This window comes from Suncus etruscus, chromosome 11 (genome assembly GCF_024139225.1).
Source record: "Suncus etruscus isolate mSunEtr1 chromosome 11, mSunEtr1.pri.cur, whole genome shotgun sequence".
Taxonomy (NCBI): Eukaryota; Metazoa; Chordata; class Mammalia; order Eulipotyphla; family Soricidae; genus Suncus; species Suncus etruscus.
In genome coordinates, this window is record NC_064858.1 from 19,991,096 (window position 1) to 20,135,274 (window position 144,179).

The 144,179-nt window shown below is 40.2% G+C and overlaps 1 protein-coding gene, 1 non-coding gene and 2 pseudogenes across 2 annotated transcripts; 3 read left to right on the top strand and 1 right to left on the bottom strand.

Moving 5' to 3' along the window:
- Positions 1-27,619: 27,619 nt before the first annotated feature.
- Positions 27,620-84,928, top strand: LOC126022005 (fatty acyl-CoA reductase 2-like; annotated as a pseudogene).
- Positions 71,086-71,215, top strand: LOC126023099 (small nucleolar RNA SNORA22). Its single transcript, XR_007500311.1, has one exon. It is a non-coding gene; the product is annotated as a small nucleolar RNA SNORA22 (small nucleolar RNA).
- LOC126023386 (uncharacterized) lies at positions 81,876-81,983 on the top strand (annotated as a pseudogene).
- Positions 84,929-97,054: 12,126 nt separating the features above from the next.
- Positions 97,055-129,016, bottom strand: LOC126022006 (fatty acyl-CoA reductase 2-like). Its single transcript, XM_049782884.1, has 11 exons — positions 128,828-129,016; positions 124,837-125,012; positions 122,030-122,209; positions 119,211-119,388; positions 118,007-118,051; positions 111,657-111,775; positions 110,587-110,654; positions 100,182-100,359; positions 99,275-99,404; positions 97,872-97,999; positions 97,055-97,217 (listed from the first exon to the last, which is right to left on the bottom strand). The coding sequence occupies exons 1-11, from the start codon at positions 129,014-129,016 to the stop codon at positions 97,055-97,057; spliced, it is 1,554 nt and encodes a 517-aa protein (XP_049638841.1).
- Between the last annotated feature and the right edge of the window lie 15,163 nt (positions 129,017-144,179).

Here is a 144,179-nt window from a genome sequence, read left to right on the forward strand (position 1 = left end):
AAATTAGGTTATCCAAAATATATATCCATAGATCACTGTTAGAGAAGCATTCTTGATGATTATAAACATAATATAATTGCAGTTAAGACACTTAAACATTCTAATAATGTGCACTATAGTAGGGGTCTGTATACTGCAGCTGTTTTTCTGTTGGTAGAAACATTAGAACATTATTACAGACATCTCCAAGGAGAATTTTGTTAAACATCTGCTAATTTAAACAGATATACTTATAGCAGATTTTTGTTAAAACATAAAGAAGAATAAAGCACACTGGAGATTATACAGATAAGTTAGCAATTTCTGAAACTGCTTGCTCATTAACTTTAAGCCAATGTTTTCTGTCTTTTTTAAAATATAGGCTGTGCAGTGACCCTTTTCCATTTCACCACAATGGTTCAAAACCAAAAATAATTTGAATTTTTCTTTTTTGTTGTTAGAGTTCATAGTGTGCAGTGTTAGATCAAAGTTTTCTTTTTTTTTCTTGATTTTTTTAATATAATTTTTATTTTGATCATAGTGGCTTACATATTGTTGACAATAATATTTTAGGTACATATTTACATAAAATCAGGGGGGATTCCCATCCCCAAATTGTCCTCCCTACACCCCCGTTTCTGTCTTACCTCCCATTTCCTCTTCCCTCAACCCCAGGGCGGCTAGAATATGTGGTCCCCTCTGTCTCTAACCAACTACTTAGTAGTCTTGCATCAGTTTGGTCTTGATGCCTCCCTTATTTCCCCCTCTAAGTAGGGGCAGGGGTAGCTAGTTCAAGTTGCGTGGTTTTGCCTGAAAAAGAGAAAATAAATAAACTGGGGTAAGAGTTTAATACCCCGAAAATGGGCAGAATCCTTCTAGAGGTTCTCATCATCGATTTGGGAAATGAAGGAGAAAAAGAAGTTGAAACACTCCACCAGTACCAAAAGAAGTGTCAAATATCCAGTGAGGACTCCAGCTATAACGATAAGCACCACAAAAAAAGATAAAAAACAAAACGAAACAAACAAAAAACAAACACAAACAAACAAAAAAACACGCCGTGGTCTTGAAATAAGAAACATGGCGTAGCACATAACGAAAGAAAAGAAAGGAAGAGAAAGAAAAGAAAAAAAAAAAGAATAATTGGGGACAACAATTTCAATAATCACATCCAAACTGAGAAATCGACCAAAATAGCTAGGTAAATAAAAATAATAATAACAATATTAAATGAAGGTAAGATATATATATATATATATATATATATATATATATATATATATATATAAATAACCAAGGTTTTGTGTTTTTTGTATTTTTTTTCCCTCCTGCCCTGGCACAGTAAATATTGGGGTCATTCGAAAAGGAATTCACTTGCCCTATAAGATATGGGGTTTCTCCGTCCTTGGAGTATACTGTCATGGGATCAGCTCTAGTCTTTGCTCAGGATCATTACTCTCCAGGTTGTGTTTTTTTTTTTTTTTTTTTTTTTTTGGTATGTGGAAGGCTTCTGCTCTGTCCAGTGTGATACCGTCAGAGCTCTGTGTTTAGCAGTCTCAGTATCTGTACATATCCTGAGGTGGGACTTATGGTGAAGTCAGTCTTTGTGACTCTAGAGGTTCTGTTACCTCAGTGTCATTTTAATCCATCTTCTGTGGTTGGTGATCTTGGTCTTTGCGCTGAACCTAGGAAGGCATCTAGGATAGCGTCTTTCTTTGTTCTTCCAGAAGCCCCTTTCCGTTACAATTGTCTCTGCCGGACCTTTGGAACTGGGGATCATGTTTGTTGTGCAGGTCTTAGTTCAAACCCTAGACTAGGGCTTTTATGTTGGTCCCAAGATGTATACAGTCTGGTCGTGGTTCTAGCAGCCAGTCATTTGTAAATCACGATCTTGGCTTTTGTACCTACCAAAGGGTGCCACGTCTTCTGGTTTTGTCTTGTCGTTAGCTGGTAAGGTAGGCTAAACTGTTCTAAGGTCAAGTTGTTCACATTTTCCTCATTGTCGGGATATCATGTTAGAGCTGGCCCTTGTTGTTGACCCTGCAGTATTAAGGCTGTCCCAGATGGAGTTTGTTTTTTGCAGCTGTTGTGAAAAGCTGTGCCATTTTTATGTCTGGGATCCAGGGTTCAAGGCTGGATGGATGATATCTAATCACCTGAGGTCTAAGTTGATTCCACATGACATATTTTCAAGGTAGGAGATATCCCTGTATTGTAAACAAATATGAGTTCCTATCTCTAGTAGATAAGAGCTCTTTTTTTTTTTTAAATATGTAAGATTTCCCCTTTATTTAGTGTGCCTTTGCAGGGGGAAGTGGTGCTCCATTATATGTCGGAGTATTTGGGGTGGACAGAGTGGGTAACAGAAATAGGTCACATACCCAAAGACGATTAAAAAAAAAAAAAGGAAATAAAAGTGTATGTGCCCACAAATGTATATGTAAGGCAAACATTTAAATAAATAAGTTAATTAAAAAAATAAAAAAAATAAAATGAGTTAGCGAAGTTTTTAAAGGACCAACGTGGTGCAAAAGACTACTTTGCATTTGGGGGAGGACAGGTAAAGAGTTGGTGTATTACAGGTCTTATGCCTATGTTGGAAGTACAGTATTGTCTTTTGGATTTTTCTTGTGGTGTGTGGGTTCCCAGGTATCTTCCAATCACATCCCCTGACCCCCTTCAGATTGGTAAAAATTTGCAGCTGGGAGGTCTTGGAAGAGTTCTTGCATTGGGGATACTATTGGACCTAAGTCCGGTTTCAAGAAACAGTCCACGTTAGGGGGAGTTGGTAGGGAGGGTCTCGCAGCATGTGTCCACAGGGGAGTTGGCTGTCTTTTCTTGCAGGAGACGATGTGTGGGTTCGGTTGGGTGTCCCCTCGCCTGGGTGCTGGGTACTGGTTCATTGGGTAGGAGGTCGATCTTGATGCCTAAAAGATTAAGGACTGAGGGTGGAGAGTTTTAATATGGTGGGAGATCTGGATGGGATTGAGGGGTGAAGGGATAGTTGGATTTCCGGGGGGGAGAAAGGGGAAGGTATATGGGAGGGGTATGAAGGAAGAGAAAAGAGAAAATACCATAGAAAGAAAGGGAGAAGAGAAAGGGAAAAAAGTAAAGAGAAGAGTAGAAGAGAAAAAGAAAAGAGAAAAAAAATAGAGAGAAGAAAGGAGAGAATAGCAAGGGAATGCTGGTTTGGTTGAATGTGTTCGATGAATAGAGCCTGTAGTTTAGGTCTGTACGTTGCAGGTACTGCTTTGGTGGTCTGACTGGTCACGTGCTTCGATTCCTAAAAGAAGGTTTAACCTAGAGATAAAGTGTATGTTAAAGAGTTTTCTCGTGGCCATCTCATAGTGCAAGCAAGGTATGGTATCTCGTGTGGTATCCCGAGTTGCCATCTTAGTTTGTCCGCCCTTTGTATCTAAGGGCGCCTGTGGAAAGAAAAGCTGAGAGGTTATTTTTAAAATATAGTAAGGTAAAGGGATTAAAACGTAGTGTTATGGTATGTTGCCATTGCATTACGTGATTTCCCGCGGTGTTCTATACTTGTGTTCCTGTTTACGATCTCTAAGGGATTATTGTGGGCCTTTGTTGTAGGAGTCTGGTTACATACCTGTTCTCTCCATGTTGCTGTTTCTGTTGTTGCTATTTTCTTTGTGGTATAATGTGCAGTCAAGAGTTTGCATTGTTCCTTTTTCATGTATTTTGGACACTGCTCCCACGTATATGTTGACTATTACAGTGATCGGAGTTTCTACCCTGTTAAACCCTGTTATATGATTGTTAGGTATTAGTTTTGTATAAAATATATGTTCTAGGTGTTTCAGAATAGTGCTACCATTCTGTGTTTATCTTTTGTCTTCTGGCTTACTTCATTTAACATAACATGATCTAGGTCCATCCACGTTGCTGCAAAGTCTGTGATTGTATCATTTCTAACTGCCATGTAATATTCCATTGTGTATATGTACCACATCTTAATGATCCATTCATCCGTTGTTGGACACCTAGGTTGGTTCCAAGATTTGGCTATTATACTGAGTGCTGCGATAAATAGTGGGGTGCATACGTATTTTGGAATGAATGTCCTTCCATCTTGTGGGTATATGCCTAGGAGAGCAATTGCTGGATCAAATGGCAGCTCAATTCTGAGTTCTTTGAGCACTCTCCAGACTTTCCTCCATAGGTGTTGAACTAGGGGACATTCCCACCAGCAGTGGATGAGAGTTCCTTTCATACCGCATCCCCGCCAACAAAGGTTGTTTCCATTATTTTTGATGTGGGCCATCCTCACAGGTGTAAGGTGGTATCTCATCGTTGTCTTGATTTGGATCTCCCTGATGATGAGTGAAGGTGAGCATGTTTTCATGTGTTTGTTGGCCATCCTTCTGTCTTCCTCAGAGAAGTGCCTATTCATTTCATCTCCCCATTTTTTATAGCTTTGTTTGGTTTTGGGGGGCTCAGCTTTCTGAGTGCTTTGTATGTTCTAGATATCAGCCCTTTATCTGATATGTCGAGTGAAAAGATTTTTTCCCATTCTGTTAGCTGTCTTCTTGCATTAAGCAGGGTTTCTTTTGCCATGCAGAAGCTTTTTAGTTTGATGTAGTCCCATTTGTTTATATTTGATGCTAACGTTCTTGCCATTGGTGCTCCATTCTCAAAGACCTTTTTGATATATAGGTCTTTGAGTGTTCTGCCTATTTTATTCTCTATAAACTTTATGGATTCGGGTCTGATTTCAAGGTCTTTGATCCACTTTGAGTTGATTTTTGTATAAGGAGTAAGGTATGGGTTGATTTTCACTTTCGTACATGTGGTTTTCCAGTTGTACCAACACCATTTGTTGAATAGGCTTTCTTTGTTCCATTTCAGATTCTTGCCTCTTTTATCAAATATTAGTTGGCTATATACCTGGGGGTTTATGTCTGGGAATTCTGTTCTGACCCACTGGTCTGAGGTCCTGTCTCTGTTCCAGTACCATGCTGTTTTGATTACTATGGCTTTATAGTATAGTTTCAAGTTAGGTAAGGAGATGCCTCCCAGCTTCTTATTTTTCAGTATTTGTTTGGCTATCCTGGGTCTTTTGTGGTTCCAGATGAATTTTGTGAATGATTGTTCTAATTCTTTAAAGAATTGTGTCTGGATTTGGATAGGGATTGCATTAAATCTATATAGGAGTTTGGGTAGGATAGTCATTTTGATTATGTTAATTCTACCTATCCATGAGCATGGGATGTTCTTCCATTTCTTTAGATCATCTTCAATTTCTTTCTGAAGTGTTTTGAAGTTTCCCTGGTATAGGTCTTTCACTTCTCTTGTAAGGTTGATTTGCTGTGAGCCAAACCTGTCCGCTAGACGCCAGCGCCTGCAAACAGATCCTTCGTGGATTTTCGGGAAAAAACCCGCGGGGAGAGAGTGGGTACACGGATGGCGAACGACGGAAAATATGTTGTAGAAATGAATGAAACCACGCAGATTGCATGGGGACTCTCGTTTACAGAAACGGAGACAAATTTATTTTTTGAGCTAGCTGTTTTTAAAGGTTAGAGACTTGGAAGGCAGATGCAAATTTTAGGCATCAAAGAGGCTGGGAAAAGAATGAAGGACTCTAGCTTAGATTAGCATATAAAAGAGTTGAAACTGAAGGTGAAAAGAGCAGCTAGTTTTGGGTTCCCTTGTTTTGGGTAAAACAGGAGGAAAAGGTAATTTACAGGTGGACTGTTTCAGAGTTTCGGGGAAACACTGAATATTACAGAGGAAAACTGAAAATTGCTTCGTATTGAGTAAACAGAGAAAAACTGAAAATTACTCTGTTTTGGGTAAACAGAGCAAAAAGTGAAAATTACTTCACTCATGAGCTAAGTTGAAAAACCAGTTCTTGGCACCAAGGTAGTTTTGACAGTGGGAGACTTTTGGCTGGATTGATTGCTGTTCTAGTAGAAAGAATTTACTAAGGCCTGATTTTTAATAAAGGTTTAAAATAAAGAGAGAAATAGTTACAGCCCTTATGAAATTATGTCCAAATAATCCACGCAAAGGGTCAAGTGATTTTGACTACTCTAAGCGGGCCTTTTTGGCAGATAATTTCTTTCTCAGGAGGGCACTCTACCTTGTGGTGTGTGCCTCTTCTGAGTGGGGTGTGACATTTCACCTTTTTTTTTTTTTTTTTTTTTTTTTTTGCAGGCACCTAGTGGCAATATTAGGCTTCTATTGGCTGTGAGCTTAGGATAGCCTTTTGCACACTAGGGACCAAATAGGAGTTTGAATTACTGTTTGCATGCGAGGCAAAACACCTTACGTATGCTATTTTTTGTAATAAGTACAATTAGAAAGAATAGAGACAGTACCAAAAGAGCCAAAAGTTATAATCATTATTTGCAAGGTGGGATAAGGAGCTATGATACACTTAGCTATATAAGGTATAAAGTATATACTATTATATGAAAATTAAAATATAGACAGGTTATAGTAATAATAAAAAATTGAGAATGTGCACTGGCACTGAGTAATAAAAAACAAATAAGTAAGATACTATAAGTGAGAGAATTGTAAGGAGAAGATTGGGTAATACTACATTATTATGAAAAGTTAGAAATAAAGAAGCATAGAAAAGTTGGAAATTAGAGGACAATTTAAGCAATAGTAATAACATGGCGTATATGAAACAATTTTTGCTGGGAAATATTTGGAAGGGGAATTGCTGGTTTGCAAATTATAAACACATATACAAAAAAAATTTTTTTTTGTTACAAATTACAATGATAATAAAAATTTTGTTGCTGCTTTTAAGAAGGTAGGCTAAACAGGAAACATATATTTAGAAGAATAAAAGATGATATTTTGTTGAAGAGTTTATAAGTTCAGTTTTTAAATTTTAGAGTTCGTAAGTTCAGCTGTGGGTGTGACGTTATCTGTTTTCAGGCAGCCTTCAGGGTTAGCTGCGGGTGTGACGTCATCTATTTCCAAGCAGTTTTCAGGGATTATTAGTGATGGCATTTTTGCAGAAGTCACAGGACTGGGGGTTGAAAATGCAGCTGGAGTTGTTAGGTGAAATCAGCAGGGGTGCTGAGTTTGTGAACTTGTTAGCTTTTGTGGAGGGACTAATTCCTCAGGCAAACAGCGTTTTAGCGTCAGTAGTTTCTGTGAATTTTATATTGAAGAACTGGAAAACTTAAGTGAAAAAATTAGTAGGGGCATGGTAATTGTTTTACTTTGACTGGGTTCCAGAGAAACTTTTTAGACCTGTGGAAAAATTAAATAGCTTTTAATTATACTTTGGAGGAGCTGTATGCTTCCCTTTTGGACTTATGTTGTAGAAGTTTTATAAAACAAAGGTTGTTAGAAGAATGTGAGGGTAGAGAATTTGCATTATTTGTTTTAGGATTGAAAAGGAGCTGTATTATTTGCCTATAAGAAAGGAAGAAAGATTTTTAGTTACTTTGATTGCAAGGGAATGCAATTGACTGGTATAATTTTGCAGTTTCAATTCCTGGAAAGGATTAAATTGATTAGTGGGATTTGAGCAGATTAGATTTAAAAACTCTAAGATTGTCTTAGAGGTGCACGTGTTCTTGTTTCCTGTGGGAGGATAAAAATTAATTTGCAATGAAATACAAAAATTAAGTAAAAGCACTTACAATTATTAATTAGTACAGATTGGTTATAAAACAAGGTAAGGTTATAATATTTAAATGCATTTTATAAGCAAGTAGATAAGGTAGTGGTGGTAGGTATATTTAGAGGCTAGAAATATAAGGAAAAATAAGAGAAGCAAAACTTTTAATATAGTAGCAATAAGATTATAAAGTAATGATTTTTATACTTAAAAAAGAAGAGAAAATGTTTGTTAAGAAAACCGCAATAATTGACCTGATTATACTGTATACATATTGAAATAAAAGAAAACAAATTTATAGAAAAAATTATAGAAACAATAGAGAGAAAATATTTTTGAGTTATGTAAATGAAAAGTTATGCAGCAAACAAGACGTAAAAATTTGATGTAACTTATTTGTTATTGGCATTTGTGTGAAGGCACATTTCCTGTTTTTAGGAAGAAAACTTTAATGATTTTTTGGGAGAAAACACAGCTGAATATTACTGTTAATTTGTATACTATAAATTTTTGGGTAAGAGTTACCGTGATAAGGTAGAGTAATTAGTACATGAATAAACTTTTGTTACTAATGACCAGTTTTTTGTAGTTAAGTAACTTATACTTAAATATTTTTTAAATGCATAAAAAACAAATACAGAAAGTAGTTACCAAATACAAGTTAACTAAAAATTTTAACTTTAGATAGCTGAAAATTAAAATTATATTTTTAGACATATATATTTTTAAGATTGGAGAAAATTTTTTCTTTTGGGGCAGCCACTGAAGGCTGTTTGCAAATGTGGTTTGCAGAGAAGGCATTTTTGTTTATACATATGCAAATTAAGGTAGCCATTGAGTATAAACAAAAGATAAATTTAAAGATTTAAGAGGCTGAAAGCACAGAGCAACAAGTAAATTTTTAAAATTGCAATAAGTTATGTAGCTTTGATTTTATGATTACTGTATCATGAGGTTAAAAAACATGCTCTATTCCTAGAATTATACCATATAAAGCATTAGATTAGAGTTTTGAAAATAATTTGGCACAATAGACTGACAAATGAAATGGCCTGATTAATTAATTGTTAAAGTTTTAGACTTTTTGGGAATTAGTTTCCTTTTACCAATTAAAAGTATTAGAATTTGTTGAAAACTTGAGGGCATTACTTGTAGATGAAATACACCTTAACTAATTAAAACCAGTGCTGACAGGTGGTATATGCCAGCTATTTGTTAACATTAGAAAACTCTTAAGGCTTAAAGATGGAAATAATGAAAATTACCCTTAATTAAAATATAAGTAAATAAAATGCTAGATGTTATTAAAGACGATTAAAAATTAGTTTTTTGATGTATTATTTTAGATAATAATAAAGAATTAACACAATTTGATACCAGTTTTAATATAATTATGACCAATGATAATATTACACAGTAATAAATTTATGTGACCAAGAAAAAAACAAATTTTTTTTTAAATTAAGTTGTAAAAATATTATGCAACACAAAATTAATACTATGGTTAAATTTTAATTAACTGCAATATCATTAGACAATTTTGATTTATAAAAAAAAAACTTTTAGAAAGAGAAATTTGAAAACCTTGAGAAATTTTGTTCTCATTCTGGTGACCACAATGAGCTCTCTGCGGGGGAGGATCCCTTTCCCCTCAGGGCCTAGAAGCCGCTTGAATTCAAAGAGCAAACACACCTTTTTTTTTCTTTGCTTTACTCTGAGGCGAGGTTTGACCTAGGAAAAAGCTGTTTGTTTTTCAAAATTGCACATTTGTAATATGCTCACACATTGTTTTCAGACACACAATTTTCAGTGCACACTTAGACAAACTTTTAGATTCACACAGCACATAAATTGACAAACTTATAGGTGCAGGTAAAAGATGAGATAAAAAAAATTGTGGGAAATATTTGGACGTCTCCAAATTATTCCCGCCAGATTTTTGCTGGCTATTAATAAAAAATTGTTTTAGGAAAAGATAAGATAAGGCCTTTTTAGAAGAAAATAGAAGAGTCGACTCTTAGTTAAAAAGGGAGGTTTTTGAAGAGAAATAGAAAAATTTAAGTTCATTTGTTTACCTTTATAAATTTTTAATTGGCGAATTTCTACTTTTGTTGCATTAGATATGACCTGCAACTTTTACGGATACACACTATTTATAAAAAGAAAAACTTTTGAGCAGAGACTTATGAAAAGAATTTATACATTAGATATGCAAAAATGTTATTAATTATGATTTTTAGACAGTTTTTAGCACATCTCTTCCCCATATAGTATACGATGAATGAGGTAAAATATAGGGCTGGAAATTTCCTTTGCTTACACCATTATTCCAAGGTAGGACTACAGCACTTTTTAGAACACTTTTAGGCAATCCTAGACCCCTTAAAGGGAATGGAACGTGTTCCACTGCCCAGGAGTGGGGCCAATCTTTTCCAGCGATGCAGGAAAAGTCTGCTCCGGTATCCACGTGGCCTAAAATATCTTTGTCCTGAATTTTTATAGATGTTACAAGTGGTTTTGAGGTGTTCTCATATTTCTCAAACATTACAGGAGAACAAGACTCAGTAGCATGAAAAGATGCAGCATACAGATTGTTTTGTTCTAAAAACTTTTTAACTTTTAGCACAGGAGAAACAGTAGCCAAAGCTAATTCTGATTCATTTATAACTTGGTGTCTTTTGGGGGATTCTTTTGTCTCTAAGTTTAGAGATGCCATAGAAGGAAACAGCTCTTCAGTTGTTAAAGGTTCTGAGCCTTTCTTTGCTCTATTAAGCCACTGATTGCTAGTTCTCATAGAATTTATATTGGTTTTCTGCCTGGACTGCTGATTAAAATGATTATATTTTATTTTTGCCCTGGTAGTTTGGGCTGATTCTTTTTTATCATCAATTACCTCCATAACCTCTGTCCAAATTGTATAGACAAGATTTAGGTGGGCATCAGGACCATACGTATCATATACGTCCTGGATGTCCTGCTGTACTAGTAGCCAATCTTCCAAACATAGAGTACCCCTTTCAATAAACCAGAGGCTATAAGTTTCTAAGAATAGAATAAATTGCTGTATCTGCTGTGGAGATATGCCTGAACTCTTAGCTCTTAGAATATACTTTATAGTATCAGAAAGAATTTGTTGCTTAGAATAATTTTGACCCATGTTCCCGTTTACCTTCTCGTCTTAAAGCCTGGTACTTTTCCAGGGGTTTCTAGGCAACCTTGACGAGGGCCAGTTCCGTGTCCTAAAATTGAAAAAGAGAAGGAAAGAAAGGATAGAAGAAAAGAAAAGAAAAATAGCTTACCCTCTCCGAATAGCCCCACGTTGGGCGCCAATTGCTGTGAGCCAAACCTGTCCGCTAGACGCCAGCGCCTGCAAACAGATCCTTCGTGGATTTTCGGGAAAAAACCCGCGGGGAGAGAGTGGGTACACGGATGGCGAACGACGGAAAATATGTTGTAGAAATGAATGAAACCACGCAGATTGCATGGGGACTCTCGTTTACAGAAACGGAGACAAATTTATTTTTTGAGCTAGCTGTTTTTAAAGGTTAGAGACTTGGAAGGCAGATGCAAATTTTAGGCATCAAAGAGGCTGGGAAAAGAATGAAGGACTCTAGCTTAGATTAGCATATAAAAGAGTTGAAACTGAAGGTGAAAAGAGCAGCTAGTTTTGGGTTCCCTTGTTTTGGGTAAAACAGGAGGAAAAGGTAATTTACAGGTGGACTGTTTCAGAGTTTCGGGGAAACACTGAATATTACAGAGGAAAACTGAAAATTGCTTCGTATTGAGTAAACAGAGAAAAACTGAAAATTACTCTGTTTTGGGTAAACAGAGCAAAAAGTGAAAATTACTTCACTCATGAGCTAAGTTGAAAAACCAGTTCTTGGCACCAAGGTAGTTTTGACAGTGGGAGACTTTTGGCTGGATTGATTGCTGTTCTAGTAGAAAGAATTTACTAAGGCCTGATTTTTAATAAAGGTTTAAAATAAAGAGAGAAATAGTTACAGCCCTTATGAAATTATGTCCAAATAATCCACGCAAAGGGTCAAGTGATTTTGACTACTCTAAGCGGGCCTTTTTGGCAGATAATTTCTTTCTCAGGAGGGCACTCTACCTTGTGGTGTGTGCCTCTTCTGAGTGGGGTGTGACATTGATTCCTAGATACTTGATATTTTTTGATACTATCTTAAATGGAATTGTATTTTTAATCTCTCTCTCCTCAACTTCATTGTTTGTATATAGAAACGCTACTGTCTTTTGTGTATTGACTTTGTAACCAGCCACTTTGCTGTATTGGTTAATTGTTTCTAGGAGTTTTACTGTGGACTCTTTAGGGTTTTCGATGTATATCATCATATCGTCGGCAAAAAGAGATAGCTTGTGTTCCTCTTTCCCAATTTGAATTCCTTTGATTTCCTTCTCTTGTCGGATTGCTATTGCTAGGACTTCTAAGGTTATATTGAATAAGAGTGGAGAGAGTGGACAGCCTTGCCTAGTTCCTGATCTTAGTGGGAATGCTTCTAGTTTCTCACCATTGAGTATAATGTTGGCTGTAGGCTTTTCATAGATAGCTGTAACTATCTTGAGGAAGGTTCCTTCTAACCCTATTTTGCTGAGTGTCTTTAACATGAAAGGATGTTGGATTTTGTCAAATGCCTTCTCTGCATCGATTGATATGATCATGTGGTTTTTGTCTTTCATGTTGTTGATGTGGTGTATAATGTTGATTGCTTTGCATATGTTGAACCAACCTTGCATTCCTGGGATGAATCCCACTTGATCGTGATGTATGATCTTTTTGATGAAGTGCTGGATTCGGTTTGCTAATATTTTATTGAGTATCTTTGCATCTATGTTCATTAGTGAGATTGGTCTGTAGTTTTCTTTTTTGGTAGTGTCCTTGCCTTCTTTGGGAATGAGTGTGATATTAGCCTCATAAAAGGAGTTGGGGAGGATTCCTGTTTTTTCTATGGTTTGGAAGAGCCTATGGAAAAGTGGTAGTAACTCTTCTTGAAATGTTTGATAGAATTCACCTGTAAATCCATCTGGGCCTGGGCTTTTGTTCTTAGGGAGTTTTTTAATTACATCTTCAATTTCCTCTGAGGTGATTGGTCTGTTTAGGATTTCTAGATCTTCCTTTTCCAGTCTTGGAAGAGGGTGTTTTTCCAAGAATCTATCGATTTCTACTGGGTTCTCTAGCCTAGTTGAGTATAGTTGTTCATAATATGATCTCATGATATGTTGTATTTCTTGGGGTTCTGTTGTAATCTCTCCCCTTTCATTTGTGATCCTACTGATTTGGGTGTTTTCTCTCTTTTTTTTGGTGAGTTTTGCCAATGGTTTGTCTATCTTGTTTATTTTTTCGAAAAACCAACTCCTGGTCTCATTGATTTTTTGTATTGTTTTCTTGGTTTCTATGTTGTTTATTTCTGCTCTGGTTTTTATTATTTCTTGCCTTCTGGATGTGGTTGGACTTCTCTGTTGCTGATGTTCCAATTCTTTGAGGTGATCTTTTAAACTGTTGGTTTTGTTATTTTCCTGATTCTTGACATAGGCCTGTATTGCTATGAGTTTCCCCCTAATTACTGCTTTTGCTGTGTCCCATAAATTTTGACATGTTGTCTCTTCATTGTCATTTGTCTCAAGGAATCTTTTTATTTCTTCCTTGAGTTGTTCTTTGATCCAGCTGTTGTTGAGCAGCATGTTGTTTAATCTCCAGGTATTAGTTTTTCTCCATTGCTTCTTCTTGATCTCAATTTTGAGCTCTGTGGCATAGTGATCTGAGAGGGTACTTCTAATGATCCTTACCTTTGTGGTCTTATATAGGTTGGCTTTGTATCCTAATACATGGTCTATTCTGGAGAAGGTTCCATGTGGGCTTGAGAAGAATGTGTATTCTGCTTTCTGGGGGTGGAGGGCTCTATATAAGTCTATTAGCCCTAAATCTTCTAATTTTTCATTCAGAGCTCTTATTTCTTTGCTATTTTTCTGTTTGGTGGATCTGTCCAGTGGTGATAGTGGAGTATTGAGGTCCCCTGCTATTATCACATTTCCCTTCATGTGTTTCTCCAGGTTTGCCAGTAGTTGCCTCACATATTTTGCTGACTCTACATTAGGTGCATAGATATTGACCAGGGTTAGTGTTTCTTGATCTAATGTTCCCCTGATCAGTAAGTAGTGACCCTCTTTGTCTCTGATCACTTTCTTGAGGTTGAATGCAATTTGGTCTGATATAAGAATTGCTGTCCCTGCTCTTTTTTGTTTTCCATTGGCCTGAATAATTACTTTCCATCCTTTTATTCTAAGCCTGTGCTTATCCTGCATCTGTAGGTGTGTTTCTTGCAGACAGCAGAAGTCCGGTTTATTTTTCCTAATCCAGTTCTCCACTATGTGTCTTTTAATTGGAGAGTTTAGTCCGTTAACATTTAGGGAGATTATTGAGAGAGAGGATTGTTGTGTAGTTGTGTTGTGTAGGGTGGTTTTTGTTACAATCGGGGGTTTGGATTGTGTAATTCGTCTTTGAGTAAGTCGTTTAGGATCGGTTTTGTTTGCACAAATAGTTCAAATTCGTTCTTGTTTGAGAATGTTTTTAGTCTATCCTCCCATATGAATGTAAGTTTTGCTGGGTATTGGACCCTAGGTTGAAAATTTCTTTCATTCAGTCGTTTAAATATGTCATTCCACTGTCTTCTTGCTTGAATTATTTCAAATGGGAGATCTGGTTTGATTCTTATGTCCCTACCTTGGTACTTGAGGTTTCTTTTCTTCCTTATTGCTTTAAGGAGTTCTTCTTTCTCTTTGTTTTTTGCCAATTGGATTACCATGTGTCTTGGTGTTTGTTTATTGGGGTCTATCTTATTGGGAACTCTTTTTATTTCCTGTATTGGCATTGCAGTATCCTTCCAGAGGGTGGGGAAGTTTTCCGCTATTATCTCCCTGACTACTTGTTCTTCCCCTTTCCCTACTTCCTCCCCTTCTGGTATACCCACAATTCTTAGGTTGTTTCTTTTATCCTTGTTCATTAAATACTGGACCTTTCCTTCCAGTGCTTTGCCTTTTATTTCTTTGTTGGTTTCTTGATCATTTTTTGTTTGCAGTTTTCCTTCGAGTTCTTCAATGTGTTTCTCCAATTCTGTGTTTCTGCTTGTGAGGCTTGTTACTTTGTCTGTTAATTCCTTCACTTCTTTTTGTATGGAATCTCTCATGTTCTTTAACATTTCTTCTTTAATTTGGCTGATTTGTTCATCCATAGATTTCTTATACTCGATAGCTAGGGTTTCTCTCATTCCTTTTATTAATTCTTGCATTTCCTTTCTCATGGCTGCTTTTAGGTCTTCATCGCGTGTATCTGTGCATTTTGGTGGACTTGGAAGCTTGCAAGAGTTTGTCACCATATCTCCAGATATTAGTGATCTCCTTGATTTACGCATATTTCTTTGTATTTAATGGTGTGTTTTAGAGTGCTGTGCTTCTAATTTTCACATGTTTTGATCCCCTGTGGTGTGGGAGTTGGTTCCCTCCCTGAGGGTGGTTCTAGAGGGACTTTTGGGTGAACTCGCTGAGGTTTTGATCCTCCTGTACTCTTTATGTGGCCTGGTTAGTTGTTTTCCCCTTTTGTTGGCAGCTAGTACTGGCCCTTTCCTGACCACAGTGGTGGGGGGCACTGTTTCTCCTCTCCTTTTTCTCCTCTCCTCTACTACTTGGAAGTCAGTCTTCCTCTTTATTCCTGTCAGCAGGTGTAGTTCCGCTCCTGGCCACACTGGTTGCGGGCGCTGTTGAGCCTGACTCTCTGTTCCCTCCCTTATCTGGGGGTCAATGAAGCTCTGCTCCTCCGAGTTACCACGGAAGAAATTCCCCCAGTCACGCCCTCCCAGTAGCTGCTCTCAGCCCTAGGGGGGGTCTCAGGTCCACTCTGGGGCTCAGGGCTAGGTTGCTCTAGGTTACCTAAAGGTCCAGGGGGCAGGCCCAAGCTCACCTAGTCTATTCGTCCCACCTGTCCCAGCTGGGCAGGTGACTCCGGCCCACTAGGTACTAGGGAATGTCCTCCCCTGTCCACGCTCGGGTCAGGTGGGATGAACTCTGGGGCCTGGAAGTTGAGGCAACGGGTGGTGTGGTCTCTGTGCCAACAAGCTGGCCTCTGCAGTCTATGGGGGGGGTCGCGGGCAAGGTGGCTGGCGGCTGCGGGGTCGTCCACGTGTGAGTGCCCTAGGAGAGTGCACTCACCATGGACGCCGGGGGTCCCTACTCCCCGTTGGCGCGGCTGGCCTCTGCAGTCTATGGGGGGGGGGTCGCGCGCAGGGTGGCTGGCGGCTGCGGGTCATCCACGTGTGAGCGCCCTAGGAGAGTGCACTCACCATGGACGCCGGGGGTCCCTACTCCCCGTTGGCGCGGCTGGCCTCTGCAGTCTGGGGGGGTGGGGTCACGCGCATGGTGGCTGGCGGCTGCGGGTCGTCCACGTGTGAGTGCCCTAGGAGAGTGCACTCACCATGGACGCCGGGGGTCCCTACTCCCCGGTTGGCGCGGCTGGCCTCTGCAGTCTATGGGGGGGGGGGGTCGCGCGCAGGGTGGCTGGCGGCTGCGGGTCATCCACGTGTCTAGATCAAAGTTTTCTAAAGGAAAGCACACATAGATCTGTAGTTTTTTATCTTCTTGTCATCATAGAAGAAGTGTTTCAAATGTATTAAGAGCACAAGGTGTAGTCTCCAAACTTCTGTCTTTTTTTTTTAAGGCCATTGAGTTTTACTAAAGAAAAAGAATATCTGCCCAAGGTAGGAGTTTATACATCTCCAAAAATGGAGTAGCCCAAAATGTTTTTGGGCAACTGATTATATGCCAGTTTTTGCAAGCTTCTTCTACTTGAATTCGAGGTTATTGCTAGGAAATTATCACGGAGAATAATTTAGCACTAATGGTTTCTTCAGTTTCTTACTCTTTTTTTAATACTTTATTAAAACACCTTGATTACAAACATGGTTGTAGTTGGGTTTCAGTCATGTAAAGAACACCCCCCATCACCAGTGCAACATTCCCAATACCAGTGTCCTGAATCTCCCTCCTCCCCATGCAACCCCTGCCTGTACTCTAGACAGGCTTTCTATTTCCCTCATACATTCTTGTTGTTAGGATAGTTCACAATGTAGTTATTTCTCTAATTAAACTCATCACTCTTTGTGGTGAGCTTCATGAGGTGAGCTGCAACTTCCAGCCCTCCTCTCTTTTGTCTCTGAAAATTATTATTGCAAGAATGTCTTTCATTTTTCTTAAAACCCATAGATGAATGAGACCATTCTGCATCTTTCTCTCTCTCTCTCTGACTTATTTCACTCAGCATAATAGATTTAAGTAATCCTGCTCTGTGTTACAGTGGCTGCAATTGCCCCTATTGTCTTTTAGTTCTTTAAAAATACTTTAAGGCAAACCAGTAACATGTATTTATCGGTAGAGGTCAAGGCAAGTATAAATGAATAAAGATCTCTGATGTTTTAAATTCTTGATGTCAGATGAGACATTAAATTTTAGATTTAAGTTGGCCTTGGAAAAGTGTAGCAATAACAGACTCATTAAACTGCTTGTGTACCTGTCATGGTTGTTTTTACAGATTTTTAGTAAACCAGATGATTTCTATTTTTCTCTATGTCTAATCTGTATAGCAGCTTTGTTTCACATTACATTACTTGATTTTTATCAAGTCCTGATGATGCCTCTCTAGTAAAAATAGACGTAGTTAGGGGCTGGAGCAATAACATAGTGGTAAGGTGTTTGACTTACACCCGAACAACACAGGACAGATTGTGGTTCAAATCCTGGCATCAAATATGGTCCCCTGTGCCTGCCGGGGGAGATTTCTGAGTCCAGAGCCAGGAGTAAACACTGAGCACCACCAATGTGACCCAAAAACAAAAACAAAAACAAAAAATAAAAGTGGCTCATGTGGATTCTATTGACTCTCCTACAAACTGAATATTTGTCTTTCAATGACCATCTTAAAATCTTTTGGGTTGATATATCTGTGCTGTCCTTTCCATAAAGATTTTATAACCTGACCAAACTCTTCTGACACCTGGATTTTTGTACCAACAGATTTGATCTGTTAATGTTCTTTTTTATAATAGTTCTCGTAAAAATAATCAGTAAAACTGGGAATAGTGTACAGGCATTTAGCACTGAATTCAGGTAACAAATATTTCCTAAGTTATGAAGTTTGGTGAGAGCAGGGACAGTTCCCTCATTTACAGCATAAGGCTTCTAAAACTGCTCATTTCCGCTACCAATATTCTCTGCCTTATAGTCAACTTACTATTTTGGTTACTTATTGAGTTCAGAGTTTGTTTCCTGCCCACACTTTTTGAATAATCTTTGTTGTTTCTGAGGGAAGGTTTTTACCCACATAGGTTAATCAATTGTATTTTGCACCTGAACATCTTATTTAAAGTGTTTTTTTTTTGCAGCTTTATAAGGGTCTCCTTGGGTAAAATTAATAAGTTTAGTGCAAATAATGTTAAGGACAAAATGTCCATGGGTGACATGCCTTTTTTTCTTTATATATATTTCTTGTTTTTTTTTCAGGCCACGCCTGTTTGATGCTTATGGGTTACTCCTGGCTTAGCGCTCAGAAATTGCCCCTGGCTTGAGGGGACCATATGGGACACTGGGGGATCGAACCACGGTCCTTCCTTGGCTAGCGCTTGCAAAGCAGACACCTTACCTCTAGCACCACCTTGCCGACCCCTTTTTCTATATTTTTATAGTTGAATTTTTAGAGTTCTGTGAACTCTTTCAACTATGGCTTGTCCTTGTGGATTATATGGGATGCCAGTCATATGTTTTTTCCTCATTCCTTACAAAAAGATTGAAAAGTTTTACTGTGTAGGCTGTCCTTATAGATTGATGAACTTCCATAACAGAAAAGCACTGAAGCATGAAGGTGCTAACAAGGAAATTGTTCTGAGCCTCACCTTGATGATAAGTGTGGTGATCAATTTCAAATAAGGCATAAACATTTAAGGTTGATTATTGCATAAGTAAACACATTCTAGAAGCCCAGACTGCTGAGCAAAAGTACCCATTAAGGAATAAGGGCCGGGCGGTGGCGCTAAAGGTAAGGTGCCTGCCTTACTGCGCTAGCCTAGGACGGACCACGGTTCGATCCCCCGGCATCCCATATGGTCCCCCAAGCCAGGAGCGACTTCTGAGCGCATAGCCAGGAGTAACCCCTGAGCGTCACAGGGTGTGGCCCAAAAACCAAAAAAAAAAAAAAAAAAAAAAAAAAAAAGAGTTGCAAAATTAAAAGCTACACCTTTTGGTGCTACACTTTGGAGCTGGTCCATGAAAAAATCTAATTTCTGTTGAATCTTTTGTGTTAAACACCTGGGTTATTTAAATCCAACTTCTTTCTAAAGTATTAAATAAGTTTGTGAATTCTCTATTTGGAATCCCAAGGTGAATCCAATTTATATCATCTAAGAGTTTTTAATCTTTATTTAAACACTGTGATTACAAATATGATTGTAGTTGTATGATTTCAGTCATGTAAAGAATACCCCCCTTCACCACTGCAACACTCGCACCACCAATGTCCCAAATATCCCTCCTCCTCACCACAACCACACCTGTAATCAGGACAGGCTTTTTACATCCCTTATTTATTCACATTGTTAGGATAGTTCTCAATGTATTTATTTCTCTAACAGCACTCATCACTCTTTGTAGTGAGCTTTATGTAGTGAGCTGCATATTCCAGCCCTTATCTCTTTTGTCTCCTAAAATTATTGCAAGATTGTCTTTTATTTTTCTTAAAACCCATAGATGAGTGAGACCATGTTCCTTTCTTCCTTATCATTATTGGTGTATAAAAAGGCCATTGATTTTTGTGTGTTAATTTTATAGCCTGCCACATTGCTATATCATGCTGAGAGTTTTTATCAGGAATGGGTGTTGGATCTTATCAAATGCTTTTTTATTTTATTTATGCTTTTTTATTTTTCTTATTGTTGATGATGTGTATTTTGTTGATAGATTTATGGATGTTAAACCATCCTTGCATTCCTGGGATGAAACCTACTTGATCATAGTGAATGATCTTCTTGATCCGAGGTATTGGATCCTGTTTGCCAGTATTTTGTTGAGGATATTTGCATCTGTGTTCATAATGGATATTGGTTTGTAATTTTATTTTTTGGCAGCATCTCTATCTGGTTTTGTTATTACCATAATGTTGGCTTCATAAAAGCTATTTGGAAGTGTTCCTGTTTTTTCAATTTCATGAAAGAGCCTGGCCAGGATTGGTAGTAGTTTCTCTTGAAAGGTTTTAAAGAATTCCTTTCTGAATCCATCCAGACCAGGGCTTTTGTTTTTGGGCAAACTTTTGATTACGGTTTTAAATTCCTCAATAGTGACAGCAGTGTTTAGATATGCTACATCCTCTTTATTCAAACGTAGAAGGTTATATGACTTCAAGAGTTTATCCATTTCTTCCAGGTTCTCATATTTAGTGGCATAGAGTTTCTCAAAGTAATCACTGAATACTTTTTGAATCTCTGCAGTATCTGTAGTCATCTCCCCCTTTTCATTTCTAGTATAGGCTATCAAGTTTCTCTCTCTCATTCTTTGTGATTTTTGTCAATGGTCTATCAATATGTTTATTTTTTTAAAGAATCAACTTCTGCTTTCATTGATCTTTTGGATTTGGGGGGTTTACTTCATTAATTTCTGCTCTTAGCTTTGTTTTTGTCTACTATCTCCCTGTTTTTGGTTCCTTTAGTTTATCATTTTCTAATTCTATAAGCTGCGTCATTAAGCTATTTATGTGTATGCTCCTTCTTCCTTCCTGATGTGTGCTTGAAAATCTATAAATTTTCCTCTCAGTTCCGCTTTTGCTGTGTCCCATAGGTTCTGATAGTTTGTGTTTTGATTGTCATTTGTTTCCAGGAAAGATTTGATTACCTCTTTGATTTTATCTCGGACCCACTGGTTTTTCAGTATCAGGCTAATTTCCAGTTGTTAAAGTATTTTTCTGTGTCCCTGGGTAGTTCACATCTAATTTCAGAGCTTTGTCGTGGGCAAGGTAGACTGCAACATTTATATCCTCTTGATTTTATGGAGGTACTTTTATGTGCCATCATGTGGTCTATCCTGGAGAATGACCTATGTACGATGGAAAAGAATATGTATCCAGGTTTCTGAGGATGGAGTGTCCTATATATTTCTACTAGACCTCTTTTTTCCATTTCTCTTTTTAAGTCTAGTATATTTTTGTTGGGTTTCAATCTGGTTGACCTATCAAGTGTTGTTAGGGTGGTGCTGAAATCTCCCACAATTATTGTGTTATTATTGATATCCTTTTCTATATTTGTCAACAATTGTATTAAATACTTTGCTGGTCCTCGTTGGGTGCATATACTTTTAGGAGCATGATTTCTTCATGGTGTACATATCCCTTGATTAGTACAAAATGTCCAAATTTGTCCCTTACATCTTTTCTGAGTATAAAGTTATGTCATCTGATATTAGTATGGTCACTCCAGCTTTTTAAGTGTGTTATTTGCTTGGATGATTTTCTTCCAGCCTTTTATTTTGAGTCTGTTTGTTTTGACTCTTTGGGTGTGTTTCTTGTAGGCAGTAGAAGGTTCGGTTCAGTTTTCTCATCCATTTCGCCACAGTGTGTCTCTTAACAAGTGCAATTAGTCCATTGACATTGAGAGAGATAATTTCCATGGGACTTACTGTCATCTTTGAGTAGAAGTTTGGTGTGTTTGTTGGTCTGTCTTGTCTTAAATTAGACCTTTCAGTTTTTCTTTTAAGGCTGGTTTTGTGTCTGTAAAGTTTCCTAACTGTTATTTATCTGTGAAGCCATGCATACTTCCTTTAAACCTGAAAGTGAATTTTGCTGCGTGCAGTATTCTAGTCGAAGCATTTATTTCATTGAGTTTTGTCACTATGTCCCACCACTGCCTTCTGGCCTTGAGTATTTCTGGTGACAGGTCTGCTGTAAATTTCAAGGATGCTCCCTTGAATGTAATTTTCCTTTATAATCTTGCTGCTTTCAATATTCTGTCTCTATAATGTGGGGTTCATCATTGTGACTAGTATGTGTCTTGGGGTGTTTTTCCTGAGATATTTTTAGCTAGTACCCTTCAGGCATGCAAGATTTGGTCACATGTATTCTTTAGCTCTGGTAGTTTCTCTGTAATGATGTTCTTGACTGTTGATTCTTCCTGCAGAGTTTCTTCTTGGGTCTCTGAGACTCCAGTGATTCTTAAGTTGTTTCCATTGATTTTATCAAAGACTCCTATTTTCATCTGTTCATATTCTTTGAGTAATTTTTTCATTGTCTGATCATTTGCTTTAAGGCTTTTATCCAATCCCTTCTACTGTATGAAGTTATGCATCGTATCTTCCAGCTCACTAATTCTATCCTCAGCTTCTGTTACCCTGTGGGAGAGCTTATCCATTGAGTCATTCAATTCCTCAACTGTGTTTTTCAGACCTGTTATTTGACCTGATATTTCAGCTTGGACTTTTCTGATTTCTATCTTCATATTCTCTTGATTCTTATTAGTGTTTTGTTCTACACTTTCTTTGAGCTCTGTGAACATCCTTTATATTTCTTCTCTAAACTCCAAGTCTAAAGACTAACTTGGTAAAGACTAACATTCTGTAGGAATGTCCTGTTAGAAGGGGTCCTGTCCCAGCCCCCTTCAGGATTGGGATAGACTCTGATTATAGGTATATAGAGGAAAGATCAGACTGTGGCTAATTGGTGCTGATTCAGAGTCTTGGACTGGTAGATGGTCAATTCCTAGAGTAGGTCAGAGAATCATGCTGGTCCCAAGGTTCAGTAGTAAACAACTGATGTTCAAGTCAAGTCACCAAAGCAAATGTTCAGAGTGGAATGCCCCTTGTAGTAAGAAATTATTGAGTTTTTATCCATAATGGATAATAACTCCTCTTAGTTTCTAATATTTTCCCATTTTAATGCACCTATGCAAAAGATACAGTGACATAGGATACTATTATAGCCTATGGGAAGATAATAAATTAACAGATCCTATTAAAAGTACAAAAAGACTTCATGAGTACTATTTGTATTATTTTCTAAGAACTCCTACTAGCATATCAAAATAAAAGGGGAAAGCATAATATACCATATAGCATATACATGTTAAAGAGATACAATACTCTTTTTTTTTTTGTTTTTTTTTGTTGTTTTTTTTGGGCCACACCCATTTGACGCTCAGGGGTTACTAATTGCCCCTGGCTTGGGGGGACCATATGGGACACCGGGGGATCGAACCGCGGTCCGTTCCTTGGCTAGCGCTTACAAGGCAGACACCTTATCTATAGCGCCACCTTCCCGGCCCCAAGATATAATACTCTTAAGAAGTAGGGGCCGGGCGGTGGCGCTCGAGGTAAGGTGCCTGCCTTACCTGCGCTAGCCTAGGAGACGGACCGCGGTTCGATCCCCCGGCGTCCCATATGGTCCCCCAAGCCAGGAGCGACTTCTGAGCGCATAGCCAGGAGTAACCCCTGAGCGTCACCGGGTGTGGCCCAAAAACCAAAAAAAAAAAAAAAAAAAGAAGTATACAAAGTGGTTATACATGTCCCCTAAATCTTTTGAAATAATCCGAGGAAAGAAAATAAATTCTAAATTCCAAATGCAACACCGTCTTGTGGAGTCTGGAAAATGGCTCACAGAACTCACAGATCAGGAGATGTCCTAGATCTGAAGATCTTTCAATAGTGTTCAAGAACTCAAGTAACTCGACAGCAGCAGCAGACAGAGAGATAATATAGAGCAGGAGACCTTCATGGATAATGAACCATGAAGAGGATCATGAACAGTTCACATGTCAAAGTTGCTGCCTTAGTCCTGTTTTCCATGCAGTGAGTGGTCTTCAGTAAGTTCAGCTGGGTTGATTTATGTAGATTCTACAAACTTTTACTGGATCAGTATCATAATCTCCAGCTCAACCATTGTGGCAGTGGTAGCATCATCTTCTTCCCCCCAAAAAAGAAATGGTCATATACGAGAAGGAAATTCTAAATAAAATTTGGACAGACATTACATATAATAAGGACAAACATTAAACATAGAGATGGCCACCACACACATTACCATCACACAATAGGTTAACCAAAATTCCAATGGAATGAATCCAAAATGAAACAAAAAAAATCAACTGAAATGGTAAAAAGCACTTCAAAACATAATAGCTGGCAACCTAGGTAGAAGAAAAACTATAAACTCACAAAAATGTCTTCCAAATGTCAAGTAGAGAGATCTGAAAGAGAATTACATGTACAATACAAGCACAGAGAACTCTGCTACAAATAATAAACAGTAACTCAATAATATATTAAGCAAAGATAAGGAGCACTGAAAAGGGAGTCCATATCAAAAACTATAATTTTGCCAAAATTATGCATTTGAATTCCATCCTGAGAGCTAATAGGAGGAAAATAAATCAGTAATATTAGAATATAAAACTAAAAACTTGTTAGAGAAATATACCATAACAAATTGATATGAAAAAACTTTAATAAAATGCAGGAGTCTTTTTTTGGAAAATTCCTGTGTAAAAAGAAATAATATGATTATATAAAATTCATAAGTAACTAAATCTTGGAGAGTAATAAAAGCAAGACAAGACTCACCATAAGGATAAGCATTTTCTACCTTTTTCTACTATTATAAATGTGGAGAAAACCATGGATCATTAGTAAAAACTGAAAAAGAAGGAGAGTGATTAGCTGGGAAAAATCACATCGTTCATTGTAGGTCTCTGAACAGTGAAAAAAAGAATATATGCTGTGGATTTTACTGGCATGTTGGGGACGTTTTTGATCTTGTCATTAAATTGATCCAATTTTTTCTTGCAGCAATTTTACAATATGATGTACAGTGTCCGTAATGAACTTTACCATAATGGTCTGAAACTGATGAAAAGTTGTATTTCTCAATCTTGTCTTTATACTCGGGTGAATTCTACTAAATTGAGGTCTTCTAAAGGAAAATCCACTTAGGTGTGCAGTTTTTTTATTTGCTTGCCATAAAAATCAAAGTGTTTCAAATGTATTATCAGTACTGATGGCAATTTCCATAGATGTGTTTTCTTTTAAAAATTCCTCTTAGTATTGCCAAAGTTGCAATGACTTTGTTGTCATCTCTCAACTCTTACTCTTTGAAAAATTTAATAAGGCATTTCTGTTATGTACATTTATTTGTAGATGTGACAGACAGGGACAAATGAACAAACATCTAACAAACCTCAAACTTTTGGTGGCATTTGAGGCACTGAAGAATAGATTTGAACTGTCCTTGAAAGAGAGCATAAATAACAAACTCATGAGCCTTTTTGTGTTCTTGTCCAGATTGTTTATAATTTTCAGTGTCCATAAGGCAATTAGTTTTTACTGTAGCAGAAATTCCTGTCAACAAATCCTAGTGAAGGCCATCTATGAGAAACATTGATAGTTCATGAGGACCTGATTATTGTGTCCAGAAAACTGGTCAGTAAGTAGGCCAATTGTTGTTTCGAAGCTTTCATGGTTAATATATCTATGATATCCATTTCCCATAGTTTGATGATCTAGCCACATTCTTCTGCTAATTTACCTTCATGTCCCAGAGGATTTTTTTTCTGTTAACATCCTTTTCTATAATAATCTTAATAAAAATACACAGTCAAGGCTGAAATATTATACAGGCATTGCAATATTGAGTTTATGTAGCAAGAATTTTCTACATTTTGGAGCCCAGTTAGGACAGGTTCCTGTCTTTCCTGTTGTGTCCTGAAGTGTAAGGGCTTATCACCATTATCAGTCTCACTCAAGTTGTGGGGCTTGAGTGTTAAATTTGTTACCATTCTTGGAGGTTTCAGCAATGTTACTGTTGTCAGTCTTTTGAGTATTTTGTATTTGATCTGAAGGAGAGTTTATAGTCATGGCAGTTGGTACCTAATTATTTGTGCTTGCCCGATTTATCACGAAGTGTAATGGGACCCAAAATTTTATGGGAGAGTTGTCATCTGTAGAAACAAAAGCATATCCCCTCCCTCTCAGGAGGAGATATCCAGCTATTCATTTATCATTCTCTTTAATCCAAACAGGTATATGGATTGTTTCCTGTTTCTAAATGTGTTCTTTAAAATGTCTTTAAGCTGCAGTGTAAATTACCCTTGGGGTAAATTTAAGTAGTTAAATGTGACTGAAGTCAGTGATAGCAGTTCTGTTTGTGTCAAACAGCTTTTTCTACATTTTTATAATTGAGTTTTTAAGGTTCTGTGAGTCCTTTTCACAATGGCTTGTCCATGACTATTATGAGGGATCCCCCTCAGGTGGCTTACCTGTTACTCTTTACAAAAGAATTTAAAAGTTTTGCTAATTTAGGCGAGCCCATTATCAGTTTTTATAGAATATGGAATACCCATCACAGAAAAGCACTGATAAAGGAAACTACAAACAACCTTAGATCTTTGAGAAGACATAGAAATTGTCCATGCAAACCGAGAATATGTGTCCACCACAACATGGAGATAAGGTTTTTATGGAAAAAAATCTGTATGTGTAATATCCATTTACCAAAGTTCATTAGTCTGTAAACTTCTTGGGTTTGCTCCTGTAATGCAAGTTTTCTTTGTTCATGGTGCACAAATGTTGTAGTTCTCTGTAATTTCCCTGTCCTGCCTCCATGGAATTTGATAATTCACATGTAGATGGCATGCATTTGTATGTGGAGCTGACTGTTCTTCTAATGGGTTTTTAAAAATAGGCATTGTTAATAAGTCAGCAGTTTTATTTCCTTGAGCCATTAGTCCTGGTAATCCAGAGTGAGCTCTAAGATGAGTGATGAAGATGGTCTCAGTTCTTTTCTGGAGAAGCTGTTGTAATCGTTTTAGTAAATTCTGTATTATCGGGGTATTGGCCTTAATGGAGGTGGTGGTTATGGCAGGGCATAGACTTACCACGTAAGCAGAGTCATTTACAACGTTACATGGTTCTGTTACATGTGTTAATAAGTAGTTCAGTGTTGCTAATTCTACTTGTTGTGATGACTTGTATTTAGTATGTATAATCACATTAATTTTATCCTCAATTATCCCTCCTTTCCCTTTTTGAGATCTGTCGATGGAAAATACCTGGACATTGAAAATAGGAGAAGTCCTAACAATGGAAGAAATAACAAACTGGGTTTTCTTAAAAAAAAAAAAAAAAGTTCCAGGCCTTTCCTGCTGGGTAATGGGAAGATATTTCTCCTGTGAAATCTGAGAGGGCACTTTGAAGAGATTCATTCATTAAGAGGCAAGACTAACTCAATTTCTTTTATTTGTATTGGTAAAACTATTATGGCTGGATCAAAATCCAACAAAGAAACAGCTCTGAGTTTTGCTTTGATATTAAGCTCTGAAATCAGTTCTAAATAGGGTACCACGGAGCGGGGTTGTTTGTTATGAAAATAAACCCACGCCAAAGGTCTGGATAATTGTGTCAGCGCAGCTATGGGAGACTTCATTGTCGAAAAGTTCAGCAGAAAGATCTTTACTCCAGGTACAAACCTGGAGAGGCAGGATTTTTGTCTGTTTAAGTCTGTTTAAGAAAATCTCCAATTCTTTTTTGGACAACTGGTATTAACTATCTCAGCTATTTTAGGCGGGTCCTCCCTCCAGTGTTTGAAAAAGACGAGCCAGTTCTGTATTTGGTATACCTAGGGAGGGATGAACCCAGTTTATGTTACCTAAAAGTTTTTGAAAATTATTAAGTGTTCTGAGTTTTTTGATTAATGGAAATTTTTTGTGGGTATATAGAAGTTTGGTCTAAAATGGAACCCAAGTATTGATAAGGTGGCATAGTCTTTTTTTTCTGAAGCTGTTTTTAGTCCTGATGCTTGTAGACAGTAATAAGAATATGAATTCTGTACATCTGTCTCATTGTTCATTTTTAATAAAATATCGTCCATGTAGTAATAAATGAGAGCCTGAGAAAACTTTTCACAGGCAGGGAACAAAATCTACAAAATACATTGTTGGGAAGTTGGACATGCCCTGTGGTAAAACCTTCCACTGAAAATGCCTACAGAATTGAGTATTATTGAGAGAAAGAACTGAAAATGCAAAATGTTTTCTATCATCTGGGTGGTTAGGAATTTGATAAAAGCAGTCTTTTAGATCAATTATTATTAATGGCCAATCCTTTGGAATAGCTACAGGTGAAGGTAAACCAGTCTGCAGTTTGCCCATAGAGATCATGGATAAATTCACAACTCTATGACCATCAAAAGTCTCCATTTCCCAGATTTTTTCTGTATAATAAATATGGGTGAATTCCATTGTGAAAAGGACGTTTCAATATGTCCCAATTTCAACTGTTCATCCACTAATTCTTTCAGAAACTTTAATTTATCAGCTTTAAGGGGCCACTGACCTGTCCATATTAGGGCATCAGGCTTCCAATTTATTTTTATCGCTGCTGTATTTTTAATGGCAGTGGCCCATAGTAAAAATTTTGAGTTTTTGTATCAGAGGATAGTTATTTTCTTCTAGAACTAGTGGGATATGGAATTTTGCTTTCCACTGCTTTTGTAGGTGACGACCCCACAAGGATGGTGAAAACAGGCCTATGTGAGGTCTAATTATAGCTCTTTGATTTTCTGAGCCTTTGCACACTATAGTCTTTGTACTTAGCAAACAGGAGCTTAAACCTCCCACTCCCTCCAGAGAATACATGATTTCCCGGAGAGGCCAGTTTTCTGGCCATTCTTTTTCAGAGATTATGGTAACTTCTACCACGGAATCCAAAAGTCCTTCAAATGTCTGCCCTTGCAATTGAAGTTTTAGCATTAAATGTTCATCCCTCATTTTCTTAACCAAAGCCACGAGTGGGTTATGGATGGCACCCGGATTGGTGCTTCCAAAACCTCCAATTCTTTTCTTATCTGGTTTCCCTATCTTGACATATGGAATTATCACAAGCTGAGCTATACCTTCACCTTTCTTAAAAATCTAAGTAACTGGTACGTTAATAATCACAATTATTTCTCCCATAGAGTCTGAATCAATGACTTCGTTAATGACTGAAATTTCCTTGATACTGAGGCTGCTCCTGCCAAAAATTATACTGACTGTATTCAGGGGTGTTGAGCCCATAATACATGTTTTCAACATTGTCCTGGGTAGATATTAATGTCTTCTGGACATATTATGTCCAGACTGCCACTCCCTGTATTGCAGGATTCAAATCATTTGCAGTGTAGAATTTCCTGGAGCTGAACATGGTAACATTATGGTTGAAGGGTTTTGCCCCTGTTTTTGATGGGGCTGAGGTAAGCACTGATACGTGTTTCCCTGCATTGTGTAACTGGGGAAGTGAATTTAAAAGAAGTCAGCAATCTCTTTTGAAATGCTCTGGCTTCCCATAATGGAAGCAGTTACCTTGCCTCCTGGGGATTATATTCAAACCTCTTCTCAGGTTGTTATCAAAGTGGTTTTTTGGACTGGCAGTCTCATGCCCATTAAATGCCCGTTAATGCATTAAAATGCACTTTAATGCATTTCGGGCAGAAACGTGGTTTCCTGAATGTGTTTTGTCCCCTCTAGGGAGAAGCTGTAACGCCCTTAGTTGATGTAAAATTTTGTACATGATTTGTGTGTGATGGGGGTTGAGTTATATCTTGCACATTCTGACAGACTCTACTCAAATCAGCTTTATCAGAGGCAATAATACTGATTTGCATGCTGTATTAGCATTGCAGTAAGTCAAATTCTTTTTGAGAAATTTTCTATTATCCTCATTTTTCACTTGCAATTTAAGTGCATTCTGGAGCCTTCCCCAAAACTCTATATATGGTTCAAGACTGCCCTGTGTAATTTTAAGAAAAATTCCTGAATTTATTCCCGTGTAATCAATCTTTTCCCATGAGGATAATATGATTTTCTTAACTATATCCAATATTTCCTTTGATAAAGCAGCTTGAACTTGAACATTTGAGTATTGATTTTCACCCATCAATTGTTCATTAAAATAGGGTCACCCCTGCCACCAATTTTTTTTTTATTTCCTTCTGGGCTAAAGGGCCTGGCTTGAACTCCTTCCGTGTAAATCATGTCCCATTGAACCCACTGATTTGAAGTTAAACACATTTTTACTACTCTTTTAAAATAATGCAGAACCCAAACTGATTTTTGACACCAAAATTTTAGTAACTCTACACAATATGGTGATGTAGGATCGTAATCTTTACATGATTTTTTCATAGTTGAACATTTATTTATGTAAATAAGAATAGTCATTACATTATAACTGCATTACATTATTTGAATTTCTTTTTTTATTTTTATACATTTATTTTTAATTATGAGAACAAAGATGCAAGGAAAGAGGAAAAGGTAAAATTACAATGGAAGGACAATCACTGATAAACAGAATTTTTAGAAGAAAACCCCTTGCTGATACCTTAATTTTGAACTTTCAGCCAAAGAACATTAAGAAAAATAAAATAGAACCCATGTACAATTACTTTGTCCCTCAAGTCCCCAGATTGTAGTACATTATAACATTTCTTAGCAGTACACAAAGCAATCTAAGGCCATAAAACGTATGCAACTCCTTAAATATTGAAGATATAGTATTTTCTTACATTTCCTTGCCCATGCATATTAGATTAAGTTAATCACAAAAGTTTAAGTGGGTTTCTTAAAGGATTAGAGTAAAAGGAGCACAGTATAAGGTGTTAGAGTTCCAGCTATTGTTTGCATAGGTCCACCAAAATATGAAGGACACAGAAAAGAAAAGCCTTGGCCTAAGTACAAGGAGACCCTACCCCTGAAGTTTCCTGGCAGAAGACCAACTCTAGGCTCCAGGCAAATTAGTTTGTCCAATCTAAGTCATTGTCTGTAGTGTCAATACACTTTTATTTTTTACAGTTTCTGTTGTTGGTATCATGTTTCTGTATTAAAGATCCTGGAATCTGCATATCCTAAATTGAAGTCAGGATGGTGTAGAGCGTCCTCTAGTTTCACCTCACAATAAAAGGGCAATGCAGAGAGCCCTGTCCTGTAAGCAGGTCATTGTCGTCAAGTCTTCTTAGTGTTGAGGGAAGTCTCTTTTGAGCAGGTCAATGTCAGAGCAGCGGTAGGGTTTTTCCTGGTAGAGGATTGCTTCCAGATGATGTTATAAATGACCTTAGATGTTTCGTAGTTAGCTTCCCTGGTTCAGGGGTGAATGGAGAATGCCCATTCTTCTGAGACCTGTACCAGGTCATTATGTCAATGTTCAGGGTGTAAGGACCCATTACTCTACAAGAATTCTGTGTTCCTACCTTTATTAGATAGGAACTTATTTGTATGTATAGTATTTTCCCATTTTAATGTGCCTATGCAAACAAGGAATAATGCCATGTGGCATTATAGGCCCAAATGGGGACTGCAAGAACAAGTTCAAAAATCCCCATGACATGGTTAAACATAAGCATTAATCTGAGGAACTCTTTCACCAAAAATTCCTTATTGAACAGCTCACAGAGAGAAGAAAAGATAATAAGAGGGGAAAATCTTCACTGTAAAAGAGAATATTTAGTAAGAGTTATAGCTGTCAAAGAAAATAGACATAAAATATTCAAGACATATGTGTCCATTTTATGTCTTTTGAAATAGTTGGGGGTTATTAAATCCAGTGCACCACTTTGGTGTGTGATTGGGACTGTGAAGTACTGAAGTTAAAAAGGGTTAATGGGGGATACTGATGCTTGGGGTGATAGAGTTAAGGAGGGAAAATGAGCTTTACAAGGGTGTATGAAATTGCAGAATATAAGATGGACATTCTACATACACAAAACATAACTGAAGGATAGGATATACTATTAATATTTACTGTGGGGGGGGCTATCACCCCACGCAGTTTTGAACATGTAGACTGGTAAGAAATTGCCAGAGACTGCCTTAATAAAAATGAGAAGCTCTCAGCACCCCCCAATTTGGGCCCACCTTTTCTAGCCGCCTGGGCTGGGTCCTAGGAAAGGCCTGGAGGCCTGGGGGCAGGAGAGGAGATGGCTGGGGGCCTACCAAGACTCCCAGTACCCCCAAGCTGGAACAAGGTCTTCGAACTGGGGTCTCCCCAGACCCTTTTACATGATGTTTTAATTTGATCTATGTCTTCCATCTCAAGGGGTTTATAAAATGAGATTTTTTACTTCAGGTAAAGGGGCTGAGCCCGTGCTGGCAAAATTACTCTGAATAGGGCTTTGTGGTGATTCTTCCTCTGATTCAGCATTAGCATGCCTGTCAGTTATGCCAGTGGAATCAAGATTCACCTGTGAAGTTTGGAGTTAGGGTTGTGTTATAGGAGTAGGATTGTGTGTTTCTAAATCTGTTATGAGCCTGTATGTTTTCAATATAAAGGCCTTTATTTTTTGTTGTGGGAGATGATCTACCAGTTTGCACTTGGGCCTCGGTATGCATAGGATAAAGGCCCTATTTTCTGTAGTGGGAAGAGATTCACTATTCTTATCCTTTTATCCCTTAATACCCAGTAAATCAATAAACTCAGCAGAATTATATTTCCAATATTGACATTCCAAAAATGGTCAAGGATATATACAGTACAGGAGAGCCAATTATGCAATCATATACTTTTGTGGACCACGGCCAACTGAAAGCAAATCTTTAAACAATGCAAAACCAATCTGTTTGAAACAAGGTGGCATAATACATACAATTAACCACTTAGACCACCTTAAATTTTCTGAGAGAGATTTCCAAGAAAGCATATCACTTATGGTTGATGAGGGTTGGGTTGCAGTTTGTTCAGGTGCCAGATGAAATGTCTCATTCTCTAGGTGATTGGGTAAGGTTTAATTCCCACCAAGCTCCCAGACAGGAAAGCAGTTTCCATTCCCCTGTTCAATTAAGCCAGTGGTAACAGTTCCAGTTGTAGAGATCCACAGAAAATAATTCACACAGTGAAAAGGTACAAGAATGGGTTCAGGAAATCCAGTGCTCAAGCAAAGAATTCAAACCACAAAAACTTTCTGTTCCTAAGATGGAGTGCAGCTCAGTGGAAGAAGACCAAAGAATGAGCCCCAGCCTTTCTCAGACCCTTGCTTTTAATGACAAGAATTAGGTACCACCCTAGGGTGGTATCAGAATACCAAGTAAGAAATAATCCAATATAGTATCACCAGGTCACACCCTAGGGTGGGATACAATTATTGATTAGAGTAGGATCAGTAACCCAATAAAAAATGTCTAGCCTAGTCCAATTCCAAATGCCTGATCCTGATCTACCCCCTAGTGAGGGACAAAGGGGAGACCCAATCACCAAAACTTCGATTCCAGAGACTGTTTGTCGAATCGACTGGGCAAGGTCAGTGGATGATCCCCAAAATGTTGTGTCCATGCCAGCAGCCCAGTGAAAAAACAAAGAGACTACATGGAAATGCAAGTTACAAAGTGGGATTTATTATGCCAGCATGCTGGGGTCTAAGTGCTTCTGTCACAGCAGGTTTAGGTTTGAACCCATATCTAAGGGATTCAGAGTTTATATAGCCATCTTCGACATGTTCAGGACTGGACATGTATCTCAGAAAACAGATAACAAGGAATACATAGTTCAAGTAACACAAATAATGTAATTCAAAATGGTATAAGGCCACACTTGACAAGGCTCTCCCTGAGTGCATGGATGTGGGAAGACAGCTATATATACTAGTTTATGAAGGTACCTGATGTTTCTTATCAGGTGTACCACCTACAGAGTATACAAGGCCAGTGATCAGAGTCATGTGGAGTCCTCTGTCACTATGGGAAAGCCTACAGTGTCCCTGTTCTCCAGGAAAAATGTGAGAATTGAGACATAAAATGTATGAGTGTAGGGTAGGCCTATGCTGGGTTTGGCCTTTTTATGTCTGCCCTTACATCACCTGTCAGAGAAAGGCAGAACAGTGGGCACTTGAGGTGCTCCAGAAAGTTTAATTGTATTCCAGGTGATTTTGAATCTTCCAGCTCTCTGAACGCTTGCAGATTGATTTCTCCAGCACTTAAATTTAGATAGACAGTTTTATAATTTCTTGGAAATAATTTCATCTTGTTATCTCTTGCCATAACTGCTTTTATTATTTTTACTGAATATTACTGAATACCACTTTTCAGCCTTTCTTGTTAAAATCTTCTAAAGATTTTATCTAAAGATTTATTTTAAAGATTTATCTTCTAAAGATAAAGTCATTTGCTCAATGACTTTGCTTATATACTAGTTTACTTTACTATTTGCTTGTGGGAATTTCCAGAATTAGCTCCACATTTCTTCAGGTGATTAAAATGATTTCTTAATCATTTATTACTATCAATTAGTTTTGCCATTTACAAAATTTCTCCTGGGCTTCTTGTATTATTGAACAGAAGCAGCTTGTCTAGGTTTGATTTCCCCTAACTTCTCTAGAGATTCATTATTAAATGATAACCATTTTGTTTAGAAATATTATATAATTATTTACCATTCATATTTTATTTAATTTTTTTCAGTAAAAATATTAATATAGTGTAGAAACAGACCATAGGTGTGCAAATGACATCTGGATTAAAAGCATATAACATTTAATTTTTAAACATTAACTAGAAGCCAGAACAATAGTACATTGGGAAGGGTGCTTGCCTTGCACTCTGCCAACCCTTAGTTGATCATTTGTTCCCCTGAGCCAACCAACTGTGACTTTTGAATGCAGAATTAGTAGTAATACCAGAGCACCACTGAGTGTAGACAAACAAATAATTAATAATAATAATATGTAAATTTGAAATACATTCACTGGGCATGACTGGCTTATATTGAGAGAAAGAGTGATCGTGTCATGTTTTCTGAAGATGTTCAAGGAGATAATTTAGCTGCATTTGAGCTGGAATTAGATACTCTGAATGAAGCAAAATAAAATCAAAGGCTATTTCTTGACGATGTATTTTGTAAGTTTATGTTCCAACCCAAAGTAAGTTGTATGTTCAGAGCTGTCACTTCATATATCAGCATTTTTTGTTTTCTTTGAGAGCATACCAAGCAATGTTATTTTTAATATATATTATAATTGGTTTGTACCTCTCCTTATATTCCATTTTTATCTGGGGCAGGCTCTCACATAATGCCGAGGAGACCAGTGCCATCTATGCCTAGTCATTATCAGTCAGCAAGCCAAATGGCCTAATGCTAGGGTCCAAGGATGCGCTATTGCACAGGCCCAGAGGTGCTGAACATAATTAGAGCTACACTTGCCCATGACTTGCCCAGGACTTTTCTAATGGTGTCCAGGGATCACATGATACTAGGAATTAAACCATGGACATATACATACACAGTATCTCATCTCACCTTTTACTATCCTTATCCCTGCAAACCCAAGAATATCTCAGCTCTATTTTAGTCTTTATAAAGTCTCAATCACCCCCAAAGGCTGGGATCATCACTTCCCGGCTCCAACCTTAATATAATATAGTTCACTGTGGGCTTAGTTGCTGAGGGGGAATACGTCTTTATTTTCAGATTTACTAAAAGGGTCCAAACACCACAAACTGCCACCTCTGATTTATGAAGCTCTGACACAAAAGATTTATGTCCTGAGAAAATGTATGTAAGGTGCCCTGGGCTCATGGGCTCAGAGGGACAATGATTTACTGTACAAGTTTGAGTGCTGTGTTTGGTACAAGGAAAATGTGAAACTTTAGAAATGCTGAGTTAACACATCTAAACAGGCCACACTCTGGCACCATATCCCACAGAAGGATACCACAGAAGGTTTTGCCATGTGCCTTTCCTAGAAAGTGGAGTGGTCATACAAGCCACAGGAACCTGACTTTTCCCTAGCTTTTATTTGCTCTTTATCCATGGCTTTGTGTCAGCTCTCAAGAAGACTAAAGATAGTGTGGGAAGAAGAAGGCAGGGGCTGCAGCTGCTAACCACCATCCTTGGCACACCTGTATGGTAATCAGTAGGTACTCACTTTTCAGAGGTCTTTGAGATTTTTTTGGCTTTATTAGTCCTGTGTCTTGTCAGGAGGAGGAGGCTTTATATTCCTTCCTCCCATACAGACCTGGGTGTCCACCATCATATTTCTTTACCCTACAAGTGGATTCAGCATTCTTTCGGAGACATAGAGCATAGAATTCCAAGTAAGGAGAGATCAATGACCCCAGAGACCTTCCTAAATTTCTAAGTCTTCAGATGCCAGGAACTGGAAAAGGCATTTGAGAGGTTGGGGGTACTTTTAATAATGCCACTGTGTCTCAGGCCTATGGCCATTTCAAGGCAGAGGATGAATACATGTAATATGTGAATTAACATATTTTACAGTGAATTAAACAGCTGAATCAAAGGTAGAAACTGCAAATGACTGAGTGGTTCTGGGGAAATATCACTGCCTGCTTGCAGGTCTATCCATTGTGTGAGGAGATGTGGTTGTTGACAAGTCTCTATTGTGTAAGGAAATGAGGTACAGAGTCTGAGCTGGTCAGAGTCCATGAGTGAACCCACTCAGTCCACATCATAGCTAACTGAACCCAAGGGATGTGTGGCTTTCTTGAGGCAGCACCAAACATTCCTTATGGGGAAGGATATGATCAAGGGGCTGAAGCCAAGAGCAGAGGAAAAAGTTGCTAGTCTGAGAAAGTAGCCATGGAACTCAAAGTGTCCAGAGCATGGTGGTCCCTGAACTCCCACTCTCTGAAGCAAAGAACCCCAGGGGGATCTCATGAAACTAATGGGGGCATCTGTGCATAGTAAACCCATGGGTACATGCTAATGCAGTATATTGGAACAGGACAGGCCTAGGCTGCTGACTAGAATGTGGTGTGCTTTTCTCCTGTCACATGCTGGCCTGGGATTTCTTCATACCTTTGGGCCTCTCTGTGTACCTTCCTTTGTTGCCAGTGCTTTGAGGACTTACTAAGTGCCTCTGTCTTCTACCAGCCAGAAGCTATAGGGCAGTTTGTATCTCTGATGGGGTGTGAAAACTGGCTGCATTCAGTTTACACTTTGCTGATGTTTTTTTATTTGGAGAAGACAATATCCAGTCATTGGTGCTCAAGAACTACTCTTAGTGGCCATAGGGAACTAGGTGAGATGCTGCATCTGTGTTGACTGCTTGCAAACCATCTTACCAAATGCACTCCAAATCCCTCCAGCTCTGATTTACCCTATTTGAAATCTCTCAATACTCTGTCCTTTTCTAAGCTTGTGTGAGATGGGCACACATATGTGTGCGCACATATATACATACATGCATATGCAAATACATGACCTAGCTTCTTATGCTGCTCCATTTTGACCTACTTGGGTTGTTGTCACTAGTACAAACTACAAACTACAGTTAGAGGGAATTACAGTTGTGTGTGTGTTTGTGTGTTTGCACATGCATATGTGTATATGTCCCAATAGTCCCTTCCAAGAATTCATGTGTCTGCCTGGATTTGGATACACAGTGCACCTATTGGACTTCCCCTCAGCTATTTACCATATTTTCCAGCATATAAAACGACTATTTTTTTCTTTTTTTAGTTTTTGGGTCACTCCCAGAATGCTCAGAAACCTGATTCAATGCTCAGAAACCACTCCTGGCAGGCTCAAAAAACCATATGGGATGCTGGGATTTGAACCGCCATCCTTCTGCATGTAAGGCAAATGCCCTACCTCCATGCTTTCTCTCTGGCTCCATAAGAAGACTTTTTAACTCATGAAAATCTTAAAGGTCAGGGGTAGTTTTATACACTGGTATATGTCATGCTGATACTTATTCCAGCTTCAGGCACAAGTGATCTGTGCCCCTCTTACCGCCGCATCCCATCCAGCTGCCAGGCAGTTTTATGCTTGTTCTGATTAATCTTTCAGGGCACACAGAGGAGCTGAGTTACTGAGCTCTGCATCCCATCTAGCTGCTGGGTGTCATAGATGATATGTGGCTTTCCAGTGCTCGGTGCTCTGTTTGTCCTGATTCATCTTTCAGGGCACACAGAAGAGCTGGGTTACTGAGCACCACATCTCATCCAGCCACCCGGTATGTGGCTTTCTGTTGTTCAGTCCTTTTATTAGCTTTTATGGGACACAGATGAGGTTCACTGTCTCTCTCTAGCTGTCCTGTTAATCACTGCATCCCAGTCAGCTGCTTTTGGAGGAGTCCCCTTTCCCTGCTCTCAATGTAGATCACAATTAAAAAATCACAGTCACTCACTAAAAATGACAAATATAAAATGATTGTTGCCACTCCAAAAACTAGCTTTATTAAACATATACTTTTTAAACATATATTGTTAATCTTCGATGGTTCTACTCTTTTTCTCTTACATTTTTTATTTTTTACTTGGTGTGCGTTAGAAGAGAGGTAGTTTTATATGGCAAAGATATCCCAGACCTTATCTTTTAACAGGAAAAGTAGGGGGTCTTCTTATACTCCAGTCGTTTTATATGCCAGAAAATATGATACCTTGCAATGAACACATTTTGAAGGACAAATAACTTGAGGATGGGACATGAAGGTTTGCCCTATCTGGCAGCCTTCCCTACCCTTCTTCCTTCTTCCTTCTTCCTCCTTCCTTTCATCCTGATGAAACACACTTCCTCCATCATGATAAGAACCTCTGAGAGAGGGAATCTTTCCTCTCACTGAACCTTGTGCTTGCACACTAGCTCAGATCTCTATCCAGCCATCTGAGTAATGGCCAGATGTCTGCCATCCCTGGAGCACTTCTGGAGACTGCACTTGAGAGTTTCTTCTCTCCATTCACCAGAATCTTCCCTGGCCTCTGCAGACCCAGTTTCAGCACTCTGGGATGTGCTCCCTTGTTGATAAGTTCCTTCATGTGACCAAATGCTGTGGACTCACTGAGGAAGGACTGATTTTTAACAGTCTCCCTTCCAGTCAGGGCCACTCGAAGTTTGGACCCAAAAGATCCAAGGCATTGACCAGGAAGAACTATCCTATGCCCAGTATCGACTTGTGGGATGATCCATTGATCTGGAGCCAATGTTGAGGAAACATATTTCTCAACACATTTCTAAAGAGATGGGAATCTAATCTAAGAATCTGTGTCAGATAAATGGGTATTGCTTCTTTGTCAGATTTCTGTTAATCCTGGATAAATAGCTCTAGTGAATAAATCTACCTGGAGCAGAATTTAAAGATCAGTGGGTTTTATCATCTTGGTAAACAGACTGGGAAAATAGGAGGAACAGGGTGGTTCTGGAGGAGGGAAGGTCTGCAGGGACAATGGTCCCCTGGATCAGAGGGTTAAAGATCATCTGAGGAGAGCTCCTTTCTTGCATGACACAGTCCATTCGTGTGTTCTGAAATGGGGTGAGAGACCCGTCTTGAATCATGACCTACATAATACATGTATGTGCTTGTATATATGTGTACATATGCATATATACATATGTGTTTCTGAGCAGAAGTGCAGATGTAGTTAGAGTATAGATCAGTTTAAAACCTTAACTACTGGAGAGACTGGAGCAGTGGCTCAGTGGTAGGGTAATTTCCTACCATATGATTGACCTATGACAGACACAATTTGATCTACCGGAGTCCCATGTGGTCTTCTAAGCCAGGAAAAATTTCTGAGCGCATAACCAGGAGTAATCTCTGAGTTTTTGGGTGTGACCCAAAAGCCAAATAAATAAATAAATAAAACCTTAACTACTGGAATCAGAGGGGCCAGAGTGATAGCACAGCAGCTGACCTAAGTTTGATCCCCAGAATCTCATATAGTTTCCCAAGTACCACTGAGTGCAGAGCCAGGAATAATCTCTGAGCATTTCTGGCTGTGCCCGCCAAAAGAACTGTGGTCTCTGGAGATAGCTGAAGTAGCAGAAGGTGAGAAAATGTGAAACCTGTGTTGGATGCCCACAAATGCATAACCCCAATAGTGCAGGGCAGCCCCTATGCATGAGAATGCTGGGTTATAGGCATGAGTATACACTTGGCTACATATTCCTTTTTCAGGACCTTCAGTTCTGATCACCAGTGCAGAAGCAGGGATGGGAAGCAAGGAAACTTTATGCAGGATCCTCTCAGCAGAGGAAGCATCAAGAGTCTCTGGGCTACACTGAGCATAAAGGGAAGATGTTGAGCTTGTGGATATGGATGTGTCTCCCTTGGAGCTGTGGTGAGCTGCTGTTAATTTTGCTGTGTTGCATCAAGCCGGATCAGGACTGAGCCTTCTCACTCAGTTGCACTGATTCCCCCAAAGCTCTTGAAAGGTCCGGGCGTCCTAATCTAGCTGGCCGATGCAGAGAAATGAAGAGGCCGAGGTAGTGATGACTTCCTTAAGGGCGGGGCATCCACCAAGGTTGGTGGAGGTTAAGGGCGGGGCACCCGCCAAGGTTGGTGGAGGTGGGGTTGACGTCCCTTTTCAATCCCCACTTCTTGTAGTGAGGCTTCTAATCTTAGAAGCCAATGTGATCAGGGGCCTCCACTTCCTGATATTCCTGGTCAGAATTATCTGCATGAGCTAATCCTTGGTATTGTTGGCGTAATACCATAAGTTTAACTTTCCCAACCTGGGCTCATATGAATGTAGTGAGGTGATTGATTATGCATGGGCCAATGGCTACCAGAAGTAAAAGGCCCAGGAGGGGTCCCAGTAGGGGCATTAGATAGGGGAGAATCCCACCCCATAAAGACCATAAGGGACCATCTAATAGCTCTTTTTTTCTTTTGGGCCAGCTCCTCTTGATGCTGTCTGATTCTGTCTGGCACTATTCCTGACTTGTTAGTATAAAAACAACATTTTTCTTGCAAGGCCATGCAAAGCCTTTCTTGCTCTGCCAAGATCAAATCTAACCCTCGCCTGTTTTGTAATTCCACTTCAGCCACTGAGTCGAGCTGGTCCAGCACATTATTAATAGATTTACATACTGTCTCCACATCTGAAATTAACTTTTGTGAGAGTCTGTTATTCCTGTCTAGCCCCGCTAGCCCTGCTCCCCCAGTCACCAATTTACCTGCTACTTCTGAGCCCTACCAGTAGAGTGCTCAGACTTAGGAGTGCCTCCTAAGAGATCTATGCTAGGCAGAGGGATGGGCTCTGTCCCTGGAATGATGTCAATGTTGGGAAGTACTAATGCTGGGCACAAATTCCAGTCTAGTTTTGGGGTAAAAGAGAGTAAGCCAAATTTTCACCACATATCCATACCCGTTCCGGAGGTAAATACCCTGGGCTAGAGGGAGCAGGCAGGACTTCTGAGCACTGAGTACCTCCTACCTGACCCAGGTCTACAGATTTGGTGCTGTTATGTGAATAGCAAACAGACGATTCAAAGCTAGAAGGGACTACCTTACAACTAAAAGAAGCAAAGGTTAGATTACCTAGTTAGACAGGGACAGCCAGAGGCCAATCCCCCCCCCAAGAGGGAGGCAAAGGCTGAGGTTTTGCTTTACACACCCATTCCGGCTCCCCCCCCCCACACATGGGAAGAAGTAGGGGACCGGAGGTAAGCAGTTCTAGTTTCACAGAAGCCTACTGTTGAGTTGATGCCCCCACCCTTCAGTCACAGGCGTTTCCATATAGTCTTTTTACCAGTTCATCTGGGTGTATGACCTGCTTGAGTCCTCCGTCAGCAAGTTCCAGGGAGAGCATTGCCAGAGTCAGTGAGTGCATTAGGGCTGAAGTGTGCCCGCCGGACCCGTATCTTGAGGGGATCCTCAGTGTGCTCCACTTTCCACCCATCATGGTTGAGATTAGCAAGGGCAGGTTTTAGATGGAAGGCGTGAACCCAGGAAGCATGCCATTCACCTTAACAGCAGTTGGGGTGATCAGAAGGATGACATAAGGTCCTTTTCACATAGGCTCTAGTGTCTGCGAGTGGTACCGTTTTACCAGGACCTGGTCTCTCGGCTTCTGGGGCTCATATGCCTGTCTGAGTCCCTTTCAGGCTTGGCTTTGTAGGGGGCATTGATGGCGGCTGGCCGAGCTGCGAGGAGAGTGGAAGGGTGAGAGAAAAACATCATAAGGCTCAGAAAGCATTTGCACTGGGGGGGGGGGGGGCTTATGGTTGCTGCTGTAGGAAGACTAGGACTTTTATTCTGGTCCTATGAGCTGACTCAGCTGGATCTTCAGGGTTTTCTTTTTATAGGCTGTGAATTCCACGAAGATAAGGAGGTTTCTGCTTCCTTTTCTTCAATCCTGCAACTTAAACAGCTGTTGGGGTAGAGAGAACAGTAGAGCCCTAAACTCCAGTTGCCTTTCCTGCACTGGGTCAGACAGAGATGAAGAAATTTCATTTCTAGTAATAATTGTCTTACTTTTAACATTACCAAGAGAAACATAATTTTTACTTCTTTCCTTTTACCACCCATGTTTATTAAATGTCTGGGTTGGTTTATTTTTGCTACCTGCTTTAACCTCTGAGATAGATAGGCATAATGTTATCTTTAGTTGTTAACTTGGCTTATTAATTCCTGTGGCCTTTCTTTTCCCCTTATTTCCCTCATAGCTTTTCCTGATGACCGTTTTGCTTTAGAGATTTCATCACCCTAGAAGTCATTAGAGGGAACGTGGTCGAAGATCAATTTTCTGTAGCTACTTCAGACTGACAGGGGACTGCAGTCTCAATCTCTAGATAGGATAAAATCTCATATTTCCCTAAAGGAGCAGTTAACTGGTTCACTTTTGCAGTCTTAACACCTGAAAAGGATCAGATTAATTATACAGGGGAATATTACTTAACCCACTCAGGCCTTGGAGCAGTAAATAGCACAACTTGAATGGCACAGCTGTTCTTATTGTCTGTAATGATAGCACAAATTAAACAACAGAAAACAAAGCATTATAGCATTATGAATAAACACAACTCTGAGTTACTTTAGTTAGACTAACATTTGCATTTAAATTTATGATCTGGTTTAATACAACTAGTAAGAGCATTTTCACATAAGTTACTTCAAGGAAGTGGGTTTTAAGTTAGGCCCATTAGAATTTTAATTAGCTACCAAAAATGGTTTTTCTCTCCACCTTTACCTTGTACCTTACCAGGTATTTGAATAACTTGGCTTTTTCCTTTGCACATATACAGCACTGTTGGAGAAATCTCCATCTTGGGCACCCACCCCCATTACTTACAGAGCTTTTTTTTGAGGACAGGTTGTAGACACAGCAGGTTTGTCACGTCACAGTCACTCAGGTTTGGCTGATGAATTGGTCAGTTCAGCATGAGGATCTTGTGGCTGGCCGTGGGCATCTCACCCTCTGTAGGAATTTTTAGAGGTGATTTGTCTGTTCCACTCCTCTCCAGGTTTGAAAGAGACTGACCTCGAATTCTCTTTCTCCTGAGATTAAGGGTGGAGGGTGAGAGCAGGGCCCACAGTCAGTGGTAATCTTCTAGGAAATCTTCAATTTCCTTACTCAGGCCATTTATCTCGGTCTCTTTCTGGTCTTTACAGCCAAATGCTTAAAGGTGCCTGCTTGTCACACCACCTCAACTCCAATTATTCCTCTGAAAGAGGGCTTTGGGGTCCCCGCACTAATTTTAGGATTTTCTGTCTGCATGGGGATCACCCCTCATGCAGAGAGGAAAGCCATCTGCTTGTATTTTGTGCAAAGCAACATGATGCCGTGACATAAAATGGTACTAAAAGGTTCTAGGAGAAGAGAAAAAGCAAATATTACTTAAATTACTCAGAAAATTTGAGAATCTTTTTCTACAGCGAAATCTTTTATATTTTTTTTCTTAAAACCATGACCATTTTTACAAAACCTCCTGTGATACAAATATTAATGTTCTTGGTAACAAATAATGAAAAATTGCAAAATAATATTTTAATCATGCTTAATTCTAAATATAGAAATTCACTTAGTCTTCTGACCTTGGTTTACAGGCAGAAGACACCAGCAATTCACGTTACACAAATTAATTCTGAAAACCAGAAAGAATGAATGCTCACTACTTCTGGCAGAACATGCTCAAAAACATTTACACTCTTTTTTTTTAACCTAGAGACATATCAATTATCATTTAGTTTGATTATACAGATTTTTCCTAGTACACATTTTTAATTTCTTTTGCACCACTTTCCTTTCTGCATGCAAGGCAAATGCCCTACCATCCGGCTCCCTCTTCTTTTTTTTTTTTTTTAAACTTCTCCACTCATCCTTTGGGAGTGGTTCTGCTGCTAAAAACCTCCACATGCACCGAAAAACAAACAAACAAAAATAACCACAATAATCTGCAACATCCTCTTTTTTTTTTCTTTATGGGATATATATTTTATTTTTTATTTTTTTTAATGTAATTTTTATTTTGATCATAGTGGCTTACATATTGTTGACAATAATATTTTAGGTATATATTTACATAAAATCAGGGAGGATTCCCATCCCTAAATTGTCCTCCCTACACCTCCGTTTTTGTCCTACCTTCCATTTCCTCTTCCCTCTCCCCCAGGGCGTCTAGAATATGTGGTCCCCTCTGTATCTAACCTACTACTTAATAGTCTTGCATCAGTTTGGTCTTGATGCCTCCCTGATTTCCCCCTCTAAGTGGGGGCAGGGCTAGCTAGTTCAAGTTGCGTGGTTTTGCCTGAAAAGGTGAAAATATATAAACTGGGGGTAAAAGTCTAATACCCCGAAGATGGGCAGAATCCTTCTAGAGGCTCTCATCATCGATTTGGGAAATGAGTGAGGGAAAGAATGTGAAACACTCCACCAGTACCAAAAGAAGTGTCAAATATCCCGTGAGGACTCCAGCTATATCGATAAGCACCACAAAAGACAGATAAACAAAATAAAACAAAACAAACAAAAACAAAAAAAAACAAAAAAAAAACACGCCGTGGTCTTGAAATAAGAAACATGGTGTAGCCCCTCTCGAAAGAAAAGGAAGAGAGAAAAGAAAAAAAGTAAATAAATAAATAAGGATATCTGGGGACAACGATTTCAATAATCACATCCAAACAGAGAAATCGACCAAAATAGCTAGGTAAATAAAAATAATAATAACAATAATAAATGAAGGTAATATATATATATACATATACATATACATATATATATATAAATGTCCAAGGTTTTGTGTGTTTTTTTTTCCCTTCTGCCCTGGCACAGTAAATATTGGGGTCATTCGAAAAGGAATTCACTTGCTCTATGCGATATGGGGTTTCTCCGTCCTTGGAGTATACTGTCATGGGATCAACTCTAGTCTTTGCTCAGGATCATTACTCTCCCAGTGGTGGGTTTTTTTATTATTTTTTATTTATTTATTTATTTATTTTTTGGTGTGTGGAAGACTTCTGCTCTGTCCAGGGTGATGCAATCAGATCTCTGTGTTTAGAGGTCTCAGTATCTGTACAGATCCTGAGATGGGACTTATGGTGAAGTCAGTCTTTGTGAATCTAGAGGTTCTGTTACCTCAGTGCCATTTTAATCCGTCTTCTGTGGTTGGTGATCTTAGTCTTTGCCCTGAACCTAGGATGGCATCTAGGATAGCGTCTTTCTTTGTGCTTCCAGAAGCCCCTTTCCGTTACAATTGTCTCTGCCGGACCTTTGGAACTGAGGATCATGCTTATTGTGCAGGTCTTAGTTCAAACCCTAGACTAGGGCTTTTTTATTGGTCCCAAGATGTATACAGTCTGGTCGTGGTTCTCGTATCCAGTCATCTGTAAAACACAATCTTGGCTTTTGGACCTACCAAAGGGTGCCACGTCTTCTGGTTTTGTCTTGTCGTTGGCTGGTGAGGTAGGCTAAACTGCTCTAAGGTCAAGTTGTTCACATTTTCCTCATTGTCGGGATATCGTGTTTAAGCTGGCCCTTGTTGTTGACCCTGCAGTACTAAGGCTGTCCCAGATGGAGTTTGTTTCATGCAGCTGTTGTGAAGAGCTGTGCCGTTTCTATGTCTGGGATCCAGGGTTCAGGCTGGTTGAATGGTATCTAATCACCTGAGGTCTAAGTTGATTCCACATGACATATTTTCAAGGTAGGAGATAACCCTGTATTGTAAACAACTATGAGTTCCCATCTTTAGTAGATAAGATCTCTTTTTTTTTTATATGTAAGATTTCCCCTTTATTTAGTGTGCCTTTGCAGAGGGAAGTGGTGCTCCATTATATTGTCGGTGTATTTGGATTGGACAGAGTGGGTAACAAAAATAGGTCGCATACCCAAAAACTATTATAAAAAAAAAAGAAATAAAAGTGTATGTGCCCACAAATATATATGTAGGGCAAACATTTAAAAAAAAAAGAGAGAGATAAAATGAGTTAGCGAAGTTTTTAAAGGACCAAAGTGGTGCAAGAGACTACTTTACATTTGGGGGAGAACATGTAAAGAGGTTGGTGTATTACAGGTCTTATGCCTATGTTGAAAGTACAGTTTTTCCCGTTGTCTTTTGGATTTTTCTTGTGGTGTGTGGGCTCCCAGGCATCTTCCAATCACTCCCCCTGACCTTCTTCGTATTGGTAAAAATTTGCGGCAGGGAATTCTTGGAAGAGTTCTTGCATTGGGGATACTATTGGACCTAAGTCCGGTTTCAGGAAACAGTCCACGTTAGGGGGAGATGGTAGGGAGGGTCTCGTAGCATGAGTCTTCAGGGAAGGTGGCTGTCTTTTCTTGCAGGAGAGAAGGTGTGGGATTGGCTGGGTGTCCCCTCGCCTGGGTGCTGGGTACTGGTTCGTTGGGTAGGAGGTCGATCTTGATGCCTAAGAGATTAGGGACTGAGGGTGGAGAGTTTTAATATGGTGGGAGATCTGGATGGGATTGGGGGGTGATGGGATAGTTGGATTTCCGGGGGGGGGGAAAGGGGAACGTATATGGGAGGGGTATGAAGGAAGAGAAAAGAGAAAATACCGTAGAAAGGGAAAAGAGAAAGGGGAAAAAGTAAAGAGAAGAATAGAAGAGAAATAAAAGAAAAAAGTAGCGAGAAGAAAGGAGAGAATAGCAAGGGAATGCTGGTTTGGTTGAATGTGTTCGATGACTAGAGCCTGTAGTTTAGGTCTGTACGTCGTCACAGGTACTGCTTTGGTGGTCTGACTGGTCCCGTGCTTCAATTCCTAAAAGAAGGTTTAACCTAGAAATAAAGTCTATGTTAAAGAGTTTTCTCGTGGCCATCTCGTCTTGCAAGCAAGGTATGGTATCTCGTGTGGTATCCCGAGTTGCCATTTTGTTTGTCCGCCCTTTGTATCTAAGGGTGCCTGTGGACAGAAAAGCTGAGAGGTTATTTAAAATGTAGCAAGGTAGGGGCCGGGCGGTGGCGCTAAAGGTAAGGTGCGCCTGCCTTGCTTGCGCTAGCCTTGGACGGACCGCGGTTCGATCCCCCGGTGTCCCATATGGTCCCCCAAGCCAGGAGCAACTTCTGAGCGCATAGCCAGGAGTAACCCCTGAGCGTTACCGGGTGTGGCCCAAAAACCAAAAAAAAAAAATGTAGCAAGGTAAAGGAATTAAAACGTAGTGTTATGGTATATTGCCATTGCAGTCCGTGATTTCCTGTGGTGTTCTATACTTGTGTTCCTGTTTACGATCTCTAAGGGATTATTGTGAGCTTTTGTTGTGGGGGTCTGATTACGTACCTGTTCTCTCTATGTTGCTGTTTCTGTTGTTGCTGTTTTCTTTGTGGTATAATGAGCCGTCAAGAGTTTGCGTTGTTCCTTTTTCATGTATTTTGGACACTGCTCCCACGTATATGTTGACTATTACAGTGTTCTCTGAGGAAGACAGAAGGATGGCCAACAAACACATGAAAACATGCTCACCTTCACTCATCATCAGGGAGATCCAAATCAAGACAACAATGAGATACCACCTTACACCAGTGAGGATGGCTCACATCAAAAATAATGGAAACAACCTTTGTTGGCGGGGATGCGGTATGAAAGGAACTCTCATCCACTGCTGGTGGGAATGCCCCCTAGTCCAACACCTATGGAGGAAAGTCTGGAGAGTGCTCAAAGAACTCAGAATTGAGCTGCCATTTGACCCAGCAATTGCTCTCCTAGGCATATATCCACAAGATGGAAGGACATTCATTCCAAAATACGTATGCACCCCACTATTTATTGCAGCACTCAGTATAATAGCCAAATCTTGGAACCAACCTAGATGTCCAACAACGGATGAATGGATCATTAAGATGTGGTACATATACACAATGGAATATTACATGGCAGTTAGAAATGATACAATCACAGACTTTGCAGCAACGTGGATGGACCTAGATCATGTTATGTTAAACAAAGTAAGTCAGAAGACAAAAGATAAACACAGAATGGTAGCACTATTCTGAAACACCTAGAACATATATTTTACACACAACTAATACAACAGGGTTTAACAGGGTAGAAACATCCTCTTTTTTTTTTAAAGAAATCTTTAAGTTAGAAATTTAAATGCTCAAAAAATTTTCTGACTTCCAAACCAATAGCTAGATTTTTCTTTGATATGTAAATGACCCACTGGGATTTCTTTGCCTACGCCTCCATTTTCCAGCCAGGTGAGTTTGGGAGGACAATAGTCTGCCCTGGCGGTGTAGTGAATTCCTTCAGGCTGGAGAATTTTAAAAAAGCACTTTTTTTTCTTCAGCTAGAAAAAAAAAGTGGCCAGTTGCCTTTTTTTTTATTTTTCTTCTGGGCCTGAACACATGGCAGGAAAGTTGGGCAATTGCAAAGTCCAGAAGTTCTCCAGAGAAAATTTATCCCCGATGGCCATTGAGAAATCTGGGGTTTGCGATTTCCGACACCCTCCGCCATGTCCCTAGAGTTTCTATCATGGTCAGAACAAAGAAAAACATAGAACACACAGACAAAAAACCAAACAAACAGACAGACAGTGGCGCCACACTGGAATAACCGAAACAAATGCGTTCAAGTAATTTAGGAATCAAACTTGTAGAATCGCCACGAAGGCAGACAGATAAAGGAGGCAGTCAGAGGGGAGTCAAACGAACATCCAGAGGCACAACTGTAAAATTCACAGATTAATTCTCGACTGTAAATACCAACAATAAATCCAAGACAGATGGCAATGCCAATAACAACCAAGTTCTTGAGCTCCACAAATCACAGACAGACAACCTCTCCCAGCAGCCCGGGAACGTCTTCCCGCTGCTCTTACCGATCCCCTGGGGTACCACCAGGGTCGTGACCTATAGCAGTATTAAGAGCTCGTCAGCTCCCCTGCCACCTGGAATACACGTCAAGTGGGGACCCCACACCCGGAAACACATCAGGTGGGAGATCCCTAAGTCACACAAGGCACTCTAACCCTCCTATGATACAAAGTCTGCTACTACTTGGTTTCCACATCGAGTAGGGAACTCATAACATCAGCCACTAAGCCAACACAAAGTCTGCTTCCCACTGGTCACAGAATACAACATAATCTTAGACTAAGACAGACACGAAGCAAAGCGCGCTCACACACACATTAGAACTCACCAGGCCACCTGTTCATAGCTCTGTTCCAGGCAGGATGAGGACTCCTGGCTGGCTCGCCAAATGAAAGGTCTGGGCGTCCTAATCTAGCTGCCCGACGCAGAGAAATGAAGAGGCTGAGGTAGTGATGACTTCCTTAAGGGCGGGGCATCTGCCAAGGTTGATGGAGGTTAAGGGCGGGGCACCCGCCAAGGTTGGTGGAGGTGGGGTTGACTTCCCTTTTCACTCTCAAGTGCCTATTTATTCACAGATTAGAAAAGAAGAACTACGAGAGCTGAAGAAGAAGGGTAGCAGTGGAGAAATAATACACCAAGCTGATAGGATCAGAGTCAGTTTGCTTTTTGCCTCATGGCCTTTCTGCCATGTGTTCTCTCTGTGCCAGCCAAAAGCCAGACTGCTCTCTTTATTCAAACCAACTCCCAATACCAGGAGGGAGAAGGTTGAATAAGATACAAAAGTAACTATCCAGTGGGCTTATACATATCAAAGGAAGAGTTTACCAGAAAGAAAAAGTCTTTGTTTGGGGTGATAGCTGGGTATTAACTTAAACTCAGGACTTCTCACATGTTAGGCATGTGCTCTACCCCCTGACACCAAATACCCCAACTCACAACAGTCCAGCGGGTTTTATGTGGTTTGTAGGATTATGACAGTTGGTTTCCTGTCCTGTTGGAATTCACCTTATGTGCCCATGTGGGGATGTGATTTTGGAGCAGTGTGATAGAGGTTTTTCTTAAGTTGATAGGGGTCTCCATTTTCTAGTCTGTTTGTACCAGCTCTTGTGTGAACCTCTTTCAGTCCTTTTGAACTCCTCCAACTACCCTCTGGACACAGAGCTATATTTTAATCATAATTTTTACTGCTTCTACAGTTAGACAGAAACTGTACTTAATGGCATTTACTTAAGAACTCCAAAATAATGATTACTCTAGGCTGCTGTAAGAAGAAGAAAAAACAGGTTGCAAAACCAGTGGGAGAAGAAAACTGGTTGATTTTAGCTCTCCAAAACAAAATGAACAGGAGAGGTGAGGGATTTTGGTTCATGTTAGAAGAGGGGGATGTTAAGTGGGAGGAAGCTGTAGTAATCTGTACAGGGAAAGAAAGTTACTTGACAATGGAAGAGGTGGGTGGGTAGAGGCTGACCAAAGTGTAGGAGTGTGAGGCCTTCTAGTAAAGAATTGAGGGGAGATGAGAAGGATGGGTCACACTGGAGAGGGTGTCACATTGGAATGGTAGATGGGAACCCATTGGTGACTTTTATTACAAGGAGGTTGAGCAGAACCATATCATGGGTAAGAGGGATAGGGGACAGCTTTACTGAGAACATCTCATAGGAATATAGCGAGTGCTGAGGAACACTGTGGTAGAGATTCCAGAAAGCAGATTCCTCATTCTTCCTCATGTTGAGAGGGCAGCATAGCACTTGCAGAACTCAGAAGGCTGATGGCCTAGTCCCTCTGTGCATTGTGGAAGTGGAATTGAATATTTGTTTTATAAACAGCTACCAGACTCATTGTCATTCCTTCCACCTGTTTTCTCTGTGAGTCCTACCCCAAACACCCAAAAGGTGTTTTATTTGAATTTTTGGCTGTGCAGCAACAAGTGTCAGAAAGGCAGGGAAGGCACAGAGTGTAGACTAGTTAGCTGGGGCTCCCTGGGCCAAGTTCAACTAAAAAGAAATCTGCCATCCTAAGAATGTGGGACATATACGGCAGGCAGAGTGTGTCTGAGAGGATGAAGAGGCAGATGGTAGGGATGGTTTTTGGAGGATGATGGTATGGATGGTGATGGTTATGTCTCTGGAAGATTGGGGGCTGTCTAGGGGAACTCTGGGAGAATAAAGGGAAGGTAGCAGGGGCACAGCTGAGTCTTATTTATGCCAATTGATCCTCAATGACAATTCTGGCTCTGTTCCTTGTATGCATTTGTCTCATTCTTGGTGACCCCTGGGTTTTGGGTTGGGTTCTGTTCTCTAATATCTTCAGGGGAAGCAGAAAAAGGGCAACTTAAAGCAGAATTCTGAAAGGGCTGTGACATTTCTGACCATTCTCTGGCTAAAAATATGGTGAGAAACTGGTGAGCAGGGGGCCAAATAGCCGCATTCCACTTCTGTTTGCACTTTGGCTTGGGAAATCATGATATTTAGTTTTAGTTCTAAAAAAAATTGCCAAACTCAAGAATGGGTTTTAGTTGGACAATTGCGTTTTATCCTGGAGCCTACCCAGCCATCAGTGTCCCTAGTTCATACAGAAGAAAACAGAATTCTGGTCTGTGGTTCTGCTTCTCATGTTGAAAACAACCCTCATTTCTTTGCCTTGAGTTGAGAGGACTCTGCTGTCTCCTAATGGTGTTCTCATTGAATGGGTTGCAGAAAAAAAGAATTCATCATCTGGAGGGGCCAGAGAGATAGTACAGTGATTAGTGCCTGTGAACAACTTTGCTTCTGTACCTGTCATTACATGGTCCTCAGCAACACTGAGTGAGACCTGCTAGTCCCAGGACAGGTTCAAGCCCACCAGCCCACTACAGCAAAGTGAGAATGTGGTCAGGGCTGCTTTGCATAAGGTCCAAGCACATTGGCAGAGAATTTTTACACTCAAACTTTCTCAGACACAGTCACTTACTTTCAGTAATTCTCACAAAGATTCATATCCAGTGATTCTCACTGTTAGCTCTTGATTTAAGATCTGACCCCCCCAAAAACGGGAGGGAGGGACAAGTTAGTAACGCAAATTCAGGGAAGCTTCTTCAGTTACTAGCAACTCTCCTAGGAGGCAGCTACCCAGATGAGACTTGCAAGCCCTTTTTTATAGGGCTCCTAGGATGCCAGCAGAGAGACAAAACTATAGGTTCTTAGTAAATGTTGCGTTGGCCAGGTTTAAAATGGTTGACTTGGGACTTAGAAGGTCTTGGGAGCCCATTGTGCGCTTTCAACTTTGATGTGCAGTTATATAAGGTATATCACCTGCAGGCCCCAGGTGTTGCTAGTTTGTCTAAATGTTCCGGTATTAGCCCTTAAAGTTCTTGAAACTGGGCTAGTAACTTCTGCCAGAAATCTGAGGCCTGTCATGGCAGTCCTTATGTCCAAAGCAAAGCACAGTTAGAGACGCAAAACAGTAGCAGTTAATTCTGAACTTACATTTCCTTCTAACATAATCACATAGAGTGCTTCTCTCAGTGATTCACAACTTGGTGTTTCTCACTCTCTGGAATTCTCACATTCAATGATTTTTACCTCAGTGATCCTCACATTTAGTGTTTCTCACAGTTAGTGATTCTCACAGTCAGTGTTTCTCTCAGTAATTCTCACATCCAATAATTTCCACACTCAGTGTTTCATACTCTCAGTGATTTTCACATTTAGTGATTCTTATACTCGGTAATTCCCACACTCAGTGTTTCTCACACTCAGTGACTCTCACACTCAGTAATTCTTCAACTTGGTGAAAACACTGCTGTAACTTAAACTTCTTTGGTTTGGGATTTTGTGCTACCTAAACTTGGCTGGATGCATTAATGTGCCAGTGTCTCTGAGGCCTGAGCTAGACCTTCACTGATATTTATCCCTGCAAGTTTTGGTCATCACTCACTTGCAGCAGATGGGGCTGGTCCCCATAGAATGGTGCACACTAGATAAGCTCAGAACCCTCCTCAGACCTGTTATGGACAGCATCTAAGTTTGAAGAGATGCTGTCCCAACTCCTGTACCTATAGCTGCCTCCAAACACCTAGAAACTAGACAGGTATCTTACTTGGGCATCAGACTGGCCTCCCCAAGCACATTTTCTTGTCCTCTGATCTCTCTATTCCGGAAGCAGATATTAGTATACATTTTTCCTCCTGCCTTCCCAAGGAATCTCCCAAACCAAAGTAGGGACTCATAGATTTCACCTCCTCCTTACCCCATTTTCCTGGACCCAGCTCTACATATGCAACTCAAGGTTCAGCAAAACCATTCCAGGCACAGTGTGAGGTGGACACAGTTGAGAGGAGTGCACAGCTCTGAGGGGGCACATCTGAGAGAGGGCCATTGCTAGGTGGAGGACACAGATGGAATGGCAACTCATGCTGGGTCAGGAAAGCCTAACTTGGGAGATTCACGATTTTCCCTACAACTGAGCCACTGCCTGATATTCATGTATGTTGCCTTTTCATCTGATTCCTCTTATCAGTGATGGAGGTGTCTGTGATGGGGTTTCATGATGAGCGTACTTGTGACAGGGATGTCCAGAATTGGGACGCACACGATGGAGTTCTATGGTGGGTTGGCCATGCTCTTAACTGCTCTACCCTGAATGATCTTCCTTTCAGAGCTCTGAAACCTGTGTGTGCAGTCATATCAACTATTGCAACCTTCTACGAGGGCAAGTTCATCCTCATCACTGGGGCCACTGGCTTCCTGGGCAAGGTGCTCCTGGAGAAGCTTCTGCGCACAACCCCCGACCTTAGAATCATCTACATCCTGGTGAGGCCCAAGGTTGGCCAGACACCACAGCAGAGGGTGGACCAGATGCTCAGCAGTAAGGTGGGTGTGTAGCCATACAAGGCTGAGGATACTCTCCTGCTTTTCCCAGGATCCCTGAATGCAAGTGTGCAAATCTGCAGGCTGGATCTGCTATTTCAAAATCTCTTGGGACCCCAGTGATCTTCTTTCAAGGAACTCTCCAGACTTGACCTGAACTCCAAGTTTATTCAACTCCTCATTTTTTCTATATTGGAGGTGATCACCCCCTAAATACACATACACATATACCCCTACACATAAAATCATACACACATACGCTCACTTTAAATGAGGCTGGTGAAGTCAGATTCCAGGCAAGTAGAGAGCTTACAAATTCAAAAACCATCCATGAGCCACTTCTGGGGAACAGCTTTGTTATAGACAGAAAAGGATATTTATATGTCTCCATCAGTCAGGTTAAGAGAAAAACAGAAAAAGAAAAAAAATCAGGTTTCAAACACTTAGGAGGAAAATAGGATAAATGTTATGTTTAAGGGAAAAACAAGATGTGTACTGTTTAAAGTGAAAACAGGCTATGGTCTCTATCTAGGAAGGAAAGCAGGATGTGTTCTCTGTCTGGGGAGAAAAAATGATGTTTGCTCTTTTAGGCTTTCTTATGCTTTCCCCATTTTCTGTTTCCTAAACACAAACATTTGAAATGGGCTAGATATGCCATGCTCTCTGTATGTACTACTTTTCACCATAAGAGGCAGACTTGGTATTTGGATCCCACCCTAGGGTAGCACCTGATTCTTGTGTATAAAAAAACCAAGGGTCTGAGGAAGGCTGGGGGTCATTCTGGAAAGGATTTTTAGCCTTATCTACTGAATAAAACTGATATCACCTGTGAATCTGTGAAAACTGATATCTCCTGTGAATTTTCTACCCGCCGCTATTCCATTATGTGTTGCAGGTCAACCCTGGATGGGGCTAGATGATGGAGGGATGGAAGATGAGGTCTTTCTCCTCCAGCTCAGACCATGCATCTGCCACCCTGTTCAGCCGGCAGGTCTGAGGGTTCAGGATAGAGGCAGGTAGAAAATTCACAGGCAGACAGGCTTCAGGAGATATCAGATTTATTCAGTGGATTAGATTGAAGAATCCCTCCCAGAATGACCCTCAGCCTTCCTCAAATCCTTGCTTTTATACACAAGAATCACGTACCACACTATGGTGGGAGCCAAATACTAAGTAAGGAATAATCCAATATACTATCACGAGGTCACCCCCAGGGTGAGGCACAATTATTGATTAGGATAGAATCAGTAACCCAACAAGACAGGACTGCAGAAGCAGTAGTACCAGAGCTGCCAATAGCATAGGTGAGCAGAACCATTATACACAGAGCAGAGCTATTTGCAAAGTGATAAAATTATTTTGGATATGTACAGAAAAACTGAGATAAAAACTCTTAACTTAGGGGCCGGAGAGGTGGCGCTAGAGGTAAGGTATCTGCCTTGCAAGCGCTAGCCAAGGAAGGACTGTGGTTCGATCCCCCAGCGTCCCAAATGGTCCCCCCAAGCCAGGGGCAATTTCTGAGCACTTAGCCAGGAGTAGCCCCTGAGCATCAAATGGGTGTGGACCAAAAATACCAAAACAAAAAAACCCCACAAAAATAAACTCTTAACTTAAATTTAGATTAGAGCACAGTGGTCTTTCCCAGGAAGCATTTGGTCATATCTTTCAGCTGCAAGTTTCAGGCTAGTCTTCAGTTTGCCTAATCCCAGAGGGTTCATTTTCTTAGTCTTAGAGAAATTAAAGGCTCCATTTCCCTCATCATCTTCTCATTAGTGGTTGTCATTGTAATACATCACACTTGAACTCTTGGATCTTTCATGTTTCTTGTCACTGCCAGGGTGGCACATGCCTGCATTGTGAGACATTACACTTAAGCTCTTGGCTCACTCATGTTCCATGTCATTGGTAGGGTGGCCCAAATGCTGCCCAGGTTCTATCTATGGCCCTCAGGGAGATCTATTTTCTGGGGTGTTAGGCCAATCTCAGAGTAATTGAAGCTTATTCAAACCAATGTGACACATGTTCAGGGTCCAGGACACACATGCAAAGTTTGAATTTGGGATTTTCAAGGTCTAATAAGAGGTACTCATTTAAGACATTCCTTTTAAATGTATCTATGCAAATAAAAGATTTAAAAAAAGATAATGTCACAAAGTATTAGATATGTCAAAAGATCCATGGGTGGGAGAGCTTTTGATGGTAAATTGGTGTAGGCAAGGTGCTATAGGGGAGAGAATGGAGTAGATCTATGGGGGTATACTCTTTTTTTTATTTTTTTGGGAGGCCACACCCAGTGGTTCTCAGGGGTTACTCCTGGCTGTCTGCTCAGAAATAGCTCCTGGCAGGCACGGGGAGTCACATGGGACACCGGGATTCGAACCAACCACCTTAGGTCCTGGATCGGCTGCTTGCAAGGCAAACACTGCTGTGCTATCTCTCTGGGCCCGGGGGGTATACACTTAAGACACTATGTCTCAATTGTGGTTCACTACCCACAATTCATAGGCATAACATCATTATTTCCCAAGAAATTCATGCAAAGAAATGCACATATCCCCCCCTTTGTTGTGATCATATCCAAGGTAGGTTAATTCTGCTAATAATGTAATCTGTCAGTAGAGAGCATCCACGAAGGCAATGGAAAAGCCAAACAATGTGGTCATTCTGGTCGCAAGTGGCAGTCCAAGGTAATGTGTGTTTGCCATCATATATAGATGGCAGTCCTCTTATTCCAGTGATATGAAACTAAAATGGTGTTGGGGGGGATGAAACGCCAGGGCACAAGGGGTATTGACCTGTAGGGATAATGGAGTTTAATAAGGAAAGCAACAAATCTGGGATAGGGTAGAGCACAGGGAAAACAATAGAAAGGGCTTTGGATAGAGGTGATTTAGGAGATGTTAAATGGCAGGCCAAACGAAGGATGAATGTCCAAATAATTGGTACTGTACTGACAATTATTATTTCTGCAGAATAATCAATCTATCACCCTGACATGAAGAGTGATATACTTACTTTCCTTTGAATCTCAAGGGCTAAAAGTGGGCATTCAGATGTAATGCCCTCCCAGGGATAAGAAGGGACTGCTAGGGGGTTAGTGCTATGAAAACCTCCAATCCTGAGGGGTGGGGACTAAAGTAGCTGGGCATAATGGAAAAGAGGAGGAGGGAATAGACAGTGTGCTCTCCCTTTAATTATAAGGGCAACTCCTACCATCAAATATAGTATGAGTTTGCGAGTTTGTTGCATAAATAGAACCATTCCAGTGGGCCCGATAACCTGGAAAAGTCCCTCCATGTCTGACCCATTCTGGCATGGCTAGGAGTACTCGCTGTATGTGTGTGGGGATTGCCATGGAGTGTAGGGGTGGGAGTCAAGGTTTCCACCTCACCAAGGCTTCAGGAAGCCAAAACCAAAGTCTGAGTTAGGCCCATTCCAAGACCCTGCTAGGCTCTGCTCAGTTTTATGTAGTTCTATATTCCCACTAGACTTGAGGTTCACTACATTGCTGATTTTCTGTCCCATCTATGACTAACTTCAAGATATCTTGCAGTTCATGGCCTCATGTGCTGTTCCTGTGAGATTGTGTTATCTGAAGCCACATTGTTTGGCTTCTGCAAATCCTGATCATACTTTCTCTTTTTTCTATGGAATGATCTGGTACTTTGGTATGGAATACTCTAGTATGCCCCCACTCTGGGCTGTTTACTGTCAATTGCTAATTATCAGAAAATGCTGCTCATGCCCACCCAGTCATGTGTCTATCAGTGGGGGAGGTATAGGCCTCAGAGGCACACTTCCCAACTGTAAGGCTTAGCATTGCCAATGCTAGCTGCCTGCCCTGATCCGGCTATGGCAAAGGCACCCATCCTGGGTTTTGCCTCCACTAGTATCATTGTGTAAGTAATCTAATATAATGTCTCCCCCCCTCACTATCCTCTCTCTCCCTGTACCATTCACTCTTTTTTCTTCATGCTCTCGTTTCTCTCTCTCTCTCTCTCTCTCCTCCCCTCACTCCAGTTTTTCTGGATTCGAAAGTAAGTCTGAAGTCCAAAGATCTGGCTTTTCGCAATGTCCCTGACAGGCTGATGGCTTTGTTCTGTATCAAACCACGTAAATTACAGGCCATTGGTATAGGTATTGCTCTCTTCTTACTTTTAAAGTAAGAGTCATGGAGGACAATAGTCGGCCTTGCATGCTACAGCTGGAGCCAATGGTTGCTGCAGCCACTTGCAATGTGCACCTTTATAATTTCCCTTGAATCTCAAGGGATAAAAGTGGGCATTCAGATGCAATGCCCTCCCAGGGATAAGAAGGGACTGCTAGGGGGTTAGTACTATGAAAATCTCCAATCCTGAGGTGTGGGGACTGAAGTAGCTGGGCATAATGAAAAAGAGGAGGAGGGAATAGACAGTGTCTAGATGTTGACCCTGCATTGAACCCACACACACAGGCGAAGTCCTTTGAAGAGGTCTCACATAAGCACATCTGCCCCTTTGTCTACTTCACTGATGGTGACAAGAGGCTGTCTTTCCATTCTGAGATGATTTGCCTCCTTTGTGGAAAAGAACATCAGAAAGAGATCAATGCAGTTTCAAAGCAACCTGTGCTTAGAATAGAAGACCCTGGTTTGAATCTCCTCTGCAGATATGTCATTCAGTCTTGATGTTCAAAGAATACTGAAAGGAAAGTCTGAGAGAAGAGCTGGTGAAAGAGAGAAATGTTGGCATTGGGTGTGGCTGACCGCATTTTTTTTGTTTTTATTTATTTTAATTTTTTTATTTGAACACCTTGATTACATACATGATTGTGTTTGGGTTTTAGTCATGTAAAGAACACCACCCATCACCAATGCAACATTCCCATCACCAATATCCCAAATGTCCCTCCTCCCCACCCGACCCCCGCCTGTACTCTAAACAGGCTCTCCATTTCCCTCATACATTCTCAATATTAGGACAGTTCAAAATGTAGTTATTTCTCTAACTAAACTCATCACTCTTTGTGGTGAGCTTCCTGAGGTGAGTTGGAACTTCCAGCTCTTTTCTCTTTTGATCCCTGTCATCTCATATGGTTCCCTGAACCTCCCAGGAGTGATCCCTTAAACAGATCCAGGATTTAGCACTAAGCACTGACATATATGGCCCCAAAACTTTAAATAAAAAATAAATTTTCCCTGGCAACTCGGACCCTGGGGGGTGGGCAGAGGAGGGAAACCCCTCCCCTATGTATATTGGACCCCCTGTTTTATTTGCTAGTAATACTATTTTTCAAATGCACCCGTGCGACAAATATACTTTTTAAAGCATTATCCCAAAACATTCCTGATCCTAGACTGTTCCTAGGAATAGAATCAGAATGCCCAAGATGTTGATAAAACACTCAAATTGACCTCTATTGTCTAGTCTTTTATGTATTGCCTCTCCCCTCACCCCTGTGTCTCTCCTACCTCCTCATACCCAAACTCTGAACCATTATCTTCCCCTTATTCAACCCTCCTTATCCTCAGTTCCTAATTGGTTAGACACGAAGACTGACCTTCTGCCCCAACACCACCATCCAGCTCCTCATTGAAAGACACCCTCTCAGTCCCCCGCTCATGCCTCTACAAATAACTACAACCAACATGCCTGTTGACCCATGCTTGGTGGCCCCTTATGCCCCCATCAAACTATGGACTGTTGCATGATACCGGAATCAGCTTCAGCAAAACCACTAGTTCAAGGACAATATAGGGTTCCGTAATGCCACAAAACATGTCTCAAACTCAACTATCATCTGTTGTCTTCAAATACCCTTGTTTTCTTTCTTTCTTTTTTCTTTTTAAAATATAAAAGGGTCACATGTATCTCCTTTGTATATCTCAGATGTATTCCCTTAACGTCTATAACTCTTTTTGAATATCCTCATATAGTGACAATTTTACCCACTAGATTAGTTATTTGATTGTTTGATTTTCCCCCTGTGAGATCTGTTTTATAAGCAATACTGGTATAAGAGTAACTCTGTATAAATTTCACGTTTATACCAAGTTACAGGAAATGTTGGACTTTATTCTTCGGTCCCCAGATGCACCAACAATATCTTGTGGCATTGCTTCTCTTTTGCATAAGCACATTAAAATGGGAAAATAATACATATGTGAACAAGTTCTTATCTAATAGAGATGGGAACACAAATTTGGTAATGTAATTAGGCCTTTTACCCTGAACATTGGCATAATGATTTGGCTCAGGCCTCAGAAGAATGGGCATCGCCCACACACACCTGAACAATAGATACCATCTATGGAAACAACCACAATTGTCTTTAACATTACCAGGATCCAAGCCTCTACCAGAGAAGACCTACCACTGCTTTGGCATTGACTTACACCAAAGAGTGCTCCCAACACCAGGCGACTCAGCAACAGCCTGCATGCAGGGCAGATCGCTCTGCATTTAATATTATGCTCCACATCAGCCTGACATCGATGAAAGTAATGCACAGAATCCAGAGTCTTTAAATATAAGAGTCTGATACCAACAATAGCTAAAGTGTGAAAAAGTTTCACCGGGACCTTGAGAATGACTGGAGTTGGATAGACTGGTATGCCTGGAACCCAGAGTCTGTCTTATGCCAATAAACTTCTGGGGTGAGGCCTTTTTGTAATCAGGTCAAGGATTTTTTTTCCCATTTTCTCCATTTTTCTGGACCTATGCAAACATTGGCAATTGCCACTATCACACCTTTACTATATTTTTTACTCTTATCCTTTAAGGAAAAAAAATACAACTTACTGAACTTAAAATAAATTACTGTAGTAGAATGCCTGTCTCGAATACAGGCAGGGGATGGGAAGGGGGAGGGAGTAATGTTGCACTGATGAAGGGGGGGTGTTCTGGTTATGACTGTAACCCAAATATGATCATGTTACTTAAATAAAAATATATTTTAAAAAAGAAATTTTAAGAGTACATGTGAAATGTTCATTTACTGACATTGTTGCATAAAATATCCAGAATGTACTATGCTCAGAAATGATTATGCTGGAAGATTGTCAGGTTGTTAGTTCATAACAAAGCCTTCCTTGATCTTCCCTTGAAATCAGATCATGAAGAATCTTGGCAGGATTATCTGGTTCCTTGATTACCACAATCAGCTAGGGGTTGCTTCTGATCTCTGACTGTAACTTCCTCAGACTGCTAAGACTGGTTGTGCCTCTGTCCCTCAGGCCATTATTTTTCAAGATGGGGTGTTAAGATAGTAGTGTTTTCTCCCTGCCTTTCTTCACAGCTCCATCCAACAGGTCTTGGAGGATAGTTCCTCATGAAACGTGTGTTCAGGGAGCCCCAATGGAGAATGGGGAGAGCTGGGGTTGGCACAGAATTTGTCAGGGAGTTGGTGAAAGTGGTCGCAATGAGCTGCCATCTTGTCTGTTCCAGCTGTTTGATAAAGTCAGAGAATTATGTCCACACGTGTACGAGAAGATTTGAGCCATCTTTGCTGATCTAAGTCATCAGGACCTGGCCATTAGCAAGGAGGACATGCAGGAACTGTTTGCAACCACCAACCTCATCTTCCACTGTGCTGCCATTGTAAACTTCAATGAGTCCCTGAGGTAGCTGTGTCTGGGTGTATGTGTTACTTGGAACATTTGGAGAAGGGAACATGGCTCTGGGATCACCTTGAGCATGTGAGCTAGAGGTTCAAGGCTCAAATTTCTGTATGTTACTGTGAGCTCCAGCCTTTTGCGCATCACTCTACCCTGTTTCCTCTGTTTTTATAATTTTTATTTATTATTTATTTATTTATTTATTTATTTATTTATTTATTTATTTATTTATTTATTTATTATTTATTTATTCTTTTTCTTTTGTTTTTGGACCACAGCCAGCGGTGCTCAGGGGTTACTCCTGGCTATCTGCTCAGAAATAGCTCCTGGCAGGCACGGGGGACCATATGGGACGCCGGGATTCGAACCAACCACCTTAGGTCCTGGGTCGGCTGCTTGCAAGGCAAATACCGCTGTGCTATCTCTCTGGCCCCAGTTTTATAGTTTTTTTTTTAAAGGTATTCTCAGTGAAAAGAAACATTCCCAAATACTGAAACTTCTCAATAACCTAAAAAGTCTGTATAGGGATGAGCATTTTAACATTGAAAATATATTATTCCAGCCTTTCACAGTTCATCAGAAAGATGAACACACATACACAATGAGTTCACCTCATTGTAAACAGCTGTAGTCCACGAGATTCCATTTCTGGATTTCTGTCATTGATGATTAATGTCCTACTCTGGTTTACTTAATTTGGGCTTTTGCTGTAGTTATTATTATTAGTTTATTTTGTTTTAGTCTTTAGATCACATCTAGTGGCCCAGTAAGCTTAGGGCCTACTCCTAACTCTGTGCTCAGCTATCACTCCTAGCAGGGTTGAAGGGACCTAAAGAAGTCATTCAGATGCAGGGCAAGCACCCTATGCACTGTATTATCTCTCCAGCCCCAGTGCTCTAATTTGTAATGTCCACATAGAATTTCATTCCATCCCAGGTCACTTTTCTACTGAGGAAGTTTCCAGATTGTCAATGTTCACCACTTTGATGACTGTGCCCAACTCACAACTCAGTGTATTTGTACAATGCTGGATCTGGTGGCCTTTGCTGTAGAGAGCTCCAGGAAGGCAGATGTGAGGGGTCAGCCCAGGATACTGTGCTTTTGTTTGACTTGTAATGCTAAGTTACCATCCAGGCACAGGTTATCAGCTAACTATGCCCAACGATTTCAATTGTAACACCTAAAACTACACTATCTTACTTGACTTTCATTCAAAATTTAAATTATGGCCTTCATTCAAAACGGAAAGTTACACACAAAATTTAACATAGCTAGTATTAACATGGCCAGTATATGCAAGTTTATATGTCATATTTAAATTGATTTTATTGGATATTCTGACCTGCCTATGCTTCTGGTTAGACTTAAAAGTATTTCCCCCTGGTTTTTAAAAGAAATTAAAGAGTTTGGGGCAGTAGTGGTAGTACAAGCTTTGCATGTAATTAACATCAGTTTGATCACATATGGTCTTTACATGCCCCACCAGAAGTGATTTTTGTTTTTCTTTTTTTCTTTTATTTTTATTTTGACCAAAGTGGATTACAGATCTTTCGTAGTAATTGGTGGGCATTCCCACCTCCAATGTTATCCTCCCTCCACCCCTGTTCCCAGCATGCATCCCATATTGCTCTACTTTATCCCTCGGGTTACTAGTATAAGTGGTCCCTCTGTGTCTAGCATGTTGTAGATTGGGTATCTATTCTGTTGTAGTTGGCTTTGGATTTGGTGTTTAAGTATGATCAATTTTATTTCTACTTAATTTTCATACGACTGTCTGGTCTTGGTACCCTCTATTATTTCCCCCTCAGTTTGTGAGGCAGAATAATATGGTTCAAATTGTGTGGTTCTGTTTGAAGGAAAGAAAAAATAAAATAAAATGGGGCAAAAATCAAACAAGCAAAAAATAGGAGGAGTCCTTCTAGAGGCTATAAATATCAATTTAAGAGAAGAAAGGGAAAAAGGAAGAAAAACAAAAGCATACTAAAAATTAAAAAAAAAAACTCAAAAAGCACCACAGCAATATAAGGACACCAACCACACAATAACCATGGTCCTGAAAGAAAACAAAACAAAACAAAACACAGAAAAAGAAAATCCATGGGAAAAAACAAACAACCAACAACAACAGTAACAAAACAAACAAAAAAATAATAATTTGTGCTCTTTTTTTTCTTACATACGCATTTAAATTTTGGGAAAATTAGGAAGGGAATGCCCGTGGTTAAGAGATACAGGATTTCTCCACCCTTGAAGTATATTGTCGTGGGAATAACTAAAGGCTCCATACATGTTCTTTTACTCTCCCCTAGATCTTTTGGGGTGTCTGGAAACTTTCTGCTCCATCGTGGATGATAAAATCATGCCTCTATAGCTAGAAATCTTGGTATTTGCACAGGTCAAGGGATAGAGCCTATAATAGAGTCTTTCTTTACAGTTCTAGGAGTTCTGTTCCATCACTGTTGTTTTAATCAGTCTTCTGTAGTTGGTGGTCTTGGTTTTTGCCCAATCCTAGAATGAAGCATAGGATAGAGTCTTTCCTTATGTTTGCAGAAGAGCAGCTTGGTTGCAGTTGTCTCAGGCAGATCTCTGAAGTTAGAGATCTTGGTTGTTGTACAGATCATAGCCAAGGCCTAGAGTAGGGTCTTTTTTTATTGGTCCCAGGATAAGTTCTGCCCAGTTATGGTTATCACAGCCAGTCTTCTGTAGATATTGAACTTGGCTTTTGTACCAGCCAAAGGATGACATGTTTTCTGATTTCATCTTATTGTTAGAAAGTGAGATAAGACAACCTATTCTTAGACCAAGTTGTTGCTGTTTACTCATTGTGAGAACATCTTATCAAAACTGGAGCATGTTGGTGTCAGAACAGTATTAAAAATGTACCAGAGGGAGTTTGGTTCCTGGAGCTGTTGTGAAGAACTCTGTCAGTTCAGATTCATGAGTAAGCCCTGAACACTGCCTGATGTGACCCAAAAAACCAAACATTTCTCTTTAGATAAAAAAGTACAAGTCTGGTTGGCATTACCCTCAGCATTCAGGCGTCCATTTCAGTTGGTTTACAATGAATGAATTAGCAAAGCCATGGTTTTCCCTCTGGATTCTCCTCTGAAATTGTCAGGAGCCCCGTGAGTTGCAGGCAATTAGCACAAGGCCTGGTGCAGGTATCCCTGTGCCAAGTAAATACTTCCTGCATCTCTGTAGCCAGCTGTAGCCAGGCCCCAAGGCAGAGTCTGCTGCTGTGAAGCAGAATTGGTGGTCTGAGCAGCCCCTGCTTTGTCTCTTTTGCAAACATGCTGTGCAGCTTAATGTCATAGCTACACAGCAGCTCCTGCATATGGCTAACCAGATGCCCAGTCTGGATGCTTTTGTCCACATCTCCACAGCCTATTCCAACTGCAACCACAAGTACATCAATGAGGTGGTGTACCCATGTCCTGTGGAGCCCCAGCAAATCATCACCTCTCTGAAGTAAGTAAGCTTGGGGGACTGGTCGGCCTTTTGCAGTAAGGTCTCAAACCCTGGGAACAAGGCACACAAAGGAGGCTCACTAAACCTCTTTCCCTTTCATCCCCACATTCCTCCTGTGTGTTGTGGAAGAAGGGAGATGAGGGTTGTCTGTCTTTCAGACATGTAAAAATGACACGTAAATTTGTTTGTTCAGACTGCAGGAATGCTCACAGGCATGTTTCTTGCAATTTCAGGAGCTCAGCACTGCCTGACTCAGTTTCCATTGCTAGATGACCTTGGAGTCCCCTCCCTTGTGAGATAAGATAGATAACAGTTCCCAGTTTTTAGCTGGGACAGTCTATGGAGTTATCCAAGACAAGATCACTAGGGTGACAGAGGGTTGAAGAGGTTAGTAATGAGAACAGGAGGAACATTTTGCTAGGGCAGACAAGTAAATTGATAGACGATGGTGGCATTTGTCTTAACTATGATCACTTGCCTGTTGTCCTTGTGTCTCTGTCCATAGTGTCCCATCTCTATCTCTTCTCCTGAAGTGTGCCCTTTGTCTGCTTCGTTGGTTCACCTCCACTCAACACCATATTTTTTGTTGTTTTTTGATTGGTTTGTTTGTTTTGGGGCAATACATGGTGATGTTCAGTGCTTACTTCTGCTCTACATGCTGGAATCATTCCATGCAGTGCTTTGGAGACCATACAGGATGTTGGTAATTATACCTGTGTGGGCTGTGTGCAAGACAAGTGCCCTGTTCGCTGTATTATCAATCTAGTCTCTTGTTGTTCATTTTTTAAACTGTGCTTAAAAGAAGGATGCAGTGAGGATGAGCAGTCCTGGGCACATCTGCCCAGTTCTGTGCTTCTGCATGCTCATTCTGCAAGCTGAGGACTCACTTTACAGCCAGTCCCCTGTTGGAAGATGCCCTGATATCTCTGTCACCTGTAATCAAAGTTCCAAGACAGAAAATGATCAGATTGCAGTTGCTGATGATAAGCTGTCTCTGATACCTGAGGGTTTACACCATGGACAAGAGACCCCAGAGACAGAGATTTCTAGAGCCCAGAGGTTGTCTCTGAGCTGGAGAAAGGAGGTCTAATGTCCCTGCAGAGGCACACGTGACCCATGTGCAAGCCAGTGTCTCCTGAAACATGTGACTTCTTCTGTGGCTCTTCTCAGAAAAGACTTTGGGTGTGGGCAAAGCACAGAGATGGGACCACTCATCATTGTTGTGGCCCAATATCCCCCCATTTTATGGTTTTCAGGCCAAACACTGGCAACGTCAAGGGATTACTGGTTCTGAGCTCTGAAATCACACCTGGCAGTCTTGGAAGATTATAAGGGATGCCGGGATTGAACCTGGGTCCATCCTGGATCAGCATCGTGCAAGGCAAACTTTCTACTGCTGTGCTATCACACAGCCCCCCCCCCAATACCCTTTAGACCCCTTGCCCTTTAGACCTCCTCTTCCGAGGAGGACCCAAGTACTGCCTGGCCTCCAACGGCTGAGCAGTCTGCGGTAGTTTTCATTCCCTTCACTTTGCCCCTGAGCACAGAACAAAGCCCCAAAATAGGGCTCCCACACTATTTCTCCCCCTCTTCCCCAACCTGAAGATCTTGAATCAGAGAATTTTCCATTCTTCTTGGTGTATAGGCCTGTATTCTTTTTTTTTCTGTTAATCCTTGTAATTTCTTTTTTTTTATAATTTTTATTATGAATTATGAGAACAAAAGATGCAAAGAAAGAGGATAAGGTAAAGTTACAGTGGAAGGACAATCACCCATAACATAATTATCAGAAGAAGTCCCCTTGCTGATATCTTAACTTTGAACTTTCACCAAAGAAAGTTAAGATAAATAAAACAGAATCCATGTGCAATTACTTTGTCCCTCAAGTCCCCAGATTGTAGCATATTATAATATTTCTTAACAGCACACAAGGCAATCTAAAGCCATCAAACTTACGTAACTCCTTAAACATTAGAGGCATAGTATTTTTTACATTTCCATGTACATGCATATTAGCTTAAGTTAACCTCAAATTTTAAGTGGGTGCGTTTTAAGGATTAGAGTTAGAGTGGCAATTGTTGTTTGCATAGGCCCACCAAAATATAAGAGGCATGGAAAGGAATAACCTTGGCCTAAATACAAAGAGATCCTACCCCTGAAGTTTCCTGGCATAAGACCAGCTCTAGGCCTCAGGAAAGTTATCGTTCACTCCAAGACATTGTCCGTAGCGCCAACACACTTATCACACAGTCTCCGTTGTTGGTCTCGTGTTTCTGTATTTAAGATTCTGGAATCTGCATGTCCTACATTGAAGTCATGATGTAGAGTGCCTTCTCGTTTCACTTCACCATGAAAGGGGAATGCAGGAAGCCCTGTCCTGTAAGCAGGTTGTTGTTGTTAAGTCTTCTTAGTGTTAAGGGAAGTCTCTTTTGAGCAGGACGATGTCTGAGCAGTGGTAGGGTCTTCCATGGTAGAGGATTGCTTCCAGGTGATGTTATAGACAAACCTCACCATAAAGGGGCAATACAGCAAGCCCTGTCCAGTAAGCAGGTCATTGTTCTTGTTATCTTCTCAGTGTTAGGGGTGTCTCTTTTGAGTAGATCGATGTCAGAGCAGCTGTAGGGTCGTCCCTGGTACAGGAATGCCTCCGGGTGATGTTATATACAACCTTGGATGTTTTGTAAATGTCTTCTGTAGATCAAGGGGTAAATGGAGAAAGCCCATTCTTCTGAGGCCTGTGCCAGGTCTTTATGTCAATGTTCAGGGTGTAAGGTCTCATTGCACTACAAGATTTGTGTGTTCCCATTTCTATTAGATAAGAACTTATTGGTATGTATAGTATTTTCCCATGTTAGTGTGCCTACGCAAACAAGATACAAAGCCACGTGGTGCTATCAGATATATGGGGGCATAAGAACATTTCCAACAAGACCCATGACTTGGTTCAAACATAAGTATTAAACTGAGGGATTCTTTCACACCAAATTCCATATTGAGCAGTTCACAAAGAGAAGATAAAAAACATGGGGGGGGGGGGAATCATCACTGTATAAGAAAGTATTTAGCAAAAGTTATAGCCGTCAAAGAAAACACCCATAAAATGTTGAAAAGATATGTGTCCTTTTTATTCCTTTTAAAATAGTTGGGTGGGTGTTAACTCTAGGGCACCACTTTGGTCTGTGACTTAGTACTCAACAGTACTTAAGTTAGAAAGGGTAAAAAAGGAGTAATGATGATAGGAGTTAAAGAAGTTAAAGAGAAATATGAACTTATGAAGGGGTATGCAAAAGGGCAGAGTACAAAATGGACATTCTGCATACATAAAAACATAATTCAATGATAGTGAGTACTACTAATGCTTCTTGTGAGAGTATGATTAATGTTTCTTGTGAGAGTACTATTAATGTTTCTTTTAGTACTAGTTGTGACTGGACATGGGAGGCATTTCTCTGAGAGGACAGTACTTTCCTTTTAGCCAGAATAAACAAGAGTCAGAAAACTCATTAAAGCCCTTGCTTTATAAATAATAGTGATTTTGGCCAGAGAGATAGCATGGAGGTAAGGCATTTGCTTTTATGCAGAAGGTCATTGGTTCAAATCCCAGCATCCCATATGGTCCCCCATGCCTGCCAGGAGCGATTTCTGAGTGTGGAGCCAGGAGTGACTCCTGAGCACTGCTGGATGTGACCCCCCCAAAAATAACAGTGATTTTTATATTGTTTTGTTTATGTTTGGGGTAATGCTTGGCAGTGCTCACGGATTATTTCTAACTGTATTTTAGATCACTTTTGGCAATACTTGACAAACCAAATGAGATGCTGGGATCAAATCCTGATTGGCCACATGCAAGGCAAGCAACTTGCCCCCAATTATAGTTGTTCCAAATTTTGTTTACCTCCATGTTCCTTTTTGTGGCATTATGGGGCAGGAAGGTGCCAGAGATAAAACCTAGGGTGTGTGGTCTCCCTGCCACAGCTATCTGTATCTTTTCAAAAAAGGGTGTTGAATGCAATCAATTACCATGAAAGCTGTCTGTGAAATCTGGGATCAGGAAGAATTAGTACCAGCAGCCCTGATAGCTGGCCCGAGCTCAATGAGAGATGCTCTGTCCAGAGTGATCACAAGCACCCCCTGCACTTCTTTCCCTGGCTGCACAACTGGGCTCCTGCCAATAAATCCATGTTTCACTCAATGTCTATACTTAGGAGATGATATCCTCTATTGTGTTTCCACCATTTTCCCTCTGACATGCCCATATGGTTCTGTATTGTATGTAATCACCATGAGGTAAAGCATAGGGTACATGTTCCCAAGACTGTTCATGTTTGCCACATCACTGCTTCAAAATGGCAGGAAATGTGTCCTTTGTGCCCATCATCTGAGGCATTCCCCTTGGGAGCTGTGTTAGCTGTAGGCAGTAAAAAACAATGGGTGACCAAAAAACATTGGTGGGTCACAAAACCTAGACATTTTTGCATTTTGACCCATGGCTCTTCTAGGGTGCAAGGATGAACAGTTTCATCCCACACAGGTGCAAGTGGCACCTGGCATCCCACTGTCTTGGTGGTTCTGATAATCTAATTATTGTTGTTGGGGTGGGGAAGACTGGACTGTGCTGTTATAGATGCCACCAGGTAATAGATGCCTTCTTTTTGCAGGGTTGGGTAGATAACCTGAACGGACCCAATGGACTCATTATTGCAGTAGGTATGCATGGGGCATGGGGCATGGGGCCAGGTCCAGCCTGCATGAAAGTTATTGGCCATGTAAACACTGTGGCTCATCCATTCTTGTGAATGTGCCTACCTTAGTGCAGCAACAGCAGTCACAGCAGCTGCTCTGGTGGACCATAGGCCTGAAGCAGGCCCTTTTATTGGGGGTTGTGTTTACTGTTAGTAAAACAGGACATGACTCAATTCCTGATTTGGAAATTTGCAAATGGGAATGTGGGACCTCTGTGCTCCAAAACTCTGCTCACATGCCACTCTGCAAAATTACACATGAATTCATATGGGCCTCAGCTTTTGATCGTAAAAGATTTTGATTGTCATTTCAATTTTATTGATAGTGATATTTCTGTTCATGTATTCCAAATAATCTTGATTCAGCCCTGGAAGATGATAGGAGTCCAATAATTTATGGCTTTATTGTACGTTCTCTCATTTTGTGTCATAGAGGTTCTCAAAGTAATATCTGATGACCTTTTGGATTTCTGTAGTATCTGTTGTAATACACTCTTTTTGTTTCTGATATGGTTTATTAGTGTTCTTTATGAATCTTCTCATGGTTTATTGATCTTATTTATATTTTCAAAGAACCAACTCTTGTTTTCATTGACCTTTTGGATATTTTTCTGGATTTCCATTTTCATTTCTGCTTTAAGTTTTATAAATTATTTCCTCCTCTCTTCTTATAGATTATTTTACTTGTCATTTTCCAATTTTTCAGCTGTGCATTCAATTTATTTATATGAGCTCTTTTCTCCTTCTTGATGAATGCTTGCAAAGGTATAAACTTTTCTCTTACCTTTGGTTTTTCTGTGTCCCAGAAGTTCTGGACACTTCTGTCCTCATTCTTTCTTGTTTCCAGGAAATTTTTTATTTCATTTCTGACCTACAATTTAATTTCTAAGTGTTATTATTATCGTTCCATTTCTACTTTTAGTGTATCATGTTCTGAAAAGATAATTGATACATTTTAGGGCCCTAAAATGTTTTTCTAAGATAAAGACCAGAGTTGGTAAAATTATGAGGTTTTAAAAGTGTTCAAAAATGTTATAATAAGCCCTTTAATCTATGCAGAGATAGTGTATATGTGTCACATTTTATATCTGTATTTGAGACAGTAAGTTTCTGTGTAGTCAAAATGCAGACAAAAATTTTGGAGGAAAAATATCACTTCTCTCTTCAAGTTGGTAAAATTTGGCTTAAGTTTAGCAGAAATAGTGCTAGCCTGTGTGTGTCTTGGTGGTTACAAGTTTGATTGCTCTACTAAATGTGGCAGAGAGTGGCGGGGGTAGAAAAAAATTCAGAAACTGTTCATGTGGAATTTATAGTGAGAATTATTGTCAGAATTTTGTTGCGTCTCATAAGAGGCCTCAAATAATTGTGAAGTTTGTGAAGTAAATTATGCGGCATAAGTGTGCCTTTTCTAAAAGCATTTGTGTAATTAAGTTTTGTGCATTGGGTGTTGTAAAGTAATTATTAAAACATTGGAAATTAGAAAACCTTCTAAATTCAGGTCTGTAAGGGTTAAAAAATTTTCTAGGGAGAAAAAGCAACAGGGAGATAAGAGCAATAAACTCCCTTTGTTCATGCCTCTCAGAAATTTTAGAGCAAGGTCATAATTCTGTCACTTGTAATAACAGATTATCAGTAAAAGAAAAACCTTTTGGTGTTTTAAAATTTAAACGGACACACAGTATTAAAATTTGAGTCTTTTATATTTCTATTAGAAAATTTATTTTGATATTTAAGGTATTTAAAAAATTATGTGAAAAATGATGTGGTTAGCCTTTTTAAATAATATAGTTAATTTTACTGCACAGTAAACACCCAGGTGTGCTTTACAGTACCTTTGGTTTTAATTTTGTGCTACAGCAATGGTTGTTCTTTACCTCTGCATTGAAAGAACTATCCTTTTAAGTGTACTCAGAAAGTCAGCACATTATACAAATCTGTATATTTGTGTCAAAGTGAAAAAATCTAGTATTAATGAAAAAAAATATATATAATTTTATGAGTAATATTATAAAAGTAAATTTTATAGACAGGTTAACAACAAGTATCAAATATAATTTTGGTCTTAAGCTCTAGGTGTAGAAATGCATCAGATGTCTTTAACTATATTTTATAATGATCTAAACATTTTGTTAATTTGGTATATAATACTTTTTACAAATTATTCAGTTAAAGTCTTCAAAGTAGGAACAGTTGTTTGTTTTTTAAGTCAGTTTTTTATACCTTTAATAATCATAGTTCATGCTCTTGTGTTTAATCATAAAAATTTTAACACTTTATTGCAGCTGTCTTACTGTTCTACTGTGAAACTAATTTAAAGGAAACCCATTCATTTACAGCAGATATCACACTTCAAAGTGAAGACTCCTTCTACAGTGCTCATTAACCATTTTACTTAAAATTTTTTTACTGCTTACTAACCATTTTACTTAATATTTTAAACTTCAAATTAGGATTATTTTTAAAATGTTTGTGCTAAATATAAACCTTAAAACTTTTATTTTCAGCAAAGTTCCACTCCATCTACATTATGTACTTCTAAAAACTGAAAAAGTTTTTTTACAAAAATTTTTTTCTTACAAATATGCTGGCTAAATATTTAAAAGCGCTTGTCTAATTTTACCCGGGTTAATTTTTCTAATGTAAGTTTTGGATCGATCCTTTTGTATGTTCATGTGTGTGTTCTGAGGAATAAAAGTGGCCACAAGTATAAAATGTTGTGTTTAGTGTTGTTTTGTTTTGTCTGTTTATTTGTTATCTCTATATTTCATGATAAATGCAATTTTCAAAGCCTTTTCCATTTTTAAGATTTCAATTAATTTTTTCAGGTCTGGTCACTTAGCAGCTGACAGTCTGTTGCATCCTACAACTAAAGATCATGTGTTAAAAATTATGTGTTCAGCTGGCTTTGTCCTTCTAAGAACATGGCGGAAGGTATGGGGGATGGTAAACCCCAGATTTCTCAATGGCCATCGGGGATAAATTTTCCCTGGAGAATTTCTGGACTTTGCAATCACCCAGCTTTCCTGCTATGTGTAAGTTAAGGCCATAAAATATAACTATGTGGCTAGATAAAGCTGCTTATCTAGCTTTAAGATAATAACTAAGAAGTTTAAGAAAAATCATTTAGGTTCAGTTCAAAAGTTTTTGAAAAATTGGCGATTGTTAATTATAAAATTTTTTAAATGCTGAAGTCTGACAGAAGACCTCTGCAGCCTCCCGCAGTCCTGTCTTCATCCACCTCAAAAAAGCCTGTCACCCCTCCTGCCACCTCTGTGTTACCCACCCACTATTTCAGTTCTTCAGCCCACCATTCCTGCCAGACCTGTTTGTAACTGACTCTGCCTAAGGGGAATGCTGGATTTGATACTCTGCCTGGCAGCCCTTGAAGGAATTGCCTCCTGTGATATGCCCACTGCCACCAACAACCTCCATTACACCAAGCCTTAACTTTAAGACAGGTCACGGGCGTGAGACTTTGCTTACTCAGACCATATATGTGCCCCCCTGTTCAACTATCAGACATTTGCAATCAAACCATTGTGGTTAATAACTCTTCCATCTTCATTGAAGCCCCCAACTCCACTTATTTTGTTTGCTCCACTGGACTTTCTCCTCATATTGTTACTGAAATGTTTCTTGCTTATCATGATTATTATGTTTTAGCTTTGTTAATGCCTAGATTAACCATCAAACCTGTTGGTCCAGTTTCCACCTCGAACCACATCCTGCAAATGGTCAACACCTCCGCCCAGGCGCTCTCCAGCACCAGCTATGAACACTGTTGAATCTGCTATTCACCCATCCCACCATTCTATGAAGTAATTGCTGCCTTCGGACTGCCTCACTTCACCAACAATACCAACCTTCTGCGATGGGGTATGGAGCCTCAATGCCATGGCATGACTTTGAAACAAGTGGTGGAAATTGAAATTTACCTTTTGGAACCCAATATGCTTCCCCCTATTCCCCTTATTGAAATTTGTAAGCAAACTCTTGTTGTTAATTCATCTTTTCAGCTTATACTTGCTCCCAATTTAACATCTTTTGCTTGTTCCTCGGGTTTATCTCCCCATATTGTTTCTAATATTTTTCTCCAGCATAAGAATTATTGTTATTGGTTGTTTTAATGCCTAAATTAACTGTCAAACCTGAATCATATTTATTGCCTCATAAGGATACCTCCCTTGCCCTTTCCAGGTGCAAAAGAAAACTTGTAACTGCACTCACTCTTGCTTTGGTGTTAGGCTTAGGTGTTGCTGGCACTAGCACAGAAATTTATTCATTGGTTCACACCCAAGAAGCTGTTAATGTTTTAACCAGAACTGTTGTTAGGGACGTTGAAGAACTTAAAAAGGTTTAGACTACTTAGAACAAACTGTTGGTTCCTTTAGCTGAAATAATGCAGCAAAACAGGCGCGATCTCGACCTTGCGTTTTTGAGAGGGGGGAGTATGTGCCGCCTTAAAAGAAGAATGTTGCTTCTTTAAGGATAAATTAGGCCTTGTTAGGGATAGCATCAAAAAGGTTGAAAAAAGTCTAGCTGAAACTAAGAAAACCTTAGACAGGGAGGAAAGCTGGTACAAAAATTGGTTCTCCACTTCCCCCTGGCTATCTACTCTACTGCCCACGCTGCTTGGCCCATTCATTGGGTTCATGCTGCTTGTTTCTTTTGGTCCATGGGCATTTTGCCGTATGGCTTTATAAAAACCCAGATTGATGAGGCTACCAAAAAGTCTGTGGGCATTCACTACCAGCAGCTCCAGCCTCATGAAACCCCGGTGACAGAGGTTACAGAGGGCAAAGAAGGTGTCCCTGAAACACTGGACTTTGAGGAGCTGGAACAGCTTGCCAAGCGTGAAAAATCCCTCCTCTCATGGCTGTGGAAATTCCTAGGAAGGGATTAGCCTGATGTCAGTAGTCAGAAGCACACCCCATTCTTTAAATTTGTGTTGGCTTTTAGGGGTAGGGCGCTCTAGCCTATATGCACTAATGCAAGAATTTTCTTGCATGCTCCCCGAGCCATCACTCTACTTTGGGGTGCTGACACTGAGGGCACATCAGGTAGCCTAAGACAGGGTTTCCACCCATCTTTAAATTAATAAAAAAAAGGGGGGAATTTGTTGAAGACTGCTTGGCATAACTAAAAGCCCCTTTTTACTAAAATCAAAATGGAGTCTCTGAAAGTCTGAGCCAAAATGCCTACGTGACAATTAACACGAACTGCCAGCCTGAGCAGCTAGCAGATGTGGCCTTTGCCCTTGGACCTAAAGAAAATGGAGTTACCGCATATCTCAGAGCTAGGGGAGTTGACCATAGGCACCAAGATGTTTTTGTAAAGATAGGGGCTAGCGGGCCTAAGCGGAGATTAGATCTTGTACTTTGTTGCTCAAACACAATGTGAGCCTCATGACTGATGAATGCCAGCCTCATGATGTATAACCTTGTTAATTTTGAAAAAACAAGATGTGCCTATGGAAAGTTACAGTTATTCCAAGAATGCCTTGCCCCCTTTCTCTTTGTTTGGCTTGACTATATAAGATCTGCCTTTCCCCACAATAAACGGACTCCTGATCAGAACTTTTTGTCTCGAGTCTCTTTATTTCCCAGCCCCTCTTCCCTTTTAGGCTGGAATCCTCTTCATGACTCGTGAATAACTGTTGTGGTCTCCATTCTCTCCCGCTGGTTGGGGTCTCTAGCGGGCCACACCCTATGATCTGAGAAGGTAGTCTGTTCAATTTCTATCCTAACTTTATGGAGTTATGATTTATGGGGCACCATGTGGTCTGTCCTGGAGAATGACCCAGGTACATTGGAGAAGAATGTGTATTCAGTTTTCTGTGATGGAGTGCCCTACTCTACTAGTCTACTTTCTTCCATTTTTCTTTTCAGAGCTAGTATATTCTTGTTGGCTTTCAGGCTGGTTGACCTATCAAGGGGTGACAGGCCTGAATTAATATTCCTTTGAATATTAAACTGTTTCTTCCTAAAATCATCCCCAAAGTTCCTTGAAGGAGTGTCCCTGTTATGCCAGATCTAATCTTATAGGGGCAGTGAGTTGGAAGGAGGGTCAAGTCCTCCAGACAGGGAATATCATATCTAAAATAAAATTTTCCAATGTTGCAGGCTTTAATAAGCTTTAACTGCAGAATTTCTTGGTTTGGGCTGGGAAGCTAAACTACTGATGAAAAGGTTCTATGGTTTTGAGGGGCCAGGGACTGGCCCCTGACCCAGTTTCCCAGAATAGGTTGATTAAGACTTGTTCCTGAGTGTGCGAGTCTTTGAGTGGGTAGAAAAAGACCATGTGCCCTGTATTGTTTTCTTAAATGCCCCGTATAGCTACACTTAAAACATATGCCCTGACTTTGCAAAATAGGCTTTGGACTTCTCCCCCAGTTTCTACTGGTCCCCAGTGACTGTTAGATATTGAATGACAGTCACTTGCCTAATGAAATTCCTTGCCACAACTTGCCACAGACAAGAATCAGCTTGTTTCTTTGAGCAAATGTCATTAATTTGATTTCCTTAAGATCGCCTCTGAACAACATATGTCATATGTTGTTAGACTGCAGTAGTAAGGTACCGAATAGGGTAATTTTAAGTCCCAGAATTTCTAATTGCAAGTAGAAATTCCATGACATCTTTCTCCATAATTGGGAATAAGATAGCCTGACAATAATAATTGGTATGGTCAAAAACTATGGTTTGTCAAAAGATTTCAGTTTTTTGTATTTCTAACCTGTCTTTTAATTGCTTCTGTCAATTTCCCCACAAATTTTTTATATATCTTCATAGCTCACAGAATAATCTTTGTATATCTCCCCTTGAACTCAGTATTTAAGTCAATCTTTTCCCAAACCATTGAGGCAAGTTCTCTGCAAGCTTTAAAACAGTACAAGGTAGTCTTGCCTGCCTATTTACTTCTGTGTACTGTCCTTCTCCTATCAGCATTTTATAAGATTATGTGACTCTTTCAATCCTCTTTTCAGAGTGACTATTAATTAGACTATTAATAGATTATTAATTCTACTCTTAGAATTCTCATCAAACTACATCTTCTATTGTAAATATTGAAAAGCATTCAAACAGGTCTTTACTACAGTGTTAAAGTCCTGTTGGGTCCAACATTCACCATCACTCCATGTATCAAGGTCTTCAGTGCAAAATAAAGAAAGAGGATCATACTCTAAGCAATATTTCTTAAAATTACTGAGGTAATTTATATTTAAACCTTCATATTTTGAAATTTGATTATTTTCCTGATGGGGAGACTTTGTTTCTGATATTGAGTTATCACTAATTTTCCTAAAAACTATCCTTTATGTGGAAGGCAAGTTTGTTTCACTCTCTCTAAAAGGCTACGTGGAGGGTGGTGAGTGAGAATTCTACAGATCTGCCTTGTGATTTGGTCATTTCAATATCATTAATTTGCTTTATAAGCCAATATCCCAAGAGAAACTGAAAGAGGCTCTACTGGCCTAGGGCCAGTAGAGGGCAGCTGAACACCAATCTCAGAATTTCTCACTTGCTTCTGTTTTACAACAGGAAATGCTTTCCTGGTATTTGTATTCACTGGCCTTTCAGAATGATTAAAAATTGTTTCAGAAAACTTCAAAGCAAGGCTAGAATAATCAGCCCATGCCTCAGCAAATTTTAAAGCTAGGCTAGAGAATTCAGCTCGAATCTTTTGATTCTCACAAAACATACAACACACACACACACAACACACACACACACACACACACGAAAAGTTATCACTGTGGCCAGTGAGGTGGCTCTAGAGCCTTGCAAGCCCTAGCCAAGGAAGGACCATGGTTCCACCCCCCGGTGTCCCATATGGTCCCCTCAAGCCAGGGGTAATTTCTGAGCACTTAGCCAGGAGTAACCCCTGAGAATCAAATGGGTGTGGCCAAAAAAACAAACAAAAAAAACCTAAAAAGTTATAACTAACGCAGTTAGCATGAAGAGAGCCATGGTCCTTCAACCAAAGTCCAAGCTAGTGACATCTCGTTGAATCAAAGACTTTTAAGCTTAAAAAGCCCTAATGATGAAATTCACCTGAGAAGAAATAAAAAATACATCTCACCAGTCAGTGACATAGTTCCTATGTGATTCCATCTTATGGTTTCAAGTCACAGTTTGGACATCATCTGCTAGTAGAACTCAGGGCTTCAAAAGAAGGATCTGGTGAGATGCAGGTCTGGAAATAAACCTTGATACAAGTAATTCACACAGTGAAAAGGTATAAGAACGGGTTCAGAAAATCCAGCATTCAAATAGAGAATTCAACCACTCAAGATTTCTGCTTCTAAGAAGGAATATAGCTTAGTGGAAGAAGACCGAAGAATGAGATTTTGCTTTCCTTGTACCCCTGCTTTTATTGACAAGAACCAAACCACACCCTAGGGAATAATCCAATATCCCTTCATCATATCACACCTAGGTAGAGTACAAATATTAATTAGGGTAGGACCAGTAAACTAGTAAACCAGCACAAAAAGTTAAGGCTGCAGTTCCATAATCATCACAAAATATGGTCCCGTATCACTACAAGAAGTGAACCTCATCCCACTGGGTGAGTCCCAACACTACCCTCAAGATAAAACATTGAGACAGGTCATATTAGGTATGTTTGGGCATTCATCATGCTTGGGGACCGAGCAATACTGTTGCTCCAGGGTAGGATTCTCCCTACAAGCTCCATTCTTGACTGCACTCAGTTGACCCATTGTAGAATGTCTCTATTCTATCCCCAGTTAATAATCTCATGGTCAGCTTAGAGAAAATGCCTCTAAAGCGACCTTTAAGGATACCCAAAACCAGCTTTACCAGCAGAACTTCGTTCGGGGAGTGCTGGGATGCTATTAACCACTTCAGTTCAGCAGCCATTTTTTATTTGTTCTGTCGGCTCACAGGCAAGAAGCCCAGGTAAGTGGCTACCATTCTGCCTGAGCACACTGTCCATGGGCAGAGAAATTTGGGGATAACCTGATCAGAGCAGTGTGGTCTCAAAGGACCCCACCTCAAGCCTGCTGTCAGGCAGAGGCCTAGTGCATGGGGCCACCTGGGGCCTGTGGTCTCTGAGAAGCAGTGATGGCCAGTATCTGAGTCTCACTGGCCCTTGCTGAACCTGGGGTCCCTATGATCTTAGTTTACAAAAGAGGGAATGGGGCTAGGGGACAGAGTAGATGCTTGAGCTTGTTGAACTAGCACCTGGGCCCTGTCTGTTCATGTCTAGCTGTGGGACACACGTGATTCTTTGTCCCGTCTAGAGCATAATCTAGAAATGTTAAGTACCGTGACCCAGGGCCATACATGGCACTGTATGTGTTACATACCTGATGATAGACATAGTGTGCATCTCAGGGGCCATCATTTGGACTCAGTGTCTTTGTTCCCAATATTTAAAGACATGACACCAGCTTTCACAGGACCAGTGGGCAAGATGATTCCTCTCCTAGAATGAGTGTTAGAGGCTCAGTGGGAATCTAAGGATAGGAAGTTTGGGTCTGAGTCCGCAGCAATGACTGATTCAAAGATAGTGTCTAGTGACAATTCATTAATTGCACTACGGTGTGAATAGTGCCAGCACCCTTGGACTGCATACTTTGTCTTTGGTTCTGTGGCCATATCTAGGCCCAATTTGGTACTAAATTAGCTCCCATTGCTGCTTCACAGATTCCTGAATCTCATGAACTGCATTCTGAAAGAAATTGCCATGCTGGAGTACTTTGCATCTCATAGTTGGGAATGGAGCATGAAAAACACGGAGATGCTCATGGCAGAACTGGGACCTGAGGACCAACAAGTAAATACAGACTATGTGTGGGATACTCAAGTAGATGCTGAGTCTTTACACCCTATCACAGAAATGGCCTGGCTATGGGAAGGGGCTACTCTCCAATGCTCAGCTGCAGACCGAGGGTCTTGCCTGTCCTTCTCCATAGCACCTATCAGGCATCACATTGAGTGTTGGTACCCCCGTCCTGGCATCACTGACAGTGCTTTTACAGCTCATAACACCTTGCCCCGTACTCTATGGTTAAGAGGAAAATGAGTGCAGTCTGAAAGGTAACCAGGCACTCTCTGTCTTCTCAGAGATTTCACTGTATAGTTTAACTATTGTCACTTCACTTTTGTTACTCTTTACATCAACCTTAGTTTTTCCTTCTGTTGAAATGACACTGGCTTATTGCCACTGTAAGACCCAACATTGTAGGTGCATGTGTGTCATCTGAGATTTGGTATCCCTGATTAATTTACTGCTGAACTCTTTGGCTGGTGGTCTTATTTCTCTCATAATTGGAGTTTAGGTTCCATGGTACCAGACATCAGTAACTATGATCCCCTGTAGTGACATCACTCAGATCCACTTAGGACAGTCCCCTCCAGTCATCTGAGCCCCTTCCTCTATCAGATGCTGGCTAGTGTGTCCTTCAATAAAGACAGGTGGCCTGTTTTCTCACTGCTGTTGCTAGTGCTGCAATGAGCACAGGTCCAAGTTATGGTTCCCAATGTGATTTCCTGCTCTCAAGTAAATGGCCAGAATTCTTGGACCCTATGGTATTTCTACTTTTGAGTCAAGGATACAGGGAACAATCCTTGGGCTGTTTTCCAAGACAGTTGCACCAGTTTACATTCTCACTAATAGGACACACCGATATTGTACATGGGTGAAACAATATATTATCTGTTTGGTCTCCAATTATTGTCCCATTACTTTAAAACTTTTTTTAATTGGAAGGTTGGAAGAGGGCTTTTACACCCAACATTGCTCCAGGGAACATTTGAAGTTCAGTCATGGAATTAAACTTTGTTGTCTGCAAGGCAAACACTATAACTTCCTTGTCCTACCAAAAAATATTCCTTTGCCTAAACCTAGTTCCATTCGTTTCCTCACCTGGTTCCAATTTTTCCTCATGAATTCCTAAAGGTAAAATGTTTGCCTGTTTTAAGTTTAAGTGACACTGACTGAAATAACCACTCAGGCATCATTTGCAGGGGACCAGCCTGTCTTGTACATGGATTATCCCTCATGTGGGTAGATGCTACCCAAATGGATGAGCTGTCCATCCAGGCATGCCTACTGGACACGCTCAGTCTAGTCTTGCCTTTCAGGTGTTTTACTTTGATGTGCAACAGCCTAACTGGAAGGAATACATTGAATTCTATATTGTTGGACTGAAGAAATACTTACTGAAAGAGGATATGTCTGGAATCCCCAAAGTCAAGGAACACTTGAAAAAGAGAGTACTATCAGCAAATGTTTATAGAGAAATTAATCTGTGACTGGTTTTATACCCAACAGGAAATAAGGAGAGGTGTTTAATGGGCTCCTGTTAACACTGTCCTTATGACATGCTGTCACAAATATCTTACCTAGGAAGCAGGCATTTCTTTTTATCAAAACAGCTACTGAAGCTCAAAGAAGGCATAGACAGGACTCAAATATGAATTAAGTTGCTTCTCATAATAGGCACGTGATAGCAAAATGCAAGAAATAGTAATGAGTTCAACTGTATATGGTCATGTGGGCACAGCTTTTTTTTTCACTCTTCCAGCCATCAACTGCATGAACTCCCTTTCCCCCATAATTATTTCAGATGCAACAAAATGATACAGGTTGGATGCTGGGAGGAAGGACAATTAGAGAGCTTTTATTTTGTTTTGGAACTGAGAGTCTGCACATAAAAGACTTGTCCCCATTACATGTAATATGTAAGTAATCTGCATGTAATAGACATTAGAGGAATTCTGAGTAGCAGGCTAAGATCTTTAGCAATCTAAAGATTTTAGTAGAGATAAGGTTGAGGAAGGGATTTTTTGGAAGAGTAATGGAGAAATTTGGTTATTCAGCAGTAATTATGTGGTAGTAGAAGTTGAAAAATTAAAATTTCAGTAGGCACTGTTTGCTTGTCACAGCAAGGGCAAGACACCTATTCTGATGCTGACCATGTCTTCTCCTAGACTCTGGAACATGCAGAGAGAGGAGAGAGAGGAAAGAGAGAGTCAGACAAAGATGGGAGAGAGGAGAAAGAAAGGAGAGTAGCAGGGAGAAAAAGATAGATAGTTTTGCTTTGGCAGAACTATATACCCCTCATTCAAAGGAGAAAGAAATTCTGTGGCAGGGTGATGGAGCTGGTGCTGCTGCTGAGAAGCACTGTGCTGTCCAGACACTGCTTTATACAGGGAGCCGTGTTCTGATACTTCCTGTGTTGACTGAAACATTTCCCTATGTTGTTGCTCAAAAGAAAACTTTCAAGTTCCAGGAATTCCTTTTTTGGGCAATTTCAAAATAGTTTTATTAATACAAATGTATTTTACTTCATAAAAAATAAACTTGCGGGGCTAGGGAGATAGCATGGAAGTGAAGCGACTGCTTTGCATGCAGAATGGTTGTTTGAATCCCAGCATCTCATATGATCCCACGTGCCTTCCAGGAGTGATTTCTGAGCATAGAGACACGAGGAACCCCTGAGCGCTACTGGCTGTGACCCAAAAACTAAATAATAATAATAATAATAACAATAACAATAATAATAATAAACTTGTGATAAATTTTAAGTAGTTAAACATTAAAAATATTTGTCTAACTTTGTGCAGTGGATGTATTGTAGCCAATGAGGTTTATCTAAGGCTCAGTTATTGCTAATTAAAAAATATTTGCCTGAAAGTATATATAATTTTTATTTAAAAAACATGCATCAAATAGTTCACATAACCAATCATAATACATTTGTTTCAAAATAAGGGAAAGCAAGGTTATTTAAAAAATAGAAAGAAAATAGAAAAACTAAAATAAATGAAATGGAAAAGCAGAAAAAAGAAAGAAGAAAAAGTTCAGGAGCAAGAATACTTGTGAAAAGTATTGTATCTCCAATAAAGTTATTAATATAGTAGAATGTTTTTGTCTTTATTTAAACACCGTGTTTACAAATATGATAGCAGTTGTATGATTTCAGTCATGTAAAGAACACCCCCATTCACCAGTGCAACATTCCCACCACCAATGTCCCAAATATTTCTCACACCACCCCACCCCACCCACACCTGTACTCAAGACAGGCTTTCTAATTCTCTCATTCAGATAGCAGAAGGTTTAATAAGCTTTGTTTATTCTTTCAGTTTCTGGGCCACATCCAGTGATGCTCAGAGATTACTCTTGGCTATGCACTCATGCTGCGAGCGCCTTGCGTCTCAGCATCTCTGGTGGGGATGAAATCCTTCACTAAAGGAAAGCAGGCACACAAACGGACAAATATGAAATATTAAATAATGAGACCACACAAAATAAATTGTATGGGGACCCACGTCTTCAATAGATGTTAGACAATTTTTTTTTTGTCCCTCAAGTTCCCAGATTGTAGCACATTATAATATTTCTTAACAGCACACAAGGCAATCTAAAGCCATCAAACTTACATAACTCCTTAAACATTAGAGGCATAGTATTTTTTACATTTCCATGTACATGCATATTAGCTTAAGTTAACCTCAAATTTTAAGTGGGTGAGTTTTAAGGATTAGAGTCAAAGGAGCACAGTAAAAACGGTGTTAGAGTGGCAATTGTTGTTTGCATAGGCCCACCAAAATATGAGAGGCATGGAAAGGAATAACCTTGGCCTAAATACAAAGAGATCCTACCCCTGACGTTTCCTGGCACAAGACCAGCTCTAGGCCTCAGGCAAGTTATCATTCGTTCCAAGACATTGTCCGTAGAGCCAACACACTTATCACACAGTCTCTGTTGTTGGTATCATGTTTCTGTATTAAAGATTCTGGAATCTGCATGTCCTACATTGAAGTCATGATGTGGAGTGCCTTCTCGTTTCACCTCACCATGAAAGGGCAATGCAGGAAGCCCTGTCCTGTAAGCAGGTTGTTGTTGTTAAGTCTTCTCAGTGTTAAGGGAAGTCTCTTCTGAGCAGGACGATGTCTGAGCAGTGGTAGGGTCGTCCGTGGTAGAGGATTGCTTCCAGGTGATGTTCTAGACAAACCTCACCATTAAGGGGCAATACAGCAAGCGCTGTCCAGTAAGCAGGTCATTGTTCTTGTTGTCTTCTCAGTGTTAAGGGGTGTCTCTTTTGAGTAGATCGATGTCAGAGCAGCTGTAGGGTCTTCCCTGGTACAGGAATGCCTCCGGGTGATGTTATATACAACCTTGGATGTTTTGTAAATGTCTTCTGTAGATCAAGGGGTAAATGGAGAATGCCCATTCTTCTGAGGCCTGTGCCAGGTCTTTATGTCAATGTTCAGGGTGTAAGGCCTCATTGCACTACAAGATTTGTGTGTTCCCATTTCTATTAGATAAGAACTTATTGGTATGTATAGTATTTTCCCATGTTAGTGTGCCTACGCAAACAAGATATAAAGCCACGTGGTGCTATCGGATATATGGGGGCATAAGAACATTTCCAACAAGACCCATGACTTGGTTCAAACTTAAGTATTAAACTGAGGGATTCTTTCACACAAAATTCCATATTGAGCAGTTCACAAAGAGAAGATAAAAAAGATGTTAGACAATTTTACTTTTCAACTGGAGACATATGTGCACCTCTTTGGTATGCAAGGTATTTCTGCGCTGACAAAAGATGGGGAATCTTAGGACAAGGAAGACAATGATAGCAGGCCCTAGAATATACATATCAAAATCTAGCTGATACAGGTGAAAAGGATCCCGAGCTAAAAGTAAGGAAGTGACATGATTCTTAATGACAAAGAAAGAGAAATTTGTTTTGCTACAATTTGGGGACTAGCCCACAGCAACTAGAAAGGAAGATAGGAACTGTTTGTAAACTAGGGGGTTTGCATTTATACTGACCACTATGGTTTTAGAAATGCAGACTTATCTGGCCAGGGGGTGAAACTGGCTGCAGACTTTGGTGCTGAAAATTTCTGAGTCAGACTGAGGCCTGTAATTTTGGCCTGTATTTTTGCAAGGGAGAAAAGCCAAATGATAAGAAAAGAGATATTTAATGTCACCACTATGTCATGTATTTCATAAATATAGCCAGTGATCCACGTAGGGGGTATGATTAAATGTGGGGAGCCGAGCTGATGGAACCTAGAACAAAAGGGTGTCTCAGAAATCCCTGACCTTGTTACCCACGTGACCAGAGGCACCCATGCCCTGAGGACAAAGGAAATAGACAAACACTATAATAATTCAAAGCAGCCCAATATACCCAGCCAGAGAGAAAATTACCCATATAGAGCAACTTGCCTTTGTGTTAGCAAAAGATTAATGTGCTTACAGCTGATGTTTTGTTTATGCTTGCTGAGTAAAATTTATAAGACCCTGTTTGGATCTTGTGCTTTCAGTATAAACTTGTGCTTTCAGTACAAACATGTGCTCAGGTCTACCTCTTTACCCCTCCCTATTACCTGCCCCCAGCTTATGCTAATGAGTGCTTTCAATTGTAATTGGTGGAAACTTGTATGACGTATTTTGCCTTTAAAAGCTGATCTCCCCGGGCAATAAACCCCTTTTGAACAGCGTGAGTTGCCTTAAGGGTCTTTCTTACTAACCTCTCAAGTTTATTTCACAGATCAGATCTGCTCGAGTGAATCCACAAATTACTAGTGACCCTCATTCCCACACCCCCGTGGGTCGAGGGTGCCTCATCGAGGGTTGCAATTAAATTCACCAATGGGCCTGCTGGCTAAAATATTTATTGAGGGAATATCAGCTCACTGCACCAGGAAAGCCAAGAGACTTGTCTGGTTGGCTAGCTTCCCCTATAATGAGACATCTTAACTGCATGACGTGACACACTCAGAAATTACTCCTGGCTCTGGGGACCATATGGGATGCTGGGTTCGATCCCAGGTCTGTCCTGGGCAGCAGTATGCAAGGTATATGCCCTACCGCTGTGCTATCACTCAGACCCAAGTAAGCTTTTCTTCTTTAAAGATAAGACATAAAAGATACAATAAAATGGGGCCAGAGAGATAGCATGAAGGTAAGGCATTTGCTTTTCATGCAGAAGGTCATTGGTTTGAATCCCAGCATCCCATATGGTCCCCCGTGCCTGCTAGGAGTGATTTCTAAGCCTGGATCCAGGAGTAACCCCTGAGCACTGCCAGGTGAGACCCCCCCCAAAAAAAACAATAACAGCAACAACAAACAATAAAATGGTGTGTATACAAAGGTCAAATTCAAATGGATTAAAGACCTTGACATCAAACCCAATACCATAAGGTATATAGAACAGCATGTAGGTAAAATTTTTTCATGACATTAAGACTTAAGGTACCTTTAAAGAGGAAACAGCACTCTCCAAACAAGTGGAGGACAGATAAACAGATGGGACTATATTAAGCTGAGAAGCTTCTGTACTTCAAAGGAAATAGTCCCTAGGATACAAAACCCACTCACCGAATGAGAGAAACTATTCACCCAATACCTATTAGACAAGGGGCTAATATAAAAAATATACAAGGTACAGACAGAACTTAATAAGAAAAATAACATCTAACCTCATCAAAAAATTGGGAGAAGAAATGAACTGACACTTTGTAAAAGAAGAAATACAAATGGCCAAAAGGCATATGAAAAAATGCTTCACATCACTAATCATCAAGGAGATGCAAATCAAAACAATGAGGTATATATTTCATGCCACAGAGACTGTTACACATCACAATGAACAAGAACAATCAGTACTGGTGGGATGTTGGGAGAAAGAAACTCTCATTCATTGCTGGTGAGAATGCCATCTAGTTCAGCCTTTATGGAGAATAATATGGAGATTCCTCAAAGAACTGGAAATTGAGATCCTATATAATTCAGCTATACTACTCCTAGGAATATAATCTAGGGACACAAAATAGCAATACAAAAATCACTTCTTCATACCTATATTCATTGCATCACTACTTACAATAACCAGACTCTGGAAACAACCATGGTTCCCTTCAACAGAAGAATGGCTAAAGAAACTGTGGTACAAATACACAATGGAATCTTATGCAGTCATCAGTAGAGATGGTCACAAAATTTTCCTACACATTATGTACATGGAAACTGTTGTGCTGAGTGAAATAAGCCAGAGAGAGAAAGAGAGTGACACAGAATAACCTCACTGGTCTATGAGTTTTAAGAAAAATAAAAGACATTATTGTTTTAATCTCCAGAGATGAGAGTCGGAAGGACTGGTTCATGCTTTGAAGCTTACCACAAAGAGTGGTGAGTGCAGTTAGAATATTTAACTAAAATATTATTGTCAACATGTAAACCACTATGATCAAAATAAAAATTATATTAAAAAAAAGAAAAATAACTACACTAACAACTACCATGACAATATTAATGAGTAGGAGAAGTAGAATGCCTGTCTTGAATACAGGCAGGGAGTGTGGGAGGAGGAAATAGGGAGCATTGATGGTGAGAATGTTGCACTGTTCTTTGTATGTATGACTGAAACAAAACTACAATCATGTTTGTAATCACGGTGTTTAAAAAAATAAATAAAAAATGGTGTATGTCTGTGGCAGTTGTTGTTTGCATAGGCACAGCAAAATATGAGGGAAATAAAAAAGAAAAACCTTTGGCCTAAAACAGGGAGACCTTACCTATGAAGTATCCTGGCATAAGACCATAAGACCATAATCCTGGCATAAGACCAACTCCAGGCTCTAGGCATACTAAGTTGTCTGACCACAAAGTTTGTCTCTGTTGTCCCAGTTAAAGCTCTTTACAATCTGTTGCTGTCAGGTTTTTGTCCTGTTTCTGTACTTAGAGATCCTGGTTTCTTTATAGATCCTATGTTGAAATCAGGGTAATATGGAGTGTCTTCTGGTTTCATCTCACCATTCGGTGGAAATGCAGAAAACCCTGCCCTGAAAGCAGGTTGTTGCTGTTACCAAGTCATCAGGGTGTCATTTGAACCCACTCTGAAGAAAGTTGATGCCAGGGCAGCAGTAAAGTCTTCCTTGATAGAAATCCAGTGCATGGTACTAGTGTGGAAAACTGTGCTATTTCCATAGATGGAAAAATTTCAGGAGTGAATGATCAATGTCCAATCCTCTGAAGCCTAAGCAAAGTCACTATGACAAGTGTTCAGGAGATAAAGCTCCACTACAATAAAAATGTATGTGTTTCTATCTCTATTAGATAAGAACTTGTTTACACATGTTAAATTTCCCTCATTTTATTGTGCCTATGCAAAAAAGGAACAATGCCACATGGTAATTCTGGTGCCTATGAGGGTAAAAATAACAAGCTAAACAAGCCCAATAGCCTGGTTATAACATGAACTCAGAACATTAGAGAAACTTATTTACTTTTATCCCTGCTCCTGTTGTTTCATTTTTTAAATATATGTTTTTTTATACGTATTTATTTAAGCACCATGATTACAAACATGTTTGTAGTTGGGCCTCAGTCATGGAAAGAACACCATTCTTCCCCAGTGCAAATCCCCCCTTTTCTCCTTCTTCCACCACCTGATGCCTGTATTTGAAACAGGTAATTTACTTCTCTCACTCATCAACATTGTCACAGTAGTTCTTAGAGTAGTTATTTCTTGTTTGTGGAGCTTCTGTTTTATAGCCTATGGCTCCAAAATGAGGGTATGGTGAGATGCAGACCTGGAAGAAAATGTCGATGCAGGAAATAATCCACCCAGTGAAGAGGTACAAGAATGGATTCAGAAAACTTAAGTGCTCAAGTAGGGAATTCAACCACCCAAACTTTCTGCTCCAAAAATGGAATGCAACTCAGTGGACGAAGTCCAAAGAATGAGCCCCTGCTTTCCTCAGATCACTTCTTTTATTGACAAGAATCAGGTTTTACCCTAGGTGAAAGAAGAATATCAAGTAAGGAATAATCCAATATACCATCACCAGATCACATTTTAGGGTGGAGTAAAAATATTGATTAGGGTAGGATCAGAAATCCAACATCTCCCCATAATTTACTTACAGGAAAAATTAATTCAAATCTGACGATTCTAAGATTATGGCATATGCTTCTAAAGATAAAAGTTGGTAATATTTTGCACAAGCACAGGAAAAGTTGGGAAAACATAATAAAAAAAACCTTTTGGCCTAAAAACAGGGTATTTCTACCCAAAAGATGTTGGGTTGTTGACCTAAAACTGTAACTAGGAATCAAATCAAGACTTGGACTCTGCTTTGGAGTGGTGAGATGATTGTTTCATTTTTTCTCAGGTGAATTTCACCTTTTTGGCCGATGACTCTGATTCAACATGATGTCGTTTTCTTGGGCTTTGACTGAAGGACTATGGCTTCTGTTCATGCTAATTGTATTAGTGATAGCTTTCCTTATCCTTTCATTTTATATGTATCGTGAGAATCAAAGGATTTGGACTGAATTTTCTAGTGAGAATCAAAAAGATTCAAGCGAAATTCTTTAGCCTTGCATTAAAATTTGCTGAGGCACAGGGTGGTATCATTGATTTGAAAGTTTCTGAAGCAATCTAATAATTCTGAAAAGCCAGGGACTCTAAATATTAAGAAGGCATTTCTTGTAGTGCCATATAAGCAATCAAGAAATCCTGAGCTTCGTGTTCTGCCGCCCCCTACTGACGATTTGCCAGTAGAACCTTTAGAGGGTTCTCTTGGGGATAATGGCTTACAAAGTGAATCAAATAATGTTGAAATGGTACCTTCAGAAGGCGTTTCTGCAGAATTGTCACCAATCGACCCTCCACCTCAGCCTTTCAGAGAGAGTAGAATAAACTTTCCTCCCCACAAGAAAAAATTCTTAGGTAAATTAATAATAACTCAGAAATGAATAATCAGAAATTAATTTTTCCATCAGAAAAAAATCAGATTATAGAATATGAAGGTTTGAATATGACTTATCTTAGTAATTTTGAGAAAGCGTGATCAGAATATGGTCCTCTTTCTATGTTTTTGTATTGAATACGTTGGTACATGGAGTGATGGTGAGTGTTGGACCCAATAGGACTTTAACACAGTAGCAAAGACCTGTTTGAGTTCTTCTAAATATTTACAATGGAAGATGTATTTGGTTGAGAATTCTAAGAGTAAAATTAATAGTCTAGATCAGTGATGGCTAACCTTTTTGATCCCGAGTGCCCAAACTGCCGCACAAAACCAAAGAATTTCCTCAGAGTGCCAGCATGTCCTCCCAATGGCCAGTCCGACCCTGTTGCCAGGTGAGCTGCAAAGCAGACACGGGGACACTTGCCTCCCGCCATGCCGCATATCTTAATTGTGGACCTTCCCATGTGCCAGCTACAAGGCCTTCGTGTGCCACAGCTGACACGCATGCCATAGGTTCGCCATCGCTGGTCTAGAACAATCTGTAAGAGGGTTGCAGGAGTCACATTAACTTATGAAATGCTGATAGGGGAAGAACAGTATACAGAAGTAAAGAGGCAGGCTACTAACCCATAATTTTTTAAATAGCATCTTTATTTAAAGCACCTTGATTATAAGCATGATTTAGTTGTGTTTCAGTCATAAACAGAACACCCTCTTCCACCAGTGAAGCATTACCATCACCAAGCACCCCCTCCCTCATTCCCAAATTCTGTCTGTATTCAAGACAGGTAGAATTAGAATTCAAGACAGGTAGAAGTAGAATTACTTCTTTCACTCATTAACATTGTCATGATAGTTAGTGTAGTTGTTTCCCTAACTGCACTCACCACTCTTGCGGTGAGTTTCATAGTATGAGCCAGTCCTTCTGGCCCTCATCTCTATTGTCTCTGGGCATTATTATAATAATAACCTTAATTTTTCTTAAACCCATAGAGAGTGAGACTATTCTGTGTCTCTCTCTCCCTTTGACTTATGCCAGTCAGCATAATAGATTCCATGTACATCCACATATAGGAAAATTTCATGACTTCATCTCTCATGATGGCTGCATAATATTTCATTGTGTATATGTACCATGGTTTTTTTAGCCATTCCTAGGTTGAAGGGCATCTTGGTTGTTTCCAGAGTCTAGCTACTGTAAATAGTGCTGCAATAAATATAGGTGTGAGGAAGGGATTTTTGAATTGTAATTTCGTGTTCCTGTGGTATATAACTAGGAGTGGAATAGCTGAATCATATGGGAACTCAATTTCTAGTTTTTTGAGGAATCTCCATATTGTTTTCCATAAAGGCTGGACTACACAGCATTCTCACCATTAGTGAATGAGAGAGTTCCTTTCTCTCCACATCTCCACCAGCACTAATTGTTCTTGTTCTTTGTGATGTGTGCCAGTCTCTGTGACATGAGATGGTACCTCATCACTGTTTTGATTTGCATCTCCCTGATGATTAGTGATGTGGGGCATTTTTTTTCTTTTTTTTTCTGTCTTTTTTTTCACATTTTTTAAATCTTTATTTAAACACCATGATTACAAACATGATTATAGTTGTATGATTACAGTCATGTAAAGAACACCCCCCTTCACCAGTGCAACATTCCCACCACCAATTTCCCAGATCTCCCTCCTCCCCACCACCCTACACCTGTACTTTCTACTTCTCTCATTCATTCACATTGTTATGATAGTTTTCAGTGTAGTCATCTCTCCAACTGCACTCATCACTCTATGTGATGAGCTTCATGTCCTGAGCTGCACCTACCAGCCCTCTTCTCTTGTCTCTGAGATACTGTTAAAAATGTCTTTCATTTTCATGTATTGTTTGGCCATTTGCATTTCTTCTTTGAGGAAGTGTCTTTTCATTTCTTTTCCCCATATTTTGATGGGATTAGATGGTTTTTCCTGTTAAGGTCTGTCAGTACCTGTGTATTTTTGTTATCAGCCTCTTATGTGATGGGTATTGGGTGAATAGTGGCTTTTATATTCTAGGCACTATTTCATTTGAAGAGCTTCTGAGCTTAATAAAATCCCATCTGTTTATCTCTACTTTCACTTGTTTGGAGAGTACAGTTTCCTCCTTAAAGATGTCTATAGCCTCAATGTCATAAAGTGTTTATCTCTACTTTCACTTGTTTGGAGAGTACAGTTTCCTCCTTAAAGATGTCTATAGCCTCAATGTCATAAAGTGTTGTTTTATATATGTCATATGTGTTGTTTTATATACCTTATGATTTCAGGCCTGATATCAAGGTCTTTAATCTATTTGTATTTGGCCTTTCTGCATGGTGTTAGATGGGGTCTGAGTTTGCTTTTTTGCAAGTGGCTAACCAGTAGTGCCAACACCACTTGCTGAAGAAGCTTTCCTTGCTCCATTTTGTATTTCTTGCTCCTTTTTCAAAGATTAGTTGATTGTATGTCTGGGGAACATTCTCTGATTTCTCAATACTATTTCACTGATCTGAGGATCTGTCTTTATCCCAATACCATGCTGTTTTAATAACTATTCGGGACAGGTATTATACTTCTATAATTCATTAACTTTGTCATGCTAGTTGTTAGTGTAGTTATTTCCCTAACAGCATTCACCACTATTTGCGGTAAGCTTCATATTTTAGGCTGGTCCTTCCGGCCCATCCCTCTAATGTCTCTGGAATTATTACATTAATGTCTTTACTTTTTTTAAACCAATAGATGAATGAGACTATTCTGTGTCTTTCTTTCTCCCTCTGACATATTTCACTCTGCAAAATAGAGTCCATAAACATCTATGTATAGGAAAAATTTTCATGATGTCATCTCTCCTGATGGCTGCATAATATTTTTTTTTTGTTTTGTATTTTGGGTCACACCCGGCGGTGCTCAGGGGTTACTCCTGGCTGTCTGCTCAGAAATAGCTCCTGGCAGGCTCAGGGGACCATATGGGACACCGGGATTCGAACCAAGCACCTTTGGTCCTGGATCGGCTGCTTGCAAGGCAAACACCGCTGTGCTATCTCTCCGGGCCCTGCATAATATTTTATTGTATATATGTACCACAGTTTCTTTAGCCATTCCTAGGTTAAAGGGCATATTGAATGTTTCCAGAGTTTGAAAATGATAAATATAAATAAATAATAATAAATATAGGAATGCAATAAATATAGGAGTGAGGAAGGGATTTTTGAATTGTATTTTTGTGTTTCTAGGGTATATCCCTAGTAATGGTATAGCTGGATCATATGGGAGCTCAATTACATTTTTAAAGAGAAATTGGCAATATTTTTATTGAAAATATAAGCACAGATGGTTATAAGGCATTATCTCTGCCCAATAGTAATAATAAAAAAGAGTCCAAGTTATTTCTACTATTCTTGTTTTTTCTTTTTTTTAAATTAATATCTTTATTTAAAAACCTTGATTACAAACATGACTGTGGTTGGGTTTCAGTCATGTAAAGAACACCCCCCTTCACCAGTGCAACATTCCCATCACAAATATCCCAAATTTCCCTTCTCCCCCACCTCGCCCCCGCCTGTACTCTAGACAGGCTTTCTACTTCCCTCATTCATTTACATTGTTATGCTAGTTCTCAATTTAGTTATTTTTCTAACTGCACTCACCACTCTTTGTGGTGAGCTTCATATAGCGAGCTGGAACTTCCAGCCCTCCTCTCTTTTGTCTCTGGAAATTGTTGCAAGAATGTTTTTTATTTTTCTTAAAACTCATAGATGAGTGAGACTATTCTGTGTCTATCTCTCTCCCTCTGACTTATTTCACTCAGCATAATAGATTCCATGTACATCCACATATAGGAAAACTTCATGACTTCATCTCTCCTGACCGCTGCATAATATAATTCTCCATATTGTTTTCCATAAAGGCTGAACTAGACAGCATTCCCAGCAGCAGTGAATAAGAGTTCCTTTCTCTCCACATCCCTGCCAGCAATGTTTGTTCTCATTCTTTGCGATGTGTGCCAATCTTTGTGATGTGAGATGGTATCTCATAGTTTTTTTTTTTTTACATCTCCCTGATGATTTAGTGATGTGGAGCATTTTTTCATGTGTCTTTTGGCCATTTGTGTTTCTTTTTTGAAAAAGTGTTTGTTCATTTCTTCTCCCCATTTTAAATGGGATTGATTATTTTTCTTGTAAATTTCTGTCAGTGCTTTATATAATTTGGATATTAGCCCATTATCTGATGGGTGTTGGCTGAATAATTTCTCTCATTTATTGGGTAGCTCTTGTATCTTAGGCACTATTTCTTTGAGGTGCAGAAACCACTCAGCTTAATATAGTCTCATCTGTTTATCTCTACTTCCACTTGTTTGGAGAGTCCTGCATCCTCCTTGAAGAAGACTTTAGTCTGAATGTCATAGAGTCTTTTGCTTATGTGTTGTTCTATATATCTTATGGTTTCAGGTCTGATATCAAGGTCTTTCATCCATTTGGATTGTACCTTAGTACATGATGTTAGATAGGGGTCTGAGTTCACTTTTTTCCAAGTGGCTAACCAGTTGTGCCAACACTACTTGTTAAAGAGGCTTTCCTTGCTCCATTTTTGATTTCTTGCCTCTTTATCAAAAATTAAATGATTGTATGTCTGAGGAACATTCTCTGAATACTCAAGTCTATTCCACTCATCTGAGAATCTGTCTTTATTCCAGTACCATGCTGTTTTGATAACTATTGCTTTGCCGTGCAATTTAAAATTAGGGAAAGTAATGCTTCCCATATTCTTTTCCCAAGGATCGATTTAGCTATTCGTGGGTGATTATTGTTCCAAATAAATTTCAGGATTGTTTGATCCACTTCTTTGAAGAATTTCATGGGTATCTGTAGAGAGATTGCATTATATCTGTACAATGCTTTGGGGAGTATTGCCATAAAATCATGTTAATCCTGCCAATCCATGAGCAGGGTATATGTGTCCATTTCTTTGTGTCCTCTCTTATGTCTTGAAACAGGGTTTTGTAGTTTTCTTTGTATAGGTCCTTTACCTCTTTTTTTAAGTTGACTCCAAGATATTTGAATATATTTACTCAAATATATTTTGAGTATTTAAGTATTGAGTATTGAGTGTGTGTGGCACTATTGTGAATGGAATTTTTGAGGGGGTTTTGGGCCACACCCTGTGGCACTCAGGGGTTACTCCTGGCTATCTGCTTAGAAATAGCTCCTGGCAGGCACGGGGGACCATATGGGATGCCGTGATTCGAACCAACCACCTTAGGTCCTGGTTCGCTGCTTGCAAGGCAAACACTGCTGTGCTATCTCTCCAGCCCCGTGAATCAGATTTTTAAGGTCCATTTCTTCTCTATCATTATTGGTGTATAAGAATGCCATTGATTTTTGCATGTTAATTTTGTAGCCTGCCACTTTGCTATATGAATCTATAGTTTCTAGAAGCTTTTTTTTTATCAGAGTCTTTAGATTTTTCTATATATATAGTATCACGCTATCTTCAAACAGTGAAAACTTGAATTTTTCCTTTCCTATCTGGATTCCCTTGATATCTTTTTCTTGCCTATTTGCTACAGTAAGTACTTCCAGTACTGTGTTGAATTGGAGTGGTGAGAGAGGGCAGCCATGTCTTATGCCAGATTTTAGAGGAAAGGCTTTTAATTTATCTCCATTGAGGATAATATTTGACATTGGTTTGTGGTAGATGGCCTTATTTATTTGAGAAAAGTTTCTTTCATCCCCATCTCGATGACAGTTTTATCAAGAATGGTTGTTGGACCTTAGCAAATGTTTTCTCAGCATCTATTGATATGATTATATGGTTTTATTTTTTTCTTCATTGAGCCAATTTTTATAAAAAAATGTTTGTATAACTCATTTAATTTACCACATCAGCCATAATAGCATCCTCATGGGGAATTTCCAAGAGAACATATTACTCACTATTGATGAGGGTTAATTTTTGGATAGTTTGGGGCACTATTTGTAAAGAGACATTCTTTGGGAGTTTGATTGAGGTTTGGCTATCACAAAGTTCCCAGAAGAGAAAGGGATATCCTATACGCCCTATCCAGGGAGTACAGTAGAAGATGGTACGTTGACAATTCTCTGCAATAAGTAATCCATACAGATTATTGAGGAAATATCAGGCAAGAAAATTTTCACTGCAAGCTGTTCATCCACAAGCCAGTCACTCCAACAAATAAAACCATTGCCTAGATGACAGTCCCTGCTCAGTTCCCCTGCCTTCAATTTATTGCAATCCAAACTTCCCGAGGGGAGGGGAAAATACCAACAGATAATGACTGAGATGCAAATGAGAAACAAATGGAGATTATTTTAGAAGATCTAAATTTATTTAATAACTTATGTGTTACCACCCCAAGAGGACTCAGTAATATTCCATGTCACAGCATGGAATGTCATTTTAATCACATGAGGAGAAGTCTGTGCATCTATGTGCCTTAGCCCAAGTTCACTGCTAGGGGTGCTGCCAAAAAGAGATTTTTGATTTGGGCAGAGGGAGGAGTAATTCAGTTATAGGCAACACAGTGAGACAAGAAAACAATACACATTTGCATTTAAAATTAGCTCCCATTTGAATTTATTGACCTGAGACAAAAGATTTCTGCAATAATGCCTTTATCCAGTTTCATGGACATACAGACTTTGATTTCTTATTTTCATCATCAATATAACTAAAAAAGTATTGGTCCAGACTTTATTGGTTGCTTCGTTTCTGATCTGAATGTTGTGCCTTGGAAAGTTGTTCCCAGAAAGTAGAGGTCCCCTAAAGTGCCCTTAGGAATGCAGAGCAATTTCAAGACATTTTGGGAAGAAACTTTTACAATAGCCTGCAGCCCTCATATCTGAATGAGATTTCTGGTAGCAGTAGTGATTGCAGAAAAAGCACGAAGAGAGATCAATTCTTGTTTCACTTTCTATTTTTATGGTTTTTGATTTTTGTTGTTTGTTTGTTTTGGTTTTGCTTTTTATTGCCACACCCAGTGACACTCGGGAATTACTCCTGGCTATATGCTCAGAAATTGCCCCTGGCTTTTGGGGTCAATATGGGATGCTGGGGATTGAACCAGGGTCCATCCTAGGTCAGCTTTGTGCAAGACAAAAGCCCTATCACTCTGGGCACTCTCGTTACACTTTCTAATATTTGTGTTTGACCATTTTTAGTTGAGAGCCCCAAATGTTACATTTGAATTTTATGTTTTAACATCAAATGTAATACAGGATGCATTGATCTCTCAAATAGGAGAAAGTTGGGTAACATTTATGGTTTCTACCACTTGCTTTTCATTTTATGTAAAGAACTATTAGACAAAGCAATACTCCTTTAGAGTTGCTTACTATGCCTGTTATCTCTAGTCTTAACCCATATGGCTGGAATAAACTGATCACCTAAAATGAACCACTTCTCTTTAGAGAAAGATTAAAATTAGCATTTCTTTTAAGTTCCCCTCCCCCATGGAATTTGCACTCCTAGCTGAATTACATCTCCTTGGAAGAGCAAAAGAAGAAAGGCCCAATGACTTCATGAAAAAAAGGAAACCCATGAGATTTGCAAGGAATTTTGGAATGCAAAGCATTCTCAAGTTAGACAAAGTTTAATTTAAAGACTTTTGACTAAAAACAATATTTCCATCTGGTGGGGAGGCAGATTGGAATGGGGAACTATGTGAGGTCTGCTCAGTGTGAACTCACTTCCCTATTTTCCTCATTCGAGCTTCTGAGGAGGTGAAGGCATTCCTTTGTGTGCCATGAACGTGAACCTCTGCAATAGATATGCATAAATTATGTCGGCTTTTCCTAGAATACATCTTGCTTAGGGGCTAGATATGAGCAAAGTGATGAATTAGGTGTAAATGTGTGACTATGCTTTGGGTCAGGTGAACTCACATGTGTTCTTTACTTAATGATTTTGAGCACAGCCATGTTTTGGTTTTCTGCTAGAGAGGTATCAGGGTTGTAAATTAACAGAAGACATTATCAGAGCCGCTTAGATCTTGAATGGAGAGGATTCCCATAAGTAAGTGAGGAGCTTGTCGCCGCAGTTTACAAAGAAGAACCAAGTGTTTTGCACTACCTGAGAGTGTGTGATAAGAAGGTACCAGGTGAGGAGGACAAGGGCTGCTTTGAAGAGGTACTGCATGTTCCAGAGCCTAGGAGCAGACATGGCCAACATCAGAACAGGAGTTTTGCCCTTGCTATGACAAGCAGGCAGTGCCTACTAGCATTTTGATTTTCTATCTTCTAATACAAACAAAATTCCAGCTAAATAGCCAGATTTCTATATTAATCTTCCAACAAGTCCTTTCCTTATCCTTATCTCTACTAAAATATTAACAGTGCTAAAGGTCTTAGACTGCAACTCAGAATTCCTCTAATATTTATTACATGCAAATTACTTCCATAGTTCCCAACACCAAATAAAAGCTCTTTCACTGTTCTTTCTCTCAGCATCCAACATGTTCCTTCTGGACTAATAATGGGGGAAAGAGAGTTCATGCAGGGGAGGATTGGAAGAATGAAGAAAGCTGTGCCCACATGACCTCATACAGTTGAAACTTTCCTTTTCTTTGCCATTTACTTTCACATAACTGTGCTAAGAAACAACTTTATTCATATCTGAGTCCTGTACTTGCTTGCTTTATGTTGCATTAGGTGTTTTAATAAGAAAAAAATGCTGCCACTAGGGAGGTTTCCATGGCAACATGTCACATGGACAGGAGCCCTAATCATCCTATCTACTTCTTGTTGGGTTTAACACCAGCCATAGGATAAATCCTCCACAAAAATTAACCAATAGTACTCACTTTTTCAAGTGTTCCTTGGCTTTGGGGATTCCAGACATATCCTCTTTCAGTAAGTATTGCTTCACTCCAATAACATAATTTTCAATGTATTCTAGCCAGTCCAACTGGCGCACATCAAAATTAAACACCTGAAAGGCAAAACTAAGCTGTGCATATCCAGCAGCCACTCTTAGATGGCCACCTCATCCATTGGGCAGCATCTACTCACATGAGGGACAATCCATGTACAAGACAGGTTGGTTCCCTGCAAAGAATGCCCAAGTGGTTATTTCAGTCAGTTCACTTAAACTTGTATCAGGCAAACATGTCATCTTTAGGAAGTTGTGAGGAAATAAATGGAACCATTTATAGAGTCAAAGGATTACATTTTTGATGGGGTACAGTAGCTAAAGTGTTTGCCTTGAAGACAACAGAGTTTAATTCCCTTATTGAACTTCAAATGGTTTCCAGAGAACTGTTGGGTGTAACAATCCCTCTTCTACTGCTCAAATTAAAAACATTAAAGTAATAGGATAAAACTTGGAGATCAAAACAGATAATGTATTGTTTTACCCTTGAACAATATTGGTGTGTCTTATTAGTGAGAATGTAAACTGGTACAACCATCTTGGAAAACAGCTTGAGGACTGTCCCCTGCATCCCTGATTCAAAAGTAAAAAAATACCATAGCATCCAAAAATTCTGGGCACTTAATTGAGAGCAAGAAAGAACATTGGGAACCATTACTTGGACCTGTGCTCACTGCAGCAGCAGCAATGGTAGTGAGAGTACAGGTTAACTGTTCCTAGTGAAGGACACATTAGCCACTATGGAAGACCATAGTGTGCTAAAAGGAGCTGAGTGGCATCACTACAGGGTTCATAGTTACTGATGTCAGGTGCCATGGAAATTAAACTCCAGTTTTGAGAGAAAAATGTCCACCATCCAAATAGCTCAACAGTAGATTAATCAGGGGGACCATGACACTGACCATGACACATGCACCTACCTGTTGGGTCTTGTCATGTCAATAAGCCAGTGTCACTTCAACAGAAGGAATCAACCAAGGTTGATGTGCAGAGTAGCATATGTGAAGTGTCAATAGTATAAAATATCCAGTGATAGCTTTGAGAAGGCAGGGAAGGTTTGGTTAGATTTGGGACTGCATTCATCTTCCTTTTTGACCAAAGAGCAAGTGGCAAGGTATTATTAGCTTCGAAAGATACCATCACAGAATCAAGATGGCGGAAGGGGCACCTGTACTCAGTTGGATACCTGATTGGTGCTGTAGGGAAGGACAGTTATAGCCCTTGGCCTGCAGGTAAGCATTGAGTGGTAGCCCCTTTCAATGGCCAGGCCACTTCCTTAGTGGGGTGTAGAGACTCAGGATCTCCTCGAGTATCCCACCCATGGTATGCACTTACTTGTTGGTCCTCAGGGCTCAACTCTGCCATCAGCATCTCTGTGTTTTTCATGCTCCACTCCCAGCAGTGGGTCCAAAAGTACTCCAACATTGAAATTGTTTTCAGAATGCGGTTCATGATATTCAGGATTCTGTGAGGTAGCAATGAGAGACAACTCAGTACCAGATTGAAACTCAGTGTAGCCACTGAACCAAAAACAAACTATGCAGTCCAAGGGCACTGGGCACTATTAACACCCTAGTGTGGCTAATGAAATGTCACTAGACTTCAACTTTGAATCAATCATTGCTGAGGACTAAGCCCCAACACAGCCCTGCCCACAGATCCCCACTCAGTCCCCAACACTGATCCAAGCACATGAATCATCGTTCCCACTCACAGGGCCTGCCCATTTATCTGTAGAAGCTGCTGTCAGGTCTTCAAGTATTTGTGACAAGGAAAGTGAGGTCCAACTACTGTTCCCTGAGATGAACACTGAGACCATTATCAGGTGTCTAGCACACACAGAGGTACTCATCTGTGGGCCTGGGTCACAGGACTTAACATTTCTAGATCCTGGCTCCAGCCATGGGACAAGGAATCATGAGTGTCTCGCAGCTAGACATGGGCAGGCAGGGTCCATGTGCTAGTCCAGCAAGCTCACATCTCCACCTTGTCCATTCACCCCACTTACTCTTTTGTAAACTGAGATCATAGGACCCCCCAGGTGCAGCAAGAGCCAGTGAGACTTATGTACAGGCCATCACTATTCCCCAGTAATCACAGGTCTTGGGTGGCCCCTAGCACTAGTCTTCTTCCTGACAGCAGGCCTGAGGTGTGTCATGTAAGGCTCTCTTCCTCTGCCCAGGGTATCCCCAAATGTCTCTGTCTATGGACAGTGTGCCTATGCAGGATATTAGTCACTCACCGGGGCTTCCTGCCTGTGAGCAGCAGGAACAGGTCGTAAATTGCTGCGGGTCCCCAGTGGTTGACAGCATTCCAGTACTCTATGAAAAAAGTGCTGGTGCTGGTGTTGAAGCTGACATTGGGTATTCTGAAAGCTCGCTCCAAGGGGACTTTCTTTAAGGTGGCCATGAACTGCACACCTGGTAATAGAGACAGTCTATGAAGAGCCCCTGAATGCAGTCAAGAATGAAGTCTGTATGCAGACACTTCCTTGGAGCTCCAGTACTGTTTAGTCCCTGAGCATGGCCAGGAGTGTGCAAACATATCTAATATTATCAGTCCCAATTTTTATCTTGTGGGAAGGGTTGGGGCTCACCCAGTGGGATCAGAGGTCACTTATTTTGGTGCTGAGTGACTGTATTTGGTGCTGGTGATGAAAGTGGAGCCTTTACTATTTGGCCCTCTCAAAAAATATTAAAATGATTGTGCTAGATGAGTGAGCAGACAAAAGCCAAGAGGAAGATTAAAAATGGTATCTGTAGGTAGGAAAACAGCACAAGTAGTACAGCCTGGCCTGCATGAGGCCATGAGTCCAAATCATGCACACTGTCCCAGTACCAATGTCCTGAGGAATATTTGTGGATTGGGGATTCTATTAAAAAGGAATTTCAGGAACTTGAAATCTTCTCTTTGAGCAGCAACAAAAGAAAAGGACTCAGTCAACACAGGAAGTATCTGAACATGGTCCCCTCTTTAGAGCAGTGTCTTCTCCCATGAACAAAGCAGTGCTCCTGAGCAGCAATACTAGCTCCACTGCTCTGCCACAGAATTCCTTTCTCCTTCAAATGAGGAGCATTTGGCACTGTCAAAGCAGAAGTCAGTCTCTGTTTCTCTGAGTTCTGTCTGTCTGACTCTCTTCTTTTTTTTATCCCTCCCTCCCAACTCTACTTTCTTTCTCTTTTCTCCTTTCTCTGCCTTGCTCTTTTTTCTCTCCTCCCTCTCATTTACATATTATTTTTAGTGCAATGACTATTTTCCTGCCCTGTATCCTTTGCCCACACATCCACAGAACCCCTATGTGACTCTTTACAAGCACAGACAGCAAGAACTTCTGGTCTGGCCAGTTATTTCAGAATGTTCCAGAAAGCCAAGTGCTATGGAACAATTTCTATATTTTGGGAGCTTAAATATCATGTGTGTCTAATGATGTCTTTCATCATAAGTGGTATTTTAATTCAGTGACTAACATAAAGGAGGTTTATTTTTGTTACCCTTTTTTCCAGAGTCAGGTGAATAAATGACTTCAATAACTGGCTTGCTGATCTAAAGAATTTGGATGCAGGGCATTTCCCTTTCTTTTTCTTTTATTTAAACACCTTGATTACATACATGATTGTGTTTGGGTTTCAGTCATAAAAGGAACACCACCCATCACCAGTGCAACATTCCCATCACCCATGTCCCAAATCTCCCTCCTCCCCACCCGACCCCTGCCTGTACTCTAAACAGGCTCTGCATTTCCCTCATACATTCTCAATATTAGGACAGTTCAAAATGTAGTTATTTCTCTAACTAAACTCATCACTCTTTGTGGTGAGCTTCCTGAGGTGAGCTGGAACTTCCAGCTCTTTTCTCTTTTGTGTCTGAAATTTATTATTGCAAGAATGTCTTTCATTTTTCTTAAAACCCATAGATGAGTGAGACCATTCTGCGTTTCTCTCTCTCTCTCTCTCTGACTTATTTCACTCAGCATAATAGATTCTGTGTACATCCATGTATAGGAAAATTTCATGACTTCATCTCTCCTGACAGCTGCATAATATTCCATTGTGTATATGTACCACAGTTTCTTTAGCCATTCGTCTGTTGAAGGGCATCTTGGTTGTTTCCAGAGTCTTGCTATGGTAAATAGTGCTGCAATGAATATAGGTGTAAGGAAGGGATTTTTGTATTGTATTTTTGTGTTCTTAGGGTATATTCCTAGGAGTGGTATAGCTGGATCGTATGGGAGCTCGATTTCCAGTTTTTGGAGGAATCTCCATATTGCTTTCCATAAAGGTTGAAATAGACGGCATTTCCACCAGCAGTGGATAAGGGTTCCTTTCTCTCCACATCCCCGCCAGCACTGTTTGTTCTCATTCTTTGTGATGTGTGCCATTCTCTGTGGTGTGAGGTGGTATCTCAGTGTTGTTTTGATTTGCATATCCCTGATGATTAGTGATGTGGAACATTTCTTCATGTGTCTTTTGGCTATTTGTATTTCTTCTTTGTCAAAGTGTCTGTTCATTTCTTCTCCCCAATTTTTGATGGGATTAGATGTTTTTTCTTGTAAATTTCTGTCAGTGCCTTGTATATTTTAGAGATTAGCCCCTTATCTGATGGATATTGGGTAAATAGTTTCTCCCACTCAGTGGGTGGCTCTTGTATCCTGGGCACTATTTCCTTTGAGGTGCAGAAGCTTCTCAACTTAATATATTCCCATCTGTTAATCTCTGCTTTCACTTGCTTGGAGAGTGCAGTTTCCTCCTTGAAGATGCCTGTAGTCTCAATGTCCTGGAGAGTTTTGCCTATGTGTTGTTCTATATATCTTATGGTTTGGGGTCTGATATCGATGTCTTTAATCCATTTGGATTTTACCTTCGTACATTATGTTAGCTGGGGGTCTAAGTTTAATTTTTTGCAAGTGGCTAGCCAGTTGTGCCAACACCACTTGTTGAAGAGGCTTTCTTTGCTCCATTTAGGATTTCCTGCTCCTTTATCAAAAATTAGGTGATTGTATGTCTGGGGAACATTTTCTGAGTATTCAAGCCTATTCCACTGATCTGAGGGTCTGTCCTTATTCCAATACCATGCTGTTTTGATAACTATTGCTTTGTAGTAAAGTTTAAAGTTGGGGAAAGTAATTCCTCCCATATTCTTTTTCCCAATGACTGCTTCAGCTATTCTAGGGTGTTTATTGTTCCAAATAAATTTCAAAACTGCCTGATCCACTTCTTTTAAGAATGTAATGGGTATCTTTAGAGGGATAGCGTTGAATCTGTATAATGCCTTGGGGAGTATTGCCATTTTGATGATGTTAATCCTGCCAATCCATGAGCAGGGTATGTGTTTCCATTTCCGCGTGTCCTCTCTTATTTCTTGGAGCAGAGTTTTATAGTTTTCTTTGTATAGGTCCTTCACATTTTTAGTCAAGTTGATTCCAAGATATTTGAGTTTGTGTGGCACTATTGTGAATGGGGTTGTTTTCTTAATGTCCATTTCTTCCTTATTACTATTGGTGTATAGAAAGGCCATTGATTTTTGTGTGTTGATTTTGTAGCCTGCCACCTTGCTATATGAGTCTATTGTTTCTAGAAGCTTTTTGGTAGAGTCTTTAGGGTTTTCTAAGTAGAGCATCATGTCATCTGCAAACAGTGAGAGCTTGACTTCTTCCTTTCCTATCTGGATTCCCTTGATATCTTTTTCTTGCCTAATCGCTATAGCAAGTACTTCCAGTGCTATGTTGAATAGGAGTGGTGAGAGAGGACAGCCTTGTCTTGTGCCAGAATTTAGAGGGAAGGCTTTTAGTTTTTCTCCATTGAGGATAATATTTGCCACTGGCTTGTGGTAGATGGCCTTAACTATATTGAGAAAGGTTCCTTCCATTCCCATCTTGCTGAGAGTTTTGATCAAGAATGGGTGTTGGACCTTATCAAATGCTTTTCTGCATCTATTGATATGATCATGTGGTTTTTATTTTTCTTGTTGTTGATGTTGTGTATTATGTTGATAGACTTACAGATGTTAAACCATCCTTGCATTCCTGGGATGAAACCTACTTGATCGTAGTAGATGATCTTCTTAATGAGGTATTGAATCATATTTGCCAGGATTTTGTTGAGGATCTTTGCATCTGCATTCATCAGCAATATTGGTCTATAATTTTCTTTTTTCGTAGCATCTCTGTCTGGTTTAGGTATCAAGGTGATGTTGGCTTCATAAAAGCTATTTGGGAGTGTTTCCACTTGTTCAATTTCATGAAAGAGTCTTGCCAGGATTGGTAGTTGTTCCTCTTGAAAGTTTGATAGAATTCATTAGTGAATCCATCTGGGCCTGGGCTTTTGTTTTTGGGTAGACTTTTGATTACTGTTTTAATTTCATCAATGGTGATGGGGGTGTTTAGATATGCTACATCCTCTTCTTTCAACCGTGGAAGATTATAAGAGTCCAAGAATTTATCCATTTCTTCCAGGTTCTCATTTTTAGTGGCATAGAGTTTTTTAAAGTAGTTTCTGATTACCCTTTGAATCTCTGTCATATCAGTAGTGATTTCTCCTTTTTCATTCCTAATATGAGTTATCACGTTTCTCTCTTTCTCTTTCTTTGTTAGGTTTGCCAGTGGTCTATCAATCTTATTTATTTTTTCAAAGAACCAACATCTGCTTTCGTTGATCTTTTGGACTGTTTTTTGGGTTTCCACTTCGTTGATTTCTGCTCTCAGCTTTGTTATTTTCTTCTGTCTTCCTATTTTTGGGTCCTTTTGTTGAGTATTTTCTAGTTCTATTAGCTGTGTCATTAAGCTACTCAGGTAAGCTCCTTCTTCCTTCCTGATGTGTGCTTGCAAAGCTATAAATTTTCCTCTCAGTACTGCTTTTGCTGTGTCCCATAAGTTCTGATAGTTTGTGTCTTTATTGTCATTTGTTTCCAGGAACCTTTTGATTTCCTCCTTGATTTCATCTCGGACCCACTGGTTATTGAGTATGAGGTTGTTTAACTTCCAGGTGTTAAAGTGTTTCTTCTGAGTCCCTTTGGAATTCACAAATAATTTCAGAGCCTTGTGGTCAGCGAAGGTAGTCTGAAAAATTTCTATCCTCTTGATCTTATGGAGGTATGTTTTATGTGCCAGCATGTAGTCTATCCTGGAGAATGTCCCATGTACATTGGAGAAGAATGTTTATCCGGGTTTCTGGGGATGGAGTGTCCTATATATATCCACTAGGCCTCTTTCTTCCATTTCTCTCCTCAGGTCTAGTATATTCTTGTTGGGTTTCAGTCTGGTTGACCTATCCAATGTTGACAAAGCAGTGTTGAGGTCCCCCACAATTATTGTGTTGCTATTGATATTGTTTTTCAGATTTGTCAACAGTTATTTTAAATACTTTGCTGGCCCCTCATTTGGTGCATATATGTTTAGGAGAGTTATTTCTTCCTGCTCTACATACCCCTTGATTAATATAAAATGTCCATCTTTGTCCCTTACAACCTTCCTGAGTATAAAGTTTGCATTATCTGATATTAGTATGACCACTCCAGCTTTTTTATGAGTGTTGTTTGCTTGGATAATTTTTCTCCAGCCTTTTATTTTGAGTCTATGTTTGTTCTGACTATTCAGGTGCGTTTCTTGTAGGCAGCAGAAGGTTGGATTGAGTTTTTTGATCCATGTAGCCACTCTTTGTCTCTTAAGTGGTGCATTTAGTCCATTGATGTTGAGAGAAAGAATTGTCCTGGGATTTAATGCCATCTTTATATCGAAATTTGGTGTGTCTTTTGGTTAGTCTTGTTTTAAATTAGGTCTTTCAGTTTTTCTCTTAAGACTGGTTTTGAGTCTATAAAGTTTCTGAGCTGTTTTTTGTCTGTGAAACCATGTATTCTTCCGTCAAACCGGAAAGTGAATTTTGCTGGGTACAGTATTCTAGGTGAAGCATTCATTTCATTCAGTCTTGTCACAATATCCCACCACTGCTTTCTGGCATTGAGTGTTTCTGGTGACAGGTCTGCTGTAAATCTCAAGGATGCTTGCTTGAATGTAATTTCCCCTTTTGATCTTGCTGTTTTCAGAATTCTGTCTCTATCTGTGGGATTTGTCATTGTGACTAGGATGTGCCTTGGGGTGGTTTTTTTTGGGTCTCTTTTGGTTGGTACTCTTCGAGCATGCAGGATTTGATCACATATATTCTTTAGCTCTGGGAGTTTCTCTTGAATGATGTTTTTGACCGTTGATTCTTCCTGGAAATTTTCTTCCTGGGTCTCTGGGACTCCAATGATTCTTAAGTTGTTTCTGTTGATCTTATTATAGACTTCTATTTTCATCTGTTCCCATTCTTTGACTAATTTTTCCATTGTCTGTTCATTTGCTTTAAGGTTTTTTCCCAATGTCTCCTGCTGTATGGAATTGTTATGTATCTCATCTTCCACAGCACCAAGTCTATTCTCAGCTTCTGATACCCTGTCCCAGAGCTTATCCATTTTGTCATTCACTTAGTTTACTGACTTTTTCAGGCCTGTTAGTTGACATGTTATTTCAGTTTGGAGTTTTGTGATTTCTGTCTTCATATTTTCTTGATTCTTATTAGTGTTCTGTTCTACTCTATTCATGGTTTCTTTGAGTTCTTTGAGCATATTCCATATTGCTACTCTAAAGTCCTTATCTGAGAGATTGATTAATTGGTTGGTCGTTACCTGGTCATCAGACTTGTCATCTTCATTCTCTATGTCTGATGCTGGCCTGCGTTGTTTCCCCATTGTCACACTTGTATTGTGGGTTTTTCTACGTGTTGTGGTGGTATTCATTGGTTATATGATGCAGGCAGCACACTTCTCTGGCTCCGCCCTTTCTGGATGGGCCTGCTTGCCTCCAAGGTAGGGAGTCCTCCGTGGATGAAGCCTCACACAGGATCAAATCTTAGGCCTGAGCACGCAGCAGAGAAGACAGTCTGGAGAGAAGTTCTTGCTTCTGTGATTCAACACAGTTCTTAGTGTGTTTTTTTTTCTTCTTGTGATGGTGTTATTTTTTTAGAAAGAGTGCACGGCTGCGTAGCGAAGTGGAGCTAAGTGCCTTCTGGAGCCTCTTTTCAGCCCACTCTCAAGAGGTTCACGCAGCAGTATAGTAGAGAGACACACACAGGCAGCACTCACAGTTTTTCACAGTCGGGACCCACTGGACAGGCGTAGTTTTCACTCGCTTGCTTGGCAGCTTCAGAATGCTGTATTTTTGGGGTCGCTTCCCAAGACTCTGAGGAGAGTTGCTGGGTAGCTTCAGTTTTTGGGGGGTTTGCTTCCCAGGGCTCTGAGGTGAGCTTCCAGAGTTCAGGAAAGACAGAGAAGAGTAGGACAGGGCTCCCTTCAGGTCCTCAGTTTCCTCAGAAGGAGCACAGCCGGGTGGAGACTCTGCAGGTAGAGCAATCAGCACTCTGCCTGGAAACCCCCACATCCAGCCATTTCTTACTCACTCACTTGCTGGGTAGCTTCAGTTTTTTTGGAGTTCGCTTCCCAGTGCTCTGAGGAGAGCTTCCAGAGTTCAGGAAAGTCAGAGAAGAGTAGGACAGGGCTCCCTTCAGGTCCTCAGTTTCCTCAGAAGAAGCACAGCCGGGTGGAGACTCTGCAGGTAGAGCAATCAGCACTCTGCCTGGAAACCCCCACATGCAGCCATTTCTTACTCACTCACTGGCTCGCTGGCTAGCTTCCGAATGTAGTTTCTTTGGGGTTCGCTTCCCAGGGCTCTGAGGAGAGCTTCCAGAGTTCAGGAAAGACAGAGAAGAGTAGGACAGGGCTCCCTTCAGGTGCTCAGTTTCTGGCTCGCTGGGTAGTTTCCAAATGTAGTTTCTTTGGGGTTCGCTTCCCAGGGCTCTGAGGTGAGCTTCCAGAGTTCAGGAAAGACCACATTTCACTTTCTTTAAACCTCAAATATAAGGCAAGTGCCGTAACCACTATAATATCCCTCCAGCCCATTAATTTAACTCTTATTTTTTTGTGTGTTTTAGGGTCGCACTCAGCAATGCTGAGGGCTTACACCTCTCTCTATGCTCAGGAGTCAATCCTGACAGTGCTCAGAGGACCATATGTGGTAAAGAGGACTGATCATGTGTCAACCACATGCAAATTAAGTGTACTAACATTCTGGCCTGTAATTTCATTTTTAATTTTAATTTTTTTTCTGGCCACACATAGTAGTGCTCAGGGTTTATTCCTGGCTCTGTGCTCAGAAATCACTCCTGGTAGGGACCATATGTGGTGCCGGGAATAGTACCCAGATTGGCTGCATGCAAGGAAAATGCTCTACCTGCTGTTCTATTGTTCCTGCCAATGTAATTTCATTTTAAAATAACTGCAGGGTAAGAACAATTGCAGGATTGAAAGGCATATTCTAGAAAACAGAACTATTTTTGGGGAGGTGGGTTTGGCCACACCCGGTGATGCTTGGGGATTACTCCTGGTTATGAGCTCAGAAATGTCTCCTGGCTTAGGGGTCCATATGGGTCTCCAGGTATCGAACTGTAGTCCATCCTAGGCTAGTGCGTGCAAGGCAGACACCATACCACTTGTGCCACCACTCCGTCCCCAGAAAACAGAACTTTTTAAATGCATACTTATCTAAACAAGAGCTTAATGATTTAACATTTTGAAATATTATTATTTTTTTAAATTTTTTCTTCCTTCCATTTTATACACAGCAGTGGGTTACCCTAGAAAATAGTTTTAAATACTGTTGTTTTCTACTTTTCTTTTTTAAAAGTGATATTGCATTGCAGTGATATATTTGAGCTATATAAAGTTATAATTCTACATAATTATTTATCTCATAATATTTTTCCTACAAATCTAGCTTCAACACACACCTTTGAAACAACCTTATATTATTATTCTTTTTTTAGTTAGATGCATATAATTTTATGCTATATTTATTGTTCTTCTGTCTTGTCTTAAAGTAGATTTTTTAGTTTTTTTTAAGGCTGGTTTTGAGTCTGTAAAATTTCTGAGCATTTTTTTATCATATTTATACTTCCTTCAAACTGGAAAATGAATCATGCTGGGTGGAGTATTCTAAGCGAAACATTTATTTCTTTGAGTTCTGTCACTATATCCCACCATTGCCATCTAGCCTTGAGGGTTTCTTGTGACAGATCTTCTGTAAATCTTAAGGATGCTCCTTTGACTGTAATTTCTCTTTCTGATCTTGCTGCTCTCAGTATTCTATCCCTAACTGTGGGATTTGTCATTGTGACTAGGAGGTGTCTTGGGGTGCTTTACTTCAGGTCTCTTCTAACTGGTACTTTTCAGTCATGCAGTCTTGGTTGCATGCAGTCTTTAGCTCTGTAATGATGTCCTTGACTGTTGATTCTTCGTGGGGATTATCTTCCTGTGTCTGGGATTCCAATGATTCATATGTTGTTTTTGTTTAATTTAGCAAAGGCTTTTATCTTTTTCATTTGGGGCACACATTCTCATTTATTTATTTTTTAATAATATTTTTTATTTAAACACCTTGGTTACAAAAATGATTCTGGTTGGGTTTCAGTCATATAAGAGGACACCCCCTATCACCAGTGCACTATTCCCACCACCAATGTCCCAAATATCCCTCCTCCCCACACTGCCCCTACCTGTACTCTAGACAGGCTTTCTATTTCCCTCATACATTCTCATTGTTAGGATAGTTCACAATGTAGTTATTTCTCTAACTAAACTGATCACTCTTTGTGGTGAGGTTCATGAAGTGGGTTGTAACTTCCAACCCTCCTCTCTTTTGTCTCTGAAAATTATTGCAAGAATGTCTTTTATTTTTCTTAAAACCCATAGATGAGTGAGAAAAGGCTTCTATTTTATCTGTTCATGCTCTTTGAGTATTTTTCTCATTGTCTAAATATTTGCTTTAAGGCTCTTTTCCAATATCTTTTATTGTATAGAGTTGTTATGCATCTCATATTCCAGCTCACTGATTCTATACTCAGCTGCTGTTACTCCATTGCAGAGGCTTTTCATTGAGGTTTTCATTTCATCTACCAAGGTTTTCAGAGAGTTAAAAATCTCTCCTTTGTGCCCAAGCACACAGCAGGAATCAGACTATATCCTTTGTGGGTGGAGATAGCCTACTTTGATGACGTGCCCTGCGGAAAATTTTTTACAATGAGAACTTGCACAGCTGCCTTGCGGAGGAAAGCAGGGAACAGGAAACCAAGCAGGCACAAAGCAGTGATTTTTCTATTTTAAATATTATTAAAAATCAGTTTATAAATGAAAAAGAGAGGTGGCAAGCAACTTATTACCTGAAGATAGTTTATTTCTGTTCAAGTAGAAATAATGGACACTGCAGTTCCTGACAATGTCAACCACACACATCATGTATGACACTCGCTCAAATACATTGCCACATATAATCATGGGCCATATATAAACGAGGAAGCACTGCTATGTATGACACTTGATCACAGACACTGTCATAATATATAAAGGGAATCACTGTTATGTATGACACATGATCACAGACACTGCCATGGGTCAAAGTGACTGTTATTTATGAGAATTACAATGTCATATAGAGATATGGGTTCGAGGCAATACTACTAAGATGGGGTCATAGATACGGTGCCACAGATTGTGGGTCACACAAACTCAGTCACACTACCTTGAGTATTCAAACCACTAGAGCACTACTGTCTGTACAAACTTACCCATATCAGTCAACTTATAGGGGTTGAGGGCACCTGTTGTACAGTGGTAGATCTGTGTTGATTTTGGTCTGGAAAATACAGGAAAATTTATGTCAGTGAAAGGTAAAGAATGGGCAGAATGCAACAGAGTGGGCTCATGGTGCTTAGGAGTGGGACCTCCTGACACAGGGACACATGGGGACCGCACTGTGAGTGGGAGCACATGAAAGTGCTGGGTAGTGAGGATGAGCTTCCAGTACCTCCTCCTCCTCTATGGTCCTATTGGTCCTACTGCCCACACCCAGCTTAATACTAATTGATTGGAAATGCTAAAGAACTCCCTATCTACCATTACTAACAGAGGCTGTGAAAACAACTTCCATGCTGTGCAGATTTTAATTTTTTCTTTTTCTTTTTCTTTCTTTCTTTCTTTCTTTCTTTCTTTCTTTCTTTCTTTCTTTCTTTCTTTCTTTCTTTCTTTCTTTCTTTCTTTCTTTCTTTCTTTCTTTCTTTCTTTCTTTCTTTCTTTCTTTCTTTCTTTCTTTCTTTCTTTCTTTCTTTCTTCTCTTTCTTTCTTTCTTTCTTTCTTTCTTTCTTTCTTGCTTTCTTGCTTTCTTGCTTTCTTGCTTTCTTGCTTTCTTGCTTTCTTTCTTTCTTTCTTTCTTTCTTTCTTTCTTTCTTTCTTTCTTTCTTTCTTTCTTTCTTTCTTTCTTTCTTTCTTTCTTTCTTTCTTTCTTTCTTTCTTTCTTTCTTTCTTTCTTTCTTTCTTTCTTTCTTTCTTTCTTGTTCTGTTTTTTTTTTTTGGTTTTTCGGGCCACACCCATTTGATGCTCAGGGGTTACTCCTGGATAAGCACTCAGAAATCGCTCCTGGCTTGGGGGGACCATATGGGACGCTGGGGGATCTAACCGTGGTCCTTCCTTGGCTAGCGCTTGCAAGGCAGACACCTTACCTCTAGCGGCACCTCGCCGGACCCTAGCAGATTTTTTTATCTAGCTCAGAATCAGGGCATTGGCTTTGATGACTCCAGCCCCACTTGCTGAGAGGTGCCAGGAATGGGGCCCTTTATTCTCTGAGCACACACACCACACCTGTGCACCGCTGTGTACCAGCCAACAGACAAAATGAGGTTGATGACGATGTCCACTGGGATAAATTCTGTCATGCCCCTCGGAGAAACCTTCATGGAGCGGAGAAGCCCTTTACCAGCCTGTGGAGAATAGAGAACAGGACTGGACCTAGGTGCCATAGTTATGACTCTGCTGTGTATGAAATGAATATACCCTGATTATGGTCTCTGGCCCTCAACCAAACAGTGCCATGCCCGTGGGCCACACTTTCAGGAAAACAGGTCCTGGATCCTTCCACAGATTAAATATACAATTTTGGGAAGTCTTAGAAAATAAGGATGCACCTTTATAGACCATGAAGTAAGATTCACTCTGAGCACAGTCATGAAACTAAGGTAGACGGATAGAATTTCAGTAAGTTACTCTTTATCATTCAAAAGTGCCATTTCTGTACCCAGATAAGAGCACAGCCACTTTATTAGACTTCATGGCTGCACATTTCTTCCACTCAGTTATACCACAACACATTATAAACATCTATAGACTTCTTAGATTACAATAGGAAAGCAAAGCAGAACCCCACCATACTTAGTGAGAAAAGATGGTATTTCTAAAGACCCAAACTATACCAGCCAGCTACATAGCCTTTCTCATAAGGACTTTAGAAAGAGGGGAAATGTTAAGAATTTTGAAGAAACTCAAAGAAACCATGCAACGAAGACTTAAGAGGATATTAAGGTAGAAATGAGAAAACTTTAAACATATAAAATAACTAAAAAAACTTCTTAAGAAAAATGATAATCTCACTGGAAGATCTTACAATTTGAGTAGCTAATGCATTGGACAAAATAAGTGATCTTTAAGATGAGCTGTGTAATACCTACAGACAAGAGAAGCAGATGAAAAAAGACTTAAAATAAAGGAATGGCTGACAAGAGAAATTAGGGCTGAATTTAAGAAAAACAAGACAAGAATTGAAAGCACCCCAGAGGGCCAGGAGACAATCCCTATGAAGAATCAACAGCCAAAACATTGTTGAGAAGTTTCCATGGAGAGCATATGCATATCCTTTCCCTCCACATACATCCTGGAGACCTGAAATGTTCCATATAAAAGAGATACAAATAAAAATACTCCAAGACATTCTGACCAAAATGATAAAAACTATAATAGATAGAAATCTGAAAGTAGCAAAATAAAATAAGAAAATCACATACAAAGAAGAATCCTTAAGATTTACATCAGATTTACTAAAGGAAACTCTCCTGACCTAAAGACAATAGTGGGATATGGTAAAAACCTGAAACAAAGGCCTCACCAAGAATACCTACTTCAGTCAGACTGTCATTTCTATTTGAAGGAGAGATACACAACTTTACAGATAAACAACAGCTCAAGAAATTCTTAGACTCAAAAGAAATTCTTAGACTATAAAAGAAGAACTGAAGGGGCTACTGAAAGGTAAAAAAAATAAAAAAGTAAGATGACACAAATTCCATGACAATCACAGTGTAATAATTAAATGCACCAATAACTAGGCAGAATAGCACCAGATTTAAAAAAATTGAATATGATATTTTTCTGTTTGCAAGAAACACATTTGAGTAGTCAAAGCAAACACAGATTCAAAGTCAAAGGTTGGAGGACAATTCTTCAATAAAACAGCTTTTTCAAAAAGACTGGGGTGACCACACTAATATCAGACATCATAGACTTCAGGCTCAAAAATTTTATAAGAGACTGAGAGGGTAATTTCTTAATAATCAAGGGTATAAACATAAGAAAGAAATCATACTGCTAAATATATATGCATGTAATGTAGGTCAGAAAAATACTTAAAAGAATTATTAATAGCTTTGAAGAAAGACATGATTAGCACACAATAATAGTATGAGAATTTAACACTGCTCTAGCAACATCCTGATAGATCAATCAGGCTAAAACCCAACAAATATACACTTACTGGCTTTAGAAGATGAAATTGAATAGAAGGGCTAGTATATAAATAAATAAATATATGTATATATATGGCTTTTCATTCTCCAAAGTACATGTTATTCACCAATTCACATGGAACATCCTCCAAGATAGACCACATATTGGGACACAAAACATATTTTCATAAAATCATGAGCATAGAAATAGTATCTTTTCAGACCATGGTTCTTTTAAAACCATTTGAAGAAAACTAGAAAGAGAAATGGAGAAAAAACTATAACACCTAGAAATTAAACAGTAGGCCAGAAAGGAAATAAAAATTCCTGAAAACAAGAATGAGGACAAAAGTGGCCAGAATTACTGAGACACAGCAAAGTCAATATTAAGAGGAAAGTCTATAACTTTGCAAGCATTTTTCAGGAAGAAAAAAAAGCCCGTGTAAATAACCTGACTGCACAACTTAAAAAATTGGAAAATTACAACATGATCTATCATAAGGAAGAACAAAATAAATAATAAAACTTAGAGCAGAAATTAGAAGACTAGAAACCTCCCTCAAAAATCCAACAGATCAATGAAAACAAGAATTGTTTCTTTGACAATATAATCAAGGTCAATAAACAATGAGCAAGACTCACAAAGAACACTAGTAAACCATATAAGAAACCAACATTTGGACCCCACAAAAGGCACTACAGAAATCCAAAAAATCATTAGATATTACTTTGAGAACCTCTATCCATAAAATAAGAGAACTTAGAATAACTGGATAAATTCTTGGACTCCTATCATATTCCAAGGCTGAATCAAGATAATTTGGAATATCTGAACAGACCTAACAGTATCAAAAAAATTGAAATGACAACCAAAAGTCTCCAATCAAAAGCTGAGGCCCAGAAGGATTCACTTGAGAGTTCTTTTAAACTTTTAAAGAGCACCTACTGTATATCTTTTTCCTTATCAAATGCTTTCTCTGCATCTATTGATATGATCATGTGGTTTTTATAGGCTATTCCAGGAAACTGAAGAAACAGATATGTTGGCAAATAGTTTCTATGAAGCAAACATCACTATGATATAAAAAGCAGACAGATACACCACACTAAAAGAGAATTATGGGACAATATACTAGATGAAAACAGATGCAAAGACCCTCAATAAATACTAGCAAGTAAAATACAACAATCCATCAAAGAGATTATATATCATGCCCTTGTGCGATTTATCCCAATCACTCAAATGTACTTTACTCTATGCAAGTCAATCAACAGCATAAACCATGTTAGTAAAAAAAGGAAATCATTTGATCATATAAATATGTTAATGTAAAATATGATTATATCAAATATGCTCATATTAAATGTTTTCTTTAAAGCATTTGACAGGGTCTAGCACACATTCATGATAAAAATGTACAATATAGGAACTAAAGAAAAAATTTTCAATGCAAAGATATTTACCACAAGCCCATTACAAACATTATACTCAATGGGGAAAAGCCCAAAGCCTTTCCTCTAAGATCTTTAACAAGACAATATTGCCCACTCTTGCCACTTCTATTCACTGTGGTACAGGAAGTACTTGTCATCGTAGTAAAAAAAAAATAAAAAAATAAAAAAACAATATCAAGGACATCCTAGATAGGAAAGGAGAAAGTTAAGCTCTATTTGTGGATTACGTAATATTATATTTAAAGAATCCTAAAGACTACAAAAATGATTCTAAAAACAATAAATTTATATAGTAAAGCGGCAGATATAGATATGCAAAAATTCATAGCTTTCCTATGTAGAAGAAACAAAAGATAAAAGAGGTATAAAAACAATTTCATTCAAAATTGTGTCACTTAACCAATTAAATTCACTTAACAAAGTAGGAGAAAGATCTATAAAACAAAATTACAAAATACTATTTCAAGAAATAAAAGGGGACAAAGGACATGGAAACATATTCCTGCTCATGGATTTGGAAGATTAACATCATTAAAGTGTCAGTATTCCACAAAACATTATACAGATTTATGTAGTTATTATTAGTCTATATATGACATTTTTTCAAATAAATAGATCACTCCTGAAATCTATACGGAATAATGAAATTCCACAAACACCTAAAGTAATCAACAATTGATGTTTGGAAAACTTGTCTGTTTCATGCATAAAAATAAACTTAGTTATACATTATTTTTAATTTTTTAGGTTTTGGCTTTTGGGTAACACCCAGCTGTGCTCAGTGGTTACTCCTGGCTCTGAACCCAGAAATCATCCCTGGCAGGCTCATAGGATCATATGTGATGCTGGGAATTAAGCCAGGATTTGTCGGGTATTGGCTGAGTGCAAGGCAAATGCCCTATCACTGTGCTATTCCTCTGGCCTTTCAGTTATATTATAAACACAGCAATAACAGGACAAATTAAAGTTAATCAAAGACTTTGATATTAGACCTAAAATCATAAGCTACTTAGAGGAAAATGGAGTTAGGACACTCCATTACATGGAAGCTAAAAATATCTTCAAGGATGAAACACCACTGAACAAGCAAGTAGAAGCAAAGGTAAACAACTTAAGAGGTTTCTGTATCTCAAAGGAAATGGTGCTTAGGTTAAAAAGACTACCCATGGCATGGGAGAAACTATTCACCCAATACCCATCTGATAAGGGGTTAATATCTAAAATATATAAGATACTGGTAAAGCTTAACAAGAAAACAAAAATTTAATTTTATAAAAAAAATGGGCAAATGTGATGAACAGAAACTTCCTCAAAGAAATACAGGTGGCCAAAAGGCACATGAAAATTGGCTTTATATCATTAATCATCAGGATAATGCAAATCAAAACAACAATGAGATATCAGCTCACACCACAGAGATTAGCACTCACCAAAAATAATAAGAAAAACCAGTGCTGGTGCTGATAGGGGAGGAAATAATTTTCATTCACTGATGATGAGAATATCAACTGGTTCATACCTTTTGGAAAACAATGTGAACTTTAAAAAAAAAACTAGAAATTGAGTTTTATATGACCCAATAATATCATTTGTAAGAAAATAACCTAGGGACTAAAATATAATACAGAAAATCTCTCTGCACTCTTTTTATTACAGCACTCTTTACATAACCAGACGCTGAAAACAATCTAACTACACAGGAACAGATGAATTGATAAAGAAATAGTGGTACAGCTATACAATGGAATGCTAAACTGGTATTATGAAAAACTAAGTCATAAAATGTGCTTATTCATGAATGTATATGGAAAGTATCATGCTGAATGAAATGAGTCAGAGGGAGAGACAGATATAGAATATATATAATCATACTCCTTTTTAGGATATAAAAATGATAATAAAGTAATTATACCCAAAGGTAATAGCAAGAAGGGCCAATAGGACTGACTAGTTCATGGTCATAAGCTTGCACAAAGGCGGGGGGAGGTAGTTGAGGTGTAGTTAGGACACAAAGGGAACCATTATGACAATGATAACTGAAAATGAACACTCTGGACAAGAACTGGATACTGAAAGGTAGGTGAAATGTTATGCATTTCAGTAACAGTACTGCAAACCATAGTGCCTAAAATGTTAAAATGAAAAGAGTGAGTGAGGAGAAAAGGAAAACAAAAATAGATGAAAAATGAGGAGAAAGAGAAGAAACAAGAGGAGAATAAGAAGAAGGAAGAGGTTTGCCATAGAGGCAAGGCAGGCGATGGTAGGAGGGGAAACTGGGGGCATTGGTGGCAGAAAATTCGCAGTGATTATAAGATGGTGTTGAACATTGTATGATTGAAACTTATCATGAACAACTTTGTAAATATATCTCATAGTGATTCGGTTAAAAATCAAGGGAAAAAAGGTTCACTTTGAGATAATGTGAAAGCAGCAACATTCACATGGACATATCTCTGAAGGAGAGTATGAAGGACATTTGGGACAGAAACCATCATGCTGTGGCTACAGACTCATTTAATTGCTTTGAGATTTGAAACCCTAATTGGTTTTTCTTCTTAACTCTGTCAAGGACTAGACTGAGGAATATAAAGCTGATCTAATTTCTGCCACAAGAACAATCTTCATGGTTGTTATTTTAATTGCAATGCCACTTTTTTGTGCTGACTCAGGATGTCAGAAAGAGACATCCCATGTGGTGGTGGGTAGAGTGGCACAAAGGCAGAGTTTTGGAGAGCACAAGCTCCACACCCCCAATTGCAACTCTACAAATCAGGACTTCAGCCATGACCTGTCTTGTTGGCAGTAAAACCTACCAGCAACTCAAGGGCCTGGATCAGGCCTATGATCCACCAGAGCAGCTGGTGTGGCTACTGTCACTGCACACAGCCAGGCCCCTTCCCAGAAGTAGATAAGCTATGTGGTTACATGGCCTAATAACCATTGTGCAAGCTGCGCCTGTCCCATGCCCCCATGCATACCTACCGCAATTATGACTGCATTGGGTCCATTCAGGTTATCTACCCAACCCTGCAAGGAGAGGAAATAAATTAGTGGTGGCATCTAAAAAAGCACAGTCCAGTCTTCTCCAAGGTGACAACAGTAATAAGGAGATGCTGTAAACAGAACCCCAAGACAGTGGGATACCAGGTACAACTTGCACCCTGCATGGTATAAAACTGTTCATCCTTGTACCGTCGGAGGACCATGGGTCACACTGCACAACTGTCTGAGTTTTGTGATCCACCAATTATCTGAGCATCCAGTTTCTCACTGCCTACAGCTAACTCAGCTTTTGTGGGGGAATGTCTCAGATGTGACACAAATGACACATTTCCTGCCATTGAGAAGCAGTGATAGGATAAGCATGAGCCGTTTTGGGCACATGTACCCTATTCTGTACCACATGGTGATTTAATGTGGTACAGTGCCATATGGGCATGTCAGAGGGAAGATGGTGGGTACATATCAGAAGGCATCACCTCCTAAGTAAACCCACTGAGTGAATCATGGATTTATTTGCAGGAGCTCAGATGTGCAGCCAGGAAAAGGAGTGCAGTGGGTGCTTATGATCACTCTGGACAAGGCATTTCTCATTCAGCCCAGGCCAGCCACTAGGACTGCTGGTACTCATTATTCTTGACCTGACACTTCACAAACAGCTTCATGGAAATTGATTTCACTCATTGCCCTTCTTTGAAAAGATACAGAAGAGCTGAGGCAGGGTGAACACCGGTCACATACCCTGGGTTTTATCTCTGGCACTGCCTTGTCCCGTAATACTACAGAAAGGAACATGGAAGTAAACAGAGTGAATAACTATTATTGGGGGCAAAGCGCCTTGGATATGGCCAATCAGGATTTAATTTTATGCATTTCATTTTATTCCTCAAATTTTGCCAGAAGTGATCTTGAGTACAGAGTCAGAAATAAACCCTGAACACTGCCAAGTGTTACCCCCCCAAAAAAAATTAAAGCAATATAAATATCACCATTATTCCTCAGCTAAGGGCTTTGATGAGTTTTATGATTCTCATTCATGCTGGCTGAAAGGACAGTGCTGTCCTCCCAGAGAAATATCTTCATATCCATTCACAACTAGTGCTAATGACCAGCTTTAGGTGGAACCCAGGGCAGTCTCTGTGTGGGCACAGGGGTGGAGGTTGCGGAGTGAGTTGGGCACACTTACAGGGAAAGGTTCCTGCCAAGTGGCACTCACGATGGAGGGCCTGACAATGGCCATGTTGAGGTTCTGACCCTCTGCCTGCACCACCATCTCTGCTAGAGCCTTGGTATAGGTGTAGCTGTTGGGCCACTCTCCAAGCAGCTTGGGGGTGATTTTATCAATAATGGCATCATCTAACCACCTGCAGGCATGAAAAAGAAGTCTGGTGTACCATACAGCAGACAGAAGCATAGACCTATCACATGTTGACCAGGGATTCAGAATTTGAGGAGCTCTTGGTGCTCACAATGGAATATGGACTGTGCATGATGCATAACTGTTCAGAGAGAAGTTTTCCGCATTATGCCCCCTTGCACAACCTAGCTTCTCAGAAAATCCCACTTTGTCCATACCAACAGGTTCAGCAGCACACAGCAGCTACAGATGATTCCTTCCTCTCCAGGAGTTTCAGGACCCCAAAGCACTTCCTGAGCACAGGCAAGGGACTGTGAGCACAGAGTTGAAGAAGCAACCCAACTGTTCCATGCTCAAATAGGAGCCATCTTTCAACATTCACTTTTACATTCCTAAAATTCCATTTGGCATCTCAGCACACCCCAGTGATTTCTGTAGATATGCAGCTGTTCTAATGAATCCACGGCATATATTTAGAAAATGTGTTTAGTGGCTCTACAAATTGGTAATAATTTTCTAAGTTACCCGAGGAAGTGCAGCACACAACGAACAATCTGGCAAGTGGAGTGATGATGGTCCTGAAGTAACTTGAACCCGTGATCTACTAGATGGATCTAATTATGTGCCTAAAGAAGAGTCTACCAGAGGTATTGCACAGTGATCTAACAGAGGAGAGATCTACCAGGACTCTAACAAAGGGATAAAATAGTGAGAAAAAAAATAAAACTGATCAACTACTCTAATAGAAGAATTGACCAGTGCAATTGTCAAGCAACTCTGCTTCCCAAAAAAGATATAAGAAAATCATGCAGGATTGTGACATCAGACCCATCTCTTCATAAAGGTTTGAGAGCTATGCTGATAATACCCAATTTTGATAAGACACTAAAAACATTCCTGCCAATCACAGCTTATATTTCTTAGCCAGCTGGTATATTTGTTCATTGCTAGCTACAGGAAAATGTGGTGTTTTCCTGATGTGCTGCACACACAGTTCTTGTATGCAGCACAGAGTTCTGCAAACTCTTTCAGATATAGAAAACTTTCAGCTATTCCTGTCTCCCAGAACACAGTTGAGCATTCAAGCTGGGTCTGCTCTGAACTGTTACAGAGAATCTCCCTGGTATGGGAAGCAAAATCTGAGTATGGTACAGAATATTTGGGATTTTCTTGGCCTTCAGACCCACCCCTGTGCTTTTCAATTAGAACAGGCCTATAAGCCAGGAATAATGGAAAATTCTTCGATCCATGGTCTTCCAGGTGAGTAAGAGAAGGTGGAATGGAATGGGAGCCCTGTTTGGGAGTATAATTCTGTGCTCACGGGCTGAGGTATTGGGATAGAAACCAGATCTACTCCATGCAAAGCCTGATGCAGCCTGAATCTCTCACTGGTCCTATGTTGATCTCTTGGTCTCTGGTCCTATGCTGAGTTTCAGACCCTATGCTGAGCTCTGAGACAGCCCCACACCAACCGTGTCCGATGGATATTGGGGGCCATAGCAATGATAAGTGTCCCCATCTATGTGTTGGGACCACACCCAAAGCCTTTTCTGAAAAGAGCAATAGCAGACACTGTATGTTCCAGGAGACACTGGCTTGCACACAGGTCATGTGTGACTCTGCAGGGATATTGAACTTCCTTTTTCCAGCTCTGAGATAACCTATGGGCTCTAGAAATTTTCTCAGTACACATAATGTAAACCCTCAGATATCGGAGACATTTCATCACTAGCAACTCCAACCTGCTTCTTTCTCTGTCTTCAAACATTGATAACAGGTATCAATGTGGGAGAGAGGAGATAAGGAGAGTTAGAGTCAGCAAAGGGAGTCAGCAAAGAAGCCTGAAGAGCAGTTGAAAGAGGCAGAGAGAGCCAGAGAAAGAGCAGAGAAATGGTTGTGTGGAAAAGACTTAGCATAGAAGCAACGTGAGAAAAATGTATATGGTGGTTTTGGACCATGAAATAAAGCTGGCTGATTTCTGGAACTTCACCTGACTGCTTTGTGAATTTCTTCACCATCACCCTGCAACCTTCAGACCTGCCAGGTTGTAGGGGCTGCAGGAACCAGGCCAAGAAGGGCCTCAACATCCCATTCCCAATACACGTGAACTGTCTCATTATATATTAAAATAAAAGAAGTGAAACAGGAAGCAGACATAGGGCACACCTAAGTACAGCAGGAAAAAGCCTGCAGTGTAGGCAAATGCCACCATCCATCTGTCCATCTACTTGTCTGTCCTAGTAAAGAATTCCTCTTCTTATTACTAACACCTTCAACCCTCTCTCTGTCCCCCCAGTGGTTTTATTTTGGATAATTCCATGAACTGTCCCAGCTGAAATCTGGGAACTGTCATTCATCTTTTCTCACAAGGGAGGGAAATCCAACGTCACATAGCAATGGAAACTGAGCTAAGCATTGCTGAGTTTCTGAAAATGAAAGAAACATGTCATGTGAGCATTCCTGCAGTCCATTAAAACAACAGTTCCTGAGAGACAGACAACCCTCATCCTCCCTTCTCCCTCCACACACAGCCAATATGTGGGGATGAAAGGGATAGAGTTTTAGTGAGCCCTTTTTCTGAGTCTTGTTCCCAGGGCTTCTGACCTCACGCAATCCACAAGGACAAAAGGTCCCCCAACCTTACTTACTCCATAGAAGCGATGATTTGCCGGGGCTCCACGGGACAGGGATACACCACCTCATCTATGTGCTTTCGGTTGCAGTTGGAATAGGCAGTGGAGATGTAGATAAATGCCTCCAGACTGGTCATTTGACTAGCCATGCGCAGGAGCTGCTGTGTGGCTATGATGTTAATCTGCACAGAATTTCTGCAGCAGAGACAATGTAGGGGCTGCTTAGACCACCGGTGCTGCCTCACAGCCCCACACTCTGCCTTGATGCCTGGCTACAGCTGACTGAAGAGATGCAGGAGCACTTACTTGTCACAGGGATCCCTGCAGCCCTTGTGCTGATCACCTGAAATTTAGTGAACTCCTGACCATCCCAGTGGGAGAAACCATCGATTTGCTAACTCATTCATTGAAAACCAACTAAATGGACACTTACATGCTACAGGTAATGCCAACCAGATTTGGAGGTTTTTGTTTTTTAACTAAAAAGAAATGTTTGGAATTTTTGGGCCACACCTGGCTGTGCTCAGGGCTTACTCATGAATCTGAACACAGGAAGCACTTCTGTCAAGGCATTAAGAGACCATATTTGGTGCTAGAACCAAACTTAAGTTAGGTGTTGGGACCAAACTAGTGTTAGTTGTAACACATGGCAAGAAGTACCCTTTCTGCTGTATTATCATGCTGGTGCCAAACTCCTAATCTTTAAAAAAAAACACAAACACTTGGGGCTGGAGAGATAGCCTGGAGGTTAAGGTAGTTGCCTTGCAGCTGAAGGACAGTGGTTCAAATCCCGGCATCCCATATGGTCCTCTGAGCCTGCCGGGGGCAATTTCTGAGCATAGAGCCAGGAGTAGCCCCTGAGCACTACCGGGTGTGACCCCAAAACAAAAAAATCTTGGTGAAATTCTTTTAAGTCTAACCAAGAAGCATAGGCAGGTCAAAATAGCCAGTAAAATTCAATTCAAAATGATGTGTGGGGTAGTCACCATGGAAAGGCCCAGTGACATGAAGAGAAACAGCAAGTGTTTCTGCTTCCTTGACATCCTGCCAACACCACAGACAATCTATCAACTCTTAGGAGTTATAGCTTAGAGCCCAGCTTCTCTTCTATGCAGTATTTTCATGATGCCTCTCCCAAGGCAACATGCTCCTCTGCCTGTCCTCAAAGTGGGAGACTGGAAACCATGGAAGAGGGTGAGAGAAAGGCTGTAGTATCTACATGTTCTCCTTCTTCAAACAAACTTATATGAAAACTTGAATTTGTTACTGAAATGAGAAGAGGACATGTGTGCCTTGAACTGAGCCAGCTACACTGTATATATCAGCAGCTTTCTCCCTTGAAGCCCTCCCAAATGATCTGGAGATTTCTTTTAAAGAACTAAATTTGCTGAATGGGTATAAACTATAAACTACTGTAAGTGCAATTTTCCTTCCACCTCCTCTCCGATTGGTCCTATACGTGATACCAAGGTGCCTGTTAGTTTCTTTTGTAAAGGCCAAAGTGAAATTTTCAAAGCAATTTGTCCTTTTCTCCATGGAGAAACATCCCAGATAACCAGAGAATTCGCTGTCCTCTTTCTTGGGCCTGAACATCCCAAGGCCTGGATACATTGGACTGACTGCCTACCAATACCTGATGCTAAAACATGCATCTGGATCTCAGAAAGAGTTATAGTGTCTGAACAATGTTTTAGTTGCTAGTGGGGCAAGGGGTCCAGTAAGTGTACTTCCAAGAAACCCCAAGCCAGGCAAAGTGACCTTTGAATAGCACAAGAAAATAAGTTGCCCTCTCAGAAAACCTCCCATTAAAGCAACTTATTTTCTCACTGCAAAAAAAATGATGTGTGGGTTTATTCATACTGGCTATGTTAGTACTAACTACATTAAATTTCACATGTGTAGCTTTGCATTGTCTTAAATTTTGAATGGAAAATCAAGTAAGGAAGTATAGTTGTAGGTATTAGAACTAAGATCCAGGGGTAGATGTAGGGTTCTCCATGCCTAGATGGCAACTTAGTATTACAAGTTGAAAAAAAGCTCAGTGTCCTGGCTGGCCCCTCATAGCTGCCTTTCTGGAGCTCCCTACAGCAAAGGCCACCAGATCCAGAAATCATAAATGCACTGAGGTGTAAGTTGGGTGCAACTATCACAGTGATGGACAGTGACAATCTGGAAACTCTCCAGTACAGAATGACCTGGGATGGAATTAGGGCACTGGGGCTGGAGAGATAGTACAATAGGTAGGGTACTTGCCTTGCACATGGATGACTTCATATGGTCCCTTGAGCCCCAATAGGAATGATCCCTAAGCACAGATCCAGGAGTAAGCCCTGAGCTTACTGGGACATTGGGTGTGATCCAAAGACTAAATAAAAATATTAATAATAATGATAATGATAATAATAATAACAACAGCAGCAGCAGCAAAATCCCAAAATAAATTAACTAGAATAGGACATTAGCCATCAATGAAAGAAATCCATTTTTAAACGAACATGTGTAAACATGTTTAAACATGTGTAAATAAACATCTTTCTGATGAACTGAGAATGGTTGAAATCATGATCTTCCCAACATTAAATTGGTCATCCCTACAAGACTTTTTAGGAGATGGACAAGTTTCAGTATTTGGGAATGTTTCTTTTCACTGGGAATATCTTAAAAAAAACCTATAAAAACAGAGAGTAAACAGAGTGTAATAATGCTCAAAAGGCTGGAGCTCACAGCAACATGCAGAACTCTGAGCACTGAACCTCTAGCTCACATACCCCTGTTCCCTGACCAGATGCTCCAAGTAACACCTACACCCAGACACAGCTAACCTCAGGGAGTCATTGAAGCGCACAGTAGCAGCACAGTGGAAGACGAGGTTGGTGCTCTTCAGCAGTTCCTGCAAGTCTTCCTCGCTAATGCCCAGATCCTGATGCTTGAGATCAGCATAGATGGCTCGGATCTTCTTCTGCATGTTTGGACATGCTTCTCTGACTTTATCAAACAGCTGCAACAGACACAGATGGCAGTTCAAGGGGACCACCTTCACCAACTCTCCTGGCAGGCTCTCTGCCAGCCCCAATTCTCCACATTCCCTATTGGGGCTTCCTGAAAACATGTGTTTCATGAGAAACGATTCTCCAGGGCCTGCTGGATGGAACTGTGAAGGAAGATAGGGAGGAAACACTGTTGTCTTGACACCCAGTCCTGAAATGAAATGACCTGGAAACAGAGGCCCCAAACTGACTTCCCAGTCTGAGGAAGTGACAGTCAGAAACCAGCAGCAGTTCCCTGGCAGGTTGTGCTAATCATGAGACCAGATAATCCTGGCAAGACTCTTCATGATCTGATTTCAAGGGGAGACTAGGGAAGGCTTTGCTAAGAACTACCAATGTGACAATCTTGCAGAATAAACATTTCTGAGCATATACACTCTGAATTTTTTATGTAGCAATGTCAATAAATAAACATTTTAAAATGTACTCTTTAAAAATTTACTTTTGTTTAAGGTTTTGGGTTCATATCTGGCAATGCTTAGGGCTGACTCAAGCTCTGTGTTAAAGGATCACTCCTGGGGGGTTCAGGGGACCATATGAGGTGACAGGGATAAAAGTGGGTTCAGCCACATCCAAGGCCAGCACCTTGCCTATTGTACTCTCAGGGTCTGCGCTCAGTATTTCTTTGAACATCATAATAGAATGACATATCTACAGAGGGGATTCAAATCATGTTTTTCTAAGCACAGCCACGTTTGAAACTGCAGTGATTTCATTCTTATTGTCTCTGCCACTATGGAAGGCAAATTAGCTCAAATTGGAAAGAACAGCCTCTTACCACCATCAGTAAAGTAGACCAGGGGCAGATGCACCATGAAGTCAATAAGGCTTTGTGCGTAACCTTGTCAAAGGACTTTGCCTATGTGTGTGGGTTCAGGGTAGGGGCAACAGCTGGACATGAGAGATGAAGGAACAGGATCTACAGGTGTACTCTGTCTATACACTTCCAGTGGCTGTAGCAACCAGTGGCTCCAGCTACAGCATACAAGGCCAACTACTTTCCTCCATGACTTATTACAAAGAGTAATGAAAGAACAATACCGATACCAATGACCAGCAATTAACATGGGTTAGTATAAAACAAAGCCATGGCCTGTCAGGGATATTGGGTAAAATCAGATCTTCAGACATCAGACCTGGATTGGAATACAGAAATATTGCGGTGAGGGAAGGAGACAGAAAAGAGAAAGATAAAAAAGAGTGAGATTGGAAGAGAGGGCGGGAGAGAGATTAGATCTCATTACTTGTACAGTGATACCAGTGAAGGAAAAACCACCATTGGGTGTCTGTGCCATGGCCAGATCAGGGCAGGCAGCTAGCATTGGCAGTGCTGAGTCCCACACAGCTGGGCAGTTTGCCTCTGAGGCCTATCCCCCTCCCCAACTGACAGACACATGACTGGGAAGCCATGAGCAGCAGTTTCTGATAAGTAGCAATTGACCAACAGCTCAGAGAGAGGACAAACTGGAGCATAAACAGTTTCATAGAGAATAGGAACAATATAATCAGGATTTCCAGAACCCAGACAATGTGGCCTCAGGTTACACTATCTCACAGAAATAGCACATGAGATCATGAACTGCAAGAACTGGCCATGATATTTATCTAGATATCTTGAAGTTGGTCAGAGATGGGACAGGAAGTCAGCAATATAGTGAACCACAATTCCAGTGGGAACATAGAACTAAGCAGAGCCTGGCAGGGTTTCAGAATGGACCTAACTCAGTCTGTGGCTTTATATTTCTAAAACTCTAGTGAGGTGGAGACCCTGACTTCCATCCCCACAATGCATGGCAATCCCAACAACATACCATTAGCAGTGGCTTCCAGTGACAGCAAGCAGTCTTAGCTGTACCAGACATGAAGTGACTTTTCCAGGTTCAGGCCCACTGGAATGGCTCTATTAATGCAACAACCTCTCACTCTCATGCCATATTTGGAGATAATAGTTGTCTCTATAATTAAAGGGAGAGCACATTGCCCAACTCCTCTTCTTTTGTTATGCCCAGCCACTCCAATAGTCCTGGGCTTGGAGGTTTGGTAGTACTAACACCCTAGCAGCCTCTGCTGATCTCTTGGAGGGCTTACCTCTGAATGCTCATTTTTAACCCTTTAGATTCATGGGAAGGAGTTTAAGGGTCATGTTGGGGTGATAAACTGATTATACTGAAGAAATAATTTTCATTCCAGTACAATTGTTTAAACATTCATCCTTCTTTAGGCCTGCCATTTAATAACTCTTCCCAATTTCCCTCTCCTCCCTTCTATACAAAGCCCTTTCTATTGTATTCCCTATGCTCTTTCCTATCCCAGATTTGTTACTTTCCTTATTAAACTACCTTATCACTACAGGTCAACACCCCTTGTGCCCTAGAGGAGCCCCCACCCTTTTAGCCACACACCACTGGAATAAGAGGACTGCCATTTATATATGATGCAGTCCAATCTCACACATCACTGTGGACTGCCACTTTCAATCAGAATGACCACATTGATTGGCTTTTTCATTATCTTTCTGACTGCTCTCTATGGATAGATTACCTTGTTAGCTGAAATAGTCCTCCAGAATTGACCTATCTTGGACATGATCACAACATATGTATATTTATTTGTATGTAATTTTTGGGAAACGATATTGTTATACCTATGAATTGGAGATAGTGGAACACATTCTAGCCATAGTCCCCTGGTGCCCTAATAGTATACCCGCTTGGATCTATTCCATTCTCTCCCCTTTAGCACCTTGCCTATACAAATTTACCATATTAAGCTTGCTCCCATCCATGGATCTTTTTATATATCTAATACTTTGTGGCTATATATTTTTTCTTTTTCTTTTTTCATAGATCCAGTAAAAAGAGATGTCTTAAAGAGTTACCTTCCATTAGGCTTTAAAACTCCAAAATTCAAACTTTGCACACAGGTCTTAGACCCTGAACATGTGCCATATTAGCTTAATTTAAGCTTCTTTTTTTTTTTTCGGTTACATCCAGTGACGCTCAAGGGTTATTCCCAGATATGTGCTCAGAAATCGTTCCTGGTTTGGGGGACCATATGGGACACTGGGGGATTGAACCACGGCCTGTCCTAGGCTAGCGCTTGCAAGGCAGATGCCTTACTGCTGTAACTTAAGCTTCAATTGCTCTGAAATTGGCCTAACACTGAGGTCCTTATATAGAACCTGAGCAACCTTTGTGCCACCCTGGCAAGAGAGCCAAGTGTGATATCTTAAAATGAGAGCCACTAATGAAAAGAACATGAATGAAATGAAGACTTTACTTTTCCGAGTGACTGAGAAGGAACCTCTGGTATTAGGCAAACTAAAGACTAGTCTGAAACCTGCAGCTGAAATATATCACCAAATGCTTCCTTGGAAAGACCACCATACTCTAAATCTAGGCTACGAGTTTTTGTTCCAGCCTTTCTGCCCTTATGTAAAATAACAGCCACTTTTATCACTTTGCCAAAAGCTCTTCTCTGGGCATAATGGTTCTGCTCACCCATGCTGTTGGCAACTCTGGTACTATTAATCACCTACAGCTTGGAAAAAACTTGAGAATGAATTGAATATATTTGGGGTTTGGGTCCAATCTGAAGAGTTTCTTGAAAGAAGTTCACTGGCTGGGGTCCCAAGAGAGTGTGTCCCTGGCATAGAGAGAGCAGGTAACCAGTGCTGTCTTATCCAGCCTGCAGTCGTACCCACTTGCATTCAGGGATCCTGGGAAAACAGGAGAGCATCCCCAGGCTTGTCCGGTCACTCACCCACCTTACAGTTGAGCATCTGGTCCACCCTCTGCTGCAGTGTCTGGCCAGCCTTGGGCCTCATCAGAATGTAGATGACCTTAAGTTTAGGACTCGTGCGCAGAAGCTTCTCCAGAAGCACCTTGCCCAAGAAGCCAGTGGCCCCAGTGATGAGGATGGACTTGCCCTCATAGTAGGTTGCGATCCTGGACATGACTGTGCACACAGGTCTCAGAGCTCTGAAAAGAATATCCTGCAAGAAAAAACAGTTAAGAGCATGGGCATCACACCACAGAACTCCATCATGGGCACCTTGATAATGAACATTCCTGTCATGCACACTCTCATCATAGAACCGTATCACAGACAGTTCAATCACTGATCAGAGGATTCAGGTGAAAGAAAAGATGTTTCAGTGTCAGGCAGTGGCTAAGTTGCAGGGGAAATCATGAAGCTCCAGAGTTTGGCTTTTCTAAGCCTGAAATGAGTTATCCTGCCAACTGTGTCCTCCTCCCAGCAGAGTCCTCTTCTCAGCTGTACCCCCTCACAGTCATACCTCCTCTCAACTGTATTCCCTCCGAACTGTGCCTAGAGTGAGTTTGCTCCACCTTGAGCTGCATGGCTGGGTCCAAGAAAGATGAGGAGGTGGTGATATCTATGAGTACCTGCCCTAGGTTGGTCATACCCTATGCCAGGCAGAAGGAACCGAGTGATGCTAAGATCTGCTTCCAGGATAGGGAGACCAGAGGATGAGAAAATGTCTTGGGAATCTAAGGTCCAAGCAGGTTGGCTGCCCTGTACCTATGTGGTTAGAGGCAGCTATGAGTACAGAAGTCGGGGCAGCATCTCTGCAAACTCTGCTGCTGTCCACAACATATCTGAGGGTTCTGAGCTCACCTCCTGGGTGCCATTCTATGAGGGGGCCATGTAGTGGCCAACCCCATCTGCTGCATGTGGCTCAGGGCCTGTCCCAGTGGTTCTGAACATCTGCCTGATGGTCCTCACAGCAAGCCATACTTGGGCCAGATTCTCTGACCTTTGGGGATTGTTTGTTCACAAATGTGCTCATCTAATTATATTGGCAGTAACCTGTTACTCTATGTAATATTTATAGATGACTAAATCAGGTGAGTGCTGGCCAGAACTTACAGGGATATACATGCCAATGGAGACTTAGCTCAGGCATCAGAGACAATTGCACATTAGTGCATCCAGTCAAGTGTAAGTAGCACAAAAAATCAATACCAAAGAGGGTCCAAGCCACAGCAATTATTTCACCAAGTTGCAGAATCACTGAGTGTGAGAGTCACTAAGTGTGAGAAACACTGAGTGTGGGAATTACTGTGAGAAACACCAAGTGTGAGACTCACTGGATGTGAACATCATTAATGTGAGAATTACTGAAAGCGAGAAATAACAAGTTTAAGAATCACTGAGATAAACACTGAATATAATATTAGAAGGGGGAGGAAGTTTAGAATTAAATGCTTCTGTATTGCTTCTGTAACTGTGCTTTGTTTTAGACATAAGGACTGCCATAACAGATCTCAGATATGTGGCAGAAGTAACAAGGGCAGACAGTCAGTTCCAGGAACTTTGAAGGAAGGTACAGGACAGTTAGATAAACTAGCAATACTTTGGGGCCTGAGGGCCTAAGTAAGAAAAATCTTACTGCATGCCAAAGTCTCAATTGCCCAGAATGTACCAAAGTCCCTTCTCTACCACCTCAGTGAATCACTTTGTATCTGGCTGATGCAACATATTCTATGAACCTATAGTTTTGCCCATATGCTGAAGCCCCTGCAACCCTATAAAAAGGGTTTGCAAGTCCCATCTGGATCATCGAAACCTAGGAGAGATGTGGCCGTCAGGGGTCCTCAAACTTTTTAAACGGGGGGCCAGTTCACTGTCTCTCAGACCATTGGAGGGTCTGACTATAGTAAAAACAAAACTTACGAATGAATTCTTATGCACACTGCATATATATTATTTTGCAATGAAGAAACAAAACAGATACAAATACAATATGTGGCCCATGGACCATAGTTTGAGGACCACTGCTAGAGTGTGGTCACTGAATAAGCCCCCCTGCATTTTCATTACTGAATTGTCTCTCTAGGTCTTTGTTTGTCAGATCTTGAGTCCATAGCCAACAGTAAGAATCACTAAGTGTGAGAAACACCAAGTGTGAGAATCACTGAATGTGAAAATCATTGTGAGAATTATTGAGAGTAAGTCACTGTGACTGAGATACATTGAGTCTGAGAAATTCTCTGACAATGTACTTGAACCTTGTGCAGAGCAGTTCTGACCACATTCTGGTCTTGCTGTAGTGGGCTGGTGGGCTTTAGCCTGCCCTGAGACTTACTAGAGGCACTCAGTGATGCTGAGGACAATGTAATGACAGGGGTAAAACCAAAGTTGTGCACATGCACTAAACACTGCACTCTCTGGCCCCTCCTCCAGGTGATAAATTCTTTCCTCCTTCAGCCCATCCAATGCAAACACCTTGAAAGGACAGCAGAGTCCTCTTAACAAAGGGCACAGATATGAGAGTTGTGTCCAGATGTGAGGGGAAAACTACAGACCTAGAATTCTGTCTCCCTCTGTATAAAGTAAGGGACGCTGATGGCTGGGAAGTCTCCAGGATGATGATCATGTGTTTCACTAAAATACATTCGTGAGTTTAGATATTTCTCTCAGAATTCAAAACTAGATGCCATGATGTCTCAAGCCAAGGTCAATACAAAGGTGGACAGAGGCTCCTTGGGAAGGACACTGCCCCCTGCCCATGAGTTCTTTGCCAAGTCTCGGTAGCCTGAGCATGACCAGAAATGTCACAGCCCTTTCAGAGTCCTGCTTCAAGGACCTTTCTCTGCTTCCTCTAAAGGTATTAGAGAAGACCACCCACCCCCAAAACCCAGGAATCTAAAGTCCACCAGGAATGAGACACAGCTCTGCAAAGAGCAGAGACAGCCAGAATTGTCACTATGAGGCAATAGGCATGCAAAAGACTTGGCTGTGTTCCTGCTACCACCCCTTCATCATTCCAGAGACCTCCCCACCCAGCCCCTCAATCTCCCAGAGACCTCACCATCACCATGCATATTTTCATCTTCCAAAACACCCTCCTAGCATCTGCCTTCTCATTCTCCAAGAGACCGTCTGCCTACCACTTATGTCCCACTTTCTTAGGATGACAGGAGGTTGCTTTTCAGTGGAACCTGGCCCATCGAAATCCAGATAACCAGTCCGCAGTCTGTGCCTTCCCTGCTTTGATGATACTTGTTGCTGTACAGCAATAAAATACAATAAATGTGTCAATGCAACAAAACACCTGTGAGATGAGTTGGGTAGGACTCACAGAGAAACCAGGTGAAGGGAATGACAAAACATGAGCCAGGAGACTGTTCTATAAAAGATTCAGTTCCACTCCCACAATGTTCAGTGGGACAAGACCATCAGCCTTCTGAGCTCTGCTGGTGCCACGCTGCCCCCTCAGCATGAGAAAGAATAAGGCCTATGCTTTCTAGGGGCTACCAAAGTACCACCCAGCACTGTCACACTCCCCACAGTCACGTGGACTGTTCTCAGTGAGGCTGGCTAATGGGGGGGGGAGCTCATAAGTGCAGCCTCCTGAAGGGCTCCAGAGGTGGCAGAAATCTGTTCATTTCTCAGATCGCTGGTGAGAGACCCCAGCAGGTATGCCATCAGCAGGTTCAGTGAGAGGAGAGAGCCTCTCTCTCAGAGGTTCCCATCAGGATGAATGGAAGTATATTTCATCAGGATGAAAGGAAGAAGGCAGAAGGAAGAGGGTGGGGAAGGCTTCCATATTGGGAAAGCCTTTATGTAACCCTTCTCAACCTGATTGTCCCCCCAGATGGGTTCATTTTAAGGTAAATAACTGTGGGGAAATCAAATAGATGCAGTGTGAATCCAAATCCAGGCAGATGAGTCAATTATTGGAATGGGCCTTTGGGACATATGGTCGTGCACACACACAAACACACACACAATTGAATTTTATGGGAACTTTCCAGATATCGCTAACGACTGATGTAGACAGCATTGGAGGGTGCATAACCTGATTTGTACTAGTGACAGCAACCCAAGTAGGTCAGGATGAAACACCATGGGCAGCTAGGACACACATAAATAGAAATTTACAAAACAAGTTATTTATTGTATTTAATTTTTTTATTCAAACAGAAGATAACTCACTATCTGGACCCCAACATAGATGAAAATCATCCTGAAAGTCCAGCTTAAATGATTTGGTTTAATTTTCATTTTGGAGGGTTGAAGTTAGATCATGTCCAGTGGTGCTACTCAGTATTGCTCATGTATATAATTACTATGTACACTTGCACACAAATTCCATGTATGCTGTGTGCATACAAGTATTATGTATACTATATGCACATAAGTAATGTGTGCATCATATTTACAGGTATCAAGTAAGCTGTGAATATGCAAGTATCATGTACCACACATATATACAAATCCTATGTAAACTTTGTGTGCATACATGTACTATGTGTACTGTGTATAAGTATCATGACCACTGTGACTATACAAGTCCCAAGTACTGCTGTGAGTATGCAAATACCATGTAAAGTGTACACTGCACAAACATCATGTTTACTGTTAGCATACGAGTGTCATGTACACTTGGAGTGTACATGCACATTGTGTACAAAAGTACACACACATTGTGTGTGCAAGTGTGGCTCCTACACTGTGTGTGGTGTGAGTTTTACATTGTGTTCTACTGTGTGCTGTACCCAGACGACTTCCCTCTCTCCTTTTAGCCCTCTCTCCCTCCCTCCCTTTCTAGGGTACTGACAGGAATGATCCTCTCTCTGCCTAAACATATTATATGTCAGAGCCTCCAGTGATGGGCCATTCTCTTCCCATACTCAAAATATGCCAGAAGTCCAAAATGGCAGCTATGAGGAACTAGGAAGTAAATTTAACTGTCAGCAGGCATGGAGATATTTAATCCTGCCTATATAAGGAAACCTCAGACAAAAATCAAAAGGATGAATTTCAGAGCTTCCAAATTGGAAACCTGGAACTAGAGAACTCAATCAGGAGTCCCAAGCACAGGAAACCACAATCTATTGGTGAAACTGCGGGCCAGGCTGCAGTTAGACTGAAAAGAATGAAAGGTGTGAGTGTTGATGGCATAAAACACAAAGTTGGACTGTTTAAGAAAGAGCCAGGTAAAGAATTGTGCCAACTGTCTCTGACTACACAAGAGACAAAGTGATCTGTAATTGGGGCCTGTTTCCTGACCTCCTTATGTTAACAGAGGCACAAGGCAGACTGTCCTTTTAGTACTGCCGATGGGAGAGGTCCGGGGCTGCACAGAAGTGAGTATGGGGAGGCAAAGGTGCTGCAGCAGCCCACACAATGGACCATGCACCTCTGCTCTCTACCCTCACACAAAGCAGGGTAGAGTTGTGCCTGGAAAATCACAGAACTCAGTGGAGCCATTTTCTTGTGTCTGCCTGCCTGCCCAAGCTAAATGAGGGTCTCTGCTTGGCCCAGGACCTACACAAGGAGCTACTGCCAAGTCTCTGGCACTGGAAATTTCTGCTGAACAATGATCCTGGATATCTGCTGGATCATCTAGCCATTCAATTTGTGGCATAGTTGCCGGCAAATGGATTGGGGTGTAGGGATCTGTGGATGAGGCAAGGAAAATCAGATTCTGATGGTGACTTTGCAACTATATTCTGATGGCCAGGAAAGACTGCAGTGGGGATAGGGCAATGTTTGGGTTCTTCCTGACACTTATGGTTTGTCAGGGTGGTCACAGAAACCAGGTGGTAAATAGGGGCAATTCTGAGCTCAGATTAATGCCAGTCTGAGAAATGCACATAATGGGGGGCGGAGTGGTGGCACAAGTGGTAAGGCATCTGCCTTGCGTGCACTAGTCTAAGAGGGACCGCAGTTTGATCTCCCGGCATCCCATATGGTTCCCCAAGCCAGGGGCAATTTCTGAACGCATAGCCAAGAGTAACTCCTGAGCATCAACCAAAAAAAGAAAAGAAAAAAAAATGCACGTAATGTGCAATGCATGGATGCCCGTCACTGGCTCTACATCCTAGTTGAATAGAGCTGAGTCAAGCAACACTAAGTATGCATGTGTGTATATGCATGCACGTGTATATGTGCACAAACATATGTGAATGCATGTGTACACATGTGTGTGCCCTTCCCACCCAGGCCTAGAAAAGAACAGTGTATTAGGAGGCTTCAAAATGGTTAAATCAAAGCTGGAGGGATAGTACATTTGGTAAGGTGGTTTGCAAGCAGCCAACCCAGACTCAATCCCCAGCATCTCATATAGTTCCCCATGCCCAGTAGGAGGAGTTCCCGAGCACCACTTACTCAATGTGGTCCCCCAAAACAAAAAATCACCACCAATGAGTGAACTAAATACAGCCAGTTCTAACACTCCATCAGAGGCACAAACTTCCCTACAGCTTCTGGCTGGCAGAAGGCAGAGGCATATGAAAGCGCTGACAGCAGAGGAAGGTAGACAAAGAGGCCTGGACTTTGCAATCACCCAGCTTTCCTGCTATGAGTAAGTTAAGGCCTAAAGAATATGAATATGTGGCTAAAGAATAGCATCTAGCTTTAAAATTATAACTAATAAGTTTAAAAAATATCCTTTAGATTCAGTCTAAAAGTTTTTGAAAAAAATTGGCTATTGTTAATTATAAAATTTTCTTTTAAATGCTGAAGTCTAACAAAAGTCAAAAGGCATTCCTGTGGTATTCAAAAATAACTTGTGTAAAATAAATTGCTGTGTCTTCTGCCTGTAAACCAAGGTAAAAAAAAACAACTAAGCAAATTCCTATTTTTAATATGAAGAATTAAATTCATGAAAAATTTTTTTTTTTTTTTTTTTTTTGTGGTTTTTGGGTCACACCCGGCAGTGCTCAGGGGTTATTCCTGGCTCCAGGCTCAGAAATTGCTCCTGGCAGGCACGGGAGGACCATATATGGGACGCCGGGATTCGAACCGATGACCTCCTGCATGAGAGGCAAACGCCTTACCTCCATGCTATCTCTCCGGCCCCTCATGAAAAATTTTATTGTAAAAAAAAAAAACAAAACAACTCCACTCATTTTGTTTGCTCCACTGAACTTTCTCCCCATATTGTTACTGAAATGTTTCTTGCTTATCATGATTATTGTGTTTTCGCCTTGTTAATGCCTATATTAACCATTAAACCTGTTGGTACGGTTTCCACCTCGAACCTCATCCTGCAAATGGTCAACGCCTCCGCCCAGGTGCTCTCCGGCACCAGCTTTGAACACTGTTGAATCTGCTATTCACCCATCCCACCATTCTATGAAATAATTGCTGCCTTCGGCTCTACACCAGCGACACGAATCCAGGACTTACCTTTTCCATTAAACTTTTGAAGGAACCTCCCCATTTCAAGCCTATTGCTATTGGACCAAACCCCTTTCTCTACCTCCACGCTGCTGCCACCCCCTCTTTTGACAAGCCCCCACTGCCTCCTCCCCCTAACCGCACCCCCTCACCCTATTTTACCCACATGCCTTCCCCCAACTCTATCCTTACACCTATCACCTTTTTTCAGCCTACTCTCCCCTCTGGTCCAGTTTCCTCCTCACAGCTTATTCTTGATATGATTAATGCCTCTGCCTCCACCATTACTGACCCTGCATATGAACAATGTTAGATTTGCTATTCCTCCCAGCCTCCATTTTATGAAGGAGTGGCTATTTTTGGTGCTCCTATCCCTCTACAGAATCAGCCCTCCATTGCATGGGACCTTAACCCTGGCCAAAGCATAACTCTGGGTCAAGTTGTGGGACCCCAAATGCTCCCTCCCCTTCAATTGATTAATGTTTGTAATCAAACCTATGTTGTTAATCATAACGACTCCTATGTTTTGTCCCCCCAATGGTACCTATTTTGCCTGCTCTACTGGTTTGACCCCTGTCTTGGTTCCTGAAATTTTTCTTGCCCACAAAGACTACTGCATGCTGGTTTTGCTGTTGCCTTGCCTCTCTGTTTACCCAATGGAAGATCTTTCCCTCTTCACCACTGACTCCTCCTTGCTATGCCATAAACAGGAACAGAATGGTTTCTGCTGTGACCATTGCTGTGCTGCTCAGACTTGGTGCTGCTGGCGCTGGTACTGGTATCTACTCCATGGTCCCTTCATCTGAGTCCTTCTACCAGCTTCAGCGAGCTGTAGATGCGAACATTAGAGAACTTAAGCAAGGACTTAAACATCTTAAGGAAACTGTTGACTCTTTGGCTGAAGTTGTCCTACAAAACCGCCATGGATTGAACCTTGCTTTTTGAAGGAGGGGGGAATTTGTGCTGCCTTGAAAGAAAAATGTTGCTTTTTCAAAGATAAGCTAGGCTTGGTAGATGACAGTATTAAAAGAATTGAGGAAAGCCTTGAGCATAGACAGAGACAGAGAGAAAAGGATGAATCTTGGTATCAGAATTGGTTTTCAACCTCTCCCTGGTTATCCACCCTGTTACCCAACCTCTTAGGACCCTTTATTGGCTTTATGCTGCTAATTTCCTTTGGCCCATGGGCATTCCGCCGCTTCAAGAATTTTGTTAAGAATCAGGTTGATGAAGCCACCAAACGCTCCGTGCAAGTGCACTACCAGCAACTCTCCACTCAGGACCCTACAAACACTCAATCTGCCGGTGAGCAAGGGTTTCTACCCCTAAGTTTTGCAGAGTTTGAACAGCTGGCTGAGCGACGTCGTTCACTCTGCTCCAGGCTGTGGAGGTGCCTACGATGGGGATAGCCTAATGCCAGTGTCTGGGGGCAAACGTGACTTCAAAATTGTTTTCAGGCCTGAATAATTTGGATACTCAGTCACGTTCAGAACTGGAAGCCCATTAGCGCAACCTAAGACAGGCCCTTCACCCAAACTTTTCATTTTATTATACAGAGAAGGGGGAGATGTGGGAGACTGCTCTAGCCTGCATAAAAATATGGATGCCAACAACCTTAACCTCTATCTCTGTGGAAAGTTCCACTGAGCTGCATACGTGACTGTCGGCAGGTTCTTAACCCATGAGCAAATAGGAAATCTTGCAACAAAACATAGCCCCTTGTGCTAACCACAGGGCCATGAGGCCAGGGACAAGATGTAGGTAATATTTCCTTATATGTCTCTGATTCTGGTCAAGCTAAAGATTGCTAGGATCAGTCATTGAGTCATGCCTTCCCCTTTACCCTTCCCCACCTCCTATGGGCTGTGCTTAACAAGGCACACTCTATCCTTTTTCCCTTTTTGGCCAAATAACTGTAGTAAGCATATAATTGGTGAAAAGCTTGTTTGAATTGACCAATGCTTGTATGCCCCATAAGTTTAATGTTTAGTACCTTTATTCATTTTTGGTTATGTGCCTATGCTTGGAATATAGTTGGATAAGAGATGGTTCAAAATGACCAATAGTTTTTGAGACATACTTCCTCTTGTGTAAAAAATATATAAGCGCTTGCCTGCTTAATAAATTGCCTTTGATCAGTTACAAGACTTAGGCCTTCTTTCTAACCTCTACAGATTTTTCCACAGATATTTCGAATCAGGTCGGCCTCAGTGAACCCACGAATAAGTTGCGGCATTCATCCCCTTCACCCTGCTGGCCAGGGTCCCCAGAAAGCCGCAGCCTCCCTGTGTGTTAATTCGGAGGTTTCATCTCTTTAATTGGGGCCACAAAGTTAAAGCACCTGAACCCATTCCCATTGAATGGAAATCTGATGTTCTAATCTGTTTTCCTCAGTATTCCATCCACAGCACAAAATTAGAGGCGCTTAGAAACTTAGTCAATGAACTAAGTCGAGACTAGGACACATTAAAACTTTTTTCTAATTTTGATTTTCCAATATTTATTATTAATAAACCATCAAGTAGCTGGGTATTTTAATTGATTTAAGGTCTGTAAATTCTCAGATGGTTTTGATGGGCAAAATGTAGAATGGCTTACCTTCAATGGCACCCATTCCTAGACTGACCTTTAATAGTACTTGACTTCAAGGACTGTTTTTATAATATTTCTTCTATACATCCAAAAGACAGAAAAAGATATATCTTTTAAGTTTTTCTCTTAATAACAGAGTCCCTATGCAATGATTTTATTGGATAATTTCGCCTCAGGGCCTGGTAATTTTACCTACCATGTGTCAATATTTTGTTGATGCAGTTTTAAGACCCGCACACAAAAAGTTTCTTCAGGTATAATTTCGTACATTACATGGATGACATCTTACTGTTTGCTCAGACTCATAAGAAATTTCAATGTGTTTATGAATTTGTCATCATCTGCTTGCAGAGTACTGGTTTAACAATAGCCAAAGGAAAGAAAACCAGATTTCACCTCCCTTTCAATACTTGGGCTTTGTACTGTAGTGTACTTAAGTGAGTCCCCAAAAGATTTCTCTTATCAAAAAAATTTAAGGACTCTGAATGACTTTCAAAACCTCATAGAAGATATAAATTAGATTCACCTTGAGATTCGAAACAGAGAACTCACCAACTTATTTAGTACTTTAGAAAAAAGTTGAATTTAAATAGTCCAGGAGTTTAACACAAAAGGTCCAACAGAAATTAGATTTTTTCATGGACCAGCTCCAAAAGTTCTATTTTTCTAGGTTTATACATGGAGAGAAGGTGTAGTTTTTTTTTCTTTTCTTTTTTTTTTTTGTTTTTTTTTTGGGTCACACCTGGCAGTGCTCAGGGGTTATTCCTGGCTCCAGGCTCAGAAATTGCTCCTGGCAGGCACAGGGGACCATATGGGATGCCGGGATTCGAACTGATGACCTTCTGCATGAAAGGCAAACGCCTTACCTCCATGCTATCTCTCCGGCCCCAGAAGGTGTAGTTTTTAATTTTGCAACCTCTCATTCCTCGACGGGTGCTTTAGCTCAGCAGTCTGGGCTTCTAGAATGTGTTTACATACACAACAAGCAATCTTACATGGTTTTCCCTTATTTGGAATTGATCTCCACACTTATAATCAAGGTGAGGCTCAGAACAATTTCCTTGTTAGCACCTTCATGCTTCAGTGCGTTTATGTTATGGGTCTTCATCAATCCATAAAAACAGACAATGGCCCAGCCTACACCCATAAAACTTTTCAATCATTTTATTCTTTACAAGGAATAAAAAAAATGTATCAATGGCATCCTATATAATCCGCAAGGACAAGCCATAGTTGAAAGAGTGCACAGAATTCTAAAATACTCAACTATAAAAATATAAAAAATGATTTATTTCACCCATGGACATTCTGTCCTTAACATTATTTGCACTAAACTTATTAATTTTACCCAAGGAGAGCCTTATACAGCTTCAGATAAAAACACTTTAAATAAGATGTTCAGATGCAAAAATCAATTGATTCACCTATGTGGGTAAAAATGAATAATGAATAGGTTGGTGGTAATCTCCTAATTTAAGGAAAATAATATGTTTATGTTTCTACAAATGAAAATCCTACCATGAAACTTTGGGTCTCACTACACCTTGTCAGAAGCAAGAATCTCACAAACGAAAGATCTCAGACACAGATGCATGAAAAGAGTGTAAATCTTCCCTCAGAAACAACAAAAATTATTCAAAAATGTGGGCAGGAAACAAACTTTGACCTCAACAAGTAACCAAATTAGTAAGTTGACACCACACTATGAAGCAGAGACTATCAGTAGTGGAAAAGAACAGTTTTAGAGTCTTTATGCTGTAAATGAGGGAACTGTTCCTGCACTCACTGAACTTCATAACTTAGGAAACATTTGTTACATGAATTCAGTGCTAAATGTCTGTATACTATTCTCAGTTTTACTGATTACTTTGACGAGAACCATTATAAGAACATTTGATGACATAAGGCCAGGTAGCAGAAGAGTTTGGTAAGGTTATAAAAGCTTTATGGGAAGAACAAAACAGGTATAACAACCCAAAGACTTTAAGATGACCATTGAAAGACAAATAATCAGTTTTCAGGAGAGTCAACAAGATCCACTACTATTCTTTTCTTTGGGGGGGGGGGAGGTCAAACTTGGTGGTGCTTAGTGGTTACTCCTCACTCTGTGCTCAGAAATCTCCCCTGGCAGGCACAGGGGAATATATTGGATGCCAGGGTTCAAACCACTGTCTATTCTGTGTTGGTTGCATGCAAGGAAAACACCTTACTACTGTGATATTGCTCTGACCCAGAACTATTTTTATTCTTAGTGGAGGGGCTTTATCAGGGCTTGATCAAGGCTGCTATACAGATTAGACATATAGAGGAAAATAGAGATCATCTTATTTACTGAAAATCTGTAAAAACAACCATGACAGATACACAAGCAGTTTAATGAGTCTGTTATTGCTACACTTTTGCAAGGCCAGCTTAAATAAAAAATTCAATGCCTCATCTGGCATCAGCAATTTAAAACATCAGAGATTTTTACTCATTTATACTTGTCTTAACCTCTACCGATAAATGCATGTTTACTTATAAATGTTGCTAGTTTGACTTAAAGTGTTTTTAAAGAACTAAAAGACAATAATAGGAGTTATTGCAGCCAATGTGACACACAGCAGGATTATTTAAAAAGGACAGAAGTTTGGAGACTACCACCTGTGCTCCTAATACATTTGAAATGCTTCTTCTACAATGACAAGAGGATGAAAAATGACAGACCTATGTGCACTTTTCTTTAGAAAACTTTGATCTAACTCAGAACACTATGAATTTTTAACAACAAAGAATACAAAGTATTCTTGGTTTTGAACCATTATGGTGAAATGGAAAAGGGTCACTGCATGGCCTATTTTAAAAATTCGACCAAAATGTTTTGCTTAAAGTTAATGAGCAAGCAATTTGAGAAATAGCTAATTTATCTGTAAAATCTTCTGTGACCTATATTCTACTTTATGTTTCAACAAAAAGCTTCTATAAATATATCTATTTAAATTAGCAGATGTTTAACAAAATGCTCCTTATAGATGTCTATAATAATGTTCTAATATTTCTACCACCAGGAAAATAGTGGCAGTATGCAGACTCCTCTACAGTGCACATTATTAGAATATTTAAGTGTCTTAAATGCTATTCTATTATATTTATAATAGTCAATAATGCTTCTCTAACAGTGATTTATGGATATATAGTTTGGATACCCTCGTTTCACATTAATAATATTTTTTCCATTGGACTTCTAATACAAGTGCTCATTTTGATGTCCTAACAATAATTTTAAATCATTTATTTTCCATTTGTTTTTACCTGCCTAGATCTGCCTAAGTCCCTCTTCACAGAGATCATTGGATAAGACATCTTAATGCCATGGACTATTTGCACAGTGCTCACCACCTTATCACTTAGTATTCTAGTCTTATAATTATGATTGTTTTAAGAATGTTCTCTGAACGTTCTAACTAAACCATGACGTTTTTCCTTAGCAAAGTTTCCCTCCATCGATCTTGATTACGCCAAGTAAGTATAATCCTTTTTCACATGACATGCCAGCTTTATAGTTTGAAGTTCTTCGACCCATGCTACCTGGCTCATTTTATTTTGAATTGATTCTTTTGTCCATCTAAGTGTATGTGTGTGGTGGCTACCTCTATGTTTTATGTTTGTCTGTATTATAGATAATATCTCTTTATATTGTATTTAATCCTTCCTTTTTGTATATGGCCATTTCTTTTGTCCTGGAAGAAGATAATGCCACGGCTGCTGCAGCGGTACTTATGTTATTGCCCTGATATAAGCTTGTAGGATCTATATAAATCAGCCAAGCTGGACTTGCTGCACACAGCCCACTGCATGGAAAGTAGGACTTGGGCAGCATTATGGGTGTGTGAATTACTCATGGTAGTTTTCAGTGGATCATCTTAGATGAAAGTTTCCAGTTCTATGTCATCACTCTGGCTACTGTTGCTGCTGTTGGGGGTCACTTGAGTCTTTGAAGTTCAAGTCATCTTCAAAGAAGAAAGTAGGCACACCACTCTTGCTGATGTGTCCTTGTTGTCAATTTCTAGCACATCATAGACAGTTGTTCACAACTGGTTTCAGCCATTGAGTGATTCTGGGATCGAGGATATTTTCTACTCTGTGAATGCTGCAAGTCATTTTTCCAGACTCCACACGACCACTGCAGACTATAGTTGGGATCCGAAATTTGTCTACTCTCCTCAGACTATCTCAGAAGAGTTAGAGGATATATATACCCTCTTTGTATACTTAATTGTATCTATTATACATGTATGTGCTCTAAGGTGTATTATGCTTTCCCCCCTTTTTTTTATAATTGCTAGTAGAAGTTATTAGAAGAGAGTAGAGATAGTACTCATAAAGTCTTTGTGCTTTTGATAGTGCCAGAATAGTAATTGTTGGTTTATTTTATCCCCCTTAGGCTGCAAGAGTATAGCAATGTTTCTTTTGTATAGGCACATTAAAATAGGAAGATAGTAGAAACTCAGAGAAGTTATCAATAAGGAATGATCCTCAATATATTTCTTGCTACAGGGACTTTCCACTCTGAATATTTGCCTTGGTAATTTAAGTTGTATATCAGCAATTTATCCTTGAACCTTGGTTCCAGCATAGTTCTCTGCACCTACACCAGGAATCGACCATCTACCAGTACAGATTCTGGATCTGCATCAACTGGCCACAGTCTGGTCTCTCCGCACTTTATCTAAAAAATTCTGAAAATCAAAGTCTCTCCCAACCATGAAGAGAGATTGAACAGACAACTTCTAACAGTATACTCTTAGAGAGAATGAGAGGCCTAAAGACAACTTCTGGCTCATCATTTTGATCAGAGCTTCGCATCTTTACATTGGCCAACCATAAGTAACCCTAATGTTACAGGAAAACCATAAGGACAGGTTGGCCTAGAAAAATTGAAGATCATCTAGGAGTGAATGAAATGGAACTATCTTGGCACTTACTAACTTGCTTCACGATGGCTTAACCCACTAAATAACAGCAAAAACTGTGTTCTAGGAGAAAATTTTCTGGAATTTTGAAGACAGACTATGGAGTTAGACAAATTAGTGTGCCTGAAGCCTGTAGATCAGGGGTCTCAAACTCAATTTACCTGGGGGCCGCAGGAGGCAAAGTCGAGGTGAGGCAGGGCCGCATAAGGGATTTTACAAAAAAAATTCCTCACATCATTATTAACAGTTTTAATAATTTCTTCTGAACATGAATAGAACATTGAGTGAAGATCATGAACAGTTCTTCTGAACATGGGTTCTTTTGCCTATTCCTTGCTGCAAGAGACTTGACAGTGCTTCTTCTCACAAATCTGAACCACATTTGGCTTTAGAGAGGAAGCAGTTGAGACCCTCAGTATG

Bases quoted from the DNA above. Each gene is read 5' to 3' on its own strand.
- LOC126022006 (XM_049782884.1), bottom strand. From the start codon at position 129,016: ATGTCCAGGATCGCAACCTACTATGAGGGCAAGTCCATCCTCATCACT. The intron at 119,389-122,029 runs GTAAGTAAGGTT...TCATGCCTGCAG, and splicing joins CAAATCATCGCTTCTATGGA to GTGGTTAGATGATGCCATTA. The intron at 98,000-99,274 runs GTAAGTGCATAC...TTTGCCTTTCAG, and splicing joins TGAGCCCTGAGGACCAACAA to GTGTTTAATTTTGATGTGCG.